Source organism: Hydra vulgaris, chromosome 15, assembly GCF_038396675.1.
Source record: "Hydra vulgaris chromosome 15, alternate assembly HydraT2T_AEP".
NCBI classification, from domain to species: Eukaryota; Metazoa; Cnidaria; class Hydrozoa; order Anthoathecata; family Hydridae; genus Hydra; species Hydra vulgaris.
In genome coordinates, this window is record NC_088934.1 from 37,942,991 (window position 1) to 38,087,169 (window position 144,179).

The 144,179-nt window shown below is 28.0% G+C and overlaps 9 protein-coding genes across 12 annotated transcripts; 4 read left to right on the forward strand and 5 right to left on the reverse strand.

The window, feature by feature from the left end:
• Positions 1 to 1,168: 1,168 nt before the first annotated feature.
• Positions 1,169 to 2,169, reverse strand: LOC136091930 (ATP-dependent DNA helicase PIF1-like). The gene is made up of 2 exons (XM_065819650.1): positions 1,953 to 2,169; positions 1,169 to 1,848 (listed from the first exon to the last, which is right to left on the reverse strand). Exons 1-2 carry the CDS (start codon positions 2,167 to 2,169, stop codon positions 1,169 to 1,171), a joined length of 897 nt encoding a protein of 298 aa, XP_065675722.1.
• Positions 2,170 to 29,892: 27,723 nt separating this feature from the next.
• LOC136091931 (uncharacterized) lies at positions 29,893 to 31,228 on the reverse strand. The gene is made up of 3 exons (XM_065819651.1): positions 31,078 to 31,228; positions 30,542 to 30,864; positions 29,893 to 30,450 (listed from the first exon to the last, which is right to left on the reverse strand). Exons 1-3 carry the CDS (start codon positions 31,226 to 31,228, stop codon positions 29,893 to 29,895), a joined length of 1,032 nt encoding a protein of 343 aa, XP_065675723.1.
• A 24,180-nt stretch (positions 31,229 to 55,408) lies between these two features.
• Positions 55,409 to 55,948, forward strand: LOC136091932 (uncharacterized). Its single transcript, XM_065819652.1, has one exon. The coding sequence runs from the start codon at positions 55,409 to 55,411 to the stop codon at positions 55,946 to 55,948; it is 540 nt and encodes a 179-aa protein (XP_065675724.1).
• Positions 55,949 to 57,789: 1,841 nt separating this feature from the next.
• LOC136092176 (uncharacterized) lies at positions 57,790 to 60,605 on the reverse strand. Its single transcript, XM_065819911.1, has 2 exons — positions 60,373 to 60,605; positions 57,790 to 60,202 (listed from the first exon to the last, which is right to left on the reverse strand). Exons 1-2 carry the CDS (start codon positions 60,427 to 60,429, stop codon positions 59,897 to 59,899), a joined length of 363 nt encoding a protein of 120 aa, XP_065675983.1. The 5' UTR covers positions 60,430 to 60,605; the 3' UTR covers positions 57,790 to 59,896.
• Positions 60,606 to 68,225: 7,620 nt separating this feature from the next.
• LOC136091933 (uncharacterized) lies at positions 68,226 to 70,052 on the forward strand. The gene has a single exon (XM_065819653.1). It carries the CDS (start codon positions 68,226 to 68,228, stop codon positions 70,050 to 70,052), a length of 1,827 nt encoding a protein of 608 aa, XP_065675725.1.
• A 159-nt stretch (positions 70,053 to 70,211) lies between these two features.
• Positions 70,212 to 70,985, forward strand: LOC136091934 (uncharacterized). The gene has a single exon (XM_065819654.1). It carries the CDS (start codon positions 70,212 to 70,214, stop codon positions 70,983 to 70,985), a length of 774 nt encoding a protein of 257 aa, XP_065675726.1.
• A 23,996-nt stretch (positions 70,986 to 94,981) lies between these two features.
• On the reverse strand, positions 94,982 to 118,055 carry LOC124813615 (uncharacterized). The gene is made up of 2 exons (XM_065819350.1): positions 117,792 to 118,055; positions 94,982 to 96,118 (listed from the first exon to the last, which is right to left on the reverse strand). The coding sequence occupies exon 2, from the start codon at positions 96,098 to 96,100 to the stop codon at positions 95,123 to 95,125; it is 978 nt and encodes a 325-aa protein (XP_065675422.1). The 5' UTR covers positions 96,101 to 96,118; positions 117,792 to 118,055; the 3' UTR covers positions 94,982 to 95,122.
• A 6,797-nt stretch (positions 118,056 to 124,852) lies between these two features.
• LOC136092434 (uncharacterized) lies at positions 124,853 to 132,089 on the forward strand. 4 transcript variants are annotated; one of them, XR_010644395.1, is made up of 5 exons: positions 124,853 to 125,350; positions 125,897 to 129,339; positions 129,512 to 129,703; positions 130,354 to 130,644; positions 131,748 to 132,089. XR_010644395.1 is itself a non-coding variant. In XM_065820674.1 (5 exons), exons 2-5 carry the CDS (start codon positions 129,257 to 129,259, stop codon positions 132,036 to 132,038), a joined length of 822 nt encoding a protein of 273 aa, XP_065676746.1. In that variant the 5' UTR covers positions 124,899 to 125,350; positions 125,897 to 129,256; the 3' UTR covers positions 132,039 to 132,089. The 4 variants fall into 4 exon arrangements, 2 of the variants coding, with proteins under 2 accessions (XP_065676746.1, XP_065676747.1); XR_010644396.1 differs by having other exon boundaries at positions 129,547 to 129,703; XM_065820674.1 differs by having other exon boundaries at positions 124,899 to 125,350; positions 129,547 to 129,703.
• A 4,660-nt stretch (positions 132,090 to 136,749) lies between these two features.
• On the reverse strand, positions 136,750 to 137,890 carry LOC136073443 (beta-2 adrenergic receptor-like). Its single transcript, XM_065818660.1, has one exon. The coding sequence runs from the start codon at positions 137,778 to 137,780 to the stop codon at positions 136,794 to 136,796; it is 987 nt and encodes a 328-aa protein (XP_065674732.1). The 5' UTR covers positions 137,781 to 137,890; the 3' UTR covers positions 136,750 to 136,793.
• Between the last annotated feature and the right edge of the window lie 6,289 nt (positions 137,891 to 144,179).

Consider the following 144,179-nt stretch of genomic DNA (forward strand, 5'->3'; position numbering starts at 1 on the left):
TTTTTCCAAAAGTTTTTTATTCCATTTTTTAGTTGTAGTGACATTCCTTGTCGAGCCAACAAAGAGATGAGAAAAGCAGAATAAAAACATAAACCAGGTTCGAACAAAATACTATAATCCAAAAACTTTTTTTCCCGCTCGTAAGATAATTTAGTATAAGAAAGACCTTTTTGTGAATTTTGCCATTGCGTTATAGAATGAGGTCTATACCATTCTCCAAACCATTCGTCTACATCAATTTCTTTGATGGATTTTTGCTTTTTTTTATAAGAAATTAATTTTCGTTTTATTTTCGTAGAATGTTTTATTTTTTTTATTTTTTTGAATTTGTTCCTCTGTCATGAGCATTTTTCTTTTATAACCTGACAATTCAAAATTTCGTAATTTTGAGTTGTCAATAGAAAGATCAATGAATTAAATTTCATTGATCTTTCTGTTAAATTAAATAGAGATTTGATTTTGATATTGCATAATCGTTTCAACCTCCATCCGCTATCGGTTTCTAAAATATTAAAAGCTCCACGAAGATTGGCATCTTGAATAAAACGTAAATTAGTGGGTCCTTCTAAAAGTTTTATAAAATAAACAGGTGAATTGTAACAATGTTTCATTATTTTACAATAACCATCTTCAATAGATTTGCAACATAAAGTAACAATATTATAACCAATTAAAAAATTTTGAAACAAGTCAGCAAAATGAATACTGTTTTTCATTTGCATTTCAAACCCTTCCAATGTTTTATGTTCTACGTGATAAACAATTTCATCTGGACTTTGAATTTCTGAATAAAGTCGTGATTCTTCAACAATATCTTCATCTTTATGGTCATCTTTAATGTAAAATAAATGTTCTGTGTATATTGTGTTGGTACTAAATTTACTTTCCTCAGTTTGATATTCAAATTTCATTTTTTTTTATATCTGAAAAAAAAAAATTTCATGTATTTTTTATAAAATTCCAAAACATCCGAATGAACAGTTATATTTTTTAATATTTGTCGTAATTTTGATTTATCATTAAGAATAATAAAAATATCATTAATATTACAAACTCGTAATAAAGTAACATAATAAATACTATTATTAAAAGCCTTTGAATTAAAATTAATAACTGCTTTATTCATTGTACTTCCTTGTGCTTTATGCACAGTAAAAGAAAAAGCTAATTATAAAGGTAATCTTAATCTTGAACCTACAACAGCGTGAGAGCAATCTAAAATGTCTTCTTTTACAAATTCAATTTTGACTTCTTTTCCATTCATACTAACCCAAACAGCATTATTTTCTAATAAAGTGAGTGTGACAACACTACCATTACACAAACCTTCTTCAACATTGATATTTCTCACAAGCATAACAACTGCACTTATTTTTAGATTAACAGCTGCTGGAATTTGAAATGAATATTGTATGTTTGGATTTTTAATGACATCTTTTGCATAAAACCAGCGTCCTTCATACTTTATATTATCCATTTTTTTATTATTATAAATATCAACTTCTAAATTTCTAAAAAATAATCTCGTATATTTAATGTTGATATTTTCATCCTTTTCAAAACAACGAGTCATAAAATAATTAATAGTTTGGTCTGAAACTTGTCCAAAACGTATATCGTTTAAAGCTCCAAAAAATTGTGCATCTTCTTTTTGTCTGAAACATTCAGTTAAAACTAGAACTTGTGTCATGTATTGTTGCCATATTTTTGATTCAAAAACAAATTCACCTTTGACAGGTGGTAATTGAAAAAAATCTCCACAAGCAATAACTTGTATACCTCTAAATAGTTCATCATAACATTGTTTAATTTCACAAGTGATTAAGTGTAATAAATCAAATGTTTGAGCTTAATCAATGAAATTTCATCAATGATTAAAACATCAGTTTCCAACCAACATTTTTTAATGTCAGGATGCATATGTTGTTTATAATAATCTAAACTTTTAACACCTGTTTCTATACCAGCAAAAGCATGTATAGTCACACCATTTAATAAATGAGCTGCTTTTCCTGTACTCGCTGTAATATGTATTGTTTTATAGATGTGTATACTTTGAGCAATTTCTTTCACTATATAACTTTTTCCACAACCAGCACCTCCAGTAATTAAAAAATTGATTCCTTCATCAAGCCATTGAAGAGCTTTTTGTTGTTGTAAAGATAACATTTTTTATTATTTGCTGAAAAAAAAATTATAAAAAATTATTTTGAATATAAATACATTACAGAATATTTTACAAAAAACATCATAAAAATAATGCTCGCATCAATGTTTTTTTCCAGTTTACATGAAAAATTGTCTTTATGTCCATTAACAAGCAATAAAAACTTTACAGCTAACATTTCATCCTCTTTCAATACGTTTTTTTGTTCATTGTCTAATAACTTTAGCAACTTTTTGTTGTTATCATTTTCTCTTATTTTATTCATTTAAAAAAAATTACATATAAATAACTTGTTCAAAACATTTTTCACAATATATAAACGAATAACTTCGCTTCCAAATTTCAGAATATTTAAATTCATAACAATCTTCACATTCATTTAAATAATGTTTACAATTTTCAATTTCTAGACATTTTTCTTTCACATGCCTTAATAAATCTTCTTTAGATAAATTTTTATAAAAATAATAAAAACTTTGAAAATTTAAATTCAAATAAACATGATGATGTATTTTAATATATTGAAACACCATTAAAATCAATATAGAAGGTATTCTTCGACCTACTTCAATAAAAAATTGATCCCATTCGTAATTCAAAAAACGTAATTTACATGATTCACATAAAGTTTGTCTTGAAGTAAACGCGTGCTGTCTAATTTTTTCCAAAGTCTCCGGATGATTTTGATTGTATTTATATATGCTTTCCATCAAAAAATACAAATCATTTTCTGTTGGTTGCACTTTTTTATTATGTAATCTAAAAAAAAACAAATTTTATTCAAAAAAAAAATTATAAAAATATTAGTTTAATTTTTATTCCTTGTTTCAATTTGATATTTCTTCACGAGATCGTTGTCGTATATATATTTTTTTAGTTTTATAAATATTTCTCGACAAGTGCCACATGCTTCGAAATCGCAAAGTTCTTGATAAGTGTCACATGGAACGGAATTACAAATCACACAATCGTTTGTAGAAAGCATACATTTTTCTAATTCACCACCTGCATCAGATTTTACAACATAATCTAATAATCAATCAAAATCAAGATCTTTCTTGACTACTTATCCATATAAATCAAATTCTTCAAAGCTTGTTTTTGACATTTTTTTTATTATGTAATTTAAAAAAATAAATTATTTGTAATCTAAAAAAATATTTTATATACTCTACTTAGTTCTACATAAATATGACAAGAATTCAAATTACAATATACACAAACAGGGGAACAATCACATTGTGCAATTTCACAAAGAGCATCATATACAAAATCACGCTTTTTACAAATAACATAAAGTAATTCTTTCATGCACTTCAGTTTTTTTTTAGTTTTTTCACAAATTTGTGAATCGTGTTCGCTTAAAACCCAATATTGCATTAACATTGACGCTTTCCATTTCAATAAATTTTCCTTTTCAATTTTAAAGGTTTTTTCTTCTGAATAACTTATAACTTGTAGTTCTTCTGGTTTTATTTCACGAACTTCTTTTACAAAATGAACAAATTGTTCTTCAGTCATTTCTTTACTCGCTCGCAATTCTTCTAAAGGTATAAAGTGTTCATCATTAGTCGTTTCTTTACTTGGTTGAAATTCTCTAATGGAAATAAAGACATAAAGGGTGAATAGCTATACTTGTCATAACCTTCACGAATGATACTGTAACTATAATCTCCTATTAGTTCAAAAAAGAGAGGAGCAAACTCTTTATTCACATTTTCGTTAACGATATCATAACCACCATCTTTATTTTTAACAAGTTCCATTTCATAAGCTACATCCATTTTTTTATTATGTAATCTAAATAATAATTACAAAACTTTTTTATAATATAATATAATTTTCAAATGTTTTGAGTACCATTTCTTTAATATTTTCTCCATCAATATATTCTCGAATTAAATCTAAATTTCTTTTACAAGAATGACAAGGATTTAAACCAGAACAATGTTCTTCAATACAAGAATCCACTTCTTCCACAGTTTGTTTTATTATTTGACTATCATCATGAAAAACAGCTACATCTATCATAAGCCTTGTGATTAAACTTTCAACTTCATATTTAAAAGACATTTTTTATGAAATCTAAAAAAAATAATAAAAAAATAACAATATAAAATTATTTATTTACAATTTTTTTTGAATAAGTATTCATTGCATAAACAATTTTAGTCTTTTGACAATTTTGACAGAGTTCTACATAACGATATGTTGATTCAGGTGGTGAAACAAGACTATTTGTTGCTTGTACTATTATTTTTACCATTTTTTTATTATGTAATCTAAAAAAATTTATATTTTTATTTTATCATCAAACCATATACATGTTGTTATTTCTAAAAGTTTTGTTTTCATATTACCAAAAATTGATTCTTGACAAATTTCTTCAATATATTCACTACACTGTTTACAAAGATTATTACTTTTACATTGACAATGTCCTACAAAATGAGCAAGTGAAAGTGTTTCTGTTGAGACATCCAGTTTTTGAGCAGCTTGTAATATAATATTTTCCATTTTTTTATCTAATCTAAAAAAAAAGTACTCAAATACTCCATCATATTTAAAAATGAACGTTGTAATTCCTCACAAAAAAATTTTTTTTTTCAGACTCATTTTGAAAATAAAAATAATTCATTATTTCTTTGCGAAATACAGGAACATTTTTTTTAATGTACTCAAACATAGCCACATCTCTTTCTTTCTGTTTTTCTTTCTCTGTTGCTGTTTCTATATTAAGAATTTCAATATTTTCGTAAGACTTTCAATATTTGTAGTAAATAATTTGTACATAGCTTGCATTTAAACTTGTAAAGTTTTCAATCTTTCTTTAAAATAATCTTTCTCAGCATCTTCTCGTATTAATTTATTCATTTCGTCCATAGCTTCTTTTAATCTGCTGACATGAAAGTTTTTAACAAAATGTTTAGCATAGACACTACATTTAACAAAATATTTTACTATTTTATATTCAAAAGCAATATCAGTATTATGTTTATCCAACTTTTTGTAAATATGAGAAAAATATTTTCCTTATTTAAATTCATGAAGGAAATCCATTTCCTATTAGTTAATCTAAAAAAAATACAAAAATTATACAAAAATTTAAAAAATTAGTATACAAAAGTTTTATAAAAAATTTACTGATTAGCAATATTTATAAAACTAGTGATAAAATAATTTTTAATTGCTTTTTTTAACATTATTCTTTCTTCATGCTTTGATAAATAAATAAAATCTTTCATGTCTACATCTGTTTTCATATACCTTAACATTGCATTGTCTCTTCTTATAAATTCTTCTTTTTCTCTAGATACAATAAAATCATCTTCTTCAATTGCAAGATTGAAAATCGCAATCATATAAGATAACATTTCTTAACAAATTTCGCAGATTTACATTTTCTTTTATGAGTTTACTGTTTTCGTTCATAATTTCCATTATTTTTTCAATCTCCTTCAATATTTTGTCTTGATGTTCTTCAATAGTTAAAAATTCTTTCAGGATAACAAAATGAAAATAAAAATCTTGAGATCTTTTTGCAAACATTCCCATAATTAGTTTCCAGAATGATGTACTCGGTCAAAGTATTTGGTAATCCAATTAATATTATCTTCGTTCCAACTATCATTTTTAACACAAGTATCCATTTTTTAATTAGTTGTCTAAAAAAAATTTACAATAAAAAAATATAATAATTAAATAAACAAAACACTATCATAAAAATTAATAGTTGTTAACATTGTTCTTTATATTAAACGTTTAAAATTTTCTCTTAAAAATTTTTTACATTTTAAAATTTGTTTATCGTTTGCTGTTATTATGACATTATTTTTCTGATAACGATGAAACAATTCGCTTGAATTATTGCTCTCTATAAACATTTTCATGAGAACTTTCAAATACATGTTGTGTATTTTGATATCGTCCCAAACATAAGACAATAAACATGTATCTATATCACGAACACAATTTCTCATTTCTTTTAATTTTTCTTCATTCAATTCTAACATTTGGGCACCATCAGCAATTTGTAAAAACTCTAACATGGCTTGAAACATGTTATACATAGCATTACACTCTTCTTTAATCAAATCCCAATTATTTATTTTTTCAAAAGTTTCCATGTTTTATTAGTTGATCTAAAAAAAATAATTACAAATTAACAGATAAATTATTAAAGTCATATTCTAAATCATGAGTATATTCGATAAGTTTATAAGCAAAAGTTAATAATACTGAAAAATTTTCTCCAAGAAATTTTAAATAATTTAAATAATTTTGAATAAAACTATTCATTTTCATTGAATTCATAACACTTAACATATCTATTTCCATTGAATTAAAATCACAAACTTCTAAATGTTCTTTTTTAAATTGACAAGCAAGCTGAATCCTAGCCAAAATATCCAAATATGCATTTAGTTTATTTAACGAAATATTTTGAATTGCTTGCATAAGAAATGTCTTCATATTATTAAAATTATCAAGCACATCACTAAATGTCATAGTACGAAAGTTTTCAACGTAACCAATTACTCTTGTTAAACGACGATATTGTTCTAGATTGTGACGTAAAATAGTATCCCAAGCATGTTTAATTTCATACCAACTCATTTTACTAATGGCTTCATAATTGATTTTATTAATTTTCTAAAAAAAAATTATAATTACAAAATTATTTATACTTTTTTAAAAAAAATAAAAAAATTCTAAATACCATATCCGTGACGTAAAGCAAGTTAAATAAAACATAACAAACATTTTTCCACAACATAATAGATAAATAAAACAGCAAATATTCCACATAATATAGCAAACATTATTTTATTAGTTGACTAAAAATAAAAAAATTACTTAATTTTGCATTTAATATATAAATTATTTTCAACTAAATATTCATTAATGTCTGCTTTTTTTATAAAGTTACAATATCCATAACCACAATTTTCTCCATCTTTTGGCGGTCGTTGAAAAGAAATATTATTGTCAGTAATAAAACTTTTTTAAATTTGTTTACCGTTAGGTCCACATAGTTTAAATGTAATTACACGATTTAAAAAAGGCCATTTTAAAATTGCATCATAAAGTGTAGATCTCATCATGATATACAAACCGATTTCTTCCTCCACGTGGTTGTCACATTTCATATTTACATTCATTTTCATTAAAAATTGATAATTTTTAAAATAAAATGGTGCGCTATAACAAACTTTGCTTCCATTCTTTAACTGTTCATTAAAATTTTCAAAAATCCATATCTTACTAATATCACCACAATTATTATGCATTTCTTCTATAATGGATAAACGTAAATCTAAATTAATTATTTTACTATTATACAATCCGTTGAATAGAAAACTTGGATTGTCGGTATTAATGGTAAATGCAGGTCTCACATTTTCTTCGATTCTATCAGCCATAATTTTTTTACTAATCTAAAAAAAATAATAAAAAAACCGTAAATAATTATAAAAAAAATATTAAAAAATTTATTTTCCAGTGGAACCAAAACCCCTTTTCTTTCTATATCTTTAATCATTGACATTGTCACTTCACGACATGAACATCCATCAATTTTTATTATTTTTTTTATAGCTTTAAATGTTTTTACAAATTCCATTTGAGCTACAGTATCTCCACGATTAATAATATAATCTTCTTTTGAATGATTCATCAATATTACTTTAATTCCATCTTTATAATCAGAATCTATTATTCCTGGAGAATTAAACACCACAACACCATATTTAAGAGCTATACCTGATTTTGAATATATATGACCTACTAAATCTGAATCTATTAAATCGATATAGATTCCAGTGCTTACTAAAATACGTTCATTAAGGCTTTGTGCTTCTCTAATCAAAACAAGCACTATCCTTTGTTTCATAATAAGATCATTCTTGAGTATCTTTTATTTGAATTCTTTTAATCTCTTTTGCTTCATAAGAAGACCATTGATTACGTTTGCAACGTCCATATCTTATTTTAATCATTCTAAAAAATTTTTAAATACATACATTATTTTTAAGATCAAAAGAATAAACTACATGTTCCCTTTTTTTTCTGTGAGAAACAATGCAATCTTTACAAAAACTTGATTTACAAAAAAAACAATTAAAACAAAACAAAAACATTTTTTCACAAAGTTCGCAATGTCTAAACCAATGATAATAAAAGTCAAATTGTTTTAAATCACTTTCATTTAATTCTCTATTAAAAATTTCATTTATATAAGGTAATAAAGGTATATTTGTATGAAACTCGGTATCTATCCACATGTTATAAAATAAGTCGTCTACTTTTTTTACTATTTTTTTATCATAATCTTCTACAAGCAAAGATTTTTCTAATTTAACACTTCCATCAAAATGTTTGTATTTCAATTTTACAATTTTTAATCTTGTTTTTCATAATAACGAATCTCAACATTATCCATTTTCTTGCAATCTAAACATATTTTTTTTGCACTTCAACTGAAGATGCTGATGTTTTTCAACTTCAATTGAAGATGCTGATGTTTGAATAAAATATTTTTTTCCCTTTTATATAAAGTGGTAGTCATAACAACATAAACTACTTCATTAAAATAGAATTAAAGTTTCAAACTACAAAGTTTAAAGTTCATCATACCACGTTTTGAACTTTAAACTTACATTACAACATCAATACATCATCATTATATAAGGAATGTTGTTCTTAAAAAAAACTTGTTTAGTACTCGTTTTTAATCTCACTTTTTAACTCAAAACAGTATAAAAGAAGCTCATTTTAATTTAAAATTTATTCAAACCACAACAAAAAAAGATGGAAAACAAATTTGAAACTGTTTATTGCAATGATAACAGCTATGTCAAATTTGCAGATTTAGCAGCTGCCACTTTATGGTATCTTGGTTTTAAAGAAGAAAAAAACACAAAAGATAAACAATATTCAACTGTTCCTCTTAAACCTCTTGCACAATTCAACTATGTAAAAAAAGAGTTGATCTATAAACCAAAAACGATGGTTGTGAAATATTATTACCATGGAAATACAGAGAAATGTGTGATCTCAATAAAACAAATTATTTATTCAGAGCTGAACTGAAATGAACAAAAAACGACATCAAATTTAAAATCGCCCCCAAAAGTGAAATTACTAATAATGTGGTCTTTAAATTTATTCACAACAAAATAACAAAAAAAGTGTTGGAATCTTTAAGGGATAGTATGCAAACTGCTCAAAACAGAGCTTATCTCACGGTAACTTATCCTAAAACGGGTATATTAAAAACTGTGGAGTTTAACGGATACACGATACGATTAGCAAAAGAAGAGAACGAGATTCATAATACAGAGTACGAAAGATTATTAGCTGTAGAAACTTCTTTCCATAACACCATCAATAAAAATGGTGTGAATAGAAGTTATAATATGTATATGAAGAAAGCTGGCTCGGAGCTAGCTGAAAAAGAATTGAGTGAGGCAAAAAAAGCAAAACTCGAAGCACCAGAAGCATCAGAACAAGAAGAATAATTTTTTTTTTGTAATTCTTTTAATTGAATTTCAAAAAACCTGTTTTATTAATATAAAACTTGTTTTTTTCTTATCTATTTTCCTATATAAAGGGTTGTAAAAAAATGATTCTAATTAATTTTTGAAAGAGAAAATGACTAGCAAACAACTCGACGAAAGTCTCATCAAAGCTGTTTAACTTTTTTATCCAGATAATGAATTAATCCTATGTTGTTTGAATTTCACCATTTAAATAATACGTATGAAGAATGGCAAGATGTTATATTTTCTTATTTAAAAGTTTTAACTTGGAGTTAAACTTGGAAGAAGAAAAATGGATTGATTTGTATTATATATTTATAGCTAAAGGTTATGAAAACTCTCTTCATTTGTTTAAAAAAGCTTGCCGTTGTTATATGACTTTTGCAGAACAATCACCCTCATGGAGGACTAACATGTTTGAAGTATGTCGCATAATTAACGACGATTTTTTAAATATAACAAAAACAACAGTGGAAAAACAACACGAAGAAGCAAGAAAAAAACTAGAAGAGTTTATTAAAGTGTATAAACTTTATTTCAAATCGAAACATCCTGAATAGAAATGTACTTCGTGGAAATGCAAACTTAAACAGACTTTGAAGCATTATTTTTTATTTCCTTATATCTAACAAATGGGAATATAATAACTTGAAGAAAAATTGTAAAATATTAAAAAACGTTTATCCTGCATGTATAGAGCAATTGCCTTGTTTTTTATTCAACGATAAAGTTTTCCACAAAGGGGATTATAGCATTTATATACCTGTTCCTATTTACGAATATTTTATAGAAAAAAAAGTTTGTGAAGGAGGAGGTAAAGTTTACATCTATAAAGCATTTGATCGCTGTAATTTTCACGATAAAAGTTTAATAGAAATGTTTCCTACAGCTCAATGGGTTTTTTTCTTTAAAAGAAACTTTAACATTTCAATTGTTCTATACAGAAAAGAAGACGAAGTTTATAATTATATCACCAATAAAATAGTATCGATACAACCTACACACAGAAACACTAATTATACCCAATATTATGTTACCGCAAAAGAAGGATTATAAACAAGACATTTTTTTATTTTTTTTCCATTTCAAAAAGTTAATATACATATTTATTTTTTTGAAATATATTGTTAAAACATTCGCATTTGTCTTTTTTTAACATATAAACACTACAAATATTGTTCTTTATAAAACGAATAAAACTTGCATATTTATCGACATCAAACTCTGTATATTGCCGAAAATTGCTATTTTCTATAAAGCCATTAACGAAATCCTTCAAATACAAGGCGAACATAAACGTTTCATACTTTGGACAATGTTCGTGTGTATGTTCTTTAGTCATATTATGTTGAAAATGTTCTAAACATAAACTTTCATTATTAATATATTTAGGAAGTTTACTCATTTTTGGAAACAATAAATTGTTTAAATTGAATGAGTATATTTTTTGGTCTTTTATTGTTCGTATTACATCCTTCTCCATATTGCCACCTTTATAAAAAACGAGATTATGTTCGTATTTTGAAAATATTCCTTTTAAATGTTCGACGACAGACCTACAAAATATAATTTCGTCAGTGTGTTTAAATGTAGGATAGTAGTCTAAACCATGTATATTATTTAGACAATATAAATATATTTTTTTATATTTTTCTTCCAATGTTTCATACTTTTTGCAGGGAATGACTTGTGTATGATAAAACTGTTTATCGCTAATTGAGCGTAGACATAATTCTCTTATACAATTCTTTCCCCAACAATGATCTTCTCTGTTGGTGATAAATTCGAAATCCAAAATCCACAACTAAAAAAAGTAAACTTTTTTTTAAAAAAGAAGCGTATTCTTTTAATAAAATGAATAAAAGTATAAAATCATCATAAAATACTTTTTTATTAAATTTGTTTTTTAAAAAAAATGATTCACGTTGATAGCATTATTAAAAAAATTCACAACAATTGCGCTGTGTGTGCGCTTGATGAAGTGTCTAAAAGATATAAACATCATGAAAACAAGTCTGGAAATTCTTCACCCTCATCTGTTCATGTAGAAGAAGAACATTATACGAATAAAAATCATTTGATTTTCTACAAAATGTACTCGATTCTAAAAGAATAACATTAAATTATTACAGTAATGAAAAATGTTTTAATAACAGTCACTTTAAAAGTTTGCTCGAAAATCCTCAACTTTGCCCTATTCATCTCAAACACTTTGATGATTTGAAAGAACATCTCGGCGATAACTATATAGCTGAACTCTATAAAGCCAAGCTCACTGTTTTGATACTAGACAGAGATATCAAACCTACTTTTGATCAAATAGATGGCGATCAAACAGATGGTTTCGTAGATACCTTTACTACAAAAATAATACCTACCGTCTCCTCTTTGATAGAAAAACTAGATGGAGCTTTAAAAAAGAAATCTGTTAAAAGAAACATTGAAGGAATTATAAAGGAAGGAACCCGTGATAAAAAAACTTTAATTGTTAATATATTACACGCTATTGTAACTATATTTATTACGAGTTTTTTTAGTTTAGAAAAAGAAGAATAAAAAAAAATTTCTACTGATGAATCTTTGTCTCGTTTTTTTAAAAATTCTGAATTTATTAAAAATTATCTTATAGGAGTTTATGCTTTTGACGAGTTTAGCCAAAAACAAACTCATATTCATATTATTAATAATATGAAAAAAAATGGTGCTTTTATCATTTATAACAATGAAACCACAAAAGAAGCAGGTCAACATTGGAGAGTGTTGATGAAAATAGACAAAGCTCATTTTTTTTGTTTTGATAGTTTAGGAGAAGAAAGTGTATCACAACAAATTCCAAAACATTTAAGATTTAATAGACAATTATTTGAAGCAATAGAAGAAATAAATAGTAATATACAAATCAACACTATTAATATTAACTACAATGAAATTGAAATGAGTTCTTATATACGACAAACAAATCATTTTCCTACAGAATGGACAGCTGATAATCATGAGTTTTATTGGTTTACCAAATTTATTTTAAAATATAGCAAAATGACTCATAATCAAATTGTATTTTTTTCATACAACAAATTTCCTTTCAATGGAATGATAGCAGTTTGTGTGGAGCATTTTGAAGCTTGTTTTGTTGCCCTAGTACTTCGCAGTAAAAATGTTTTATATACTGATCAAATTTATTTACCTTGACTGTGCAGATTGTTAAGTCGTTATTTTTGCGAAGTAACAACTTTTCATGCATCGCAACTAATTCAACTAAATCTGTATCCATTTTTTCAATTTATACAAAAAGAACTATTTCACTATCTCGATGAAACTGCTAAACAACTGTTTGAAAAAGACATGCAATTGCATTTATATATGAGAAAACAGGAAAAACTGGAACGAGAGCTATTGTCTATGAAAATAAAAGAAATTCCTTTGAATCATGATATTTATGAAAAGCAAATATTAGCTCAAAATGCAATTAAAAGATTTTTAAAAGACGCCGGATTCTTAAAAACAAATTACGAAGCTACATGGGATAAATTATCCGTGTTGGATATTCAGGCTATTCCTTCTGTGATTAACGAGGAAAATATTTATTACATGATAATCCTATTGATGAGGTCATGACTAAAAAAGAAATAAAAAGAAAGATTGCTCTGAATTTATTATAAACAAAATCATGAAGAGATCAACACACACGCTTTTGCATGAAATTGTAGAAGAAAAATGTGCAACATGTAATGGTTATCGAGAGTTGTATTTTATAGTTTTTAAAGAAAAGAAAACTGCATTATACTTATGATAAATAAAGAAGTATGGATTCATAATGTAATTACAATAAAAAGTGTAAAAGTTTATCTTCATCGTTCGCCTTGTTTAAGTTGTAATGGAAAAAAGACTATCCTTATAAAACGTTATAAAAAGAAAAAAATGGAAAAAAAGCAAAATCAACATTTTATTGTATATTTTTATTGTTTAGAAGATTTTACATAATTTTTTTTTACAATTGTCTTTTTTTTTAATATACTTCAAACACTTTATCGGGAGCCATATAAGGGTTTGCAGGTTTTGTAACAACAGGAACAGGAGGAGACAGTTTTTGTTTTTTTGCCTTTCCACGCTTTTTTTATACCGTATAACAGTGAACCCACTTACAATGCGTTGGTTACATTTTTAGGGGTAATAATATCAGCTAATCCTCTTCCGCGACGGTTTTTTGTACGTCAAATTTTTTGAGACTTTCGTCTGTAACGTCTTTTACGTCGATAAACCATGTTTTTTTTATACAAGTGAAAAATCTGAATGTTTTTTTGTCTTCTCCATATATAAAACAACTTTATTTTTTAAACTAGTTCATTTCATAGGATGACCATGTTAAACATCATCTTGTCCTTTCAATAACCAAAGATTAAATGTCTCTTTCATTTCATTTACAAAATCTTCATTTAACATTTCAAATTCGTGTTTCTCTTCATGAAAAATAAAATCAATATTGGCGTTTTCATTAGAACGAGTTACTTTAATTTCAGTCACATCATCCAAGCGAAATAAAAATTTAAAATTTCCCTGTGCTTCTTTTAGTCCATCATTAGCATTAAATTTAGAAACTTCTATATTAATAAGTGAACGGTAAAATTCTTTTAAACAAGATTAAAATCCATTTTTGTCAAATGAATTTTTAATATAAAAAAACTAAATTTATAGTTTTTTCTTAAAAAAAACAACAGAAAAAACACATTAAATATTTTTTTTTTAACAATTTATTTTTGGTATCTCGTTACCAATATAAAATATTTCTTTATTTACATGACTTATCGTGTATAAATTATGTATAATATCATAGTCTAATATTAACCCTCCGATAAACGTTGATGATTTCGTGTGTCCATTTTCTTTGGTACCACTGATAATTTCAGCAATACCATTTTTGTATTCATAAGTTAGAATGTAATCACCTCGTGAACTGGTGTCGGTTCGTAAATTTTTCAACTCATTTTTGTTATATTTCTTCATGTCTTTTAACAACCATACATATTCGTGAGAATTTTCTTTAACATGTTCATGAAATTTTTGGATAAAATATTTTTTGCAATATTTTTTAAAGTGCGTTCTTCTATTCGCATGTTTACACACTTGCATTGAATTCATTTTTGTAAATAAACGTTTGCAGAGTTTAGCTTTTTTATACTTGTTTTTAATCCGATTAAAATATTGTTTTAAATACACCACCAAGTATGGGTATATTACCTAATAAGTTACCAAGGATACCTTTACCGCTCTTTCTAAGTATACGTTTTCGTCCTCTACCAATTAAAGGATGATAAGGTCTAGGGTGAGGTAATTGTCTTCGATGTACCAAAATATATCTTTTAGCTCCCCTATGTCTCCTCTGTCTTCTATGTCTCATTTTTTTTTAAAATATTTCTTTGTTCATCACAATCCACTTTTGTTAAAACAAAACGATATATCGATTGTCCTACTCGATCCATTTCTCGATTTTATTTATTATTTATATACTTGCTTTTTGTTTTTCGAAAACACATCAGTGCTTTTCTACAATATTGACGCTTTATTTTTTTCAAGTTTTTCTTATTTTTTCTACGTCTTAGTACTCTTAGTTCCGAATTATTAGGATCTGTTAACTCGTTTTCATCAAATGATGTCCTATCAAAAAATTCAAAAAAAGCATTTCTATGAAAAGACCATTTTCCATCCAGTTTATATTTGGGTAATTTAGATGTATATTTGGGTCATAAATTACTTTTATAATATTTAGGACTTGAAAATAAATTTCGTCTTACAATGCTACGCGAAAAATCAATGTCATTTGCGCTAATTTTTTTTTTGACTTTAACTTTTTTTTGTCTTGTATTTTTTTTTGACTTTAACTTTTTTTTTGACTTGTATTTTTTTTTTATATCTTTTTTTTTACAAGACAAAAAATATGGTGTCACCCTCACACAACCTTACTTATTTTATTGTTACTTTGTCTTAGTAGGCCTACTTACTTATGTTTTTCTTTTTCGGCCGTATTTTATCTTACTTACTTACTTACTTCACCTTACTTAGTCCTTACTTAACTTACTTAGTCCTGTCTGATTTTTTTCCTTAGCCTGCTTACTCACACACTCGTTCGCTCACTCGTTCGCACACTCGTTCACACACATTCCACATTACATCAGTGAGTACACATCCCCTGCCTTTTTTACTCCCTGTTCAGTGAGTGGTATGAGCACCCCCTGTGTTTACATAGAACTTTCTAAACTTTCTAGACATTACATCAGTGAGCAGTATGAGCGCCCTCTGTTTTAACATAGAATGATATGATATGCCTTAAGCGAGATTTGAACCCACGTCACTTTGTCTTTTATTCAAACTAATCTGTAGAGATTAAATTTTATACATAAAAAGCGCGTTTCTTGCTAACAAAATCAAATGGCACGAAAAAAAGTTGTTACACGAAATAAATAAAATGGCAGAAAGTGTCGAAACACAAGATTTACAATTTAGCGAAACGGATATCATAGTGATAGAAGACGAGGACGAGCAAACGAAAAGAATTTTCGATGTACAAAAACTAGCTAAACAAGATGACAACGAGATTAAAAATATTCATTTACAAAATGAACAACAAAAAAAGTTAGTTGTTTTTTTTTAGTTTTTTTCTTGTAAAAAACATCTCCAAAATTTTTTAAGAGTTTTTTTTATTTTTTTTAGAAAAAAAAGGATAAAAATCGTAAGCAATACGATAGCAAACGAAAATATGAATTTATTTATAAACAAATTATAAAAAATTTACATTAAAAATATATTATTTGTTTCTAATTTTTCGTCTTATATTTGCTTCTTTTAATTGATGTTTAATATCGACATACGATTCAGCAGTATGAACCCAACGTTTTATTCTTTTACCAACTCTTCCAAGTTTACGATTTGTTTAATTGTCTTTATATCTGTTATTTGTTCTTCGTAAACAAGATAATATTCTTTTGCAATTGCTCGGTAAATACTGACTTTCAGTCTGTGTCGATGTTGAACTCTGTTTTGTAAACGTTTGTGTTTGAATTGCATTTTTTGTTCTAGGAAATGTTGTTTTTGTACGTGCCATATTTACAGTGTTTAAGGATCTAGGAGTATATCTTATTTTAGGTATTTTATAAAAAATGATATTTTTTTATTTATATATATTTTTTGTTTATTACAAAAAACAACATGTTGTTTTTATTTAAATGAACCTTATTATTTTTTAGTTAAAAAAAATGAATTTCATTACAATTAATAAAATTGAATATCAAATTTATAACGACGATCAGTCCAATCTTTGTTACATCATACAACATGGAAAAAAACGCTTTGTAAACCAAGTCTTTCCCTATAATCCACAAAGAGGTAATTTTTTTTTATTCATACTTTACACATAAAAATATAAAATTTTTTTTTAAAATACTATTTTTTTATAGATTTAGAAATACAAAGACTTAGAAATTATCGAAATTTCGTTCAAAATTTAGTGCTTGAAATTAGACAAACGGGACCTTCCCACTGGGACTGTTCCCCACGTAAGTATAACTTTACTACTTTTTATTTATAAAAAAAATACAATTTTCTTTAATATTCCCTCTTGCTTTTTTTTAGAGAGTCCAGATCTCGAACCAGAAAGTGATTAAAAATTTTTTGTATATATTTTTTTTAGAAAAAAATTTTTTATAGTCTTTTTTTTGTATATTCTTTGTTTCTATTCTTTTTTATATACAATTTTTTATACGATTTTTTATATACAAATTTTTATATATAGAAAAAATGATCAAACAAATAATAAATCATACAGCCAAACAACTACAACACGAGTGGAAACAACTAGCAATATCTTTAAAGTTTAAAAGAAACGACATTAAAAAAATACATATTAATTACGTAAAAAACTTTGATAAATTAAAAAAAATTTTGACTCTATTCGTTTTACAATACTCGAACAAAAAAAGAGCGATAAATCACTTATACTTTATTTTAACAAACTGGCAAAACGCAATTGAGAATAAAAATTTTTTATTTACTATATCACAATGTAAATTATTTATAATAAATCATTTATGATAAAATATTTTTTTTGTAATAAATATTATATTTTTTTAGCAAAAAATAAAAAAATGAATTTTTCACAAATTAAACTCAAAACAGCAGGACGTTTTCAATCACGATGGGAAACTTTACTCAATACCTTGGATATAAAAAAAGAGAAATCGAATGTATACAACATGATTATCGAGACACAAATGAAAGAATGTTCAGAGTCTTAACTGCATTATATCAAAAACACGGATCAGAAATTGAAGCAGCACGTATTTTATATGATGCATTATGGTATTGGTCATTAGACGTTTCAACAAAAGAAACAACTCATCTTGAACTTATAAACAATTTAAAAGAAACTATGGAAATGTTAAAAAACTTTATTTTACAATAATCTTTTTTTTTGTAAATAATCTTTTTTTTTCATTTTTAGCTAACTAATATATTAAAAAATGAATAAATATGTTAAAGCCTGCGGATGGTAAGAATTTTTTCTTTATATTATTTTTTTGTATTATTTTTATACATTTTTTTATATTTTTTTTGTTTTTGTATTAGCTATGGAGAATTTATAAATGAATTTTCCATTTGCTACCATGATTTAATTTTAACTGAAAAAGAAGAAATGGATTTGGAAGAAATAATGAATATGGAAGAAATGACCGAAGAAGATTACGAGCAATATTTAGAAGAAATGATTGAAATGGACGAACTAGATGAAAAAGATAAATATATTGAATATATAGAAGAATTAAAAAATCAAATATTAGAAGAAGAAATAGAAAAAGAAATAGACCAAATACAAAAAGAATTTCATGAAATTATAAATGAAATGGATATTGAACAATATATAATTGAAGTTATCAATAAAATGGATGATCTACCCGAATTAAATTTTAATTTTTTATTATTTTTTTAAATATAAAAATTTTTTTTAGCAAACAAAAATAATGACAACTAATAATAATTTTGAAGACATGTTTCCTGATTTTGGAGACGTTTTTGAAGAAGAGCTAGTAGAAAATGTGACAATTCATGATATTTTTAATGACAATATAAATGATCACGTGATTTTTGACAATGAGATGGACAATTTTTTCTGATACTTTTTATATTTGTTATGGTTACGAATTTTTTATACATGATAAATCTTTTTTGTCGATTTACTTAAAAAAAGACTAGTTTATTTTTTTATTATGATTTTTTAATATAAATAAATGTTTTTTTAGCAACTAATAAAAAAAAATGGCTGACAACAAATTCCAATGTTGGTTTTGTGAAGAAAAATTTACTATGGATCAACTCATGAATCATCAACTAGAATGCTCTAAAGACAAATTTGATCAACAGGCAGCAGACACATTTGGTCATGAATGTTTTACATGTAAGAAAAAAGTGAAAGATTTATTTAATCATGAATGTGATTATGAATTTCTAGAAATTGGTCCAAAAATATGCTTTTTTTGTACTACTGCAGTCAATGATAACTACTATGAACACTCTGTGAAATGTTTTCATCATTACAAAGATCAACAAAATCAATATATAGTGCAAATTATCCAAGATGGAAAAAGAAATTTAAACTATTAAAATTTTTCAATTAACTACATTATGAGTAGCATAAAAAATCTTCAAGAAACTATAGCAAAACAAATTAGTGATTATAAAGAAATTTTGCACAAGCAAAGAGAAGACGATCAAGAAATTAAAAAACTGAAAGAAGAAAATACCAAACTAGTTCAAACTATCGAAAAAATGAACGAAGAAATGCTAGAATTAAAAAACCTCGCCTAGAACAACATATCCATGTTAGCAAATCAAGAAGATATACAAAATCTCAATCAAGAAATAATAAAACTCAATCAAATTGTCAAAGAAAACAGTACAGAGTTCTTAGCTTTAAAAAAATCAACTCAACAGGTGAAAGAAATAAAAGTAATACAGCACATCATTAAAGACACGCAAATCATCAAACTCGATCAAATGAATCTAAGATTACTTTCAGATGAAGTTTTTTATTCACAGCCTGTTTACACATCAGAAGGTCATCATTATCGTATGAAAATATATGCTTGAAGTACAAACGTCAACAATGTAGCCATTTACTTTCAATTATTGCGAGGAGACGTTGATGACGCTTTAAAATGGCCTTTTAACAAAAAAGTGATTTGTACTCTAAGAAATAAAGATAAACTTTTTGCTCACACTATCGCTAGTGAAAGTTATACCCAAAGTTCAAACGCGAGTTCTTTTAATAAACCTACAGAAGAATATAATATCGCTGTTGGATTACCTAATTTCATTTTTCAAGAAGAACTGAAACAATTTGTTATTAACAATAATTTATTTATCACGATTACTATTCAATAATATATTTATGTCAAAAATTGTTATTTTTTTCTATTTTATGTAACCTTTTTTTATGTAGTGATTTTTTATACATTAAAAAAATTATTTTTTTTTTAGATGTACTAATAAAAAAATGAATTCAGTAGAGATTTTCAGACAAATAACTCTCGAACTCACTTCTGACAACGTGAGAAGTATTAGATTCATGCTAAGAATACCTTATGGAATCAAAGAAAATTTAAAAAAAGCGATGGATATCATGGAGTATATTAAAGATAACGTTATAGAAGATGAGCAGGGTCATATTTATGACCCTGCTCATCTACTATAACGTTATTGGAGAGCAAATTAGAATTTTTAATGAAAATGTGCAAAGTTATTCATCGAATAGACATTGTAAACAAATATATAAACAAAATACCACGATTACCTTCATATGAAGAAAGTATAGTTAAAGATTTACCACCACTTTATTCACCGCCAAACGAATTTTATCCAAGTGAAGTTATATGTATCAAGCAAGAAGAACTTTTGCATTTTTATAACCCTTTACCTGAACCACCTGAAGCACCTGAATGTGCTCAAAAACCTGATTTCAACTAGTACTTTTTTTTTGTTATTTTTTTATATTTGTATTTTTTTTTAGATTACTAATTAAAAAAAAGTGATCATGGGAAGCAACTGGGGTAATATTGGTAGAATAATTGAAGACGAATTTAGATCATTTCACTACTTTCTATATAAATGTAGGAAAAAAATTAAACGAGAAAAAAGAATCATAAAGATCGGCAAAAAAATTGAAAATCGTTTCACTTATTTGGAAAACATTCATTCTCACATAAAAAACTTTGAAGACGAAACACTGATTTGGTTTTATCCACGCGAACGTCATTTTTCTAATTATCTTTTTCAATACGACGATGATAGATTAGATAACATGAACAAAATTACCAACGAAAGACAAAACAAATTAACCTTGAAAGATGTATGTAAAAGAACCTTGGGACATCAAAGAATCCTTTTTGAATTTGAGCAATTACAAAATAAAATCTTCTCTATATTCGATAGAACCAAACTAACACACACTGAATGGAAAAATGGAGATTTCATTAGAAAATTATTTTATGGTTATCAAAAACACATCTTTTATGAATACATTATAGAAAAAAAAAACATTGATTATTTTTTCATCTTCAAAGATTTTTCTTTTTTCTTTCATCTTCACAGTTTATTTCGTTTACTTTTTGCAGAAATTTCGTATTTTGCTGATCCAAATAAACAATTAGAAACACATTTAATAAAAGAGTTATATCATTTAATAATGGAATATATAAACTGGGCAAAAAAACAATATTTTTATATTACAGAGCAATGTTTTATTCATATTAATATTGTAAAACAATTTTTTTAATATTTTTTTTTAGATAACTAATAAAAAAAAATGGAAGCAAAAAAGAAAATTCAAAGGAAAAGTTTTAAAGAATACGATTTCCATTATGAAAAATGGGTATGGTTTTGTCCACATACAAGATTAGCCTATAAACATGAAAAAGTACCAACATTGAAAGATTTATGTAAAGGAAAAATGGCATTTAGCAGAATACGTCTAGAAATTAAATCATTTCAAAAAAAAACGGCAATTGCTATACCTATGCAATAATATGATACAGAATATATTATTTATACTCACTCGTTTATTTTCGAACAGAATATGGCCCACGGTTTTTATTTAGAGATAATTTAGATTTTTTTTACGGACAAGTTAATTTTTTATATATAACACTTGAAATATTTTATTCACATTATTTTCACGATTTTTTAACTAATTCTCAATATGATCAATATTTTATTTGATTAAAAAAATATATAGAATGGTCTATAGATCAATATGATTTTATTACCTCACAAAAATTTGTACATATGAACGATATTATTTTATATTTAGAGCTAGAAACTAATAAAAAATGAATAAAAGTGGTTATACAAAAAATAAAAAAATGAACAAAAAAGTAAGAATCACAATGAAAGGTATATATTTTTTTTTATAAATATTTTTTGAAATAAAAAAAATTTTTGTTCATTCTATTTTTTTTCTATTTTTTTCAGCAATGTACCCTTACTTCTTTAAAATGAAGCAATGAAACATTCTCGTTTATTAAATCAGCGATATTTTTGTGTAAAAAAATGTGGCATGTGTCTAACTTGCGAGATACAAAAAAAATAACTTTTGTATTTTTTTTATTAGAAATATATTTTTTATTACATTTTTTTGTCTCTCTTTTTTATTCCATTTTTTTATTTCTCTTTTATTCCATTTTTTTATATAACTTTATGCTAACATTTTTTCTTTATTTTTTCAGATAAAAAATGAATAATTTTATCAATAATGATGACTGGGAGAGCGAACTCACCGAAGAGCCTTTCGAAATTGAAATAAAGAATACCAAATTAAAAAGATCGCTCAGAGGGATGGACTTCAAAATGTGTTCAAAACTTGAAACAAAAAATATAAGCATTAACAAAAATATAAACACTATAAAAAAATTACCCCCAAACATGTCCATTAACCAGTTTGTAAAATTAGAATTTAGTATTAAGAAATAATAATATATTTTATTATATCTTTTTTTATTTTTTCAGCTAACTAATACAATGTGTGGAAATTCTCATTGTCAAGTTAAAAAATTAATCGTTTTAACAGTGGAAAAAGCACTTTTTGTCTTGGAAATGGCCCAACAGTATAACAAAGCATTCGTCGATGAACTTGACATTTATCATCACTATATCGACGTTGAAAAACAATTTTACCCAAAAATGACTTTTGAAAATTTTGTGAAAAAAAACTACCCTATTTTCAAAGAAGAAAAAAAATCTTTATTATAACTTTATTGTAACACTACTTTTTTTTGTTGATAAATTTTTTCACACCTATACCTATTTTTTTTATTACCGACGAAGGCGTCAGGGCGCATCAACCTTAAATAAACCATCCTGTTTTTACACCCTTTAAAAAACGAAGGGCACTAGCGAGGGCAAGTCTCTTAAAATTTTTTAAATGCCCCTATCGAGGGCGGGTCTCTTGCCGCACTTTTCAAATATTCATCTATCATCATATATAAACATATATATATATATATATATTTATATTTATATATATATACATATATATATATATATATATATATATATATATATATATATATACATATATATATATATATATATATATATATATATAAATGTATATAGATAAGTTTAAATATATATATATATATATATATATATATATATATATATATATATATATATATATATATATATATATATACATATATATATTTAAATATATACATAAATATAAAAATATATATATATATATATTAATATTTGTTTGCATATATAAATATATGTATAAACATATATATATACATGTTTCTATATAAATATATATATATATATATATATATAATTAATATACATAAATTTATATAATAAATATATGTTTATGTTTATATTCATATATATGTATGTTTATATATAAAGATATATATACATATATACATACGTATATATTTGTATATATTTAGACATATATTTATAAATACATACATATATATATATATAAATATATTTATATTTATTTACAAATACATATATATGTATATATATGTATGTATATTGATATGTTAATATATATATATATATATATATATATATATATATATATATATATATTCATATATATACATATATATATATATTTAAATATATATACTTACTTAGCTATATATATATATATACAAATATATATATATATAAATATATAAATGTTTATATATATAATTTAATTATATATATATATATATATATATATATATATATATATATGTATATATGTTTGTATGTAAATATCTAGAAATAATATATATATATATATTAAATATATGTTTATATATATATAAAAATATATGTATATATATATATGTGTTTTTACAATATATATATATATATATATATATATATATATATATATATATATATATTATATACTTTTGATTCAATAATTTACTTTTGCACGTGTTCACTTTTATTTTAAATATGGCAGACAAGCAAGTTTTTTTAGTGCAAAAATTATTAACGAAAAAGCGAATATTTACTCACGAGGAAATAGAAAATTATATATTCGATAAAAACGAGGAGTTGAGTGAGGTTTCAGAGGAAGAGTATAGTTTATCTGATGTTTCTGATGAAAGGATTCTGAACCAGAAATATTAGAGTTAAGTTTAGAAAAAGAAATGCCTGCATTGGTTGATGCTCTTAGTTCTAGAGACGGTTCCTTAGAAAATGTATTTCCTGGCTCATACATACCGATTAGGAAATCTGAACCTTCAAATAATAGAGTTCACCCCCTTGAATTTACCGGTATTTCTGCGCGCAATCAAGATATGGTCAAAGATCTTCTTTATTTGTTTGAGCTTTACTTTACAGATGAAATTTGTGAGTTTATTGTTAATGAAATAATCGATATCTTTCCCAAACTATTATTAAAAGAGAGTTATCAGTAAAATCCAGAATGAGACGTTGGTTGCCTGTGTCAGTTTCAGAGGCTGACAAATATATTGCAATTTTTTTATATCAAGGAGTACTTTGGAAGCCCACGTATAAAATGTATTACACCACAAATCCATTGCTTGCAAGTGCTGGTATTAAATGGTTGTTATCCTATAACAAGTTCAAGTTAATCGATAAGTTTATTCATTTTTTTTATTCTACCACATTACCAAATGAATATCCTGTTTTATCCAAAAAAAGAACAGTATGGGATTATTTGACAAAAAATTCCAGGAGGTGTATACACCTACACAAAATAAATCAGTTGATCAGTCACTTTTAATGTAGACTTTCTTGGAAACAGAGTATTCGAAGCAAAAGTGCCAGATTTGATATAAAAATTTTTTCATTATGCGATTTAGATTCAGGATATGTATGGAAATCTATTTTATATACAGGATCTGAGCTGACTAATACTCTAAGTTCAGATTATCGCTACGTTGCAACAAAAATTGTTATGTTTCTTATGGATGGCATGCTTTATCAGGGTTACAAACTTAACATTGACAACTGGTATTCTTTCTACGAGCTTTCATCAGTATTATTGCAAAAATCTACAGGTACAATGGGAACACTTCGAAAAGTTAAAAAAAAATGAACGAAAAGTTCTTTACAAAGAAAAAGCAAATGTCATGATAACACATTTAAAAGATAAAAAGGATGTTTATACCATGTCAGCTTGCAGTATTTTCGGGGCTAAAATTGTTTTAATAGCTGGAAAAGAAAAGTTAGTTCCTTTTGTTATTGATGATTACTAGTAGTAGGTAACCCGTAAAACGGGTTTTTAGTAAATAAATTATTATTAATTTAATTTTTATTTGTTTTCTCTATGAAATATAAATTTATTAATCCTTTTTTAGTTGTGCTTTATTCCGCATCGTTCGAACTTTAAATGCGCAAATCACAATATGGTTTTGTTAAAATATGACTTAAATTACATGCAAAGATCATCCAAGTCTTATTTAGTAATTAAAAAAGAGAAAAAAAAATACCGTAAACAAATGTCGATTTACTTTATATTAACATATATATATTACAGCATTCATCCAATCCTACTTTATAAAAATGCAGAAAATATTTAGCACAAAATGTCCGGAATATATTTTGCCTTGCGTTTGTCTACACTTTGCGTCAAAATTATTAGTTTTATTCAAAACTTTTTAATAATTTTTGTATAAGTCAGATTGATAAAAAAGCAATTGCTTTTACTCGACATTTTTGAAGTAATTGTTACGCTTTTACGTATTTTCACATAAAGGTGAGCAATTAGTCCAAAAGCGTTGAATAAAAGCAATTGCTTTTATTCACCCGGCCTAATGAGCTAAAAAGGCTATAAAAGAGATGTTAAAACCATATATAGAACAGTTGTGTTCACTTTAATAATAAACTTTTTTACAAACATACACAAAAAGTAAATTTATTTACATGATAAATAGTTAAATATGTAACATAAATATTTAAAAAAAATCTATATGAAATATATTTTTTTTCTTAAAAAACAATTAACGTTGAAAGGCACATGCCCAGATGAGTTATAATAGCCGCTATCTCCAGACCGAAGAGTCAAGCATAGCCTATTGTGAAGAAAACCATATTAAAGTAATTAAAAATATTTATTATCGATAGGGACGACGATGAAACATTAAAAAAGCTACGTGATTCCATGCTAGTAGGAAGTTATAGAAGAATAAGTAAAAAGTAAAAAAAAAAAATCAGAAAAAAAAGAAATTAAAAAAAAAGAACAAAATAGAAAGATTTTTAAAAACTACTTAGTTTTGTGAGCACTTTGGCTATGGTGTTCATTTTTGAAACCAATAATATCTTTATCTTTAATGAAAAGCCAACTCGTTTAATCTCATTCAAAGAGCAAAGATATTATTAACACCTAAGATAAAAAAAACGAGATATAAACAATTGTACTATAGTAATATCAAATACTATACTGGCTTTTAGTGATTAATTAAAAGCAGTTAGAGAAACTACCTGTAATCATTTTTAACGATAGACACCACGGTAAGGTAAGCCAAGCTGTCTATCAACACAAAGCATTACAACAATAACATCACAACAATTACGCAAAGCAATAGCAAATAGCTTAAGATATATGTAGGATGAAATTACACAAAATATTAACAGACATGTGTTTTATATATATATAAAGTTATAAAACTCTATACAACAGACATTAAATATAACAGTAAGGGATCGTCTATAAATTACACAACGCAAAGTAGATCCAAAACTAGAAGTTGCAGATACTTAGCTCTTTTACGCGTAAATTTTCATTAAACTTAATGTGCTAATTAATCTAAATATTAAATCTGCGAGGGAAAACTTTTGAACTTTTTTGTTCTATTGTATAAGTTCGCGTTACGTAACTTATAGACAATCCAAACACCTTTTGGCACTAAATGCTGTCTCAGAGCTCTGCTAACTAATGCTCTTTGCTGGCAAAGTTTGCAGTCTTGCTGATCGCTACTTTTTATTTTCTTTTTAAATAGATTTTGAGTTATAAAGAATAGCCGGCTTGTGTAACAGTCTAGCTCTACACACACTGCAAGTCACTTGCTTGGCTAATTTAACGACCTAGCTCTACACATTTGGCTATAAATTATAACACTAATAACTATTTAAAGCAGTTATAACAGTACGCAAAATAATACAAACTGGTTGCATTTTCTATATTATTTAAAAAAAAATGTTTAATATTAAAACAATAATCATTTAAAATTCAAGTATATTTGTAAATAAAACATTTTTGAAAACCATTTATTAAATAATTTAAAATCTATGCTATTTTGTTAATGCAACATTCGGAATTTTATATGGAATTTTGGAATAAATGTTTAAACAAAAAAAAAGACAAATGATAAATCAAAAGTACAATTGATATATTAAAGTATAATTAATAACTAAAAGTCATTACATACATCATACAGCTCGTGCTTGCAGGATATGAACATTTAGAAGTTTGAAAAATCTAGACTATAAATTAAGAACATTAGAAAATATAACATTATTTGCGTAACATTTTTCACCGACCAAACCTTGAATGGTATGTTTATCAAGTTTAAAAAAACAAACTATAAAATGCTCTAGCTCTTGAAACATGCAACATATAGTTGCCCATGAGATAAACACGTTTTTTTTAATATACACCAACTCTGTCAAATGTTTGACCTTGACTTTTATTAATTGTCATTGAATAAGCCAATCTGACAGGAAACTGACGACGTTTCAGAACAAAAAGTAAATTAGAATCTGATGGAGCGAATTGAATTCAAAGAACAAATATCCGTTTACCACCGGAAATACTTGTCAAAACCTCTGCATCAATATAACTATTTTCAAGAGTACAAACTTTCATTCGAGTGCCATTGCACAACCTAGCTTTGAGATCTTAATATCTAAGTAGCATAATTACACAACCAATTTTCAATTTTAAACAATGAGGAGGCATACCTGAAGGAGTTAAGCTGTCAAAAACTCAACAGGAAAGTTATTTCTTTCATTATTGTCATCAGTCTCAATTTGATCAGCACTTAAATAAATTTTGACTTCACCCGGTAGACATTCAAGCACTTCTTTATTAATTGATAATGAATCCACATTAGTAGGTGTTAAAATGGCACGTTTAGAATAATCATTTTGCTCAGCATATCCAAAAATCTTATCAATAATTCAGACATTTTCTCTAATATTGCACTGATAAAGTATTTCAATGCATCCTTTAAAAGGACCCTCTTCTTTGACATCCATTGTTCCACTACCAAGTTTTAATACCATTGGAAAAATTCTCTTTCCCCATCATGCACTCTCATATTTTCAATTAATGTAAATTTCTGCACCCATCGCCACTGTAATTAACATTTTATACACGATTCTACAATTTCAGCTGGTTGTCTTCTTTTCACAACAGGTAGTATTTGCCTGAAGTTACCACCAAAAAGAATGACTTTTCCTCCAAATGGAAAGTTGTTGTTACTAACATCTTTTAACAACCTATCAATTTCATTTAAGGCATGTTGAGGTATCATGGATGTTTTCTTCATTAGCAAAAACAAACTAGCTTGTTTTAAAAATGTCCATGTATAGAGTTAGGGGTTACATTACGTGCTGTTATCCAATATTGGGACAGGAAGTTTGAATAAACCATGCAATGTAGATCCATTTGTAAGAAGAGTTGTTGCTATACCAGTCCATGCAGCTGTAGCAGACTTAAAACCCTTACTTATGGTTTCAGCAACCAAATAATTATACATAAACGTTTTTCCACTACCAGCTGGTCCATCCATAAAAAAACAATTTGGAATGCTGATTTTCTACACTTGGTTGCTCGTTCAATGCAGCAAGGACAGCATTACTTATATTTAATTGATTGACATTAAGAAGCGGTCTCATTCTATTAGCTTCGTCAATTGATTGCTGAACATTATCATTTAAATTTTCTAGATTAAAATCTATGAATTCATCAACAACAGGCAAATTATAATCAGATAGCGTTTTACCACGAATAATAATCTTTTAGATTGGACGAAGAGTAGCTTGTTCAGCTAATATAAATGGAACTTGGCGATGAATGAAATCCTCCATCATAAAAAGCTTTGTCTGTATTCTAAAAATGCAAAGGGTCGTCAGGTTCACAAAAGGGTAAAATAACTGAAAACAGCTGTCTAATTTGCTTCGGCATTCGCTTTATAACTGCCTCAGGAAGAGTATTCTGCCATTCAGTGTCATCTTGCAACAAACGTTTTGAAAACACGAAAGGTTTCAAGAACTATTCCATTTAACATTGCGCTAATTCTCCCAAGATGTTGCTCCTTTTGCCTGCAAAAGTAACAATGTAAGAAAAAATAATTCTCCTGTTGGACTAACTTTATACATTATTACTATCACCTTATTTCCAGCTCTTTGTCAAACCTTCCATTTACAATGTTTATCATCAAATACAAAGTGATATGGAATGCCTACATATGAATAGCGATACGCTCTTTCATTTTCAGAATTTAATTTAAACCATGCCGTAAGGTGTGTATCGGCTTGGGCAGCATGATCTAAAGCCACTTGTTCTTCTCCTTCTCTAAAATACACAATCTGATTTTCAGGAAGATGAACATTAAGATGGATAATAGTGTGTGACATATGACTTATAGGATACTCAAATATTCACCACAGTGCCTCAGGTGCACTAACATAACGACAACCTAAAAAAGTATTTACTTCATTGTGATTAACCTGTTCATTTATCAAAACATTTGCATCCCCTTTGTATATGTATTGGTACAAATATTTAACAGCCTTTACAGACATGCAAGATTTAACATTAATGTGGGCTTGATATTTTTTAGATAACCAAGGATTGTAAGGTACCACCCAACGGTTATCTACATTGTTGCCTTTAATATTGATAACCAACCCATCATCACGACGCCTATATTGTAGATAACCATTGTGAATAGCTACTTTGTAGGCATTAAATTCATTAGGATAATTTTTGCTGCACACTTTATCTTTTATGCACGGAGAATTAGGATTCAGTATCCCACATGGGCCGTAAATCATGCAAGTTATAATAATATCATAAAGTTCACGATTAACAATCGGATCTTGATTTTCTGCACATAATAAATTATTAATATCCTGTGCAGTTTCAAGTTTATCATCATTGGCTAAGTGAAGTAAAATGTGGGCAAGCGGCAAACCATGCTTTTGAAACTCAATAATCTGAATATGCGTTACAACTTTGCTTAATACACCATGTTTGAATATATCATTGAGGAGTTTTTTTTTAATTTAATTTAAATAATTGAGTGACTAAATCAGGTGTATCATTTGCAGTCTGACCTGAAGATAAATTTTCTGTTATTTCACGCCATTTTGGGTTGCAAAGAAAAGTAATTAAAAGATCTGGTTTACCATACTTTTTAATAATTGCCATAGCATCTTTAAAATTTTCTTTTAAAGCTCTAGGACCTACATAACATGATGGAAAAATAACTACTTGCCCTGGTCTAACGTGACGTTTGTTCGCAATGTTGTTAACATGTTCATGTAAGGCATTATAATGCTCGCTTCTCAGTTTATTTTGAGTATTTTTTATAAAAGCTAGGCGTTGGCCCTCAATTTTTACATATGCATCTACAGCATATTGCTGAAATAGTTTCTTGCCATAAAATAATGATCAGAAAAATTGCCGAAAAGAAAGTCTATAATCGTAGAACTGAGAAAATGTAACATGGTTTCTAACCAGTGTGGCACGCTCAGGGTTATGCACTAACTGTATATGCCAACCAGCATCACCTCTTGGAAAAAAGAGAATTTAAATCATAGGATCTGAGTTGGCTGACATACTTGATACAATTTTTAAAGGATGACCTCTTGGGTAAATAACAACTTTCCTGGAAGTTGGGGGAGCACCATCTTTGCCAACAAATACAACTACAACTTCATCGTGTGAAGGTATATTATAGCGACGCCTATCACCCCCTTCAGGTAAAGACATTTTTACAACAGTAGCTTAGGAACCTTCGATAGCCGCTTGAAGAATTTCTTTATCTTCTACTTCAGCCATGTTTTTAAATGCAAGAGCAAATGGCCTTTGTTCAGTAATTATGGTTTGCAATTGAAATATTAAATCACGTAAACAAAGATCATTACCACGTTGATGCATTCTAAAATTTACTGCAATACTGGACCGTCAGTTGGACCAACTAAAGCGTGTTTTCTGGGCTGTTATTCATATTAATTTAGTCTAAAAAGATTTACGAGTTGAGCAATGATATTCACAGTTTAAAACTATGACCAATTGAATATTTATATAAATTTATTGACATAAATTTATATGAATATAATTATATAAATTTGCGTGTTACTCTAAAGAATAATATTTGTTGTTGCAGAGGCTGAAAAAGTAGGTTTATCTTCAAAAAATTAAAAAAAAAAGTTTTTTCTGAAAGTTTTTTTTATTCTATTAGTACAAAACGATTATTTTATGAATTTATTTTAATTCATTTGAAGAAGACTTATTTAATTAAAGTTTTGTATTTTTAACTTAGTTACTTGAACAAAGGAAGAGTAATATTAAGTTTGAAAAAAATGATTTGAAAGAAGTATAAAAGTCTCTGTCAAAAAGTAAAATGCTCAGAAAGAGACTGTGATGCATACATTATTGATCTTCCTAGACATTTTAGAAATGTGTACAAGTCTATTAAACATTAAACTCTTACAAGATAAATGACTTTCTTACTCTAAACAAAAAGTTTATGAGCCAGGCACTCAATTTTCTTATTTGTTATCATTAAGCCGTTTCGTAAATTTTCTTCTATGCTTTAAATTACCTTCCACTGTTCCCAATGTTGTTCCTTGCATCCTATCTGCTGATGTTCTCAATATTTGTCTAAAAAAATTATTAATTGGAGAACCTCTTTGCGTGTGAGAGTATGTAGGATATGATGTAACGATGGCGATGCTATATAATTTCAAAGAAATCCTTTCAAGCTATAACTAAAAGTGATTTTTATCAAGATATTGTTAAAAATATATATTTAAAATATATAATAAATATATTTATGAATATAAAAATATGTTTACAGTAATTACAAAAACAGGTCGTCATAGTTTCTAGTTACTCGAGTTACTCTGTTACTCTGTTTACAAATATTAGAGACCGTACTTTTTTTGGCCTTATTACTGATAATGTTTCACGGTCTGGAGCTATATCAAGTATGACAGCTTCAGAATTTCGAAAAGGAACTTTTTCACAAACAGAAAGTTTTATCGTTTTAGTGAGAAAACATAAAACCGCTAAATAATACGGTCCATGTCAAACTATATTAAACCCTGATCTGAAAGTTATCTGTGATTGTTACGATGAAATTATACGCAACGCATTTCTAGGAAAAATGTCTGAAAACATTTTTATAACATAGTCTGGGTCTGCGTTTCAATCTGGCGGTGTTTCAACTCAATTAAATTCTTTTTTTCAAGATGTTTACCCTAATGAAAATTTAATTGAAAAGCGATGCAGTCCAACGATGGTTCGAAAAAGACTCCTTACTTTTTTATATTACAATGAACCTGACAAAAAAAGCAAGTTCCCAACCAATATGAAACCTAAACAAAAAACAGCACAAAGGATGTCTTACCTAAACAAAAACAAACAAAATAAATGAGAGGCATCTGAAAAAGTTACTGAAACTTTATTTGGAGACATTAAAGTTTAATCTAAAGCACAAAGTCTGAAATTAGAAGTTTTGCCTCAATCATCATTTACATTAACCAATACTAAAAAAGATTTTACATTGTGATGAAACTCAAGTTTCTGAATGTTCAAATATCTTTGAAACTAATTTGAGGTTCGCTTATTAAGTTTACTACAATCAAAACAAACGAAATGGAGTAAATTGAAGAATAGAAGAACAAAACTGCAAAAGTAATATAAAGAAGTTAGAAAAAATACTTTCTAAAAATAAAAAGACAGAAGGCAGGTGGATCTCAAAACAAAAAAAGTGCTGCAAAATGTGCAAAAAAAAATGCTTTATTAAAATCTTTCATGGAAAAATTTGTGAAAAAACAACACTTGTTAGAAGGTAAAGACTAATGTGAAAACAAACTTGTTATTACAAATAAAAAATATTTAATTTGTTTATTTTGTTTTTTCTTCAACAAATACTAATGTTACTCCTTCAAACCCTATTTCTTCTACAAGTACTGCTTCAAACTCTGCCGTATTGACTGCCTTCTCAGCTTCAAGTAACAAAGTATCTTCAGAAGTTATTCAGAAGTAGAACATGAAATAGAAGTGTGTCATAATGGAATTTTGAAAGAGTTGCATGCAGAAATAGAAAAAGGTAATTATGATCAAGTCAAAGAATTAAGAAAAAGCAAGTCTCATCATGATATTGGAATGTGGCCAATGACAATTTCTTTATCTTTTCGAGATGCAATGGTGCGAATTGGAACAGAGACATTGCAAAATCAAAACTTCCTTTTCCCAACTGATGAAGAAAAAGAGAACATTGTCTAAGAAATGGTTTACGCGTGACAATGGCTTCACAATGGACAAAAAGTCTTACGAACATGATTATGTTATTCTCCTACGAAAAATGCCTTGATTTGGTTCTGCTGCGGCCTATTTAATTGAGAATCTAATTCATCTACAAGAAACAGCTTTGATTTTTAAAAAAGATTTTAAGACTGGAAGAAGCATAATCCACGAATTCCAAGTCATGAAGGAAGCTCTGCTCATCGTTCGGCATTTTTAAAGTGGAAAGAATTGTAATGAGGCTTCAAAAATGGTGGGCAAATTGATAATCAGCTTTAGATTCAAGTCACTAGAGCTGCTCAGAAATGGAAGTAATTTTTAGAGCGTGTTACTGCAGCAATTCAAACGCTTGCCCAGCAAAATTAGCATTAAGAGGTTATAATGAGTCTCTACAATCAGATCAAAAACTCTGGAAATTTTCTTGCTCTTTTGAAATAGTCAAGCCATTACTTTTCTTGGAACATTGAAAAAAAATTTTTTTTTGTCTCATCATCAACTCATAGATGAGAAGTTTTGAAGGAATATGCTAAAATAACAGTAAAAAGCCATTCAGATACAAGATAGAGTTCAAAAGCAGCTGCAGTTACCTCCATATCAACTCAACTTGAGGTGTTTGCAGCTTTGAAAATGTTACGTGATTCTTCTGGAGAAAAACCTGACTCACAATGTGATGCTGGACTTATTCTTTCTGCAATTCAAAGGTTTAAGTTTGTGGCTCTTTTGTACTTCTTTCATGGAAACATTTGTGAAAAAATAACACTTGTTAGAAGGTAAAAAGTGTTACTTTTTTTGGAAAAAAAAATTTTCACAGTTTTCTCAGTTAAGAGTTTTCAATGAACTATTTAACTTTCTGTGCTCCATTGAGTCTGTCATTAACATACCAACTTGGGAACTAATAAGGCAGAAAATAAAAAGCCTTCAAAAAAATTGTTTTGATCTTGCCTCTTGGTACTCCAATGATTTTAATGGCAATGAACTTTTTGATGACTTTAAAGATATTATTGTCTCACTTAGAAGAGCTCAACTGAAAGAAAAAGTGGACTTCTCTCCAATAGGGCTCCTTACCTACATTTTATCTTTGGGACTTGAATTATATATGACTTTAGCTACTGCTTTACAGATATTTATAACTTTACCAGTCTCAGTTGCATCATGTGAACAATCTTTCAGTAAGTTAATACTAATTTAATTGTATTTTCGTTCTACAATGTCACAGGAAGATTGTCAAACCTTGGACGTTTGTTATTGAGCATAAATTTGCTTCTGAAATTGGTTTCTCTGATATCCTTCAGGATTTTGCAACTATAAAATCAAAATAAATAAAATTTTAGCTGAAATATATGCTCTATTGACTGTATCCCAGCCAACATCGACAAACGGGTACCGTACGGGGCACATACGGGTCGTCAACTGGTCCCGTATTGGAAGACCAACGGTATCCTTACGAATCTTAGCCGCGGTTTCAATAAAGAGCCCATAAGGTATGCCCGCTGGGTATCCCGTAAGAGTCCCAGTCATTTCTCGTGCTTTAAAACCTTAAAGGGCCCATTTGAGTTTGCAACTGGGACCCATAGGCAAAACCCATCTGGCTGCCAAATCTTGGCCGCGGAATTCCTCTGGGACCCATATGGGTATGCCCGCATATCCCGTAAGGGTCCCACGAGGTTTACCCATTGCAAATCTAGAAAAACTACGTTTAAATGTTTAAAATTTACAGAAAAAGCAAATTTATATATAACTTGATTGGTTTATTTCAAAAATAAAAATTTAAATTATAGTCGGAATTAAGCAAACCTTTAAACGATTCTTTAATCGTGTATTGATTGCTTTCACAGTTATCTCGCAAATTGGGAGCTTTTCCATTGTTTTGTAAACGACTTCTTTGAAAACCTTTTTACACAATATCTCGTTTCAATAAGACCATTGAAAAAATTAAAGTTAACTGTTAGTCTTAAATTTATAGGTACAAAATATTTTTAATGTTATAAAACTCTTAACACTCTTCCCCAAAACTCTTCAGATAAAAAATGCAATTTTCACCATCGAAGGTAAAAAAATATAATCTTCAATTTTATAATCAACATTTATTTAAACGTTTTAAAATGAACTTGTAATAAATAAGCACATGCTTGTGCTTCATATAATAAATTGATAACAATCCTTTAGTCATAAATTCCATAAATTAATAATGTAAAACTATTATATAAATATAATTTTATATTTATATTGAATATAATTTGATATATACTATTTAAAACTTTATATATATATATATATATATATATATATATATATATATATATATATATATATATATATATATATATATATATATATATATATATATATATATATATATATATATATATATGTATACATATGTAAATATATAAAACTTTATATATATAAATATATATATATATATATATATATATATATATATATATATATATATATATATATTTATATATAAATATATATGTATATATATATATATTTATATATATATATATATATATATATATATATATATATATATATATATATATACATATATTTATATATATATATGTATCTTAAATAATTTAAATAATTATAAATATAATTATTTAAACATGAATGTTTAATTTTGGTATTAGTTTTATTTAAACGAATTATAGAAATTTTTGTAGTTTCTTTACTTAGAAATATTGTAATTAAATTTTAGACAAAGCTCCGTTAGGCTTAACGGAGAGATGTGAATACGGCTGGAGATAAAACCAAATCAAAACCAACCAAGCAAATTTGCTTTATTTTTTAACCATATGGGACCCGTCTGGAAACTAAAACACTTACCCGTTAAAATCCCGTTCCCATTGGCCCAGACAAAAACCATACGGTACCCGTCTGTCAATGTTGGCTGGGATGCTACAAAATATATTGTAATAGCAAATGTGTAATGTATATTGATTTATTCAATTATATATATATATATATATATATATATATATATATATATATATATATATATATATATATATGTGGGTGTAATGTATATTCATTTATTCAATTGTCACTTATTCCTTTTAAGAAAATATTAATTTTTTGTTTGCGGGGGAAGAGGGGAGAGGGAGTGCCAGTTCCCCGGTGGCAAAATTCCTTGACCAGTCACTATATATATATATATATATATATATATATATATATATATATATATATATATATATATATATATATATATATATATATATATATATATATATATATATATATATATATATATATATATATATATATATATATATATATATATATATATATATATATATATATATATATATACATATGAGTGTATATTGGTACATGATGTATTCTATTAAAAAACCAACTCTTGTCTGCTTAAGAGTTATGGATATTTTTTGCAAAATAGATCAAATTAGATAAAAATGATTTAAATTGAATGAAAACAGTTAATATAACAGAGGAAATAGGTTTTAGATTTATTTATTTAAAGTTCCTTATAAGCATCCAGTAAGTTACTAAAATGTCATTAGTAAGGGATGGAGATAAGGCATCATTATTATTACAACAAGCATTGAGTAAAGAGCAAAGGGATCGTTTAATAAATTACGAAACGCTAAAATTCACTAAAAAAACAAAGCAAAAAAAAAAGATCAAAAGTTTTCCCTCGCAGAGCCTTAAGTTAAATAAGAAATAAAAATAGCTCATCAAGTTTAATAAAAATCATGACGTTAAAAAGCTTAAGATCTCCTGTTTTTTATATAAATTTAGCGTTGTGTAATTACTAATGATCCCTAAAACAATAGGATAAAGATTACATTTTGTTAAACAATGGATCAAGAAAATTAAATGGGACTGAGTTTTTGGAACGCATCTTTACAATTATTGTTTTACTTTATATACTTTAATTACAATTTATATATAGTTAGTTCCTTATCTGTTTCAGCTGAAACAGTTATTTGAAATTTATTTGACGCAGACTTATGACGTTCTGCGCAATGCTCTGAAATCAAATTTCTGCTTAACAAGGCAAGCTATCCTCTTCTTGAGGCGGTTTTAAAGACTGTTACAGTAACCGTACGTGTTATATATTAAAATATATTTCTATCAAATTTACAAAGCTTTTCAAATAAGTTAAGTGTAATAAAGTTAGAGGGGCGGTTATGACATTTTTTGAAATAATGCAGTATAAATCTTATCAATTTTAAACGATTCTTTAAACATATATGACTTAAAATTAGTTTATGAATTTAATTTATTGAGTAATTTTTACTTTTTAGCATTGCTTAAAAAACCCTCCGCTTTTAAACATCATACCACCTTTCCACCCGCCGTTATCGATAAAAATAAATTACTTACTGTTTCAAGTTCACTGATTATATAATAAGCACATTATCTTACGCTAAAGGTTTTAGACACCAAAATAACTTTCTTTGAAGTGTCCAACCTGTTTTATGCGTTCTGAAATGCTCTTAAGATTCTTGATACCCGATTTTTCTTAATAAACCAGCGCCTTTGGTCATATACTTATCCAAGCGTTTACTCAATATTCCAGGAACACTATTAAGAAAAATAGACTTTCATAGAAACCTCTTTAAATTCTATAATAATTTATGATTAAATTTAGTAAATTTCAAAAAATTCACTCAGTTTATCAAAAAGCAATCCATGTAAACCACAACTAAATATGCGTATTTTGTTTAAAAACTAACAAGTTTTTTTGTTAAACCTTAAATTGTTTTTGAAATTTTGAAAACTATATAATTTTTTTCTCATTAAAAAGAAGACTACTCTTTGGATTATGGTTTTTTACTGAAATTTGACTTAAAATAAACAAATAATTAATGTTTTTACAAGTGATCGGTATTGCAACCTTCAATAATTGGTAATGCAACATCTATGACATACCTGTGATACAACTAAAATTGTATCTTCTTTTTGTTAAAAAATTGTTATGGTATCTTTTATACCAAAGATAACGGAGTCCATCACTCACTTTCATAATTACCCATTAACAAAATAAAAATTGTGATTTTTTTAAGATTTATCATGATATCAATAAGTCTTAAAACTAAGTATATTTGGAAACAATTTATACTCGGTTTAATAAAAAAAAAACCATAAATAATAAATTCATATTTTGGGGTTATATGATAATGGAATCCTTATATTTTTAGGGGTGATTAACTCCTAATAATGTTAAAAATCATATTAGAATAACAAACCTGGCCTCAGTCACAAACCTGACCCAGGCCTCGGTTATATTTTATCAAACCCGGCCCTGGTCTCAGTCAAATATCAACCCCGGTCACTCACTATTTCCCAATTACTAATTTTAAGTATAATTTATGCAGCTCTAGGGCTCTGTTTTATATTTTATGGAACTATGACATAATCCATATAAAAAGGATTATGTAATAGTTTCATGAAATATAAAAAATATATTTCATGAAACCATTACATAATCCTTTATACAGGATTATATACACAAGTATTTAACTTTTAGATTTTGTAAAATCTAAAATTTAAACCTTTTTGTGTATGTAATAGTATAAAAATTTTGATTAAAAATTACTTTCCGAAAAAAATCTCATTTGTTTTTTTTTTCTTTACCATCTTGGCGCAATCTACAACCTGATGCGAACAATAGTTCTTTAGATAAATATGATGCAACTAATGGTTTGAATCTTCTTTTCTTTGTTTTAATACTTCAAGCATCAAAATTCACCTGGAGTCTGCTAGGTACTAAAGTTGGATAAGAAAAGATAGCTATTGTTTGTTATTCTCTTCAAAACGAATTTTAGAGTTTTTGCATAAATACCTTTGTCAAAGGTGCTTTTTGAAACTATACAGGTTATTATTTGCAGTTAAGTTTATGCCATTTACAACTGCATCCGAAATATAAGGATTAATAAAAGCTCTTCACGTTTTCTTGTATTATAAATGAATTAATATCAATATTTTTCATGTTTTAACTAAATAAAAGTATGAATGTCATTTACAAAATCTTATATGAATAAATATTAAAACAAGTTTGTAACACTTATCTAATCTTGTTGAGACCCAATTTTTTTTAAGCATTTAGAATAGAATACAAATAATGTTGTCGCCACATAAAATCGAATACATGTTTAGCTAATAAAAATCATTACTAGACTAGGCGGACGTCCGCGGATTAAAAACCAAATTTAGATTAATAATATACATATTTAAAAATGTATTTCAAGTCTTAAATAACTGGACCAAATTAGACCGCAAAAGTATTCGATTGTAGGAGTGAAATTTTAACACAAAAAACTACTTCAAATATGCCATCAATTGAAATCATTTTGTTCGACATAACTTACGCGCAAAATAGTGTTGCAATAGCTCAATTGAAAGATAATACTTGATTTTATTAAATTATGCAGTAAAAAGAGAGGTTTTAAAATTATTATCTATTCCATGTTTATTAGAAACACAAAAAATATCATCAAATTAGTAAGAAAATTCGGAAAACTTTTTTTAAAAAAATGCTTTCTATTCTACAACTTACGGCATGAAAAGAATACGGCATGATAATTATAAAAAAGTATACATTTTATAAAAGCTGAATGTTTAAGCTATAAAATGGTATAAAATAAGGTAATTTTTGAAAATGTTTTTTTTTTTCCACCACCTAGCCCTTCATGCTACGGTATGCCCATGACGATCCTAATCCCCCACCAAAAAAAACTCTTACGATTGAGAACACCCAACTTGGCATAGCGTTGGACACTATCCAGTCTACCGACAGGTACCACATTATCAATTTTTTTGTACTCTTTTTACACCAATGATCCCAGGTCCTAACTTCTTTAGATATTTTTTGTGTAATTTGGTTTTGGCATTGTCTCGGAAACAGGTAGCCGTTTGCTTGGCTGCGTTATTTATTTGCAAGAACCATATTCAATGTTAGCAACAAATTTTAAAAAGTTGTGTGATAAAGCTTGAAAAAATTGCAAAGTACTTCAAAAGTTTTTTGAAGTACTTTGCAATTTTTTCATTAAAAATTTATTCATAGCTACACCAGCTACTGCAACATAATCTGGGCAAATACTTTTCCTTCAAAGTTAAATACGATCTAGAAAATACAAAAACGAACATGTCGCTTGAAATTTAATGCAAATGAATGCGTTTGTGTCAGACTACTCTAAGAGAAATTGGAGTGCTTAATGTCTATAAAATAGTCTTAACATACTTCTTTATATGTTTAAGTTTAAAAATGGTATGCTACCAAGCATATTCCAAACTTATTTTTTTCTGTAAAACAGAAATACAAAACTAAATACTCAATAAATAACTTTATTATACCATAAACGTTATCAAAACAAGCTGATTTTTCAATATCTTGCTAAGGGTCAAGGTTATGGAACTTGCTTTTAATAAGCAATATGAAAATTTTAACTTCACTAAACATTTTAACGTGCAACAAAATTTTATTCAATGTTTTATAAATTAACGCAACATCTTTAATTACCTTGTATGATACTCAAAACATGTATTATTCGCAATTAATTACAATTAATCGATGCAAAATTTATATCTGACGCAATTTGTAGATGCAATATATAGGTATATATGACGCAATTTGTAGATCGAATATAAAACAGATTTATTTGGTATTGTATGTATATATGAACGGATACATATGTGTGTGTCCGTGTGTGTATGTGTATGGGCGTGCGTGTGTATAATAAAAATAAAAGTAGATTAAAATAGAGAATTAAAAAAAATAAGAAGAAAAAGAAGAAATAATTATTTTTACATTAGATTATAAGTGTGTTTATAATATATATACATATATATATATATATAAACACACTTATAATCTAATGTAGGATATAATATACTTTATACATAAACATATGTTAAAAGTATATTAAAATATTTAAAGTATATATAAACCAAGTAAAATATATATATAATATATATGTTTTACAAAATGTGAAATTATACGAGCACATCAAGTATACTGGAATTTGAGTTATTTATACAATTTTTTCATATACAAGAGTATTGTATAATTAACTCAAAATTAAAAAGAATTTAAAATACAAAAAACTGAAAGAACTTAAAATTTAAATAGTTATAAGAAATAAGAATTAGGAATTTAAAATTCAAATAGTCTTAAGAATTAAGAATTGATAAGAAATTAAAATTCAAATAGTTTCAAGAATTAAGAACTAATAAATTAAAATTTAAATAATTATAAGAATTAAAAATTTAAAATCCAAATAGTAATAAGAATTAAGAATTGAAAAGAAATTAAAATTCAAATAGATATAAGGATTAAGAATTAGGAATTCTTAATTCTTATATCTATTTGAAGAATGACTTAAGGAATAATTCTCTTCGTCAACTGGTTCTCTGCCAAACTATAAACCACTGCTAATTCGGTTTTGCACTGTAAACCACACACAAGTGGTGTTAAGCAGAGTTCCAAACGTTGATGTAATGCGTACTATTGTAATGTAATGCGTAATTTTTATCATAGTTGTTCAATGGCCTTAAAAAATGCTGATTTGATAGGAAATACAAGCATTAGTTATAAACTGAAAGTTGCAAGATAGTTTACGATAACTTATAATAAAACCTTCTGATCAAATCCAACATGTTCAACCAAATACAAAATATAAAAAAGCAATTATAGTTCGAAAAACGTCAACAGCTAAACGCAAAGAAGAGGAGAAGTCTTCCTTGAAAAGCTTGGAAAGCAGAGAAAGACTATCCTTGATATAGAGGAGAGAAAAATAAGAGTATGTTAAAAAAAAATACAGAAAGTCGTTATTCTGCAGATTTATCAATGCAATGCAATGCAACCTTTATCAAAACGTATATAATTCAAGATCTGGCAACTTTGATTTATGTAACCAAACAGAACTATTTTATGTAAATGACAAATCTATATAATTTTTAATAATTTCTGCATTTAAATAAGCTTTGAAATTTTTATGTCCTGTCATAATCATATACATCGGCTGTTACTTGGCTAAGAGTTCAAGCCCGTTGGATGATTAATACAGCTTAGTATCTTTAAGGAACTTAGGGCGGCTCTCCATTTTGTCAGCCAAATTTTTATTGAACCTCTGGCTTATCTAAATGCAGAAAATAGTGGTATATGTCATCCAAACCTTCCAACTCACTACCTGAGAGCTCATCATCATCGGCGCTCTTAGGTAATTGTGGTGTAGCTGCTGTTTTAACTAATAATCTGTATAGTGTATTTCCAAGGATTCTCAAATAAAATATTTTTTGAGAAACTTTAGAAACACTTCTGGATAAGAGTGTTAGGACATAAAACACAAGCCCGTGTAAAATTTGTTTTTCTAAAACCGGCTTAGACACCAACGTCAATCGCTGCTAACTATGTAGCATATTCTTTTTCAAAAACAAAAGCTCAAACAAAAGTCTGTTAGCAACAATTTTTGTTTCTACTCTTGCACGAAAATCATCTGCAAGAAAATATTTCGTGTTTTCTTATATGTTGTAAAGACTTCTTCCTTTTTGTCATTAGATAATTTGCAGGATATACACATGCAATAAGGGTATCTTTAGCTAGCACGATGGAATTTAGTTGTTTTCTTGTCTTTTGTGCTAGTTAACGAGTCAGCTGTTGTTGTTCCACCTGTAGCATTACCTATTTTTTATTGTTCCATCAGTAATACTATTTTTTGTGCCTGATCTTTCACTAATTGTTTCTCCTGCTGTTTCGCACACAATCATGCTACTTATAATCACACTGATTTTAATGTCGGTCACTCCGCTCTCTATATATTTCTTTTTCATCTCTTTAGTACCTTTTGTGAGTCCAAAAACAGATGCTAGAGTCTGTAATAGTTTGGCTTTGTGCTTCATCCTTTGTAAGGTCTTAAGACCGAGAGCTCAAGAAAAAATTAGAATCGAAATAGCATTTCAAAGAGTTTTCCAGTAGCATATAATGTCACCACAGAAGTCCTTGTGCAATTCTATATGAGATTCGAATGCGCTTACAAACTCATTCTTAGCATGTAAATATGTGGACCTAACGAATTACAGTAAACTGCCAAACTAGCTAATAAAATACAAATTGTGCAACCTAGTTTAGACTTAGAGTTTTGAAGTCAGTTTTATTAGACCACCTTTAATTTCTGGAATCTGTCTCGCAGATAAGTTTATTATATGGTAGTTACTCGACTTGCCAACCTGCTCAAACCGAAACTAATTGAATTTCTCTACCCAAGACTGCTAATCCTTTTCTGTCGGTAACTCACTTTTTAATGTCTTACAATTAGTATCATTTTTCCATGGAATAAAACTTGGGGAATTTAGAATTAAAAATTTTAAACGCCTTAGAATATATCATGTAGTATGGAATATAAAATTTTTCAAGTTTTACTAGGGTAGAGATTTTAAAAGAGTGTAATCAAAATCAAGGATAATGACAGTAGAAGTTCTTACCACATTCGAGGTATTTCTTATCACTAATTGTTAGAAGTTTTTTTTCAAGCTTAAACGTCTTGCTTTCTAAGTTTCCTGAATTTTGTAATCTCCAAGACGAGCAAATTTTTTTACAAGGAAGGTAATTGCATTTGCATCAACATTGAATATTAAAGAAATTGTTCCTCTAATCCATTGGAGTGCATGACCAAATATTTATTAAACCAGATCAAAGAATTTTTGAGATAGTTAAGAATAACTTTCTCAGGTTTATTATCTGTTGTAGTTAGAAATCTGGGTGTAGGTGCAGGTACTTTTAAGACACTTTTAATTGACGCTACAATCTTAGTAACGGTAGCACCAAAAGCCGCTAGTTTTGCGCTATTTATAACTCCCTACACACAAAAAATCATTGGTATTTTCGCATTAAAAAAGAAATCTTTAATCCCATATAGTGTTTTAATAAGCTCTTAGTACTGTGCAAACTATTTTTTAGCTTTAATTTGCAGTTTATGTATTTTGTATTTATTGCGTCCAGATTATTGTCTAAATATATTGCACAAGATTTTCAGCCTCCACTTTTCAAAAAGTCTTACAGGATATCCTATAAAAAGGGTTTTAGAACATATTTATATAAAAGTTAAAACAGGATTTTCTATAGGATGACGCAATTAAACACAACCTATAGAAATTTCTTTAGGATAGGATCCTATACAATCCTGTTCTGAAATCTTTTTGGAGTCTTAACTTATAAGACACCGAATGAACAATATCCTATAGTTTTATATGTACAGAAATCCAACTAAATTGAGCAGAATTTCTGGACATATAAAATTCAGATTCAGAGTCATTTAATGAATAAAGACAAGAATATTTTTTTTATTTCAGTAGTGATTGACCGAAATTCGGTTCCTGTTCCGGCTCCGGTTTTATTTAAGATTTCGGTTCCGGCCGGAATTTTGGTTCAAAATGCTACCGATAATGTATATCGTAAAGCTTTATTAAGCATTATCATTTTGATAAAAAAATTAGAAAAAAATTTTTTTCAATTAAATGATACGCTTGAGAATTATTGAAAAAAGGATTTTGCTTTGTTTGAAAACGAAATAATATTTTTGTTTAAATTAATATTCATATCTTGTGAAGTTTTTTATCCTTATATTTTATATATATTTTAATATATCCTTAAGATAATATTGTTGTTATAACTACACTCAAAAAAATCTTTCCTTGCATATTAAGGGAAAAAATTTCCTTACCGGCTTTTCCTTAAAAATTTCCTTTACCGTAGTAAAAAATATTTCTTGATTTAAGGAAACTTATCTCCTTATGTCTAAGTTAAGTAAAAACATAGGAACTGTTTTAAGGAAATATGCTTTTATCGTATACGTCGTATACGATAAAAGCGTATTTCCAAAAAATATTGTGCGCCTTTAGCGTGTTCGAGTAAAGTGCTCTGATATTGTATGAAATGATAAAGATACATTATACTTAAAAAGTTATTTATTTACAAAAATTAATGTTATTGTTATTATTAGAAAAAATCAAATTTTTTCCAATTGTCATGGAGTATTAATAAATATATATATAAGATTATAATTTATACCAGCTTGTTTAGTTCTTTCTCTGCTTTATGACGATTGGGAAAATAATTATATCATGATTATGTAAAACCACATGTATGAGTTTAGTAAGTGTAAGCATTGAACTTGGCTAGTTAGGCTAGTAGGATCAAATAAGCTCGATTTAATTACTTTCCTACGTTAACCTAAGGTTAAAATTATACTTATTGCTCAGAAGAATATATATGGATGCTTTACATGCTTTTGCAAAACCATTAATTGGCATGCACTTTCACATTATTTTTATAAAAGTTGTATAAATTGAAATGTTAATACTTAAAATATGTTATTGCTTGTTTAAAATTTTCAGAAACTGTGTACTATAAATGTGAGTGAAACATGTTTGTGTGTGTAAGCCAAAATATCATTGTGTTACTGATTGTCTTGAATGCACAAGAATGTCAATCCATAACAAGGGAAACTTCACCATCTATTGTCAACAATGAAAGTACCTATACTTTGCATGTAACCACTCACACCACTCCATCTAGCAAGGCTATTAACAGAGACGTAACTGATGTCAATGAAAATACTCCTACTTCTTCTGCATCAGGGATATTATCTAACCAAGTGTCTTTAGTGTCATTCTTGCTACAGCATCCAAAAACTAAACACCATATGATGAGATTGAAAACTGGAAGCTACGAAATATCTGAAAGACAAGCTATAACATATGTTACTGCTGCTAAAGTTGTTGACTGTTATGGGAATTATCCACCAAAAGATAAAATGAAAATGTTTAGCACATTTTTTGCCGGGATTACAAGACTCAAACCAGAAGATTTTTCTGAACCAAAATCTCATAAGGAGTTTTAAGCTAAGTGCATAGAAAACGCATGTGCTAAGCTTAACAGCAAATGAAAAAAGATGGACTTGGACTCCGAAAAGATAAAAGGGATAAAGCTAGACAAACTTTGGTACTAACTACTGCAGCACTGTCCAATTCACCCTCTACAAACTCATTGATAACTACTGTTCTACAAAATAATGAGTTCATTTTCAAAGGTTGCTGTCAAGGATTGGAGGAGTGTGAATTCTGTAAAGGTATCTAATATAACAAACTCAGATCAAAAATTTTTTAATATTGTTTTTAAATAACTGTTTATGTTAATGAGTATTGCATAGACTCATTCATGTAGCTCATGATTTTCATTGTTGTTTTGCATTGGGTACATCAAAAGCCCTATACTTTCAAAAATATATATGTACCTATTCTTAAAACATTCTATTGGTTCTCACAACTTTTAACTTAGTTAAATTTTTTCAAAGTCTCACAAGATTTAGGGAAGCCATTTTAAGTCTAAAATTTGCAGACCTACACTCTGAAAAAATTTTTATTAATGTATGTTTTGTTTTGTTTTTTTTTTTTTCGTCATTAAAAAAAGAATACAATGCCGTTTTATATAAATAAAATTTACATGACCGGGTCTAAAAGAAGACAATATTTGCCTTATCACTACGCCCCGACGTGCTTTCATCAGCAAGGTTGTACAATCATTAAAATGTAAACATAAAATTACTTTGTACCATTTAAAAAATAACTACAAATTTTACAAGTATGTTAAGATCAGTAACTAATTTATAATCAAAAGAAAGTCGTAAAAAAGATAAAGAATAAAAAAATAATAATAATAATTACACCTAAAAATTAAAAATAAGTTAATAGAAAAATTTTAGGAAAATTTAAATTAAAGACAAGTTGGTAAGATAGGTGTTAAAAAAGAGAAGAAAAAAAAAAGAAGACAAAGTAAAGAATCTTAAAAAGAATTTAATTCATTAACATCGTTAAGAAGTTTTTGTTTTAGTTTTTGTTTGAATAGAGAAAGCGAAGAACAATTTTTCAGCTGGTTCTTTAACAAAGTGTTCCATAATTTAGGACCTCTGATAGCAATAGAAAATTTAGTAACCAAATAGTGAATTTTAGGTTGCTCATAATTGAAATTTGAAAACCTTGTAGGGTACTCGTGGTTAATTTTATTGAAAAGTGTATTAAATATTATAGGAGTTACTTCATTATGAAATTTGTACATAAATATAAGAATTTGAAACGGTTCAACTGAAAAACATCAAGTATGTGATGATTTTTAAATAGTTCTTTAGAATGTGTAAAACGACCTGCATCTGAAATAATGTTGGGTCTCAAAAGAAGCGAAATTTTATAAAAGTTTCAAAATTAATTAATCTTTTTTTATTAAAAGCACTATATTAAAAAAATTTAACAAAAAATATTAAAAATTACAGTTTTTTTTATTTTTTGTTATAAAATGACAGCTTTTACGAAAAAAAAAATGAAATAATAATGTTTGTATATAATACTTATTTATAAAATTTGTAAAAAATTTTGCTCCTTTTGAGATCCATGAATTTGAAAATAAAAATTTTTTTTCTTTAGGGTTTCGTTGAAAATTTCAGACTCAAGGGGGCCCCTTAAATCTAGCTGCGCTTTTGAAAAATTTAAAACTGTTAGAACCAAAAGAAGTTTTAAGAATAGGTAAATATCTGTTTTTGATAGTATGGGGTGATTGATGCACCCTATTAGACATATATGCAATTTAAGGTTGACTGATGCAAATAAAAGTAAGTTGCATATTTTACAGTGAAACTAGTATATTTACTGCATTTTTTATAGATGGACAGACTACAGCTGCTGTAAAAGCATTGCTATAACTTTTGCCGATGATAGGAGTAAGCACTAAACTGCAAAGGAATTGTTTGATTTGCTGATTGCATATGGAGCGGTGAGCATTTTGGATGCATTGTTATTCATATTTATTAAAATATAATGTCATGTTTCCTCTTACAGTACATAAATCCACATTGGTTTTATATAGTCTTTATTTTCTCAAGTTAAAAACTAACTTAAAACTAATTTAGTTTAGTATTTATAGCTTAAATTGTGAATATTTTAAATTTGTATGAAATTGGAAATTTCCTAAGTCACATTACGTTTACTTATTGTTTTATATTTAGCCTGGCATTGGCAATTCTATAGATGTTCGACAAAACTTGGCTCATCCCATGCTGTACCTTGAATATTTGTCAAATGATCTCAACAAAATCACTGGGAAAATTGTGTGTAACAGAAAAGTTTGCTTGGCTAGATTTTCGATTGTCGAATGTTTGAATTACATGTTTAAGTTGTTTTGGATTTTTAATTTGGAGGATGCTAGCTGTTTGGAGATGTTTTTTAAATTTTTGCAATTTAAAATATATAATTTAACTTTTGGCAAGAAAAGAATGGTTCGTACTATCAACGGTTTAACTCGTCTTTTTCAACTATAGCTTAAACTATTGAGTGATCGCCAATGATAATGTATGAAAGCATGGCATAGTCAAATGAATATAAGTGTCAACAAACTTGTATAATTACTTCAGTTTTGTCATTTTGTGTGCTCATCATGCTACAGTTATTAGATTGTAATAACTTGAATATTTGGTTGGTTGAATGGTTGTTAAATTGTATTTACAAGAATATTTTACTATTTAAGTTACTTTGTAAATTTCTATGCATGTGCAGCATTTATTACACTGTGTTCACTTTAATTATAATAGGCTAATATTTGGCTATACAAGTAGCTGTGTTATTTTGTGTGCTCTTGTTACAGTTATTACATTGAATCAACTTATTTGTATAATATTTAGTTGTGTAAACAGTTTAGTCTACTTAAATACTTGTAATCTTGTTAACATTCTTAACTTGTTCCCCAATTAATCATTACTATAGCAGTCATTTTACTGTACACTTGTTACATTTTGTGATTTATGAATTTATTTAATGCGTTTGATTTGATTATTATTTGGAACTTTGGTTCTACTCATCGTGCAACTAATTTTGTAATGTAGCTTTGGTTTATGTTTTAAAATAATAACCAACGTGTTGCTTAATGACACAATTTTGTTTTGAATGTAAGCGATTAAAACAATTCTTTAATATTGATATTTGAAACCAGGAAATATGCTCTTAATTACATTACTTAATGGCAGGAATAATTGCCTTAATTATGTTCCATGTTGTCTGGAAATTATTCCTAAATGTCAGTAAAAATTGCATTAATTAAATTCCTCAATGTTGGGGAATTCTGCCTAAATTACATTCCTTAATGGCAGGAAAAATTGCCTTAATAACTATTGTAAATGTAAGGAAAAATTTCCTTCAAGTTTTTATTTACATTCAGGAGAATATTTTTTTTAAGGAAATTATTTAATTATTTCCTTTTTTTTAGGAAATCTTTTTAAAGAAAACTATTTCCTTAAAATTATATTTCCTTATTTTCAGGAAACCTTTACCAGTGCTGATTTTGAGGGATTATTCACTTATTTTTTCCCTTAAATATAAAGGAGTGTATAACTTTTTTTTTTTTAGTGTATAACTTTTATATAAATAGATATCTATATTAAATATTACAATTGATTTAAAAAATCCAATTTTTATCCTAATTTTATATAATCTATAAAGTGTTAAATTATCTGTTATTTTCTTCAATTTACTTTTTTAGCTTTAAGTTTAAGCTTTAAGTTTTAGCATTTAAGTTCAGCGCAACAGTTTTAAATTGCATTCACGTGAGAATTTCCCTTGGAAAACCATGTCCAATATGACAACTACTTCAACTAAACAACAATTTTAACACTATAATTTTCCTAAGGAAATTGTAGTTTTGAAATCGTTAATATTTTTCCAAAAATAGCATATTGTTAATTTGTCGTCCGAAGAGAATTTTCGTGTAACAATCATTACAATAAATATTGGAAATATAAAAAACTTGTCAATTAAATTTTTAACATTCGTATTTGACGCAAACCAGCTACATTAAAAAACCGTCATATATTCCATTCTACAAAATGAATTCAAAAGTTAAAACAAGTTTTGCATGGAAATATTCCATAATTGAAGGAAACGATCCAAGAATAGTTAAGTGCAAAATATGCAACGGTAAAGTTTCAAGAGAATCAGACGACCCCACAAAACAAGGATTATATGGATTAACGTCACACCTGAAAAATCATCATCCTGACACCAAACTTACGGCGGAAAAGCTGAATTGAAATTAAGCAAGAGAATTACAGTTCCAATTTTCAGTATACGATCAAAAAAACAAAGAATGGACATGCTAAAATCTACAATTCTAAATTGGGTTTAAGCTTCTTCAAAAATTGACTCTAATTCTAAGCAAAGGCTAAAAATTTCACGTCAGTATTTGGAATGATGGTTCTTGACCTCAACCCATGGTCAGTTGTCAATGATCTCATTCTAATGCTTTCTACACTGAACTTTACAGACAGCGAGAAATCCAAATGGATATAAGAGTGAGGCTTGGCTAAAAAAGCGGTGTTGTCACAAGATAGAACTCTACGTATTATATGCTTGAGCGACCTTTACATCTGAAGCCAGCCATTGCTGCCTCCTTAATCAAATTTCCTTCAGTGGGAATTGAATTTCCTGTCCAAGATTAATGCCTCTGTGAAAAAGTGGTGAACATTTTAAGTGTTTTGAGAAAGCAACGAAATGTTGGCAGTTGTTGACTCTTGCATCAGTTTCTGTATTCCAATTGTGACAACAATAATTAAAACTTTCGATAAAACCTCTTACAATATCAATGTTCATGAGTTAAAAATTGCTATGAAAAATTCAATAGAAAAACGTTTTTCAGCAATTCAAATTCAGAACATTATTTAGTTACAAATAGTATTTTTTCAGATCTCTAGGTGCTTTGCAAAACGCTGAACACGTTGTCATGTCCCAAAAAGGGACAATTTAGAACCTCTAGATGAATTGGCTTCTGCAACCAAAAATTCTATTTAGCGACAATGAAAAAAGTGCATCGTTTATTCATATAATGTCAAAAACTATTGCGCAATCCCAAACTCAAATAAGACAAAATATAGGTCCATCTTCCAAAGTGATAAAAGAAGCATTGAATGATTTTTTGAATATTCCAACGGGATCTCAATGCCTTGAGCTTTGGAAAAGTTATGAAAAAAAAACGCAAATTCCAAATTCAAGTTAGCGTTGACAAAGGTGGCAAAAAAGTACCTCACACCACCTCCAACATTTGCAGATATTGAAAAACTGTTTTCTACAGCTGGAGATAATCTCTCAAACTAAAGAAACAGAATCCATCCAGAAAATTTGGAAAAACTTTTTTGTCGAGAAAATCTTTCAGTTGTTGGATTCTGTTAATAGTTATTTTTATTAATTTATTATTTTGTTTAAACTAAAACTATAACTTTAAAACTAAAACTAACTTTAAAAACAATTAACATATTATTGATTTTCGATTCCGGTTCCTGTTATGAATAATAAAAATCAAATTTTGGTTTGCTTTCCAGCAAAATATTAGTTCCGGTCGATCACTTCATTTCAGACTTCATTTAAACATTAAGTAGATTTCAATTTATATTTCAACTAATTATTAAAGTTTTATGTATTTGCAAAAGCGACAAATTGTTTAAAATAGCCCGATATTAATTTAACCAATAATAATTTTTAAAGCCAAACTTATCGAAGCCCTATTGGCGATGTTAAAAATTTAAATTTATGATCAAACAAAACTACAACGCCACCTCATCATAGAAAAAGTAGCGGCTATTAACATAAAAAGTGTATGCAATTATTCAAAAGTTTTATTGTTAAACGCAAAAAAATTTCAAGCAAATTAGAACGTAATGGAATAATGAAATATATATACTTAAAGATTGGCTGGACAAATTCACAATGTTATGTTATTCGATCATAAATTTACAGTGATAAAGATGTATTTTACATTTAAAAAGCCTATTGAATCTGAAAATCTGAAATAACTTATTATCGACAAATAATTTCATTAGGAAATTGGTTTATTCCTATAGGAATCCTATGAACCTGGTAGGAATTGTATAACTTATATAGGATTAAACTATTAACCCTTTGGGAGTTTTATCCTCCCAATTTGAATCCCATATGATCCATAGGATTGCAATGGCATTCGTATAGGTATCATATTGGTTCTCATAGGAATCCTATAGAAGTTATAGGAGTGCATAAGGAATCAAATGGTATACTTTAGGTCCTTATAAATCTATTAAAACCTATAGGATACATATATGAATCCTTTAAGACCTATAGGATTGAAATAGGATTCCTTTAAAACTAATTGGAAACCTTTAGGAATTCAATAAGTTGTATAGCAGTCCTATAGAACCTATAAGATTTTATTAAGATTCCTTTGCAATCCCATAGATCCTGTAGATTTCCTATAAAACCTATCGGATACTTTTGGAAATCCTTTAGATCTTTTTGAGTCCTATAGATCTGTAAAATAGTTATAGAATCCTATAAGACTTTTTGACTATGGTCACAATTTTTTCTAATGATTTTGTAACATTATCTCTTATGAACTTCTATACAGCTTTTTGTGAGCACTTTTTTAAATTCTTCAATAGCTTTTTTTGATACGTATGCTTTTTAATTACCTTTCAATCAATAGCCTTATGAATAGTCACAAGGACATTCTTCACTTTGGTCAACTTCTTAGGCTAGCATAGAAGTTGATCCAGTATAACCAGTAACTTCGTTACTCAGAAAAGAGCCTGTTACTTTGTTAAATGCTCCTGAAATAGTGTCTACTTAAATTTCTTTATCTACCATTTCTTAATTCTGTAATTATATTAGGCGTTTCTGCATAGAGTAGGCTTAAATCTGAATTGCAATCTCAATGCATGTAATATTAAAGAAATTTCTTCTCTACTCATAGTGCTAAGAACCAGTGGCGATGGTAAGTTTGGTGTCACCCAGAGCAGTAAACTTTTTGTGTCACCCTCTAGATTAACAGGTAATAGGTGAAACTTAAAAAGTTTTTAAAATTTAAAAATGTGTAAAAGGTCTTTTGAAAAGAAAATTTCTGGCATATTTGCTTTTTATTCATTTTGGTGTCAACCCTCAGTGTAATCATGGCGTAGTCATGATAGTGTCACTCGGTGCGGCCCGCACCCCTAGCAACGCCACTGCTAAAAATCTAATAGAATAAAGTCTAAATTTAATAAAATTAAGTCTTTTCAGTCATATAATAAAGTAGCAATTTGACTTTCTAATATCAAAATTAAAACAGATAACATTACCGAAATGGCTTCGTCAGTCTAATCAAATAGAGAAACGCTGCAAAACTTTGCCTAAAAACATTAACACGGCACAGCTTCATAGGAAAAAGGGAGACAATAGCAGCTAATCTAAATCCTTAATTGCCTCTCCGGGCAATAAAAAATTGATAGTTATGTTTTTCTATATCAGTAAAAATATGGTTGTCGTCTGTTGGCTTGTTTTGCGACGTTACATTAATACTTTGTTGCGACCTAACAGCCAGGTTCATTGCAAATCTTTGCCATGTCGTAATTGAAAAGTGAACAGTGCAAATGTAAGATCAAAAAATCAGTTCACTCCAGTCTCGTGGAGGCTACTGAGTTGTTTGGAACCTAAACTTGTCTACTACTCAACGTATCTATATATAATTATACAGAGATATATATATATATATATATATATATATATATATATATATATATATATATATATATATATATACAGGCTTGGACGGGAAAGTCGTGCGATCTCGTGCTTGTTTGACCACATATATTATATATATTTTTGAAAATATAACCACGGTTGGTTTTAAGTTTTAGGGCCTGTTTATATGGAAAAGGGCTAGCCCGTTTGCCGAGCTTGCCCGGAAAAGGAGCCAGTTTTAAAATTACGTTTATATGAACTTTTGCCAAAAAAATAAAAAACAACATCGAGGTTAGCCTAGCTTTTTCTAGCAGGGCTAGCCTCTTTATCGGTAAAATAATAACTTTAAAGATGGCGGCTATCGACAAAAAACACATTGCATTTTAACAATATGTTTAACCGGTGTTATAACACAAATAATGCTTCTTAAAAGCCTAATAGTATTATACAAGCTTCACAAATTTAAATTTGATAATTTTTTAAATATTATTCTTTTACGAAAACGGTCTCAACCACTTCAAAAGATGAAACAAGCAAGAGAGATGCGCTTTAAAAGAAAAAATCGTAGTTGCTGGTTTAAAACTGGCAGAACTGATTTATGGTGGGATAATATAATAACTGGTGTAGCTCCAATTGATGTATGGAAAACAAATTTTAGGCTTTCACGGTTTCTTTTCATGAATTTGGTTTCAGAGTTAAGCCCTTATTTATCTCCTGACCCTTTTTCGCCTAACTCTAGAGCTCTATCAGCAGATAAAAAAGTAGCTATTACTTTATATTACTTAAAAGATACTGGATCTTTGGGAATGACTGCAAATACTTTTGGAATTGCAGTATGCACTGCTTCTGCCGTTATAATTTCAGTTTGTAAGGCAATATCAAAGTATCTTGGGCCAAAGTATCTATTTCTTCCAAGAAATCAAACTGAAATGCGAAATAAAGTATCAGAATTTGAAAGTAAATTTGGAATGACACAAGCCTTTGGATGCATCGATGGCACCCATATCCCATTCGTCGTCCATTAACTAACTCACAAGATTTTTTTGCTATAAGCAATATTTTTCTCTTAGTGTTCAAGCTGTATGCGATTACAAAGGCTATTTCATGGATGTTGAGTGCATGTGGCCAGGAGGTGTACATGATGCTAAAGTGTTTGCAAACTCATCAATAAATATGAAGTTAAGAAATGCTATTCTTCCTCAAACGTTTCAAAAACTAACAAAAAAAGCAGAGAAGATACCTAATTATCTTATTGGTGATCCAGCCTATCCATTACTACCATTCTGTATGAAAGAATATGAACATTGTTCAAATAATGAAGAGGTAATTTTTAACAACATGCTTAGAGCAGCACGAGATCCTATTGAGTGCACTTTTGGTTGCCTTAAAGCTAGATGGGGTATTTTAACAAGAAAGGTTGACCTTAAACTAGAAGCTGTTCCTACTGTTATTTATGCTTGTTTTGTATTGCATAACATATGTGAAAAAACAAATTCTTATGTTGACGACGACCTAGCTAAATCACAAACAGATCTCATTAAAAAAAACGAAAAAGAATACAAAAATGTACCAAACTCAATATATTCTATAAATGAAGCTGAAGGATTAGTTATACGAAGAACTCTTACAGACTTGATAAATTAAACATACAGACAAACACACACACACATATATATATGTATATATATATATATATATATATATATATATATATATATATATATATATATATATATATATATATATATATATATTTATATATATATATATATATATATATATATATATATATATATATATATATATATATATAAATATAAAAAACAACTTAAACATTATATTTATTAGACTCTTTATAAAATTATTTGTTTTTATTTTTTCTCAATATTTTCGAAAGTGTTTTATCTAGACAAGTTTTTGTTGGTAACACTAAGGGACTAAATTGCATTTGTGAATATACGTTAGGTGAATGTTGATAAAACTGATTTTGGTTTGATGATTGTTGTTGAGTTTGTACTATCATAGCTTGTGCCAAAAGCTCAATAGAACGACTTATGCCATTTCCCAGGTCAGTCATTGATTTACTTACAGTGTTAACACTTTCTGTGAAGCACTTTGTCGATTCTCGCATTGCTTCTGCCATTTCTTTTCTAAATTGAGTATCGTCTCTAGCTTCTTTAAGCAGTAGTTGGTCGCGTTGGGCGGCGCTTAAATTTCGTTCCAAGTGCTTTCTTTTGTTGTCAATAAGTTGTGGTACACAGCTTTTTTTTTTTTTAGGGTTATTAATACTTTCAGCAGTATCACTGTTGTTGACTAACTCTACCTCTTCTGATAAGTCTTGATCAATTGAAAAATGAGTTTCTTCGGTTTCAATAAAATCATCCCCTTTAACACCAAATATAAGTGGTTCAATATTGGCTGAACTACCCCACAAGGAGATGAGCTGGTCGTAAAACTCAAATATAATTTTACCACTTCCACTTCGACTTCCACTAACAACTGCTTTCGAAAACTTTTGTCGAATTTCCTTCAATTTCTCTTGAACTCGTTTAATTCCTCGTTTTATTACTTCTTTTGAGTCCTTTTCATTTAAAGTATCAATGGCAACAGGTCCAAAATACAACTCTTCATTTTTATTATAGATCTCAGCCATAGATAAGCGAACTTCTCTATATAAACCAACTTTATCGGCATCAAAGTCAAGGTTTTTATAAAGCATCCTTGCTTTATAGCTGATAGCACAGTTTATAAGGTTCTCTACCATATTATGATCCCATTTGAAGTTTTTTCTTTTTGTTTTATCAATAAAATCAGCCATTTTGAGTGAGAGTTGCAGCAATATAAATAAAACTGCAACTAATAAAATCGAAAATTAATTGTAAATTATAAAAGCAAAACAACTAAATTTTTAAATACACGGAAATTGCCAGTTTTATTATGAAATTTATCATTTTATGCGGAAGCTTAAAAATTTAAAAAATGTAAGAATTTGTACGCATGCGTACAAGTTTATATATGAAATAAACCAGCCCGTTTGCCGAGATCTCGGCAAAAAACAGTGAGATATCGCTATCCGGGCTAGCTCGTTTATTCATATAAACGCAAAATAAAATTAAGTTAAAATATTGATGACGTCGATATCTCGGCAAACGGGCTGGCTCGGCAAACGAGCCAGCCCGTCTTCCATATAAACAGGCCCTTAGAAATGAGTCGATAAAAAACTCTTTAAAATAGCGTTAGAAATAACTTTTTATTGTATTTCAAGTTGATCGTTGATCTTTTTAAAAACTTTTATATTACGTGAAGATTTTTAAATACTATTACTATTTTTTTAAACTATAATAGTAAAATACGATATATAAATTATTTTTAAATAAATCGATTAGTTACTTGCAATGATTCTTAAAAGTGGACACTTTGTATTTAAAATATCCAAGAATGTTATTTGAATTTATTTTTTATTGTATAAGATGTCGACAAAATTAGACGTCACGCTCAGTTGAACTAATAGGTAGAAGTTAGAAATTATTTGCACTCTTGCGCAGTGATTTTAAAAGTATTATATTGTTTTATTTTTGAATGAAAATATCCGCGGAAGGGAGTTAATGATCTTTTACTTATAATTAATATTTGTTGTGACAGCCTTTATGGACGACATGCATTTATATTTTCTGATAAATGTAAAAGCTCTGATTTTTTTAAATGTATTTTGTTGGATTAAAAAAAATGGAATTGAGAAGACAAATACAATAACTTTAATAGTCCTATTCAGATGTTGAGCTATATTCGTCGTCAATGGAACTTTCGTCGGAACTATCGATTGTTTCTAGTGCAGCATCAGTGCCCTCCATTGATTCAAGGCGAACCCCTCTGCGTTTATTTAGGTATATATTGAGGGCACTATTTAAAATATCCTATCTTTCTTCTACGGTAAAATTTGGATCATTCCCGGCTATCAATATTGCGTCTTCCATTGTCTGGTTGCTCATTTTTAAACGACGATCACTTAGTATCAGGGTTAGTATACTGAAAATCCGTTCCACAGACGAGTTTGAGCAAGAAATGCACATTATTAGTTCAACAAGAAGAAGAAGGTTTGGGGAAGTTTTTCTATAATAAACAAAAATTTTCTCCCATAGCAGCGCCGTTGTAACTCCTTTATACTCTGTGTTTATTATTAATTTAAAAGCATTCCATTCAGAGAGAACCATTTCAACTTTTAATCCTGCGTATTCTAAAGGAATTTTAAATTCCCTTATTAATAAAGAGATGCTAGCATCGCCGTACATATTGTCTGCTGTCCAAAATTGGGGATCCAACCAACTCATTGATTCAAAGACCGCGTTTGACAACGAACTAAATCTATCGTCTAATAATGGTTTAATAATGTTGACTGCAGTTTTTCTAACTTCTATAGCAGCATTAATACTATCAAAGTTAATGTTAGTCATATCGTAAAGCTCAATGTCAACAAATTCTGCATTTGTTTTTTTTAACTCGTGGCCATCTTTGAATAAAGAAGAAACAAGAGTAGTTGTATCATCTTTGTACTTGATTCTAAATTTTAGTAAATATGAATCAAGTATATCGTCTATTGTTTCATTACTTAATCCAACCAAGTAATCCTTAGTTAGATCTATGGCTGGTTTTACCTCGTGCACCGTCAACGTTTTTTTTTCGAAAACCAATGATAACGGGCTCAATTTCTCTAAGACGTCTAAGTAACCGCAAAACATGCATAACAGTCGGTAGTCATGCAAACGTTTGGAGATTCCGAAAAGTTTAGCGCGCATTTCTGCTGTGGTATTGCGATTGACAAGTGCGTTGTCAAAGCCTACAATAATTGCAGGCCAGTTATGTACCAATCTTGTCAATCCTCGTCTTCTGTGACTAACAAAGCGCGTTCCTGATATTTTGGGCAAGGTGTAATATGTAATATTTAGTGCCTCTGCTGCTTTTTTAGCTTCACTTTTTAATTTTCCAGAATTGCGAAATAAATGGAATATGGTAGTATAAAACTGATCACAATCTCTATATAAAAACAATTTTTCTTGCACTATTTTTAATTACCAGTTCCAAAGGGTGGTTCACGCAGTGCATTTTAGCTAGCCATGTTCTGTTGTTTTTCATTTGAGTTAAGACCCCATTATACATGCCTATGTTAACGCTAGCTCCGCCAGAAGTAGCGCTGACAAGTTTATTTTTATATGCATCTGCAGTTAAAGGAATATTTCCTGATTCATTAAAAATGCTGTCAATAGCCTTTTTAATGGTATTAGCGTTCACACCACCCAAACTGTTCATCTCTAGTAAAGATACTACAAGATAAGCAGGTATGCCGTCTCGTTCAACACGAACAAAAACCAACTCTTTCTCATCCTTTGTTTTTCGTGCTTGAGAGCCATCAGAAAGTATGGAGAAAAAGTTTTTCTCTTAAATTAAAGATATCTTGCATTGCTAATGCCATTAAAGAAAAAATTGCTAACAATTTTATCAATTTTTTCTTTAATAGCATTAGCAATGCAGGAGATAAATTGACGTGCTAAATATAAATGAAAATTAATTTGATCTTTGTTTATTTCTTAAATAATATCAAATTAATTTAAAAAATGAATTACCTGCTCGATTGTGGCCTTTTCCTTCTACAAGTTGCACCCCATTAAGTCTTTGGCATTTGATAAGTACTTCAAAATGACTATGGGGCATGCTTGGTTTTAAAGCCATTTCGTATGCTGTTTTTATCATCTTAAAATACGCTTCACGAATGTTTTGCTTATTATATAAAGAGTTCTGGTTATCTGGATTTATAATGTGGCCTATTCCAGTTTCTTCAGTTGGGTTTCTCTTATCGATTTCCAGCGCCAGTTTATGGATATGACCTTCAAGATGACGATCAACCTATTTTAAAAATCAAAATTTAAAAATTAAAAACTTAATATAAAGTCAAATTTATAAATTATCGCGGGAAAAATATTGTATTAAATATTTGTGAATAAAGTAAGTAAAAACTTAGTTGAAATTATTTACTGTATTTGCAAATTCAAATGAGCTTTTAATTTTAATCTTACCTGATGTTTTGTTACCACACTAGTTCCCTCAATAAACGCCTGCAAAGAACCAACCATTACTCCTCTAACTGAACGATCACTTAAAATAGCAAATATGTTTCTTGCGCAAACCTTACACCATATTTTGATAACTAATCCGTTTTCTTCAGTGTAACCGATAAATTCCTCTTTCCCCCACAACAGAAATGTTTTTAAGCTCTTTGATATTGGCTTATTAAATTTAATTATTTTTGCCGCCGATGCTACTTTTAAAACCTTCAATACTTAAACTTATATTTAATTTTAATCTGTACAAATCTTCCACTCGCTGCGAAACGCTTTAATAACCTAATTTCTTTTGTTTATGAAATTATAACATTGCATTGTAATAATGTAATAATTGAAAGAATTCGCTTAGTAAGAACTATTTCTAATTGCTTTTTTTTTTTACTAATCATTGCTTGAAACGATTGAAAATTACTATTTTAAAAAGACTTTAAAATAGATTTAGTTATTAAATATTTGGTATATATATATATATATATATATATATATATATATATATATATATATATATATGTATATATATATATATATATATATATATATATATATATATATATATATATATATATATATATATATATATATATAATTAAATAATATATATAATGCTCTTGTTTATTTATTAAATGGTCGTTAAAAGTGATTTGTAAATGCGTTTCTGAAACTTTTATAAAACATCACAGAAGATAAAAGTTAATTATTTGAAACGTAAAAACGTTACTTAAAATAACTATCGCCTCGAGTTCGATTTTTTTTAGTTTAGTTAAAGTTTTTTTTATCTTTTTCGTTAATATTCTTTTTTTTTTATATTTATTTAATGTTCCTTTTAATTTAGTTTTGTTAATATTTTTTTAACGCATTTCTCAACTGCTTTAAAAAAACCTAACTTCATATTGTCAAAAACGTCTAAGCAACCATGGTCAAATTATATAAATTTTTTTTTATGTGTGTGGTCAAACAAAGCGCGTAATCGCACGCCATTCCCGTCCAAGCCTGCTGAACAGTAACTTTTTGTACAGTTACATATAAACACTGACATTGAAAGCAAGAAAAAGTATTGAAGTCAAATAAGTTAACCAAATAAACGTGGATTATGGCAAATGGTTGTGGCATTTTTTTGTATTGTAATAATTGAAAAAAAAAGATTTAAAAAACCAAACTAAGTGGTTAAAATTGAACGTTTTAATGAAAGAAGAGTAATTAAAAAAATACAATAAAATTATCATAAAAAGAACAAAATCAGTTGTCATGCTATAAATATTTTTGTTATTATCAAATGTGTTTTGTACGTATAAACTCTTGAAATATTTAACTTGAATTTGCATGTGTGCAATTTTGCAAGATTTTTAAATATGTATCTCATCAAATGTAATGTCCATGTTCTATAAAGCATGCTCTATGCAAAGTTTATATGCAGTTGCACTAGACTACTGGCAAAGTACTTAAAGTATACATCTTAAGCTGAGACAGAGGTTGTTCTAAGCTCGTTACTGCATCTTTATACCAACTTGTTAATTATAAATATTTAAACATTCAAATTTATTTGGAAAAAGAAAATTCTTACAGATGTTTTTCCAAACTAGCTTACATGGTCCTGTAAATCTACGAGCTCTGAAGTAGTTACTGTTTAACCTAAATTTTGAATGGGCTGATAAGGTGTACGTTAACTTTACTAATAAAACATCATTCTTAAACCTTCAAACACTTTGTGAAAAATAGTATGGTCTGTTATTTTAACTTATATATAAATAGGATAAAAAATGTATATTATGAATCTTTTGGAAAATTTTACAAAAAAAGTGATACTTGTTTTCTACTGAACAGTTCTTTTGTACAGTTACATAATAAATAAGCGCTGATATTACAAGCTAGCAAAGAGTATTGAAGTTAAAAAACTTAACCAGTTAAATATAAATTATGAAAATTATTGTAATAAAAAAAACTTCGTCAAAACAAGCTTTAACATTTGAAGAAGTTTCAAAAAAAAAATTTAATAATATTACTTCAAGATAAAACATGAAATGTCTCTATTTTTATATTATTATGCAAAAGGTATTCACAGAAATTGAAAAAAAGCACACTCGACTGTATTGGTTATACCAAAAAGTTTACATAATAAAACTATTCATAAAATTTGAAAATATAAATATTTCTGTTCGAGAAAAATAAAAAAAAAGTGTTTTTCTATTTTTATTTTTTTTCTAAAGGAGTATGTATATAATGTAAAGTAAATTGGTAGCATAATAAATGTAAAGTTCATTAAACTTTGTTGCTTTATTTAATATTATTTATCATCAATTGCTATTAAAAATACAAGCTATATATCAACAAACATGTGCTTTATATGTATTGACTTTTGAAATTGAAATAAATATCAACAAGAGCTTGTATGTTAGCAATTTATTTTTGTTTCTACCTTTTCACACTTAGTTTTTTATAAAGGTGTGGTAAGTTAAGAGTTATTTCTTTTGGTAATCAGTTTATTATATCAAAACACACTTGTGGACATCAGGTTATAAATTTTTTCTAGCTTATTATGCTACAATGCTTTGTAATCTTTTATTACTATACATTACCAAAGACTAAATCAGCTCTTGCTCACAATTGCTTTTATTTTAAGAGTGTTGTAAATTATCTGGGCTAGTTAAATAATCAATATTCTCAAACTTAAAATGTTTTAGTGATGTATACAGTTTATATATAGGAATAATAAGGGTAAAAATCTGAAAAGAAATTAGGTTCTTTTTAAAAATAGTTTTCTTGTTATATAATAGGACTAGTGGGAACTTAATTTGAAAAAGCTTATATCAAGTTAATAATATTCAATTGATATTACTAGGTAAATTTTAAAACTATTTCATTCTAAGGAATCACAGCATAGTCAAGTTTTACCATCTGGTTTATAGTTTGTTACAATGACTGTTATTTTTAAGTCTTAGAGTTATAAAAACCATTAGAAAAACAAACTAAATTTTTTAAACCTTTTTAAGAAAATATTATGAAAATCACGGATGTTTTTGAGTTGTGAAGTTTTGTAAAAATATAAGTACTGTATTGTACAAAATAGCGGATAAAAAAATCATACTTTTTTTGTTATTATTATTTGGCAATTACTCAGTTTCACTTTTATTAATCGATACGTTTTTTGACATTTGTTTTGATTTAAACTTACGCGCTAAAGCCTCTCTTTCGAAATCAGCGAATTAGATTGCGCATAGCTAGGCCTGTAAATCGAGCCAAACGAGCCAAGCTTGCCAGGGCTCGGCTTGGCTCGTTTACATATTAAGAGCGTTCAGGCTCGGATCGAGCTCGTTTCGAACATGAGATTCTTTGTTCGAGCTCGGCTCGTTAAGGATTAATATTGTTTGGGCTCGGCTCTTTAACATGTTGCTCGAGCTCGACCGGTTTAAAACTCGAAATAATTATTGTAACCTGTTAGTTTAAAGCTCGTTTAGTAAAATAAAATTGTTCGTTAAAGGCTCGTCTGTAAATAATTTTTATTATATATTAATATACAGTATCGGACAAAACGAGTGCAACCAAATAATGCTAATTTAGTTTCTTTATATAAAAGTGCTGCATTTTTTCAATTTAGAGAAATAACTATGTAACTGTTTAGAGACAAAGTTCTTCAAGTTTTATTCGTTACAAAGTTCATTATTTGTATACAAAAATTAATAAATTAATCAAAAGTAATAAAAAAAGTTGATTTCCTTCTGGACAAAACAAGTGCAACTCGACAAATTGTTGACCAATCTGTATTTCGCTATCAATATTTCGTGGCGAATCCTTTGTTGTCGATCACAACCTTGCATCTTTGAGGCATAGATTCGATCAGGTGATCAATGAAACTTTGTGGAATCGCTGCCCAGGCCTTTTGGATTTGTTCAAACAGTTGATCCTTATTACGAACACCTTCACGATTAATTCTGCGGTTGACGATCTCCCACAGGTTCTCGATAGGGTTAAGATCCGGAGATTGAGGCGGCCAATCCTTCACCGATAGATGATTGTCTTGAAATCACTGCTTGACTACTTTTGCAGTGTGTTTCGGATTGTTGTCTTGCTGAAAAACCCATTTTATTGGCATATTCCATTCAGCATGAGGTAACATAACATCTTTCAAGATATTTTTATACATTAAACGGTCCATTATTCCATCGTTTCGATGTGTTGAACCTAGACCGTTAGCAGAAAAACACCCCCAGACCGTTACATTGCCTCCATCATGCTTCACGGTCTTATGGCAGTAACGTAAATCGAGGCGTTTTCCGGCCGGTCGACGTACACGGCAAATGCCACCGCTCCCAACGATGTTGAACTTCGATTCATCACTGAACAGGACAGTTCGCCATTTCTGCATATTCTATTCAATATGAAATGTAGCAAACAGGAGTCTTTTCTTCTGGTTTTTTAGTGAAATCAGCGGTTTCTTTGCAGAGCGTCGAGAAAACAATCCGGCTTCAACAGTACGTCGTCTGATTGTTCGGTCCGATACAGACAGCTCTAATTGTTTTTGTATCTCGACTGATGATATCCAGGGATCCTTCTTGACGGATCTGACGATCATAGAATTCTCTCTAGAAGTGGTGGAACACGGTCTTCTGCCTTTGTTATCTGCTGCCAACTTCCCCGTAGAACGATATTTGGAACATAGTCTTGATACGGTCCATTTTTTGACGCGATATTTATCACAAATACTTTTTTGTGACATTCCACTTACGTAATTGCCAATAATTTTCTTTCTTAGTTCCAATCCAAGATTGTCGGGAGCCATTTTTGCACTTGAAGTCATAAAAAAATTAAAAATAAATAATCACGCTTCTCAAGGTTTACCGTGTTACATTTACCTTGTGATGATACAATAATGCTCTGTGGAACACAACGTCTTGGTTGGATGTGGACTGTATTGATGTGATGAAACACTTGGTGTATTTCACTTCTTGTATTGATGTTCTTTGATAAAACACTTTGATAAAACTCACTTCGATAAACTGTCTTGATAATACTGACTGATTGACTTCCATATACTGACTGAATTACATATCGATTTACACGTCTCTTATATAGTAAAATGAACCTGTGTGAACCTGTTCTGGAAGATTCTAGATGCTTCTTTTCGATGTTTCTGGAAGCTTCTGGATGCGTCTGGATGCTTCTGAATGTTTCTGGATACTTCTGGATGCTACTGGATACTTGCAGATGCTTCTTCTGGAAACTTCTGGATTTTTCCTTTAATTATTAAAAACTTCCGTGACGTTGACACGGACCAGACTTAAGAAAATGAAACAAACCAAAAAAGTTGCACTTGTTTTGTCCGCTGCAAAATGGCACTTGTCAAAGAAATTCTGCCTGTGTGCTGTCACCTGTCAGCTGATTGCTCATGTCATGGCATGCAATGACTCCAGACTCCTTAACTGTTTGCTGTGGTAGTATAGTTCGTTTCGTTTTTAAGACATGTAAAATTAGGAACACTTTTTAGCATTGTTCGATGTTGGTTGCAAATGTTTTGTCCAATACTGTATATAATATCACAATTTTATTTATTACATATATATTATTATAAAATAAATAAATATATATATATTTATATATTCGAGCTTTAATCGAGCCTATATGAACGAGCCTATGATGTTCAAGCTCGGCTCGTTTAATAAACGAGCCTAATTTTTTGTTCAAGCCCAGCTCGTTTATCATTCGAGCCGAACATGAACGAGCTCTTGTCGAGCCGATCACCGAGCCGTTTACGAACACGAGCCCGGATTTACAGCCCTACGCATAGCTCAGCATATTCTGAGCCTGTATAGGGTTTCAAAATATGCGCCCGGGTGGGCCAGAGCCCCCCGAGAAAAAAATGATGGCGCCCTTTTTAGTTGTGCCTTTAAAAAATTATTGCCCCTGAAAAAAATTGTTTTTTTAAATTGTTAAAAAAGTATTGTTTAAAATATATCTATTTAAAAAAATGTATATATACACGTTTTTTGACGTTTCACAAAAAACACGTAATATTCATAAACGTTACTCTGTTATATCTTTTTGTATGGTTAAGCCAGCGCCTTGAGATTTTTGCATCAGTTAGTGTTACTCAATCTCTTTCCAACCATATATAGAAAGTACTAAGATTTGTATGGCTTCATTTATATATTACCCATATCTTGAGACCACTTTTCATAAAAAACTTGCCGCGGGAACGTTTTTTTAAAACGAAGCTTTTGAAGGTAAGGATTCTTAAGATCTTAAAGACATTTAATTTTTATGAAACTTTCCATATTTATTAAGAAAAGGACGGGGAATCTAATGGAATCTGGACGTTTTTTAACATTTATTAAAAAAGTTTTAGTTCTCAGCGTTTAAAAACCTCAAGGTTGATTTATATAGAAAAAAAAGTGTTTTTGAAAAATGTCCAGGTGGAAATTGCAAGTTTAGCCTTTCCTCTATTTAAAACAAGTATTTACTTAAGTTTATCTAAAGAATTGGTACTTAGGATTTGCATATATAAATTATGTGTATATATATATGCTTTTGTTCGTGTATTTAATGACGTTATCTGTTTTGATTTTTGCGTTTGTTTTGGTTAGATTATGAAAATTAAATTGAAAGTGAAAGTATAATTCTTAAAATTTTAATCAAATGAAAATACATCTTTTACTTTTTCCCAGGTAAAAGGTCTGCATTCTTCAAGAAAGTTAAAATCTTAATTTTTACAATTTTAACTACAGGTTGCTCTTATTTAAACTGTTTTTTTCAAAACAAAAGAAAAACGTGCGTGCTATTAAAGATGGCGGTCGTGTTTTTATTTTAAAAATTTATAGCTAAAGGATTAAAAAGTTTAATAATTATAACTTTATAAACTTAATGTACTGAAATGGCACAAAAAATGGATTATGTTTTAAGAAAACAGCTTGAAGAATTAATTACTAGAGTGTCAGAGTTGGAACGTAAAGACATTGAAAACTTGGCGAAAATTGATAAATTAGTGTGTGAAAATGTTTTATTAACAGAACGAGTTAAAGTATTAGAAGAAAAAAAAACAGATAGCATTTTAGATTGGAGTAAATTATTTAATAATAAAAAATACGATAAATCTACAGAAGAAATAAAGGTAACACAAGGTTTTATAGATTTAAGTAAAGATGTAAGTAAAAGAGATAAAAATATTATTATTTTTGGTTTACAAAATTCGACTGATTCGGATGCTGAAAATAGAAAAAGATTTGATGAAAATATTCTTAAAAATCTTTTTACTGAAATAAAAATTAATCCTGACAAAATAAAGAGAATCCATCGCTTCAAAAATACAAATGGAAATAACACAAAAATGGAAACAAGTACACCTTTGTTGGTCGAATTACCTGATAGTTCAGATAAATTTTCAATATTAAAAGCTGCCAAGCAACTAAAAGATTCTGAAAGTTTTAAAAAACTATCTATTCATCCAGATCAGAATGAATTAGAAAGAAAATTTACAAAGAGCTTGATCTTAAAAAGAAATAAACTAAATGAAGAGCTAAATTCAAAAGGTCAGTTAAATAATCCCTTTCGATTTGGAATCAGAAATAATGAAGTTAAAAAGATCAGATCAATTTAGTCAAAAAATAAACCAAAAGGATAAGAAAAATTTAAATCAATGTATGAGTTCCAATGATAATATTTCTGTGTACAAACCACATAATTCACTAAACACTAAAACAATGCTTGTTGATTCAAATATTAATAGTAAGGAAGTGCATCTGAGTAGTAATTTTTTAAACTGTTTTTATACAAACGCCACATCACTGAATAACAAATTTGATGAGTTAATTTATGAAATGGCTTGTAATCAGATGCAAATTATTATGCTTTGTGAAACCTGGTGGACTGATAAATCAGCAACAAATATTGAAGGTTTTAACTTGCATAGAAAAGATCGTGGACATATTAGAGGTGGAGGAGTTTGTATATACATAAAAAATACAATTAAATCTTATCCTGCAACTGAAAACTGTTTAGTTGATAATGCCATCGAACAAGTATGGTGTTCAGTTGAGATTGGTCTAGAAAATATCTTATGTGGATGTATATATAGAACAGGTGCTGGTGATATATCAAGTTGTCAGAAAATAACTAAATCTATTCGACATGCTTATAAAGCTTGGAAAAATGGTAAATACACAGGAATTCTAATCTGTGGATATTTCAATTTTTCAAATATAAAATGGTTCAATGATGGGTCATGTAAACTTGAAAATGATTCAGATTTGATTGCCTTAGAATTTATAGAATTTTTAAGCGATTGCTTCATATATCAAAATGTCTTATTGCCAACATTTCAAGTTAGCTTTGGGTTTGACACAAATTTATTAGACTTGGTCCTCACAGAAAATAGAAATCGGGTTTTTTCTTTTAATCACTTACCTCCCCTAGGTGGAATTGAACATGGACACCATATATTAAATTTCAAATATTTTTATAAAAACATCAATATTGATCAAAAACCAAAAATAAATAAAAAATTATTATATAATAAAGGAAATTATGAAGAACTTTCAAAATATTTTACAAGTTTTAATTGGGAAAATGAGTTTAAAGATTTAAATGCTAGTCAAGCTTATAAAAAATGGCTAAGTATATATCATACTGGATGTGGTAAATTTATTCCAATTATTAGTTACGATACAAGTAAAAAATATGCTCCACGGATGACTAAAGAACTTCGAAAAATGGTTAAGTTAAAGAAAAGGTTATGGTACAAATTCAGGCATTCAAGATTTAAACAAACTGACACGGTAAATAACTATAAAACATTGAACAAAAATGTAAAAAAAAGAGTCAATAAAGATATAAGAGCTTTTGAATTAAATCTGGCTAAAAACTCAAAGAACAACCCTAAAAGTGTTTATGCATATTTAAATAGTAAAATAGTTATAAAAGATTCAATTAAAGCACTCAAAACCTTTGATGGTTCAATTATAACAAATGAAGTAGATATTGAAAATTGTTTAAATGACTATTTTGTTTCAATATTTTTAAAAGATGAGGTATTAGACCATGTAACTTTTCCTTCAAAATGTAATTTTCATTGTAGCGATCCAAGTTTTAATGACACTGATGTTGAATATCAGTTAGTAAACCTTAATGTTAATAAAACAATTGGTGTTGACAAAGTTCATCCTCGTGTTCTCAAAGAATGTTCAAAATCACTTTCTCATCCTTTATCACTGATCTTTAAAATTTCATTTTATAGTGGTGTTATACCAAACGAATGGTTAACTGCAAACATAACTCCACTATTCAAAAAAGGGGATAAGTTAGATCCTTCAAATTATCGACCAATATCAATAACATCAATAGTATGTAAGGTTATGGAGAAAATTATTCATAATGTTATGATGAACCATTTGGCTTTAAATAAGTTAATAGCAAATGAACAGCATGGATTTGTTAATGGTAAAAATTGTTGCTCCAATTTATTAGAGACTTTAGATTTTATAACAAGCAAAATTGAAACTGGTAATAATATTGATATAGTATTTTTGGACTTTGCAAAAGCCTTTGATTCAGTTTCTTTATCGAAATTATGCTGCAAGGTTTATGGTTATGGTTTTCAATCCTATATCCTACAATGGTGTAAATCAATTCTCAGTAATAGAAAATAACGAGTAGTTCTGGGTGAGTTTGTTTCAGATTGGCAGGAAGTCACAAGTGGAGTTCCCCAAGGTTCTGTCCTCGGTCCACTCCTGTTTATCATATTTATAAATGACTTAAAAGTAAACATACTAAATAAATTAGAATTATTTGCAGATGATACAAAAATAATGTCAGTAATTAATAATGAAAGTAACAACAATGCTCTTCAAGAAGACTTAAATAAGTTATTAGACTGGTCGAATAAGTGGTCTATTAAATTCAACAGAGAAAAGTGTAAAGCAATGCACATTGGTAATTCGAATCCTCAATTTAGTTACAAATTAGGAGATCACATTTTGCAAAAAACAGAAGTTGAAAGTGATTTAGGTGTGATAATATCAAATGACCTTAAATGGGAGAATCATGTTATCAGTGTAGCAAATAAGGCAAATCGAACACTGGGTTTTTTAAAACACGGATTTAAATATCTTGATGTTTCCATATTAAAGTTATTATACAAGTCAACTATTAGGCCACAGCTTGAATATGCAGCATCTGTATGGAGCCCATTTTGTACTAAAGATATTAAGAGACTCGAAAATGTACAGCGTAGATCGACAAGGATTGAATCACTGAACGGTATCTGTTACGAAGAAAGAAGAAAGATATTAGGTTTACCAACCTTACAAGAAAGGAGAAGAAGAGGCGACTTAATAGAAATGTTTAAAATATTAAATTCAACCGAATATATTAGATTTGAAGAGCCTTTGAGTTTTTATCACAGCATGTACAGATATCGTCATAATAAAAGACTTCATCGACAATATACTAAGAAATTATGCAGGTATTATTATTTAACAAACAGAGTGGTCGACGATTGGAATTTATTGTCACAAGATGCAATCGATTCTGCAAACAAAAACACGTTCAAAAATAGAATAGACAAAATTTTGAACTTTTGATACCAAATTCTATTTACGAACTTTTTTTTTATTTTATTTACGAAATTTTACATTTAACGGCTGTTACAGTCAAAACTCTACGTAGTTTTGACTCACCAAACTCAAATAGTTTGTACAGCAATTTTTATATTATATTATATTATATTATATAAAAACCTAAAAATAGTATTCAACAAAAGCTTATGAAAATGGAGTTGTGTAAGAAATTCTATATTTCTTTTTATATTTATTTGCCTCTATTTGTTTGTTGATTAAATACTATGAACTCTTGTAATAATTATTTTAATTCCTTTTTATAGGTGTTGACATTAACAATAGTCTCACCAAAATGGTTGCTCCATCTATAAGTCAAGAAAGTACGTCAAAATTATAAATTCGGAATACTGTAGCACAAATTTTTTTCATTTTAATAATTCTATTTATTGAAACCAAAATAATCCACCCCTTATTTTTCTTTATGTCACCTAAATTAAGTTTACTTTTAATTTTAGTCTTTGACACTGTTATGGATTATCTAAATATTAATGGAGGCATTGTATCCCTCAAAAATTCAGATTTGGTTTTAACCAATCGCCATTTTTTACAAATTTGTAAAGAAAAAGATAAATTTAACTTGACATGGCCAAATCTTTCAGTATTTTTTACATCCTTGTTTAAATACCCTATATCTAGAATTATGCTGATCAAGTGCCTTCAAAAGTCAAAAGATTTTATTGCAAAAGTAAATCGTGCCAAAAATTTTGATTCAAGAAAGTATTTTTTAAGCTCTGCTTTACCTTTTATTGGTGCTTTTCCGGATGTTGTTGGTTTGTCACCTTCTGATGCTTGTTCTACCCCAACTTCTATCCACAATAGTGAAATTGTTCCAAATCAAATTACTGTTTCTGTATCTTCTGATTTAAACTTGCAAATTGCTAATGATGATTTTTTGTGTTCTGTTACCCCAAACTCTATTGTATACACCCCTTTAGGAAATGATTCTGAAAATTTTCTTCTTGAAGCGCAAGTTAATGAAGTGAATCTGCCAGTTTCCAATTCAGATAAAAAACTACCTATACTATCAGGTGATTTGGCCTATCAAATAAAAAAATACAAACAGAGAATTAATCATCTTAAATTACAAAATAGACAAATTAATAAAAGATGTAATGAATATAAAAGAAAATATCGAGCAATCTTGTCAAAATATAATGTCAGAAATGTCAACAAAAGAGAAGTTAGAAAGAATTGTAGGATTAACCAATTGTTGCGAAAAAAGTTTAGATTAGAAAAAGAAATTGATTTGGCTAGAAAACGTTCACAATCAAATTGACAAAAGGCATGGTATTTTAAAAAAAAAATTGACACTGTTTTGAAAACATCTGATGAAACAAATGATTCAATCTTAAAGGAGAGTTTAAAATTACTTTGAAAATCTTTCAGAAGAGCTGAAGGAAAGAGTTAACTTTTTTGAAAAAAATGTTATTGATGTTTTTGAAGGAGGTAGATATAATGATGAAATTCGCTCTGTATATTATGACCTTTTAAGTAAAAATGTTTCCGTTAACAATGTTGAATCAGTTATCAGAACTGTACTACAAAAATGGCTGGAATTTCATGTGGCACACTTCCTAAAAAATCTTTGGCTGCTGAATTTTTTAGTGAAATGAACCTTTTATCAAAAGCTCAGGTTAGAGAGGCTGTATTGAATAGTACACACAATGTTCTTTATACAGATGGCACAAAGTATAATTTTAGAGAGATTGGTAGTTTTCAAGTCACAACGTCATCTGGAAGCTACATGTTTGGGATAGAAGATATGTTTTCAGGCGAGGCACAATCTTATTTTGGAGAGCTAAAAAATTTACTCACTGTTATGTCTCAGATATTTTCTCCTGAAAAGGAAAACTATGAGGATGATCTTCGGAAGCTTATTTTTCGTTCAAATCTTTGATGACAGATCGCACCATAGTTAATTCAAGTTTTTTTAGCCAACTTAAACATTGGAGAGAAGCAATTCTGCCTTTTGTTGTTGAAAACTATGATCGACTTCCTTTAAATGAAAAATGAAAAATTTCTCAAATGCATCATGTTTTTTGTGGCTATAGAGTGGGAAAAAGTGGTTGAGCAGGAAGGTAGTGTTCATGGTGGTTTTATAAATTCTCAAAACTCACGTACCTTTGATATTTTGTATGAACTTTCAAAACTTACAAGCTATAGATATGGCGATCAACGGAACGGGAAAGCTGATGAATGGAGGGCATTTTTGCGTAAAAAGCTTACAAAAAATTTTATGGTTTCATTTCTGCATCATTGGTTTAACATTATATTTTTACTTGGCGGAGCAACGTATTTTCATAAAGATCATCTTAAAGAATTTGTTTTTAATCTTGATGGTTTAAATTTCCTTCATGAATCAATTAGGCATGATATTGACAACATAATTTTTCATGCTTCAACCAGAGCTCTGGGAATTTTTAATAAACTGATATCAGGACCTCTTTTTCGTATTATTGAAGAGGAAGGTCATATTTTATCTTTAAATACCGTTTGGTCGCAAATGTTTAATTATTTTGTTTGTTGTTCTTCTGATACATCAATAATATTAAGTGGTTCTACATTTTTTGATGTCAAATATCTCACTAAGGATGAATTGTTTGATTGTTTGTTTTTTAATTGTAATGACCCACTTTTGGATGCCTTAACACAAGAATGTCAAATTGTTATATGTTGTTCGTGTTCGGTTATGATCCAGAGTCAGTTAAGAGATCAATTGCCTGGAGGGAAATATCACAATCCAGATGTTGTTGTCCTTGAGGAAACTCAAAGCTGTCCGCGTACTAACGTTGTGTCTGAACGTGACTTTGCTTCTTATGACCGCAGCTTAAAAGTGAAACCTAACATGACAATAGTAGCTGCAGCTGGTGTCATCATGTTTAACAATAACAAAACAGCTGATTGAATATATGGAAAATCCCAGGAAGAATTGGCAAGGCTAGTTTTACTAGCAAGGCAAAATAGAAAAATATATATCAGAAAGTACAGAGAAAAAAAAGCAAATATATTGCAGTACAAATGAAGATGGACAAGCGCAACTTAGAAAAGGAAATAAAGGGAAAAAAGGCAAGCGAAGAAAAAGAGTTTTTGACAACAGAAATTGGGAAGAATGGTGGTTTAATTTTGTGTAAAGAGGATATGGAGCAAATCTTAGGTACTGAAAATGAAATTGTAATGAAGTTGCAAAGACAAATTAGATTTTGAAAAAAAGTACTACAGCAAAAATTTCCAAAAAAGTGGCTACAGTTAGGAGAAAAGGTAAAAAGTGAAAATTACAAAAAATTTGGTATAGAGGCGTTAAAAACAAACCTGCTATCAATTTTTAAGTTTTTAAAAGATGCTCCAGAACAACGAGCAAATACAATAAAATGTTCAGTCATCAGACAGAATAATGAAAGACAAGAAATGTTGTTAACATTAAAACAAAAGGTCAGATTAGAGGGTGACACTAGATTATTAATGGAAACTAGAAAAATAATAAGAGCAGGCGCATCAAAGGGAGGGGTTCCAAAGTTTTTAGGAAAAAGAATTAAACATAAAATGGTAGATGAAGGTGGCAAGGATGTATTGTATTCAAGGCTCGTAGTAAGTGTTTTAGATGTCAACGAATTTGATGATGAATGCGAGTTTGAGATACTATATGACGGATTTGAGGATAAATACGATATTGAGTTAGTCAAAGAGTGGATGATGAAATGTGTTGTGATAGAGGGAAAGGCTGATGGTTATGTGGAGGGCGAAGTTCGAAAAAAACAAAAATGTTGTTAATATTGTTTTTGACGCAATGTCAATTCAACTTCAATTTATTGCATTTATGTTTGCTATTATTATTATTCAATTTAATGTCTTTATGTTTGTAATCTGTTTGGTCATCTGGAGCGGTGTTTGCGCACCCACAATTCTTTATATGTATATTTGATTTCTGTTGGACCTCTGCAGCCATGACAACATACTGGTAAGTTATGCTTTCTATTTTTGCAATTATTTGTATGTTTGTGTTTACGCACCCGTAAGTCATTATATGTATGTTTGTTTTTATGTACCCGTCAGTCATTTTGTGTATGTTTGTGTTCTGTTGGACCTCTGGAGCGGTGTTGACGCACCCGTAAGTAACTATATGTATGTATGTGTTTATGTACCGGTTAGTCATTATGTGTATGTTTGTGTTCTGTTGGGCCTCTGGAGCGGTGTTGACGCACCCATAAGTCAATATATGTATGTATGTGTTTATGTACCGGTTAGTCATTATGTGTATGTTTGTGTTCTGTTGGATCTCTGGAGCGGTGTTGACGCACCCGTAAGTCAATATATGTAAGTTTCTGTTTATGTACCTGTAAGTCATTATATGTATGTCTATGTTCTGTTGGAATCATATGTATGTCTGTGTTCTCTCGCACAGCATTCATATAGGAAGATCTAGATTATGGCGATAACGATTAGCTGAAAAAAATTAAGTTTTCTTTGAGTTAAAGTTCACCAGCCACTGTGAGCCTAATGCTGTAGCAGAAGTGAAATCACCAGATAATATAGGTAGTATCCAAATTGGAAACTGGAAGATTCTCTTGATTAAATTGCGTTTTAATGAGAAAGTTTTTAGAACCATTTCCTAAAGGGATGTATGCAATAGAAGTTGGGGTAACAGAGCATGAAAAGTCATCATTAGCAATTTTCAAAATTAAATCAGAAGGTACAAAAACAGTAATTTGATTGGGAACAATTTCACTATTGTGGATAGAAGTAGGGGTAGAGCAAGCATCAGAAGGTAACTACTTTTAAAGTTGGAGGAGCCTAGACGAAGTTTATATAGCTAGATAACAAGTAACAGACAACTTAAAAAATTGCAAAAAGATGGGTAAGTCCATCATGCCAGACTTTATTGAAAGCCTTTGATATCCAGAGCAGTAGAATTTTTCTAACCACCTCTATGTAATGCTATGTAGTACCATTCTGTAACAACAGTTCGCAAGTCAGTTCTAAAACAAGATGATTGAAATCCATTTGTTTTTTATGTCATCTGCAAATAGAGCCACCTTTAAGCTTTTCAGGATGATCACTAGTTTTGGTTAAAAGTTAACCCATTACTTAGTGACACTAGTGTGATTTAGGAGCGTTCAGTGCCACAGGGTCTGTGTGTTTTGTGATTGTGATGTTATTGTTGTGATGTTTTGTGTTGATAGACAACTTGGCTTACCTTCTCGATGGTGTCTATTGTTAAAAATGATTATTAGTTTGTTTCGTTACTGAAACTTGCAACTTCCAATCATTCACTAAAAGCCAAGAAATAAGTTTTAGAATAAAAACATTTTTCTATGTTATTTTCATTTTTTTTATCTTAGGCGTTTTCATAGGTTCATATAAGCAATCATAAAGAGTAAGTTTCTTATTTTATACTTATTTAGTTTTAAATGTTTTTAATTTATATATTTTTAAAATGAATTAACAAAATATTTTTAACACGTTATTGTGTATCTGTGTTTCTAATAATAATACTTTTACATTTTTAGATATAATATCTGCTGTTATACCTGCCTATTGCAGTTTTAAGTACTCCAAATTTCAGAAAGTTCGTTTGCTGTAAGTTATTTTCATTAAAAATTAAATTTTATCTTTATTGAAGAATCTTCTGTCTGTTAAATAGGTTATTCTGAATAATTTCGACAGATTTTAATGCCCTTTTGTAGTAATTTACTGACCGGTCTGTAAATCATACAATAATTTCAAAATGATGTATGATTTGGATTCCATGATTCCTTTATGCATATTTGTATGGTGCAATTATAATAAAACCCCAAATTTTATTTTCCAAAACTAAGTAAATAAGTGAAAACCATCAGTCTGTAAAATAGATCATTCTGGTAAATCTCGTCCGTTGAACAAAAAAATTTTGGGGTATTTTATTTTCTTATAGTTGTTGGATCACTATGGAAAATTTAAAGTCAAATGTAATAATGGTTTAAAAGTTATTCTAAAGTTAATATGACACCAAAACTAAGTAAATAAGTTAAAACCCACAGTCTGTAAAATAGACAAATCTGGACAATCCCGACTGAATTAAATAAAAATATTTTGGTATTTTATTTTCTTATAGTTGGTGAATCAATATGGAAAATTTCAAGTCAAATGTAATAACGGTTCAAGAGTTATTCAAGAGTCAATGTGACACCAAAACTAAGTAAATAAGTAAAAACCCTCAGTAAAATAGACAGTTCTGGGCAATCCCGACAGAATTTTAAATTTTTTTTTTTTGTATTATATTTTCTTATAGTTGTTGAATCATTATGGAAAATTTCAATTCAAATGTAAAAACGGTTCAAAAGTTGTTCAAAAGTCAATATGATCCAAAAATACTCTCTTTTTCGGTGCCGTAACACTGCAAATTTTCCATACTTAAGCCCTATACCTTTCGTCAAAAAATCATCAATTTTTGCACTACAAAAAATTCAATAACTTTGGATCCGCTTAACTTCAAAGGTCGAATGACCCCTCATTTTTTAAGTCAGGTCAAGCTCTATACGATGATATAAATTATATATGTTTTTTTAAATTATAAAAAAATCGTCTGGAATGGCTATCAATGTGGCGAGTGTTCATCCTTGTCATTGTCCGAAAAAATGCGAGACAAAAAAGGACTTGTCTCAAAGTTGCTTATCAAGTGCTTTAACTGCAAATATGAAAATGAGTTTTATACTTAACAACAATGTAACAGAGGATATGATATTAATTGTAGAACAGTATACGCAATGCGTGCACTTGGACAGGGACATTCTGGTATAAAAATATTCACCACTTTAATGAATATGCCACAACCGGTAATTCTGCAGTTAAGCGGCCTAAAATAAATTTTTTTTACTTAATTAAAATCTACGGTGGAGAAAATTTTTATGTAACTTAAAAAATGATTAAACTATTTAAAATAGAAAAATCAAACAATAAATAAAAATCTTCATAAAAAATTTAATAAAAATTTTCGTTAATGACCAATGAAAAAATTTCGAAAAAAAAAATTTCGTTAATGACCATCCAAAAAATATTTTTATCAATTAACAATAAAAAAAAAGTTTTTAAGTCTCCGCGAACAAGAGCGTGTAAAGTTAAAACATACTTTTATTTCAGGCCGCTTAACTGCAGGATTACCCCACAACCAATGACTCAAAATAATTATGATAAGTTAGCTGTGAAAATAGGTGCTGTCACACAAAAAGTTGCTGAAGATACCATGTTTGATGCAGTAGCAGAATTGCGTAAACATGTTGCTAATAATGAAGTTTTTGATATTGGTGTGTCGTGTGATGGTACTTGGCAGAGAAGAGGCTTTTCATCATTAAACGGTGTCTTTTCTGCATTATCAATGGGCACTGGAAAGGTTTTGGATGTCGAACCAATGTGCAGGTTCTGCAAAGGTTGCTTTTTAAAGAAAGATCTTTTAAAAACAAACCCTACAGCCTATGCCCAATGTAGGAACTCTCACATTTATAAAAACAATTACAAAGGATTTCCAAGCCGTATGGAGACCACTGGTGCAAAACGTGTGTTTTTAAGATCTATTGACAAGTACAAACTGTGATATGTGAATTTTTTAGTTGACGGGGACAGTAAAAGTTTTATTAATGTCATAGATATTACCCTAGCATTCAAGTTAATAAGTTAGAATGTGTGGGACACTATCAAAAACGTGTTGGTACACGACTACAAAATTTAAAGAAAAGAGAAAAAGGTCTCGGTGGGCGTGGTTGTCTTACAGATTGCAGTAATCGATTGTCTGCAAAATTTCTTTGGCGTTGCTATTAGGCAAAATGCTGGAAACTTAGCAGGTATGAAGGCAAGCGTATTGGCTACATTATTTCATGTTGCATCTTCCAAAACAAATAACTTGCACTTTCCTCACAGTCCTACCGGCATCAATAGTTGGTGCAAGTTCAACTTTGATAAAGCAAATAAAACCAACACTTACAAACCGGGTCCAGGTCTTCCAATGAACATAATTTTGAAAATTAGACCTATTTTTGAGGATCTTAGCAAAGATTAAGAACTAAAAAAATGTTTAAATGGGAAAACTCAAAACGCAAATGAATCGTTCAACAGTATGATTTGGGACCGATTACCGAAGATCAGATATGTGTCACTCGATAATTTGAAATTTGGTGTATACGATGCGGTAGCAAATTTTAATATTGGTATGAAAGCTTCAGTGTTAGTTTTAGAACAATTAAATATGTTACCAGGTGCTTTCATGGTTAAAGGTTCCAATAAAATAAACAATAAAAGAATAAAACTATCTAATTATAGAATGAATGAAAAGAATAAGTTGAGGCAACAGTTAAATAGAGCAAAAAAAATTTTTTAAAATGATAATAATTTGGAAAAAGAGGGTATAACTTATGAACCAGGACGATTTTAAATACTTTTTTTTAGATTTAATGAGGCTAATGATTGCTTTTTTATACATTTTTTGGTGTTATTTAATTAAAAAAATTATTAATTTGTTTTTTTCTCAGTATGAAGCATTTCTGACGCCGGCCAACATTGCTCGCCAACCATTCAAGAGCCATTTCTAAAATTTTCAGTGGTTGTTTATTAACTGGTATAGAGTGTTTTAAGTTGAATAGTTTTTTTTTGTTTTTTTTTCACCTGCTGTTTATGCTGTTTTAGTACAATATTAATGAATATTGGACTTTGACTTCAAAATACCTAATTTTATATTTGTAAAAAAAAATTCTGTTCAGCTTAAAACACTCTTCTACTCTATATAAACACCATATAAAAATTTCAACTTGGGTTATTTTGCTCCCTGCCCACATTATTGGCCGGCGTGAAACCTGTTTTTGCTGTTTTTGGTAATTTTTTATGGTTTCCATAGCAACATGTTACCATTTTATTTTGTACTATTTTCTTATTTTTTTTATATATGCTATTGATCTGACAAATTTTTTTTTTCTATTGATTTTAAAATTAGAGGGGGTTTCTCCCTTAAGCAAATGCAAAAAGCGAACATGAACTTTAGCTATACTTGAAAACCGTTTTCAAGTTTTTTCAACTTGAAAGTCAAGTTAGACTTGAAAAGCCAACTTGAAAAAGCAAAAATCTTTTCCGAATGCAAGAAGGGAGCTTGAATTTTTAAGTTATACTTCATACCTGAAGTCTGACTAAAGTGTAATGCAAGAAACAAACTTGAAATGAATTCGTTTTTAAGAAATCAGATTTCAAGTCGTTTTTTGAAGTTAGGTAAAACCAGTTTTGAAAGCAAACTTGAAATTAAAAAACCAATCGCCATTATCATTTTCTAAATATGAGGTAAAAAGTTATATAGAATTTTTGTCAGTTAACTTATTTCATAAGTGAATTACTATTGAATCATTATTTATATACTATATAAATACATTTCACTAGTACAACAACTGTCAATTGTATTTCGGTTTTATGCTACTGGTTCATTTCACGTGAGAATGTATATATATTATTATTATAATTATATTATCATAACTCTAATTATACTAAATTAAGTATATATATATATATATATATATATATATATATATATATATATATATATATATATATATATATATGTATATATATATAAATATATATATATATATGTGTGTATATATATATATATATATATATATATATATATAATATATTTAATTAATCACATAAATAAATAACAAAAATAAATCACTATGTTATTTAATTCTATTTTAAAATTTTACGGGGATAATACAATTTTAGATTATATATATATATATATATATATATATATATATATATATAAAATCTAAAATTGTATTATCTCCGATAATCCAGTTTTAGATTTTATATATATATATATATATATATATATATATATATATATATATATATATATATATATATATATATATATATATATATATAAAATCTAAAATTGTATTATCTCCGATAATCCAGTTTTAGATTTTATATATATATATATATATATATATATATATATATATATATATATATATATATATATATATATATATATATATATATATAATATATATATATATAAAATCTAAAATTGTATTATCCCCGTAAAATTTTAAAATAGAATTAAATAACTTTGTGGCAATATTTGCAAAACGTTGTCTCTTGTTAGGATATTAGAGTTTATTTAGGCCGGTTTCACCAGTCTTCTTTTCCTCTCTTTTACTAAAATTCAAAAAAAATAGATTTATTTAGCCGAAATTAATTGTTTATATAATAAACATAAGCAATGCTATAAACTTTTTTTCTTATTCATATATTTAACCAAAAAGCCACACTTTTTCTTTCACTTCAATGATACGAGTAAGCTCCAAATGAGCGCAATTTTTTGCAGAGCATCCTTTATTAACGTTAGTATAATCATATAACTGTTTGGAGTTTGCTCCGTGTCTAGAGGTTAGCTATCTCAAAGACCATGAAATGCTGGGTCCGCCCCTGATCTATACAGATTTTGATCCTATCGTTCTACTGCTGACTTGTTAGCTGTTATAACAAAAAAGGCTTGTTGCATATTAGATAAAATCTAACTCTTGTTAACCATTTTCTTCTACAGATTTTGTTCTTTATGTACATCATATTTGTCCTGGTATTGAAAACTGTCTCAGAAACATAGGAACCGTGGTTCAAAACTCACCTCTGAGTAAGTTTTACTGCATCGGTTAGGAAGAAGGCGTAAACTTCCAATTAAATGCTTATCCGCGGTGCTCTGTCATAAGACCGTAAAGAATTCTTGGGGCACCTAATTAGAATTAAAAAATAAATAAATATGCCATTTGAAAGTTAAGTAGCTGTTACGTCGAGGCCTTTGATTAAGTAGTAGGTAACAGAAGCATATTCATTTAAATTCAGTAATTTTTTATCAAATTATTAAGTTTTAATAAAAATAAAAAACAAAAGTAAAAATTATTATTTTTGTAACACCTTTTCATTTATTTTTGTAAGTTAATATTTTAAAGTATAAATACTATTGGTTGCAAAGTTTTTTTTCCGATTGCGCCTTCAAATCAACGCCTTTTAAGTTTTTCAAATTTGACTTTCTCAAGCAAAATCTTGAAATTTTCAAGTTTTGTTTACACATTTGCTCAAGCTTTTTTTTTAAGTCTAACTTGACTAAGTCACACTTCAAAGTTCAAGTCAAACTTCACTTAAGTTTGCTTCTTGCATTCCACCTTTAATTATGATAATTCTAGATTGCAATTCGACTAGTTAAAATCGAATACAGAAAAGGTACCAAAAACAAATTCTCCAAACAAAGACAACTATTTTAACAAAGATAAACATGCTATGAAAATGTTTATTATAATAATAGCGAACTGAATTGGATGGAGCCAAAACAATTTCTTGAGTGGTTTCAGTTTGTTTGTCTCATGCAATAAACTTAAAGGGCTTAAACTGCTCTTTCTTAATGGTCATGTCTCACATATTAGTTAATATTTGAAAAAAAAGTAGCCTATGAAAATAATATTATACTTTAGCGCTTGCCTGCTCATACGAGCCATTTTTTACAGCCTTTAAACGCAGGTATTTTTAAAACAGTTAAAGGTTAATGGTATCGAACAATCGACAATTTTTTAATAGAAATAAATTTCAATCGTTGACAAGTAGACAATTTCCTGTCGTGTTTAAGGAACTTATCGAAAAAAATTCTTTTAAACCTAAAAACGCTTGTAGTAACTTTGGCAGTTGGCAGTTTATTTCCACTTGATTATTCAAAAATTTTAATTATTCCAAAATTTTGAAAAAACAGCAATTGGCAAAGTTTTTGAAGCTATTGAAGAAGAGAACATTAATTTTTTATTTTAGTCTGGAACCAATACACCTAAAACTTCTAAAACACCACTGTGGAATGTCAAACCGTGTTATTTAGAAGTTTAAGTATGATAAATGAAACAGTTAAAAAGGCAGGAAAAGATATCAACCAATCAGTTGCTCAAAGATTAACTTACACCTTAAGATAATAGAAAAAAGGAAGATAAAAAATTAAACGGCTATCTAATTGTAATTAGAATTCAGCCTATAGCTTTTGACGAAGCCAAACACGAACCAAAAAAATATTACTCACCCTGCTCAACCTGTTTTGACAAAAAAATGTGAATACATCCATACCTTTTGGCTTGGCACGCAATTGCCACTACTGACTGAATGTTTTATTGACTTTAATAGTCACTCAGTCTATCCAAAAAAATCCTCCAATCAAAAAAGCCACCATTAGGAAAGCGTGAGCTGTTCACACTTTCAAGTTTACACGCTAAGCAGTAAAGTTTTCAATTAGCATATGAAAGACAAAGCCATAACCTTGTGAACATTTTCGCCATTTTTTTATTAAGCCTCTCAAACATTCTCACATTTGATATGAAACCATATTAATATGAACCCATCAATATGCTGCTTAAAATGTTCTACTTTCAACAGTTTCTCATCACAGACTTATATCCATTAATACCACTACTAACCCATAGTTCCACAGCATTATTAAAGGACTTTTTAAATTTTATTTTAGAAATTTTGTAAATATAGAGGATGTTTTTTAGAAATTGACTGTACCCCACCACTTCAAAAACCGTGTAGTCGGCCCACTTTCAGCACCACTTTAATATCTGCGTTTCATATCAGCACCACTTTATCACTGCTTATTGTTATAGTCTAAAACTAAAAAAAATTAAAAATACAAGATAATAAGAGTGTATTCCATTACAACAATGAGAATTGCTTTACGAAACGCTTTCACCTTTTTTTTTTTTTTTACAAACAACGCTTTGTATTTCAATAAATTTAACCGCCTACTTTAAAATGTCGCACTAGTAAACAAAACAAAAAAGATCAAATGTAAAAGTAAATTTTTCCCTTCTAGTCTTAATTAAAAAAATTAAAATTAAATTTTTATTAAGTTTAAGCATCGACCATACCGTGCTTTCGGTGAAAATGCGTAAAAATGCGTAAGTTTGCGTAAAATGCGTAAAAATGCGTAAACTACCGCGGTAATTTTGCGTAAAAATGCGTAAAACGCAAAAATAACGCGTTTATCACTTTTTACTGCATTTATCACTTTATATTGTTTTTATTACTTTTTGCCGCTTTTTATCACAACTTACCGCTTTTTATCCCAATTTATCACTTTTTTTGCTGGTTACCGAATAACTAAACAAGGATTTCTTAAATTGCTTTTTGTATTTCTATTAGTAAATTTTACATTTACAGTTTAAACAAACAAGTTATTTATAAAAAATTAATCAGTTTCTTTCTTCTTCGCAACTTTTTTCCCAATAGCTGAGGTTAGAAGAAATCCTTGCATAATTTTGACTCACAAAAACTAATATGTAATGTTTTCTGGTTATAAATTATGCCTAAAGTTAGTAACCGTCCTACCTCCTACTGAAAACATTCTTTCTGATGAAGCAGAAGTCACATGCATAGCCAAGTAACTTCTAGCCTGACCAGCTAGCAAAGGTATCTCATTTTTATTTTGCTTCCACCATTCCAAAGTATACACATCCCTTTCAGGTAAGGCCATAGTCTGATACTTTTCAAATTCAAGCATCAAAGGTTTCGTAGGCACTCTGCAACTTGATGGGCACGCTCTTTAACGTCATTTATGGTTCTTTTGCAAAGCAAGCGGAGATTTAATATGTCTTTTTGAATTTTATGCATAGTCACCTGTTTTTCAGAAGACCAGGAATTAGAGCATCACTTACATTCTTCCAGTAACGGTAAAATGTAATACTATTAAACTCTAACTCATCCGGAATCAAACTTTGAAGATCTGGTTTGTTTAGAGTTTCAAGAGCAACCAGTAAACCAGCCATTAATCTGAGAATTGACATGAGCATTATAAAGTTAGAATTCCATTTTGTTTCTATTGGCTGAATGATCTTGACGGGTTCTATATTTGCTTCCACTCACCCTTTCTTGATATCCTGCCAGTCCAATTAACTTTGGTGGATCCTTCGAGCGAGTCCTTTACATTTCTTAATTATAGCATTAATTCCTTCTGATTTTACTACAGCCTTTTTTGAGCAAGTGTTGAGCAGATGATTGGCACAGGTTACATGATCACTGATCTCTTTGCTTTCCGTGATTGCTTTCTTCATGTTGGCTGCAGCATCAGTAACACCCACTTTGTAAAGGTCTACCCTCTGAAGACCAAGAAATTGAGAAATTATGTGGTCTATTCCTTGTGCAAGCAAAACCCTTTATCTCTACCAATAAAGTTTTGGCAATCCAAAGATAAGTTTTTGTGTTCAAAGTCTTTGGAAATATAATGTAAAGTAAGGGAGACGAAGGGATCACCATTTCTTGCAATCCATCCATTTGTGGTGAAAGCTGCCATTTCGCAATGCGGGTTGTCTCTCTCACTTTGCATTTTTATATCACGTCTTGAATTGCGATAAATCATTGGCAGCTTGAATTTGTAAGGTGGTTGGAATTTTCAGGTTGGCTTGTGGACAAAGATAATTCAGCGGGCATTTTGAAGCAAGCAGTTTCAATAACGTGAAACGGGAGGTTATAGAGAACTAGTGAAAGGGTTAGGATTGAATCAAATTCCAACTGTTGTGCATTTTGTGAAGGCCACTTTATGGTTTGAGTAAAGTCGTCCATTTTTGTTCGGTGACTTACTGATGCACCATGTGGGAGGCATTATATGGTAGGCTATCAAGCTTTTTGTTTTTATTGATAGGACCAAAATATCCTCTTATGGTACTGGACTTATCAGCCTCTGCTTGAGCATTCCTATTTTCTTGAAGTTTCTTCTCTTTATTTTCTTTATCAGCTTTTTGCATCTGGTAATAAGATAGTAGATTGCAGGATCTGAAAGAAAATAGTGGAATTATATATGTTTAAAAGGACGCGAATTACAATGTTTCATTAGTAGATAGTTCATATAAAGTAAATACATGAACCACAGGACACATTAGTGTGTTTTGAGTAAGTCAAAAAATATTTTTTTATCAAAAAATGTTGCATTTTACTCAGAAATTCCGGGTTTTCGTGCATTTTACTGCATTCACGCAAAGTTACTGGAATTTAAAATCACTGATCTCAAAATGTAACTGGATAGCGTATACGGAAAATTTTTTGAAGCCAGTTTTGGCCTTCCAAGATGGTGGCGGATGTAAGCAACGGCTATATGAAAATTAAAAAACTGATGATAATCAAGTTTTATATCTGAAGCTCAAATATTAATAAGTTTCAAATAAAAATATATTTTTTTGTTTAGCGTAAGATTTTTTTCATAAAAATAACGGAATATTACATATTTTCTTAAATTTTAAATATAAATATTTTTTTATTTAACAAAACATATTTTTACAAAAACTAGTTGTATATTGACTTTCTGTTTTTTGTTTTTTAGAATAAATATAATAAAATAAAAAACAAATTCTTAGAAAAACTACGAATTTTAATTTTAGTTTGTTTAATGGTAGTGAAGAAAAAGTATTTGTTTGCTTGAGCAGAAGTCTCAAATTTACAAAAATTAGCATTTGCTATATAATTTATGTACCTTTTAGTTCTTAACCACCCATACTTGTGCTAGAAGGTTATTAACACAACTACATGTTGTGTTATTGAAAATATAAAATTTGTCAAAATTGTAGGTAGACACCACTGCCGCTTACCATGCAGTTACAAGTTAATCTTAAATTGCGCTTAAAAAGTATATCGAATAATTTGAACTTTAATATTTAAATTAATAATTTCTTTAATTGTCTAATTTTTTTTTTTTAAATCATATCATTTCTTTAAAATTTTTAAAAATTTATTTCATTTTCTTTCAAAATTCTGTTTAATTATTTTCTTTCATATTACTATAAAGTCTTATAAGATGTATATCGTTCACCGCTAAATGCTTTGATCGCAGCCATCTTGGGAGGCAAATTTTGGCTTCAATTTTTTTTCCAAAAAAACGATAGAAAACGCTATCCATATATATTTTGAGATCAGTGGTTTAAAATATACTAAATTATAGTAAGAGTAAAACACTTACTTTAAGAGAGCTTTAACTCCACTGGTGCTGCCTTGAGATAGCTTAATCCCTTTTATGTACTTATTGCACTCAGCAAACCCTAATTTTCTGCCAGAGCAAGAGATGTTATCCTCTTCTCTGTTAAGCTTCATAAATTAATTCCAAAGAGACAGTTTTTCAAGATGGTTTGATTTGGTAGTGGTTTTGGTATACTAATCAGATCATTGAAGTAAGAACTTTGAGGCTGTTATTTACTGTCTTTCTTGACTTTAGTCAAACTTATATAGGAGGCTAGTTTAATTTTAGGAGGTAGTTAACTATTTAACAGCTATCTGACTTGATAAAAACAAATTAATTTTTTACGCTGTTTTACCACAATAATTACCGCTTTTACTAACTTTTCTCTCCAAGTACCGGAATTACCGATTTTTACCGCTCTTACGCAGTTTTACATCTTTTACGCCTTTTTACATCTTTTTCTCCTAGTTCTGTTTTTTCTTTAATATTTTGCGTTGCGTAATTTATGGATGATCCCTAAAGTTTAAATACCTAATAAAGCCAATCAAAATTGCCGCGCTAAAGAGCTTAGTATCTCCTTCTTCTGTTTTTTAAATTAATTTAGCGTTGTTTAATTTATGTACGAACGCTAAGTGAAATTTCAACTTCTAAAATCTTAATTTTGAGTTCGCAATTCACTTGACGCTGCAATTGTTTTAACTATTGTAAAGAAATTTAAACAATAAAAAATTTATTAAGAAAATAGAAAAAAAACAACCTTTAAATTCCCTTCACTTAATAAGCGGAAAAATCTTTTTTTATTTAAGTAGAAAAAACATGTTTTTTAGGAAATCAATATTATTTAAACAGTTTGCTAATGTTTTAACTTTAATTATTTTGATTTTTGTATAATTATATCTAAATTTTAGATATTTTGTTATTTTGATTAAGACAAAATTGTAGCAAAACGACTCAGAAAATTGCAATAAAGTTAAAATATAGTTTATATCAGGCCTGCAGCAACCATTGCCTCCCCCTTCCCTCCTAATAATTTTTTAAATAAATAATTTTGAAAAAAATGACTGAAAAATGAAACTTAAAACTATTTTGGGCCCCTTTATCCAGCAATGCCTCTCATAATATTTTAGTTCATACTTTTATATAATTAACATAATATAATTTTAGTTCAGTTTTAGTTTATATTATTTATATAATATAAACTTTTTTAAAACCATAAGTTTTGTATATACAAATATATCTTTTTCTTTAGAAATTTTTGTACAATAATTGCAAAAATAATTTGATTACACATATATAAAGTTTCATTATTTATTTATTTTCTTTCATTATCTATTTATTTTATCAGATGTTGATTCGGCTTAATAGCTACGTTTAACGACTTATAAGTTTTTATTGGTTTTTATCGGTAAAACTAAAACGCGGTAATACATTTTAAATAATAAAATTTGTAAGTTTACATTCCGCTTACATTACTGGTAACAACTATTACATTACAGTAAGTCTATAGTATCAATAACTTGCATAACAAATGTAAAATTAAAAAAAGTTCAACGTAGCAGAGGGTAGTTTCGATCTACCGACCTCTGGGTTATGGGCCCAGCACGCTTCCTATGCGCCACTCTGCTGATATGCTAAAGAGACAAATTTGTAATTTAAATAAATAAATTTGAAATGTTAAAACTAAGGCGGAAAAGGTTAGAGTTTGTCAAAAAAAAAATGGTCGTATATTGATATTGACTTTTAGTAGCATGCATTCATAAATGGCAAAGAATGTTTGTTTTATAATGTACTTGATTTTTCTAAAACTTTACGGCGCCTAAAAATTAAAGAGATGTTAAATTATTTGTGAAAAATGCGAAATATCTAGAAAATTGAGAAAGAGCTGCGACGTGAAGAAAAAATTTATTCTTGTGGAATTTAAAAACATTTCTTCGAAGTTATCCATAATTTTATGATTATTTCAAAAATAACGATTTTCAATTTTTTAGTAGGGTTTTTTTACGCATAAAGGTTAATTGATTTAAATTAATTTCCAAAATTTATGTAAATTTTTTTTTTATTATTAGTAGATACAGGAAAAACGGGGTGTTGTCGCGCTATTGAATGGCCTTTGACACTTTAGTTTGCTGTTTTTTTTTGTTTTCTAAGTTTAAATTATCTTTTACTTAGTGGTCAACTACTTTTTCATTATCATGCAATACTTTTCTCTGCTTAAATAGTTGGTTTTGGCTTTTGGCTTACTTTTCAGCTTCTGAATTTTGTTGCCTTCACATTTTCAAAAATAAATGATTCTGTGACACATATACCTTCTATTACAACTTTTACTCGCTTTTTGGGTTTTTTATTTTGATTTCTTTTTTGCAAGCACCTTTTATGATTCTCTTCAATTATATTAGCTCGCCAACTGTATTTCTTTTAGAACTAATTGAGGAGTGACGACTGATAGTAGTTGAGATGCTGTTGATGGAGTTGCTGTAGTTGAATCGCTGCCATAGAAACATGACTTAAATGACCATCAGCTGCTAAAACTACTTGGCCTTTGCAATTTGCATTTTTAAAAGGATTGAAGACAGATTTAATCAATTGTACAAGTTGATTCTCCTCATCCCAACCAAAAGGAGACTCAATGTAGCACATACCAAGAGGTCCACCAATACCCCATTGAGCCCCAAAATGTTTCACTTTAAAGGAGTTTTTTTATTTTATTTTTGACGTAATATATATACTTTTTCAATACTAATTATATTAATTATTATTATAAATGTATAATTAAATATATTAATATATATAATTTTTCAAATACAAACAAAGCTTCTAAAAGAAGATCACAATGATCTTCTTTCAGAAGCTTTGATCTCATTCTTTTAGAATGAGAGAATGAGATCTTATAAGTTATTTGTAAAAGCGGGATAAGATAGGGGTAAGCCAAAGTTAAGCAAAATAATTTTGTTCCAGAGATGAGCTGCATCATAAGTGATACAAAACTGATTGAATTTTGTTCGCCAGAATGATTCATTTAAATAATTATTATTCCTCATGTTAAACTTGGTTAATGGTTTCAAAATAAAAAGGTCTTTAAAAATTAAAGGAGATAAATCATACTTCCACATATAAACAAAAGATAAATTTTTATATACGTTTAGTTTGTATATATCGAGGATTTTCATTTGATTAAAAAATATTGAGGAATGTGCGAACCAATCCGCAGAATTAATTAAACGGGTTGCATGTTTCTGACGGCAATAGAGACATTTTAACTTGCTTTGATCAGTGCTACCCCAGGCAATAACTCCATAACTTATATAACTATGAATAAAAGACTAATAAAGTTTAGTTAAATCATTTTTATCTAAATAAGTACGCGCCTTATATAAAACTCCGATACTTTCGGAGTTTTATATAAGGCGCGTACTCCGAGCAGACATAGTTAATATGATTTTTCCATGTGATGTTCTCGTCAATGAAAAGCCCCAGGTATTTAGTTACTGAATCTTTTTTTATTTCAATATGGTCAATAAGAATTTTTTCGGAAGATTTGGGGGTAGAGAATGTTTTTTAGAGAGCTGGTGGAAAAAAATCCATTTTGTTTTGCTTGTTTTAAACTATTTAGATATGTTTTGAAGTTCTTTGTTCATCATTGAGTATAGTATGTAGATGTCACTGTTTGAGAGAAATAAGTTTGTGTCATCAGCAAACATATTTTTTGATGCTTTATGCATGTCGTTGATATATATTAAAAACAAAAGAGGGCCTAAGATGGAACCTTGCCGAACACCACAGGAAACGTTTAAAAACTGTTTATGATTAAGTTCATTACAAGAAACGAATTGTTTTCTGTTAGATAAATAACTTTGAAACCATTTAATTACTCTTTCATTTATTCCGTAGTAATTAAGTTTATAAAGCAAAATATCATGATCGACAGTATCAAATGCTTTTGAAAGATCGATAAAAATTCTTAATGTGAACTTAGCTTTTTCAAAAGAATTGAAAATTTCACGTACCAACTGAATAATTGCATGCTCAGTTGAGTTATTCTTTCTAAAGCCGAACTGATTGTTGTAAAATAAATTATTTAAACTAAAATAATTAAATACTCTATTGAACATGATATTTAAAATATTTTTGAAAATATAGATAAGATAGAGATAGGTCAGTAATTACTAATGTCAGATTTGTCAACACCTTTGAATAGTGGAATAATTTTAGCAATTTTCAATTGATCAAAAAATACTCCTTGTTTGATTGATTATTTAAAGACTTTAAAGAGAATATATTTTATTGACAACGTAATGAGCTTTATCATTATTACCACTAAAAATAAATATTTGCCTTACTTCTCTTTCGCCTTGCTTCTCTTTCGCCTTGCTTCTCTTTCGCCTTGCTTCTCTTTTGCCTTGCTTCTCTTTCGCCTTGCTTCTCTTTCGCCTTGCTTCTCTTTCGCCTTGCTTCTCTTTCGCCTTGCTTCTCTTTCGCCTTGCTTCTCTTTCGCCTTGCTTTTCTTTCGCCTTGCTTCTCTTTCACCTTGCTTCTCTTTCACCTTGCTTCTCTTTCACCTTGCTTCTCTTTTGCCTTGCTTCTCTTTCGCCTTGCTTCTCTTTCGCCTTGCTTCTCTTTCGCCTTGCTTTTCTTTCGCCTTGCTTCTCTTTCGCCTTGCTTCTCTTTCGCTTTGCTTCTCTTTCACCTTGCTTCTCTTTCACCTTGCTTCTCTTTCACCTTGCTTCTCTTTCACCTTGCTTCTCTTTCACCTTGCTTCTCTTTTGCCTTGCTTCTCTTCTAATTTTCAACTTTGATCACAATTTCGCTTCAGTTAAAAACATTTTTTGGCTCGTCCAATATGTTTGCATTTTTGTCAGTTGTTTAAAGTGTTTCAAAAAATTCATCAATCGCTTGGTTAGTGCATGAAGCCGCTTAGTACTTTGTGTCGATTTAATTCATGTTATCTGCGTTTTATCTTGTAGTTTTGAGGCATTGTTGTTGATAATTGATCGATTTATAAATGTTAACTGATTATAAGACCAATAAGATCTGAAAAGTTAATAACCAAAACTAAATGAGGGTACGTAATTTTATTTATCCAATCAAACCACATCGCCTTTAAATATGGCAAAATCCCCAATTTAATATCTCCGGAATAACTTCGGAACCGATCAATATTGGAAAGAAAAAAACAAATCTCAGATTCTTTAAAAAGTTTCCTACATTTTTGTCTTTTAAACTTGGATGGAATAAAAAAAAATAGATTTTTGAGGGCATTTTAAATTTCTTATTTTTTTTTTATTTTTTTTTTTTTTGAAGAATGCTTTTGTCAATTAATTTCACATTAAGAACACTTTTTACTATTTTAAATTACCATCTTAATCAAGTTCTACTATGACATACTAAACGGACACTCGTCTTACAAGATTTAAATAATAATTTTTTGAGTAAAATTACGAAGAACTCTATCATGCACTCATGCAGCACATAATGCAACACATCTATAAACAGCCCCTGATCAAATCATTAGCCCACGTTGCTATTATTGTAATTTTTCTCATTCTAGTACTAAAATTTGATTTTTTCTTCAAAAATACAAAAACAAATTTTTTATTTATATAAAGTATAACTATTTTCTAACATAAAATACACAAAATTTTAATAAGAATATGTTTATTAAGAGAAATTCTCAATATGTTGTTGATCCTCTCTTATTTTTAATAACTGCACGTAGGTAATTTGGCATACTATAGAAACAATTTAAAGCCATTTCTTTCAAATGTGCATTATGGTTCTAATGCCAAATAACTTTTTCAATCAATTGGGTCCTATTTGTGACCTTTTCGGTGGAAGTTTCTCTCTTTAATTACTCTCATACATTTTTTATAGGGTTTAAATCCGGGGAGTTCCCTGGCCAATCCATTAGTGGAATTTCATGAAAAGCTAATAAATTTTTAATGGATTTTGCTGTGTGGCATGGGGCTCCATCTTGTATAAATATTTTTTTTTTGCTTATTTGGAAATCACTCCTTCAATTGAGGTAAAAGACAAGTTTCAATAACTTTTTTGTATTGATCCAGTTTTAATATCATATCTACAATGAACAGTCAACCAAAGCCTTTCTCACTGATAACCAACCAAAACATGACTTTAGAAGGATGCTTAATTGTTTGGATTATACAATTTTCATGGAATTTTTCATTGACAGCCCTTTTGACATATTGAGCCTTTTGAGTCATTATTTCTATGGTAGACTCATCGCTAAAGCATACCTGAAGAAAACAGAATAAAAATAAACACAGAATAAAAAAAGTGAAATATAAAGAAAAAAATTTTTAAATATTGTATTATAATGGCTTAACAACTTCCAGCCATCAACAGAAACTACGATACTACTTCGCCCAATCCAGGCGTTTTTTTCTCTGTGCTTTGGTTAATTTTAGCTTTCTACTTCTAATGCCCAATCCATGCAAACTTCGTCAAACAGTGATTGTCGCTACATTTATTTTCACCTCATTTAACTCGCTGGTTATTGCAGAACATGTTGCAAATCTATTTTCTTTTACTATTTTTACTAGCATTGTCTCATTCCTGGCTGTCATTTTCTTTTTTCGACCACATTTGCCAAGTCTCCGAACACATAATGGGAGGCCATTTTTCAATTTGTTTTGGATTTGTTTTACAGTGCGTCTTGGTATATCACATTTTCTTAAAATTTCACTTATTGAGGAGTGCTTGTTGGTCAAAAGATATTGAATAATTGCTTTTTTTTTCAGAACTAATGTCTTCTTTTTTCCCATTTTGTTATTAAGAGCTTTTAAACAATTTTTTTTACTGAAACTATTACAAGAAATAAAAATGAAATTTTATAGAAAAATGCATAATAAAATATTGAAATAATTGCTTAAAAATTGTTCCAACGTATATTATAATATAAACCTTATGTAATTAAATAACAATACTTAAAAAAACATCACTACACTTAAAGAAAACATATGAAATCAGTATGAATGACAAAAATGAATTTTATAAATTAAACAGGTGCCACTTATCCACCTGAAATTTTTCCCACTCTAAATATAATTTTATATTTCTAAAAGCTTGAAAGTGTTAAGTTATGAACAAAAAAATGTAAATCAACTAGTAATAATATTGCAATCACATTTAAATGGCACCAAAAACATTAAATTGTCAAAAATTAACAAAATTGATCAGGGACTGTATGTACGTAAATATATATATATATATGTGTGTGTATACAATATATATATATATATATATATATATATATATATATATATATATATATATATACACAGGGCGTACAATTAATTTAATAAATGCCTGTAACTTAGTTGTAAGTTAATATTTTCTATTAATTTTTTCACATAATTTTTAAAACAAAGTTAATAATCAGTAGTGAGTTATTTCACCATTTTTACCAAAACATTCCAAAATTCTGACGCGAAAACTTTCAATAAGTGAATAGCATTCTACCAGGGTGATTGAAGCCCGTTTTTTTTTGAACTCTTGTGAGGAATTGTTGGTGGTTTTGGGGTTTGGAATTTTTCAAAACGCTGTTTGGAATCCTTGCCCATACATGCACAATGCAATTAAGGTCTAGTGAATTCCTTGACTAACATTGTTGAACTCTCTATTGATGACATCCATTATTGCTTTTGCGGAACGGCGCTTTGCTCCATCTTGCATTAAAGCAGCTAACTAATGAAAATTTAGTTTCAGATTGTTAAAAGAACCTTCCTCCAACAAATAACAGGAAACGATTAAAACGTTTAAAAAAATTTTGACCAGAGCAACTTAAACATGGCAATAAAAAATAAGAGAGGAGTCATAAATTAATTATACACCCTATATATATTTATATATATATATATATTTATATATATATATATATATGTATGCATAACATATTGTAAAAAATAAAAGCAACATAACTCAATCTTTTTCAATTTAGAAATAAACTTCTCACAAATTAATACAAGGTAAAGTAAAAAAACTTACGTTATTACTTACTTTATACATTTATACGTTACGTCATATTACTTTTAATGTTTAAACGTTACGTCATAACTTAGAAAAAAATAAGAAAATAAAAAGAAGGTTAAAAGTTTTATTAAATCGCAGATAAAGATCTGCATTCAGATGTGCTTTCTCGGGTTGGTCTTTCCTTTAGATTAAAATTTGCAAGTAATGAATTTATTCTAGAACCAAATAATTTAGAAACTTTTCTGTTTCTAACTATATAAATTAATGGATTAATCCAGGAACTAACTTCTCTAATGGCTATGGTCCACATAAGTATCCGATAAACTCCAGGAACTTGAGAAATATTGTTTTTTGAAAAAACAAACGACAAATAGTACTGCGCTATTAAGCACGGCGTGTAAAACAATACATGTGTAAGTGATATTATTACTACGGTTTTTGTGATGTAGTTTTTTATTTCAATGTTTTTCTGAATTTGAACAGAACTTCTTCTCAACTTTTTTTCAGTTTGAACAAGCATTAAAAGATTAGCAATAACAATCAGAAAAAGTGAAAGCATTGTAATAAAACCAGTCCCAATATAAAGTATAAACTGTAGATGCAGGCTTGATGTAGCATACACTACACTGTACAAGACAGCAGTACAACACGTAAAAAAAATAACTAATGAAAGGTATCCAAATAAATAGGAGTCTTTAATTGTAACCCCACAAACCTTGTTGTTATTAAATACAGTAAGATAACGCTCAAAAGAAATTAATATAAAAATTGAGCTTGATAAGCCTAACAACCAAATTCGAAAAAATGATATAATAGATATCTCTAAGCAACCAAAATTATCAATCAGCTTTAGTAATATTGTTTGAGATGGTGAAACTATTAGAGCATATAATATATCAATAACGGATAGTGCAATAACAAGCTTCTCGTTTTGAGTGTCCTTTTTGTTTTTGGTTGTAATATGTAAGCCCAAAATCAAGAAACCATTCGTAGATAGTGTAAATACTGCGTTCAAAATATAACATGAAATTAAAAAACTGCTGTTTGTATATTCCACCATATCACTATATTGGTATTGACATATTGCATCTTTGTAACTTGACATGCTTCTTTTCTATAAAAACTAAAATGATTTTATAAAGATAAATACTAGTTATATGTTAGAATTTTATCTTGTATATTTATTAAAAGAATACAACATAAAGTTTGCTTAACATAAATCATACAATAATTTTACTTTTCAACACTTTTTTTTACAAATAACTGAGTGTTTTTTGCAGTAATCGTTATAAGGGTTACTTGAAATATTCACTTTTACAGGCTGTTGTAATTTTTGCTATTATTGCCCTCAATATTGTAGTTACTTGTTATATTAGTTCGGGCAGTTACTTCAAGTAATTATAACTACCTGTAAAAGTGAACATTTCAAGTAACCCTTATAACGATTACTGCAAAAAACACTCAGTTATTTGTAAAAAACACTCAGTTATTTGTAAAAAACACTCAGTTATTTGTAAAAAAACTGAAAATTGCAAGTTTTGCCATACATTTTTTGTAGAGATCAGCTTGAAGAGATCGTTTTGATGTAAATCGAAATTTCATTTTACAAACTGACTTAATTAAAATTTTTCTACGCTGTTTCCTTTAGTTCGCTTTTGTACGTTGTTTCGTTTAGTTCGCTGTTTCAAAACTTCATTAATATATTTGTCTACGTTGTTTCATTTAGGAAAAGAGGTACTAAGGCTCGGATTTGATGAAACGCGTTCAATCATTGCGCAAAAATCTTGCGTTAAATCCCGTTAAAAAATTGAATAATTTTACCAACAATTTGTTTGGGGCTCAATCAAGCCCTCAATAAAAAAGGTAAGAGTAAATAGTAACAGTGGCCATTTATTTAATTTATTTTATATTTATTTTGGCAGGAATTTTATGTAAAAGATTTATATTACTGATAGCGAGTTATAGTTCGTATAATAAGCCAAAACAGTAGCCCACTTTTAAAAAACATTTCTTTTTTTTTTTTTCCATATCTAAAAAACTTTCTAGAATTTATTTTTTACCACTCATTACTTTTCAAAAATTAAAAAAATCAAATTTAAATTTCCTAATATATATTTATAGTAATTATTATAAACAAATTAGCCCATTATATATTTACAAACAAAACTCAATTGCTTTTTTGACAATAAACAGCCTACGAATCCCAAAGAAACGGTAATTATTAAACAAAAAAATGGAAACAGAGAGCAAATCATTTGGGATTGAATCATTTCAAAATTCTAAAAGTTACGCTTAGTTCAAAAAATCACATATACTGCAATAATTCTTAAATGCATGCGCAAATCCCTACAATACTACAGTGAAAGATAAAAAGATCCAATGTAAGGATTCCAGGTGACTTTATGCATCTTTTCTGATGGAAGTTTTTGAAGTTTAACGCGTTGTTTCGACATACCTTTGTACACGGTCACGTTGCCACGGTCTTATATAACATTTCTGTAAAAACTATTTTAATTTAATTTATTTATTAATATAATTAGTACTATAAATGTTAATAAATTATCTAATAAGTAATATAAGTTATTGATATGCAATATTTACACAATATATTTATCAAATAACTTTTTAACTCAGTAATTAGATTTTGGTTTTTTTATTATTAAAAATTAAAGCTATAAAGTAATATGATGTGGCTAAATATTTTTTTTATGAAACTCTTTGTCAATAAATGATCCACCTGCAATCGTCAACCAAAACCGACTTAAAATTTTATAAATGTTCAAAGTTTATTATAAGATATAAGTTCGGTATTAATATATTTTGAGTCTAATAACATATAATTTGATATCGTAATGAGGATTACGATTAAATATAAATGCACTAACACGCAATGTTTAACTTTCAGTTTTCCAGGTTTCTTACTTTTTTTTAACTCAAAAAAACTTTTCATCTAACAACGTTTCTAATCTTTGTAATGTGTGGGATGGCACAATCATTTAACAAAAATGTATATGTTTTTTTTGTGACTTTTCAACTAAAACTGACCAAATTGCTTTTTTTGGTATAACATTTCAAAATATTTCAAAATAAAACTACAGAAATTTTCCAATAAAAATTAAAAAAAAATTATTGTTAAAGTTAGTTAAAAAAAAAGTTAACTCTGGGACTGTAAGTTTGTTTAAATCTCTTCTGTCATCAAAACTTTTTAATCTATATATCCATTTTTTTGAATATATCTGTTTGTTTTTTATATATTTTTTTAACCTAATTCCTGTTTGTTCTAATTTCTAAAAATTACAAACAGTCAAGCCAATCATGTACACTCGTTTAAGAGTTGATGAAAACCCCTTAATTGGCAAACTTTTGACATGTTTGCTGTTTATTATCTTTTGGTACCAACAGCCTTTTTTGTGTTTGAAGCCAATCTGTAACTGATTTAGAACATTTTGATCAGACTTTTAGTTTATTTCGCCGTTAAAAATATTTGCAATGTACAACAATATAATAAAGCACAATTGGCTGGAGCAAGAAGAAGGTATAAATTAGCCTTATCACTGAGCCCCAATAGTAACGCAAATAAATGCCTGCAATATATAAGCAACAGCATTTAAAAAAAAAGACAGTTTTAAGATGTAAAGAAATTAAAAAAAAAAAAAAAAAATAAATAAATAAAGAAATGATTAAAATATAATAAAAATTACAAAATTTTCTGTTTTTGGTTATAAACTGAACGTAATTCGATTTCAAAATAATTCGAAATTAAAATGATAAAATTTCTGTTCCAATATCACAAAATATATCAAAGAAAGTTTTAGGTAACTTCAAAAGTAAATATTTTCAATGAAAGTCTGATTAAAAATATTTACTTTTGATATTATTTAGAATTTCAATATCTTAAAATTTTTAAGACATTGAAATTCTTAAAATTGACTTTGCTCTTTTTGTTAATGATCTAGATTTTAAAATTTATGGTGCTAATTTAGTTTAATAACTTCTAAAAGAGACAGAGATATTCTTCTATATTAAAATCCCTAAGTACTAAATAACGTCTTAATTTAGATTTGAGTTGCGGAAATGTTTTTTTTTAACATTAACAACATGCTGAAAGTTTTTCCACAAAATTGGTCCCCGGTACAGAACAGAATAAGAATATAACTTAGATTACATTTTTGAGTTACAAAATTATTATCTGAGAACTTGATGGGGTATTTATGGCTTACTTCTCTAAAATAAGGATAGAATATCGTTGGATACAGTCCATGCTTTATGTTATACATAAACTGTATAAATGTGTTTAATATGTTGATATTAAACACATTTAATGCATTGTGTTTATGTAGAAGTGGCTCACAAGGCACAGTTCTTGCTGCTCCAAATTCGATTTTATATGCATATTTTTGTTTAGTATAATTTTTTTTAACTTATCGTAGCTTGTGCTTGCCCATACAATATTGCCGTAAGTTAAATAGTTATGTATAAAGGAAAAGTATAAACTTTTTAAAGATCTAATATCTAAAAATGGTTTTGCTTAATACGTCATTTTAATGTTTATCGAAAGTTTTTTTTCAAGTGTGCTTATATGTTTCCTTCATGATAAATTTTCGTCTTAAATAACAAATTAAAACAACACCTAAAAAGTTTACAATTGTTTTTTTGGAAGATTTCCTGTTTTGGTTGGTTTGTGAAATAGAATAAACTTAGTTTTGTTAACTCTAAGTGAAAGTTTATTACAAATAAACCATTCGTTTACTTTGTCTACTTCTTCATTAACTACTTTAAAGAGGGTTTTAATATCCGTATGAGAATAAAACAGATTGGAATCATTCGCAAGCAAAATAAAATTTAATAAGTTCGACGTAAGAGATAGATCATTTATATAAAGAGAAAATAGTAAGGTTCTGAGATTGATTGAGATTGAGCCTTGAGGAACTCCACATTTTATTATACTTTTTGTCGTTTTAACATTTCCATATTGAATGTATTGCTGTCTGTTTGATAAGTATTCTTTAAACCATAGTAAATTATTGTTTTTTATTCCATAATGTTCAAGTATTTCAAAAAAAAACTTAATTTGGCCAAAATACATATTTACCATTGCTGTGGTGTTCCTGAATTAATAAGACTAACTGCTTGATTAAACACATGTTAAGGCATTCTTCTAGTAAAATACTTAACTAGATCTAAAATAGGAGTATATAGATTTTTTTTTTACCTTGCTTATATTTGTTTTTTTACTTTGCTTATATATGTATATATATATATATATATATATATATATATATATATATATATATATATATATATATATATATATATATATATATATATATATATATATATATATATATATATATATTGTTTTTGAATTTATGTAATGTAAAAATGATTGGGATAAGAGATAGACAAATGTTTGTCTTTACCCAGGAAAAAAAGTTTTATGGAATTTCTATAAGTTTTTAAAACATATGGCCAATAGAAATTCTTATGATTTTCTATAGAATCTCTATTAATTTATATAGAAATTTATATAGAACTTCTTTTTAAATTTTTTTATATAGAAAAATTTTTTTTTAAAAAAAGTAAGTATAAGTTGCCCTATATGGAAATTCTATATGTTTTAATATATCTTATAAGTTTATAGAAATTCTATAAAACTTTTTTTTCATGGGTAGGTAACAAATAATCCTCAAGTATCACATATTCGTAAATGTAAATATTGACATACACATATAAGTCTCATTAAAGATCAAATATGAAAAAGCAAATATAATTATTACTTTTTGATTGAGCATTTTTAAAACCTTTTTCGTTGGAGGCTTAACTAGAGGTATTCAACCATGTTTTTTTTTGTTTCTCAAGTGGTTTAACTAAGTATCCTAAAATTTATTGCGCATATCAAAATATTTCAATAAAACAAAATTATTTTATACTATTAGATCTCAGTTGTTACTATAATGACAGACCTTGGCTCTTAATTGAAAAGTTTGCTACGTGTGATTTTGCTCAGCCTGAGTTATAGTTTGGTTGGTATTTGATTGAAGATTGTATTTTAGAGAAAATGCTGATTAAAAAATATGAGAATAATACTTTTCGCAAAAAAATATAAATAATAACTTTCTTGTATTTATAAATGAATATCAACATTTCAAACGAGTTAAATTTAGGTATAGGACATTCATGTATTTTATTATACGTAACTAAACTTTAATCTCTAATGAACGCTTCCATTTCTGAGCATGACTTTTATTTTTCCTTTCGTTTTTACAATCAAAAGCTCGGACTTATAGTAATATACATACTATTATGATTTTCTTAAAGAACAACTCCAACAAAAATATTTTTTTCATACTTTAGACTACCAGGATATTTAAATTTATATATTATTATCATTGTTTTTTTTGTGTGTTAATATAGCAATAGTTCGAAAAATATATAAAAATTTTCAAACGCTTTACTTTAGCTAAAAATATTTAATGACTGCTAATTCTCATCAAAAAAATATTAAATATGAGTGGTAGAAATATAATATTTCACTTAAAATACTCACAAGCAATTTATATTCATAAAAGTAACTACTTGAAATTGACAAATTTTCAACTTCTACGCGTGATATCTATGTGTGACAATAGGCCGGGTGAATAAAAATGAGCAACTGCTTTTAGTCAGTAATTGGTCGGCTTTACGTGAATAAAAACATTACCAGTTTTGCTCAAATTTTTATTCACGTAAAGTTAAGCAATTTCTCAGTATTGTTCAGTTTTACGTGAATAAAAACTTAAGAAAAATTGTTCAAGTAAAGAAACTTTAAATACACAGTTATACAAAATTGTCTTTTGTATAACTGTGTATTTAACACCATGAAATCATAAATTTTATAAAACTACCGTTTTAAATATTTTCAAAAATAATGGAAGAAATGATACAAAACTGTGGTTGGAAACATTATAACAAACACTTTTTTTAAAAAAATTCGGTGAACTTTGGCTGATTTTAAATTATCTAGATTATTACTGGTAAAGTCACCCACATGACTAAAGTTCAGGTAGTACTTTTCTAAAACTTTGAATGTTTTACAAATCACAGCAAAAGTAGTCTTAAAAATAAAAATAACTAAAAATGTTTGCACCTCATACCCCTAATGCAGCATGATTTAGCAACCATGGTGCAACTTCCTGGTTTAATGCTTCTCCGCGGTGCTCTGTAAAAAGAGATTAGATGTTCTTAGAGCACCTTAATAACGAAAAAAAAAAAAAAAAGCGTGGGCAAAGAATTCAAAAAAATTTAGCTTCGGTTAACTTAAGTCTTTTATTTTAAACTTAATTTTAATTCATTGACAGGTTTTAAGTTTCATATCAAAATCTTTTAGTATTCAAATGTTACGTCCATTTTAAGTTTCCGTCCTCCTCAAAAGGGTTACGTCCATTTTAAGTTTCCGTGCTCCTCAAAAGGGTTACGTCCATTTTAAGTTTCCGTCCTCCTCAAAAGGGTTACGTCCATTTTAAGTTTCCGTCCTCCTCAAATTAAAGGAGTTTTGAGTTTTATAAAACTTAAATTATGCATATATAATCATATTTTTTGAACACTAAAAGATAAACAAATAAAACCTAAAATCTGTTGATAAATTTAAGTTAAGCACAGTTTATTTTTAACTAATGTATTTTTTAGACTTGAAAAATAAATTTTGGTACATACTATAAAGTTCCGATAACTAGAAAAACCACTTGAGAATTAAAAAGAATGAGGTTGAATACCTTTTGATTATTTATAAAGCCATATCTAAAACTTTTAAAAATGCTGTGTACAACACTCATTTATAGGAATGTATTCTAAGATTTACATTAATTAGTTATGAGTATGGCTTAAAAAAAGTGCAGCATAACTAAACACCAAGTTGTACACAACTTTAAAATTATCAAAAAAGTTTACTTAGCACTAACAAGTTTACCTTTTTATTTGGTCAATTTCACCAAAAAACAATTTTGTAATTAAACAAACTCTGCAATTGTTTATCTTAACAATTTGTTATAAAACAAATTTAATATTAAAATATCTCGATTAGTAAAAGTGATGTATCCACTGTTTTTTTTAAAATGTGTGAAATTTGTTTTAAATCAATTTTAATTCTTTTAAGAGTAAAATTGAATTGTTTTAGGAATTTGTTTTAATTCAAAGAAATATCCAAATATATTTAAAAGTATCTTTAATAATTTAAATAACAAAGTAATCATTGTTTTTATCAATTTATTTTATTTTATGATATAATAAAAAGTTTTTATTTGATAAAATATAAAGAAAATATTAATTTTTTACTATTTTAATAAATCTGCGTTGCAAATTTAAAAATAAATTTACATTTATATATACTATATAAACATTTTTTTCGCATTTGTGTTACTATATATAAAATTATTTTAAACAGACAAAACGTGTATTTTAAATAGACAAATAGTATGTTATAAAATTGAAATCTTTAATAATACTATTGAACTTTATAATAGTAGATTTTAAGGGTTTGGTTTGGGCCGGCAATCTATCGAATTTTTTTTTTTTTTTATGATTTCAAACTTTTTCCGGTCTTGTAAATCAATTAAAAAAAACCCATAAAACTTACATTTTATGGTAAAAATTAAAGATGACTAAGCAAGAGTACATATATACATATATATATGTACTCTTATATATATATATATATATATATATATATATATATATATATATATATATATATATATATATATATATATATATATATATATATATATATATATATATATATATATATGTATATATATATAAAATATTAGTTTTAAAAACAGTAGAAAAAAAAATTATTAATTTATTTTCTCCAGTCTTGTAGCTGGGAAACCTTTTTTTTAAACTAAACTTTTTTCAAAATAAAATTTTTTTTAGTTAAAATTTTATTTTAAATGCATTTGAAAAAATTTTATCAAATTATGAATGGTATAATTATGAATGGTATAATTATGAATGGTATAACTATGAATGGTATAATTATGAATGGTATAATTATGAATGGTATTAAAACCGTCAATAACCATGTCATTCGAAAGAGTTTTGAGTTGATAATTCAGAGCAAATAAAGAGAGTTGACGCCGTAGCTGATTTTTTGTAATCATAGACCTTTTTTAAAAATTTTTTGTAAAAAGATTTTAATTAAAGTTTCTAAAATTTATTCTTGCTCTTTACATAATGAACAATAATTTACAATTTTGAATGAGTTTGCTTGCTTGTTTTGATGAACCGTTAACAACTTTGACAAATTTAACAAAGTTTTGAAACTCGTAAACTCTTTCTATAATATCTGTGGAAATTTCATTTATAGATATTTTGCTCAGTTATACCTAATATGTGAAGAAGTTTGGTAAAATATAAAGTTCCAGGTCTGGCGACTGTGGTTCATCAAACAGAAAACTGTTAGCAGAAGTTGTTTCAGGATAAGGTCTATTTGTTCTTACACACTTTCAAACCTCTCTTTGGGTAAAAAAAAAGAACTTTTGCCATCCTTTCAAAAAGACACTAACGGGTGATGCGGAAGTTATCGGACAAAATAAAAACGTCAATAACTTATTGATAAATAAAAAAACAAACTACTATTATATTTTTTTTAAATAAAGCATTTATCTTTTAATAAAAATATATTCTTTTTTATATGAAAAAACACCACCATCTGCAATTGATCTCAATTTCGCTCTGACGCCTTTCATATGCGACTGTAAAAAGTTTAAATCAATTTCTTGTAGTTTTAGTTTAATGCGATCAATCAAAACTTGCTCTGTTGAAGCTTGCCAATCTCCCTCGTAAACCTTCTGTGCCAAATGTCCCCAAAAATTTTCAATTGGTCGTACTTGAGGCACATTTGGGGATTGGACTCTTTATCAACGTAATAGACATATTGGTCCATCCAATTTAGAGAATCTTTAGAATAATGAGAACTTGCTAAATCTGGCCGAAATAAATAGTTAAAGTCTCCATGATACTTGTGAATAAATGGAAGAAGTCGTTCTTCTAACACTCATTAATATAGATTGATGAATTGATCGCTACAGCCTTGGAAGTGTGAAACAATGGCTCGGACATACCACGGTCAGATATGGCTATCCACATTAATAACTTTTTTGGAAATTTCTCTTTTCCTATAAAACGAACACTTTCTGGGCATGTCTTTTTGTTGTTTGTGTAGTATCCAGAATTTCCAGGCATGTTGTCCTCTGCAAAATAAAAGTATTTTTCGTCATCGATGACTAGAAGCGATTTTGTGTTATAGAGTTGATTAACTAGTTTCCTGCTTCTTTTCTTTGCCTTTATTTGTTGTTCTATAGTGTATTTTGGAGTCTTTTCATGTTTTCTATATTTAATATTCATTTTTTTTAACTGACGACCAATTGTCAATTGATTTACACCGAATTTAATACCTATTTTTCTCTGACTGACTCCTTTTCGATTGTTGACAAGTCTCGTTAATTCGGCTTTCTTTTCTCTAGTCAAGGATGTCGGACGACCAGGGTGCTTTCTATCAGAAAACGATTGAACAGTTTCAAGTCTTTTTAGGTTATCATATATTGTACTTCGAGCAAATCCTTCGTTTTCAAAACGATTTACGATTTTTTTTTTTTTTTTTATATTAGATTTATTTACAAAAAACACTTTTAGTCGCTTTCGAAAAGATTCTCGTTCAGCTGCATTTAACCTCATTTTAAATAATTGTGTTTCAAATAATAATTTTTATATTTTATAGAACGTTTATGCCTACGCATAAAGCCACAAAAACTAATTATTATAGTCAAATAATGAAATTAGGATTTGTCCGATAACTTCCGCATCACCCGTTAATCATGTCAAAAAACACTAATCATGTCAAAAGACACTAATCATGTCAAAAGACACTAATCATGTCAAAAGATACTAATCTAAGCACTTTGGTTAACGTATCCAAGTACTACGCATAGTTTTGCCGTGGTTTCAATACCACTTCTGCACAGCTTCATGATCAGTGTAATAGACTGCCATTAGTTTCGTTGATCCTAATAGTTAAAAGTTAAAAACAATGAATTATGTATCCGCAAATATAAGGTTTATATGTCGCTGCTGTTAATGTACTTCAATTAAACGACAATATAAAACGACAAAAATAGCAAAATAAAAAAGAGATATTTTTCTACTAATTTCATGATAAGTATCTGCCAGTGGAATAATAAAATTTGGTTGTGAGTTATGTTGCCAGTTTCTTACATCTGACCAAAATGCTTTTGTCAACCATTATTTTAAAATAAATTACATGTTAATTTAAGAAATATATTACTCTTAAATAAGAAGACTGCAATAATAAGAAAATTAAGTTTTACTTCAAAAGCTGCAAAATCAGAGATCTTGCTGATCAAAAACCGAGATGTCGAATGTAATCAGCTATTCAAATGTTATCTTGTGAAGTAGCAACTTGACTTTTATCTGGTACAGCGTCTTTACCAAACATCTGACGTCTTAAGTAGCTCTAGTTTTGTGAATTTCAAACCTACCCCAGCCAACATTGACAAATGGGTACCGTATGGTTTTTGTCTGGGCTTACGGGAACGGGATTTTAACGGATAAGTGTTTTGGTTTCCGGACGGACCCCATATGGTAAAAAAATCAAGCAAATTTGCTTGATTGGGTTTTATCTGGTTTATATCAGGGCCGAAGAATCTGGGGGTTTGAAAGGTTTCAAATAAGGTTCCCAAAAGGTTTAAACTGGTAATTAAAAAAATCATAACAAAACATACTCGATGGTTGCCATTTATAATTCGCATTGTACCTAAAATAAGTTTAAAAATTCAACTTTTATGCATTATATTTTTGTATACATTATATTTACAATGTAATTAAAGAGAATTTTTTTTTCGATGCATTTTTTCACTGTGAAACTCCATTAAAAAGACGTTGCTTTAAAATTTTATTTCTTACTATTATAAAAAATTTTTAAATTTTTTTGAAATAAATTTACAAAGTTTAACATATCTGTTTAACATATGCTTCAGTAACTATTAAACATGAAGTAACTTAAGGTGTTTAAATCAGGCTCGTAGCCTGGTGTAAATGCCAGTTCTTTAAAGGGGGAGCACTTTTTCAAGAGGCGTCAAAAATAAAAAGGCGTCCAAGGGTAATTTTTTTTAACGTCTATATTCACCTATTTCTTGTTAAGATTTTGCATAAATTTATTAAAATGATTAATTACATTTTTTATACTTTCAAGACGGTTTCGCTTTGCTCTTTTTTGTATTGTACTAACAATTTTTGATTATATGTTTAATTTCAATTTTTTATTGGCCAAACAGGACAAAGCACACGGGAGCACGTGCCCCCCCCCTCGCTCCCGCCCTGCCTATGGGTCTGGTTTAAATGGGTTTTACTAAAAACTCTTTTATTTATTTAAAATAGCATGTGAAGAAACTAATTTATGGAAAAAAATATTAAACAACATTTGCATTTAAAAAAAATATTTTTCATAAGAATGACTTGTTTTCAGCAACATGCCACCTTTTTCAATTTTTTTCAGTAAAGAACAAAATAGCTGCCAAAGTTTTCATTGTAAGTTGGGATTTCCCTTCCGTCCAAATATCATTGGCAAGCGAAAACAATCGCTCTACGGAAGCGTTTGTACCTGGTAAACATAAAGCGGCTTCCACCAATTTTTTTTTTTTTTTATTATTATTTATTTATTTTGCCGTTGATAAATATTACAAAAAAGAAATTACAATAAAAGAAAAATCATGGCTGGAGCAAGAAGAAGACAGGTTGTCTTATCACCGAGCCCCGTCACACAAAAATTTACATGCACAATAAATGATAAAAGACAAAAAGACAGTATAAATACAAAAACAAAAACAAATCAAATACTTCAGCAATAAAATAATTTGTTGCTAACAATCTTCCAGCAGAATAATTTTAAAAATAAAAAAGTAAAAACGACAGAAAATCATGAAAGTTATAAAAACACAAAAAAAAAATGCGTTGTTTAATTAAAAAAAAAAAGCAATATATGTAAACATAAGTATTTGGGCTGATTATTTAATATCATCGTTCATATTTAATATGAACGAAAACGACAATTTTATTTTCGTTATCTTTTATACTAATGGTTAGAAACCATTTTAATAAAAGCTAAAGAAAGTGATAAAGATTTAATTTATTTTCAAGCGATTCAGTCCAAACCTTTAAATTGTTTTCAGAAAAGGTATTTGAAATCTAATATATCGAATTCCATGTTCAGTAAATACCGTTTTGAATCATTCTTAAAACTTTGCAAAGTGCAGTTTAAAACGAAGTTTTGTTTTTTACTAAAGATTGGAAAAAAATTTTTCCAAACTAAAGGTCCCCGATATTGAATTTGGTACGAACTTAATTTAAGAAGGTTTATGGGAACCACAAAGTTATTCACTGAAAATTTGGTTGGATATTTATGGGAGATTTCATTAAAGTAGGATTGAAATGTTACTGGAGAAAACCCAAGTTTTGCTTTAAACATAAATAACATTACTTGATGAATATTAAGCTTATAAATATTTAAAGCTCCAAGCTGACGTAAGAGAGGTTCGCATCGTGTTTTTCTATTTGCCCCAAATAATTTTAACAAACTGTTATTAGGAACGTGATTACTTTTGAAATGAGAAAAAATTTTAATCCATCGCTTGTCGCATTCAACAGACTGTGAGTTCCAAGAAGAAAACTTTTCCTTTGTGCAATATAAATTAGTTCTCCGAATTTCGTCGAACAATTCATTGCCATTGAATGCGATTTCTATTGATTTTTTCAAAAAAGTTATAGTTTCAATAATTTCAATCCATTCAACTTTACATTAAGTAAAGACCGTTTAAAAACTTCAACCTGATTAAAGTGACGCGTCCACTCATCTATATACTCTAGACAGATACTGCAAAAAATGTCTCCTTTCAGAAATTGGTTTTTTAAATGATAACTACTTTCTTCGGTGACTTGCAAATGCTGTCTTACTATAAAAGGTAGAAATTTAATATCAAATAAAAGTTTTGGACAATCTTCAAAGCTTAAAAAGTACGATCTTGGTTGTTGATATAACTTAAGCACTCTTTTGATAGCTAGAATTAAGGCCATCCAACGAACTTATGAGAATCCTAGTAATTTTTGATATTCCATACCGGTCTGATCGCAGAAATTTTCTAAACTGGAAACTTGAACAGTAAAACGGTAAAACATGAAAGAAAATTAAATTTGAGGAATAATTATCTTCACATCAATTGATAAACAACCAGATGCAGTGTTTATTGCGTTTGATAAAATATGAGCATTGCAACCGATACCGATGATTTCACGGTTTAGCTTAACGATTAACTTTTCGTGAATATTGTTATTAACGTTTCGTTTTAAACCTCCGATATTGGTATTGGTGTTGTCTGCAGAAATAGCCAAAACTTTTAAAGAAATATTGTTAGCACTAATGCATTTAAAAACAACTTCTGATAAAATATCTGATGTTTCTCCATTAACACAATCCATGTTAATCAGCTGTTTTTGTACTCCTTCTTTAACATCAAAATAACGAGCCAAAATTGGATACATTTTAACGTCCTTGTAGTTCGATGCATCAGAAAGAATTGACACATATGATGCATTTAATAAAGCATTTTCTGAGTTAATTTCACAATATTTCTTGAACACGTTTACAATTACTGCTTCACTTTTTGTACGAGTACCAGCAAATATTGGATTATAAAATTTCTTAATTAACTTTGATGTACAATCAGCACTTCTAAAGCAATGATTGTGTTTAATTGTGTGGAATGGAATTGTTCCTTCTTGAATGGCTTATATTTTTTCATTTTGTTCAAAACTCTGACTCCTAATCAACTTTGGCGCACCCCCTGCTTTGTGATTTTGTTTGAAAATACAGAAGCATCCAATGCCATTTTGTGTTTGATAGATTTGCAATGATCTTCAATTGCCACGACTATTATGTCAAATAGGGTTTAATATATGTCAAACAGTGTCAAATAGTCAAATACATATCAAATATATACATATGTATAATGTATATATATATATATATATATATATATATATATATATATATATATATATATATATATATATATATATATATATATATATATATATATATATAATGTAATATATGTCAAATAATGTCAAATAGTCCACGACTATTTATGTCAAATAGTACATTTGAGGAGCTCATCTTTGATCTGCGTTAAGAAAGGAAACATTTTCTTAAAATTATCATTAAATCTGTTTAACCTTCTCTTCTTACTATTCATTTTTTGAATTTAATGTATAAATAGTTATAATAACCTTAAATTACTTTTTTATGAACACATCTTATTAAAATAAATCGCAAAGCGTTATTTACAATAATTTGGGAAAAAAAACTTTTCAATGAAAACAAAATTTGCGTAAAACGAGCGCATTTTCTTTGTTGTAGTTGAAAAATCTTTCGAAGTAATTTTTTTGCCTTTCCTAATGGGAATTTAAAAAACTTTTTTTTTTAATGTTTACGGGAATTTAGTTCATATAGTTTCGTGTTTTATAGTTAAGTTTATTGGAATTTTATTTATTTTATTTTTAAACTATATTTTAGAAAATTAATTTCTTAAAAGTCTTTCAAAAAATATTTTTTGAACGAATTTAATTTGCATTTTTTTAATATATAAACGCTTATACAAACGCGTACAAACCTCAAACGCGCAAAACTACCGTGAAACGCTTACTGTACGCGCCAAAAGCGTACGTATAAATTATACTGTAATAAATTATTACACCCGCCTAAATTATCACATCCCCCATAGAAAAAATGAAAACGAGAATGCGCTTTCAAGTTATTGCACTTAGAAGTGTATCAAGTATGTCCGAAACATTCAGTTATAATATAATAAACAATATATTATAAACAATACAACAACAACACAACGAGATTTTTAAAAATGTTTGTTAATAATATACTATAAAAGAAGTAAGCATGAAAATAAAAATATATATTATATACATATTTATAAAATTTTGATCAATATATATTGCGTGACAATAGTGAAAAAAAGATTACACATGAGGGATGTAATATTCTAGATATTAAATACTAATCGTTTGCAATATTTTAGAAGATTGCATAGGAGGGATGTGATATTTTAAGTAAGAATTTCAGTTTTCTTTTTGTGTTATGTTCAAAAATTAAAAGTGATGGGTATGATATACGTAATCTTTTTTTCACTATTGTCACGCAATATGTTTCGATCAAAATTTTATAAATATGAATTTAAAGTATATTATCATTTCATGCTAACTTCATTTAAGGGTACGGAAAGGAAGGTACGGTAAGGAAAGAGGCCTGTACTTTCTGGTTAAATGCACTTCCACGGTGCTCTATGACAAGACCGTTAGGTCTTCTTGGGGCACCTAAATAACAAAAACAAAAAAAAACAAAAAATTTATAGTATATCATTGAAAAACGTTTTTAAGAATCTCGTTGTGTTTTTATTACATTGTTTATATAATTCAATTTTTTCGGACGTACTTGATACACTTCTAAGTGCAATAACTTGAAAGCGCATTCTCGTTTTTATTTTTTCTATGGAGATATTTTATATATTTCTATGGGGGTATTTTATATTTTCTTTTAATTTTTAATAATATTTTAAATATTAAATACTAAAAATATTTTATATTTACTTTTAATATATTATATTAAATATTTTATATTAGGGATATTATATATTTTCTATGGGGATATTTTATATATTTATATATACATAAAAAATTTAAACTATTTATGTGAATATCTTTATCTGCGTTTAATATCAGTGGACTAACTAGTGCAAGGCAAAAGAAAGCAAAACTTACGGTCCCTTAAGCAACATTAACTTTCGCTCCGAACATTTGAATAAGGAACTGTCAGACGAACTTATAACTTAATTAAAGATATTATTTATAAATCCCCAAATAGTTAGGGAGGTTGTTCAAAATTTATATTATATGGCAATTTTTGAACACTAAGAGATCATTGCATGACATTAGAGACTTGTAAATGATCTCAATGTTAGTTTAAAATGTTAAAAAAGTGTATATATGAATGTTATAAACTGGTCGCTCTCAGGCTAATGGCATGGTAGGGAGGTAATCATTTTAGGTTTTATTGTTAACAGACTCCAATAATTTTTAATTTTACGTTAACATGAATATGTTCATGTTTGGAATTTACTCCGCACTGCGGAAAATAAAGGTTTGTTTTGGATCAAAAATCAATAACTTTTTTGTTACAAAAGATTAAGTGAAATTTTGCACAAATGTAAAGCAGTATATGAAGCTTCTAAGGAAATATTTTTATAAAAAAAAATTAAATATAAAGTTTGTAAATAATGGTCAAAAAGTTCAAAATTGTCATTTTTATTTTATTTTTAACTAAGCATTTTTTTTTTAATTAAATAAAAAAATTTTGAAAGTATTCGAAACATAAAATGCTGAATTGTTTGGAAAATATATTCATATTAAATTCATTTATATGTAAAAAATATTTATACGAGCATTCGGCTAAACTCTAGACAATAAACAAACACGTACTTTTTAAACTTTTTAACAAACATTTTCCCTATATTAGGCTTTATTGCTTTATTAATTTGATTTTTTAATTATTGCGTGTAATTCATTAATTTGCATATATTTCAACATTTACATGAATATTTCAACATTTACATGGATATCTTCAAGAGTTTGTAAAATGCTTTTATTATAGAAATATTCAGAACAGTTTATTAACAACAACTTTTATACAGTGAGTTTAATGGAATAAATTATAGGTCGACTTTCAAAAGCTGCAAAGTATCTTCATCAAGTTCTTGCTGAACAGTTTTATAATGCTGAGAATTACCATCATTGGTATTACCACTTACTTGTTTCGGTTTGTCAACGATTAACCCTAGCTGCTCACGAAAACGTTACTATACCAAGGTTACAACATTTGTTAATTATAGATCAAACAAAGAATTCGTAAATAATTATGCATAAGGCAAAATATTATGAACAACCGAAACGTCTGTTAGTTTTGCAGGGGATATATCAATATAATTATAAAGATATCTTAAAGTGTTTGTTTGACATAATTTATGAACCTAATTACAATTTAATACATTTGTGTTGGTATATTTAAAAAAAATATGCTACACTTAAAAGCAGTTGGAATGAATTACGTAATATATAAATTTCATTTTGCGCTGTGATAACAACAAAAAGTATTTATCTCAGTACATTACTGAAGCCAACATAGCTATTTGTATCGACTTGGTGTTCAAAGATATAATTGTTTTTATAATAATAAGTTAAAAGTAACTTAAGTTATTTTTAAATTATTGTTATAAAAGAAACCAAATATCAATTAAAGTTTGCTACTTATATAAAAACGAAACCAATTTGAAAATGAAAGAAATTTGTTTAGAAAGTTTACCGTCTCTGTTTTTCAGCATTCTGAATGAAATAAATTATTTTTTCAAGATGGCCGAATAAGTCCCGAATATTTCAAAAAATGATACTAAATACTGAAAACAGTTTTTTGAATGGGGGGTAAAAGTTATTTATGCAAAAACAAATTTGGTAGAAAAATTAACACTACTATAGTTTATCTAAATCTAACGTAACATAATTGTTAAGCATACTCATTTAGGTGTGATATAAGCATACTCATTTAGGAGTGATATTGAAAATAATAACTTCAGTTTTCTTAAAAAAATGGTTTTTCATGGATAATTTTCACAAATAATGTCTGATTATAAAAGTCAAGTTACATTCATTGAAAACAAACACCAATACGTGCTTTTATGAAAAAATCAAATCCATAGACTTATCTATAGCTAAACCCCAAGGTACTTTATGTTGAAAATTACATCTTATCTAAATAAAACTACGCATAACAATTTTTTATAGTCGCATTACTTTTACTAGATTATAATAGTGATTAAAATAATCTTTCCATACATACCAAATATGTCATACTTTTTGATGAAAAAACTTACATATATTGTAGTTGAAAAAACTTAGTTGCATTGAGTCTACCTATATTATATATTTTTGATATTTTGATTTTGATATATTATGAGTGTACGTAAATTATACATAATTATATATGAGTTACGTAAAGTAATTTAAGCTTCAAAGTAATTCGGATTTTTACATCAAGATAAGTAAAAGAGCCATCCCTAAATTACATTTTTCAAATAAAATTTTAATTATTTTTGTATTGTTTATTTTTATTGCTCCGTAAAACTTTTTTTATTGCTCCGTAAAACTTTTTTTATTGCTCCGTAAAACTTTTTTTATTGCTTCGTAAAACTTTTTTTATTGCTCCGTAAAACTTTTTTTATTGCTCCGTAAAACTTTTTTTATTGCTCCGTAAAACTTTTTTTATTGCTCCGTAAAACTTTTTTTATTGCTCAGTAAAAAAACTTTTAAGTTTTGTAAAAAGTAAAGTAATAGTTGAAAAATTTGAAAAAATATAATTAAAAATATCTAAAAATAAAATTATAAAAAAATATATAAGAATAAAATTATAAAAAAAAAGTAATAAATAAAATGTTAAAAAATCATATATTAAAAATTTGAAATTAAAATTTTTCTTAAAAAAATATATTACTTTTATTATAAATTGTTCAAAATTAAAAATTCTAATAAATGTTTTTCAAAAAATAGAAAGAACCTCCAAGTAAAAACATCACACTTTTTTTAATAAAATTGATACTTAAAAGAAGCTAACAATTAAATTAAATAAAAAACCACAATTTAAAAAATAGAATACTTTGAATTTCTTTGAAACTGAAACGTTTACCTCCCAACACATGTGCTGACTATTCACTCAAAATTCTCATAACATTCAATAAGTTTTAAAGTTATGGTTTTTAATTAGAAAAACCTTTTTTAAACTGTAAACGGGTACTATATTTTTACTATTTATTCATTAGGTATGGTTTTATCACAGCCCACCGCAAAACTTCATTAGTACGAATAAGCGGGTACCCGAACAGTTAAAAATGTGTTAAAGTTAATTTTATGATAGAATTATCTTTTTTTCTTAGATTTAAAAAGTAGACAAATGGTATGATTTAATTATATATTTTTATGCCAAATTCTATCGAAAATAAAATGTTAGATATATATATATATATATATATATATATATATATATATATATATATATATATATATATATATATATATATATATATATATATATATATATATATATATATATATATATATTATACAAATCTCTTTTTGCAATATATATATAAATTATATACATTTAAGTATTTTTTATATATATGTATTTGTAAAAGTGACATCTTTAACTGTATGTGTACTAATATAAGTTAATAAGCATTGTGCTTTCTCACCTGCCAAATAAACGGAGGAAGGAAGGGGGGAGGGAAGGAGGAGGAGAGTACCTTTTGTTTTTATTTGAGATTTTTATGACTCTCCTAGAGACTTATTAGGGATCCATCCTTCAATTTTTATTTTAAAGTGATTCTTAAACTCTTTTTCCGTTTTCTCCTTTTTCTCCTTTTTTCTCATTTTTCACATGTCATTTCCCCCGCGCCTTTGCAATTGTAGTAAGTTAAAAAATACAGTATAAGGAAAAAAAAAAGAAAGGTATTCTAGGTTTAAAAAAAAAATTTAATTAAATTTAAAACAGTTAATAAAGCTTATGAACTTGCTTTCATAAGTTGCATTGATATGCAACTTATCAACTTGCTTCTTGCACTCAGTCTTCAATGGCTCTGTTATAGGTAGTGCGCTTGCAACTAGATCCACGTGTAGTCTGTTTTTGTGTTTGGTTTTAACTACAATAATTTAGCTAAGCCAGCTTCACATTCCCATGAGGTCTGAAGTGCAATAAGAACTTGTAAAGCTGCTTTGCTCAGGATTAGAATGTTCTATTATATTATATTATATATTTTATATATTATTTAACTTTAAAACTATCATCAGATACCAAGGTAATCGATACTTGTTAACAAATGTATTTTTAAAATAAAATTGATAAAAAGAACTAATTATTTGTAGTTATAGAAAGCTCTCAGAAGACTGAAGTCAATCTTTTTATCAAGTATCTTATTCTAGACGTGTAATAAATCAGTTGCATATGTATATGTGTGTGTTACAAATGTGTCTTATTACAATTTTTTTTTTAATATCTTTTTCTGTTAAAAGCTAAGTTACATTTTGTTTTTCATTAGGGTTATTTTTTTATTAGTTTTGTTTTTAAATTTTTAATTAGAATTTAAAAAAATATTCGTACAGTTGTTTAATTTAATTATTGCAGATTTTAACTATGTTTTCAGAGAGTGTTCGTTGTTTAAATTTATTAGTGATTTGTTTCTAGAAATTTTTTTTGTTTTTCATTTAAACAATTTCGGGTTGTTTTATCAGTTATTTTGGTTCAAGAGATATTTTCAATATATTCTGCAACTTTTCTAGATGACTCGAATCTATTTTTCTTGAATAATCTTACAATCAAGTGATCTTCTTTGACGGTAGTCTTACGTGTGCGCCCACTTCCTTTCAAAATCTTTGCACTTTGTTGATTTCAAAATCTTTACACTTTGTTTTCAAACTTTTTTACAATATTTGAAATGGTGGTACGTGGAACTCCAGTCACTTTTTTGATAGTTCTGTTAGTTGTTTTTTTTGTTTAACTAAACCCAAAATTAATTTTTGTTGATTCTTATTCAAATATAGTTTTGCTAGAGCCATGATTGCTAAAATATAGATTTGCTCCTAATTTTTTAATAAAATAATTTTTTCGAGAAAATTTTACCTTCAGAAAAATATTAAGATTTTACAAAACAAATTACAAATTAGAATTAAATTCTTTATTTTTAATGAAAAAGAATTGTCCAATTAAATTTTTCTGCATAAATTAATAAAAATATCAAACATCTAATTTTAATGGTTTAAAATATACAAATGAGTAAACTTTATGATCTAAATTGTGCAACACTTGTTTGTCTGTGATAAACGGTTCAGATAAAAACAAAAGAGTACTGTTATTTAGAATAGGAGCAGACAATACACCATTATTAATAGCTAAGCAGCGTCATTTTATTTATGTCCCCTTGTATATTTCCAACACACAATAAAAATTTACATAATAAAAATTTGGCTATATCACATATAGCCAAGTTTTCAGAATAGACTCTCTTAAAGACTACTAGTAAAAATTAATCTCAATAAACCCATTTCATTACTTTTGAGCAAAAATTAATCGATTTATTTTACACAGGAAATTATTTATTTTACAAAAAGTTAAAAAGTCATTATTTATTTTTATTTTACAAAAGTTAAAAACTCTAATGAAAATGCTCATAAAAAAAGTTGATTTGAAAATTTCGAGCTAAAATTTGAAACAAAAATTGTAAAAAAGCAAAATAAAAATAAAAATATAATTTGATGCAACTCTCCATACAGCAAAAATGTTTCAACAAATATTGGGAAAGCGCTTTTAAAATTGATAGATAAACACATATCCTCCTACTAATAAATTGCACAAAAGTTTTCTCAGAAATCAAAGTTATATAAGTATTTCTCAGAAACACTATTAAAGTAAAGTATAGCTGTACAAATAACATAGAAAAAATTTTAAAAGACCACAATGTTGCATTGATTATAAAAATGAAATTCTTGAAAAAAAACACTTGAAAATTGTAATTGCAAACAAAAAATTGATTTCCCTATCAATGGCAAATGCTTATCAAAAAATAAAATCAATTCCTTACAATGTATAGAGACGTGTTTTTCACGATCCAGGAGTAATGCAAAATCACGTGTATATTACGGGAAGTTTTGCTCGAGTTTAACACGTGCTTTTTTGAGATTTTAAAGTCAAATTTAAATGTCACATGCTTTTATCGGTGGTTTCACATTCCTTACGGAAATTTATTATTGTATAGCACTACGTTTTTGTTACGGTGAAACGATTAACATTTTAACAGGTGTTTTTGGTAAATTGTAATAATTAATTTCACCGGATGAAAACCATTCTTGGCTTTTGTTGTTCTTTTTGTTTTTGAAGGTTTTAAACACACATCAGAAACCAAGAGTAACTTTTTTCTGAGTTGTGCCAGTTAGGTAGTTACTATTGCTAGTAATTGCAAAATAATGAATGCAAGTACATAAAATACTAACTATTACAAGTATCTGCAACCCAGTGGGCATGCGTTGTCCGGGGGACGTCCGTGAGACGTCTGGAGCACGTCCCCAGACAACGGTTGCCCACTAGGAATAATGACTAAAGCAAAAGACATAAACTATTTGTAAAACTGCTTAATTGTAAAAAAAATTATGGTTTTGTTTGAGTACATTTTATTAAATAATATTTTTTTATTTAAAAATTTTTTGAATATGTATTTTACGCATATCTTTTTAAAACCATTACAATATGTCAATTTTAATATAGAGATTGAGTGGAATATACTAACAGTAGTTTCCTAATTTTGTGTTATGTTTTTAAAGCAGTAGTTACGCTTGTAACAAATGGTTTTCTGATTTTGGGCTTACAAATTATAAACAATAATAAAAAGTATACTCGAAACGAGAAACTCGTTATTGTTCCATCAATTATTGATATATTAAATGCTCTGATAGTTTCACCATCTCAAATTATGTTACTTAAACTAATTGATAACTTTGGTTGCATAGAGATATCTATAATATCATTTTTTCGAGTTTGGTTATTACGCTTATCAAGCTCAATTTTTATATTAATTTCTTTTGAGCGTTATATTACTGTGCTTTATAACAACAAGATTTGTGGCTTTACAATTAAAGACTCCTATATACTTGGATACCTATCATTAGTTGTTATTTTTACATGTAGTATTGCTGTCTTGTTTAGTGTAGTGTATGCTACATCAAGCTTGCATCTACAGCTTATTCTCTATATTGGGACTGGTTTTGTAACGCTGACTTCATTGTTTATGATTGTTTTCGCAAATCTTTTAATGCTCATTTAAACTAAAAAAAAAACTAAAAAAAAAGTTCTGTTCAAGTTCAGAACAACATTAAAATCGAAAATTACGTCACAAAAACCGTAGTAATAATTTCACTTACACATGTAATATTTTACGCACCATGCTTGATAGCGCAGTTTTATTTGTCATTTGTTTTCCCAAAAGATGTTATTTCTCTCATTCCTGCAGTTCACCGGGTGTTCATATGGACCATAGTCATTAGAGAAGTTAGTTCCTGGATAAATGCATTGATTCATGCCTATAAAAATAAAAAAGTTTCCAAAATATTTGGTTTAAGAAAAAACTTATTATTATCAATTCTATGTCTACAGGTAAAACCAATGCAAGAAACCACTTCTGATAGCAAATCAACAACTGCAATGTAAAAAAACTTTAAGCGCAGTTTTGCTTAAATTACGAAATAAATTTTATATTGGATTAATTACTGAGAAAATATTCGTAGTTTAGTTAATTATATATATATATATATATATATATATATATATATATATATATATATATATATATATATATATATATATATATATATATATATATATATATATATATATATATACATATATATATATATATATATATATATATATATATATATATATATATATATATATATATATATATATTTATATATATATATATATATATATGTATATGTATATAATAGTGTGTTAACTTTTTAATGTATACAATTTTTGTTTATTGTTATGAAATAAAAAATTTATTTTTGAATTGTTCAATTGTTATTGATTCTATAATATATGGCGTACACCATTCCAAGCTTCTCTAACTCTACGTGAAAAGAAATTAAATCTAGCATTACTCTTACAGTATGTCTTTGTTAACTTTTGGTTATGACCAAAAAAGTTGTAATGTTTTAATTGAGTTTTACATATTGAGACGTTTATCAAATTAATCTCCGCATATCCAATTAATCTCCTCCACCTTTTTGTATTTTATATTGAAAAATATAAAATACAAAAAGGTTATGAAGAGAAAATAGGACTAAAGCTAGTGTTACTAGTCATCTAGTCAAATATTTTATATTCGACGCTCTTCTAGTGTTGTTTTTTATTATTATTTGTAATAATATTTTATGTAAATATATTAAATCTCTCTTTCTCTTTCTCTCCCTCTATCTCTCTCTCTTTCTCTTCCTCCCTCTCTCTCTCTCTCTCTCTCTCTCTCTCTCTCTCTCTCTCTCTCTCTCTCTCTCTCTCTCTCTCTCTCTCTCTCTCTCTATATATATATATATATATATATATATATATATATATATATATATATATATATATATATATATATATATATATATATATACATTTGATATAATTACAGTTAATGCAATTAACAACATAAGAAGAGCGTTGAATATAAAATGTTCGACGCTCCCCTCACCAAGAGGGGGAGAGGGGTAATTGAAGTATTTTGCCCCGGGCATCACAGTCTATGGAGCATTACATTTGCCTTATGATTTAAAAAGTTATAGTAATGACAAAAAATTTAACTTATAACATATTTAAAGGTTAAGCAATTTTGTGTTTTAACGGTCTCTTTAAATTTTGTTTACATTTAAAATAGGATAATTATTACTTTTCAAGGTTTCCATTTGAACGCGTTTTCATTGGCCTTTTGTTTGCATAATAAAGAAAAGAGCGTTTAAAAAGATTCTTATTTAACAGTTTGTAGATGTTTTTCTAGTTATTTAACTTATTTTTGCTTAAACTTTGTATGCCTGTGGCAGGCCCGAAGCAACCGAGGGGCAACAGGGGCATTCGCCCCACAATAGTTTTTTAAATAAATGATTTTGAAAAAATTGACTGAGAAAATGATTAAAGAAAAAAAAAGGTCAATAAAACTATTTTGGGGCCCCTTAATCCAGCACTGCCCCCCTCCCCCCTATATAATTGTTCTTACGGGCCTGTCCGTGGATACTTTAGTGCGTGTTTATGTTTTTGACTCGCTTGTCAAAATCAAATATTTTGACAACAAAGTAAACAAAAAAATAAAATACATTCCGATTATATTTTGACGTGAAACTTTTTTTCATTGGGTATTTTAAAGGTAAGTACTTTTCAAGTACTGGCTTTTGCTCTGTAATTAATAACACTAAAGTAATTATAAAAATTTTAATTTAAAAAATTTAAAAAGATAGTATTCTTTGCATCGTCATAAGTTTTAGCATAAATAATAAAAGACCTCAACAATTGAACCAGATGTCTGGAGCTGCTAGGAAAAAAAGAGCGATGATTTGGAAAGAAAACGAAAGCAAAAACTAACGAACGCTGTTAGATTGCGTTCGTTGGACAAAAAATAAAGATAAAAGCAAGTAGGTAGTTAAATTATTTCAAAATCTTGTGACACCCATGGAAAAGTAATTAAAATAATTCTGTTTATCAATACTTCTTTATATTTCTATGATGTAGAGATCGTTATCAATGACTCTAACGAGTTGCCAGATCATAATTCCGACAAACCATTTCTTGGCGATGATATTGGTGACTGCCAAAAACGTCACAACCTTTAAAAAAAATCAGTTTCATTTTGTAGTTAATCGTCACAATGACCAACAAATTTATAAAAGTGATCTTTCTCTACAAACTCGACCAACTGAAAAGTTTCAGATTACATAAAAAGTCATTGATAAAGCGATATTTACCGTGAATGTAAACCATCTACAATTCGCTTGAAAATTCAAAAGCCCTTTGATCATCAATAAATTTAGCTTTTAGGGGTAAGAAAATTGTTTTCAAAATTTAAATCAAAAGATACTCCAAAATGGGAATGGAAACTTCTTTGGAGCGTTCGAATTAATTGCTCGCCACAACAAAAACTTGCAAGATCATATGCATCTTATTGCTAAGCATCAAGAAGAAGAAAAATGCATGCAAGCTCGTTACTTTTCCTGTTAATCGCGTAATAAATTTATCAAGGTTTGCGGCAAATTAGTGGTTCAAGAAGTTATTCGAGAATTCAAAAAATCAATATATTTCACCATCATCACGGACAGCACTGCCGATTTATACCACAGCGAGCAAACTACTTTTGTTTTTCGTATTTTGCTTTTTAGTGACAATCAGCTGTGGGAGGTCAAATAAAGACTCCTTAAGCTAAAAGAACTTGAAAAGAAGATGGGATATGATATAACAAAGTTTATATTAAATGTGTTGGAAGAGAATGAGCTTGACATAAAAAATTGTCGTGGTCAAAGCTACGACAATAGCGCTAATATGGCAGGTATTTACAATGGAGTTTAAGCTTTGATTCGGCAGAATAATCCACAAGCAATTTTAATTCCTTGCTCTGCTTACAGTTTGAACTTATGAGCAGTACGCGCTATTGAATCATTGGCTCCTGCAAAATTCAATTTTGGAAATACTCAAAAAGTATACTATCTGTTCAGCTGCAGCCTAGTTAGTTGGAAATTTTTTCAAAAGGAGACAGAAAAAACATTGCATAAACTTTATGTTAAACAATGGAGCTCAAGTATTGAAGCAGTCAAGCCACAAGTAAAAAAACAAAAAGAGAACTTGAAATCATTACATCGTCTAAAAGAGTGAGACCTTCCAGGCGAATGTAGTAATGAAGTGCATTATTTAACTAAATGGATGAATTCTTTTGAATTTGTTATTTTCACTACTTTTGGGTTTAAATGTTTGATAGCAGTTAACAACGTGAGCCTTCTGCTTCAATCCACTCAACTCACTCTTTTAGACGATGTAATGATTTCAAGATTTTTCAAAGATTCTAAATGGCCTTTTGATGGATTAAATCCTTCTGTTTTAGGACCTTATTTTGATAGAGGCAACAGAAGTTGCAAAGAACTTAAAGTTTGATAAAACCATGTTTGCTGTGAAAAGCTCGCAAAAAAAGAAGGTTTTCCCTGATGAAACTGCTTGCTACAACTACACAGAAACATTAAATAACTTTGAGTGTAATTTCTTCAATATTGCACTCAACAATCTGACTAATCAAATGAAGTTGAGATTTAAAGTAATATAAGAGGAATGTAACAAGTTTTTCTTCCTTTGGTCTTCACAGAAATCTCAAACAGAAGAAGTCCTTGGTTTAAAAGCTGAGAATCTGGCTAAATTTTATCCAGAAGTCTTATGTGGAAACAAATTTTCCGATAAAGTTTGTTATTTTTTGTCCTTAAGAAGAAATATTCTAGCCAACGAAAAGCCTGTCGAACTTCTAAATGAAGTTTATGCAAAGGGGCTCATTCAATATTTCAATAAATGTGTGTTTGACTTTCTATCATTAACCGTTTCAACATCTGAAGATCTTTTAGCAAGTTAGTTAGCTATCATCAAAGATTATATTCGTTCCACAATGGACCAGGAGCGATTGTGCTGCTTGGTGATTCTTTCATTTGAATCAGATATAGCCAATAACGTTTCTTATAAAAAATTTTATTTCAAAATTTGCCGCTTAGAAGGCTCGAAGATCTGCATTCTGTTAAGGAAGTTCCACAATTCACCAGTTAGAAAACAAAAAACTTACCCTAATTAACCTAATTAAGATAAAAAATTAAAAACTCATAAACATTACAAATAAATAGTTGTAGAATCTTCTTTCATATGAGAATGAATTATCTAAATTTACTGGTATTCAAACAAATTTGAATCATTTAGAAGTAAATAACTTTTTCAATTCAAAAGTAAAATGTCGACTTTACTTAAATAAATGTTCAACATTCTTTTCTAAAAAAAAACGATACCAAAACATGTATTTATATTTGAAATTTTCAGAGGTGGGTTTTCTTTTTTCAACACCTACCTAAAATCGTTTCTTGCATTTTTTTTGGACGAGGTTTTTCAAAAAAAACAAACGCTTTTTTTCCAAAATAGAAAGTCACGTGACTAAACTCCCTACCAAAATACATTTCCAAAGCAAGAACAATAAACCAGACAGTCTTTTAAAACAAATTAAAAATTAAATTTTCACACTTTTAAACGACTGATGTAAATAATATTGAGATTAATAATAATAATAATAATAATAATAATAACAATAATAATAATAGTAATGAAAAAATTAAAGTTAAAAAAGTAAAAGTAAATTACCTTAAAAAAAATGGATAACTTTTCATAATCACAACAGCCGCTTTATTTAATATAATGAATTTAGTTGGGTGTTTATTTAATATAATGGTAAATTTATTTGATATAATGAATTTAGTAGGGTGGTTCAAAAAAACACACTTTTTAATTTAAAATTATATGGTCGATTGTAAAGAAAAGTGTTTTATATGATGAAATAATATCAAGTTAATTTTTTTAAATAAATTTTTGTTACTTTTTTTCTTTAAATACTTCAAAAGTTTAAAGTAAAAAAGTTAACATTTTTGTTAATCCCAATATTTATATAACCATTTTCCAATAACGTATTTAAAATCAGGCCCGAAACGAGCTTTTTATTTTTGCTTGAGAATTTTACTTTATGTAACGTCACGGAGCAAACTCCAAACATTTATATGTTCATGTTTATGTAAAATAAAAGCTTTGCAAAATTATTACAATAATTGGAGCCTGTACAATAATCAGTATACAATAATACTGAAAAATAGTCCCCTTAAATGATTACCTAATGTCGTGCAATACTCTCGTTAAAAATTATGACCATATAAATTTTGAACAGCCTCCTCAATTATTTAGGGGATTTAAAATAATATTTTTAATAAAGTTAAAATGGACAAAGAAAAAATAGATTTTTGTTGAAGCGCAACTAAGAGTTCGTTTACTCATAATCAATTCACTGGGGTTTAACGCGTTTTGCAAATGGGCTTCTCATATGGACTTGTTCGAGATTGGCAATGTCTGATTTTAAATGTGGTGACCAGGCTTGTACAGCGAACTCAAGATGGGGGCGAATGTAAGTGAGATACAGAGTGCGCCATAAATAAAAACTGAAACTGCGAAATATTTTTTTGAGTCGCCCTAGCAATCTATTTGCTACTGATGCGGCTGACTCTATTTGGGGTCTGACATTAAGGTCATTCGAGACCATCACACCAAGGTTTCTTTCGACTGCGGTTTCTTCGAGAAGATGACGGGTGCCGTCGACGTTAGACATTGAGTATTTGTACGTTGACTACACACTAAAAAAACTAACTTATTTAAATATGCCAAAATGTGCACATTTTGGCATAATTAAATAAGAAGTTTAGAAACTGTCGAATTAGTTTCTAAAGTGGTAGCACAAGGTGGTAAAAGTAAAAAAAATGAAAGCAATTTAAGTTATTTTTAAAGAAAATGCTGAAATAGTTATTGCCAGCAGCAGTAATTTTTTGGATTTTTGTGCAGCTGGTAGGTTTATTTTATTGTATTGAGCGCAATAGTCATCTCATGAGATATTGTGAAAATTTATTAAAATTAAATCATTTTATTTCATTGTATCATTAAAGATTTTTGATTTAAATTAAAAGTTATCCTTAGAATATGCTCATGCATCTTATCTAACTAACATTTTAATTTAATGTTATTTGTTATGTAAAATTTAGATTCGAAATGGTACTATAGTACTACTATTATTAGTATTTACTACTATTAGTAGTAACATCAAATCAAACACACTTGACTTGCTTTTATAATAACATGTTAAGATGTTATTATAAAGTTAAGTGTTGTTGTATCATTTCAAATCAAAATCTAAAAATACATTGTAACTTTTTTCAAATTGTTAAAATAAAAGTATATAGCACCAAAAAATTAATCACTCCTTTTTTAGTATGATAATTTGAAATCAAATATCATATCAATAATTCAAATATCATATCAATAATTCAAATATCATACTAAAAAAAAAAAATTGTCAATGATGTTAAGCTATGTTTACTTTATTTTATGTTTTAGTTCGTGAAACCTTCAATTTGCCCATGATTGAAGAAGTCAAGTGGAATAGCTGTAAAGTAAATGCTAGTAGTTTTGCTGCTCTTCTCAACGAACAAAATTTAGAGTTTACTATTCAAGCTCCACAACTTGTTGATATTTTAAACTCTCGACAAGTTAGTTTAGAGTTAAATAAGGCTGACACAGCTCAATCATCACCGTTATGCCAATTTTCATCTATTGTAAATGATTACGTAGATTTTGTTGTACCATCGAATAAAATAAATTAGAACTTTGAAAACCAATGTATTGCTGAAGAATGTCATGTAAATGTTGTTCAGCCTCCGGTAAGTCAACTATCTACATCAGTTGCACAATATATGGCTGAAGAATGTCGTGTTAATGTTGTTCAGCCTCCGGTAAGACAAATATCTTCATCAACTTCTTCATCTTCATCTCCAAACACACCCAAGACACCACGAAAGATAATAAACTATAACTGTTCTGTTTGTTATTGTAAAACTTCAACTTATAGTTTTATGCTTCATCACTTAAAACTGCATGACAACCAAGCAGCTGTTTTTTGTGAAATTTGTTTGTCCAAATTTAAAAGTCTTTCAGGTTTCCTGAAGCATTCCAAAAAATGTTCCATTAACCAGATCAATATCTGTACTATTGAAAATGAAGTTGAAAAGGATGTTGTGAATCAAATTGGTAACACAAAAATTAATGAAGATTATTTAGGAGCTTTGGCATTACATTTACTAGGAAAGCACAGATGTGCTCAAAATGTTTTAAACATAATTTTCAGTAATTTAAAGGAGATGCTTTCTGTATTAAATGTTGACATTGAGGCTTTAAAAGCTACTTGTGATAAACTGTCAACACAATATTTACGAGAAAAGTATTATAAGAATAATTTACAGACTCCAACTGCAAAAGTGGTTGGTCTGAATAAGCAAGGTTGTATAATTCCTTTCATTGAAATATTGTCTTTCCTATTACAATCTCAGGAAATTAATGACTTTAGAGCTGTGAATGGGGACACAAACCACATGAAAATTGGAATATATTGTGATGACCTGGAAATAACAAATCCTTTAGGAAAGGCGCGTAAAAAGCAAAAAATGTTTGTATTTTATTTTCAAATCTTAAACATCTCTTCATTGTATCGTGGTAGAACGTCTTCTATCTTTCCGTTAATTTTTACTCTTACTAAATGGGTAAAAGATAAATATTTTTACATTATTCTTTTTAGCGATTTTATTTCCTCCATAAGCCAGCTGGAAAATGGAATCGTAATTAAAGTTAGGGGTGTTTCCAAAATAATTACAGTTGAAGTAGTATACTTCTCAGGTGACTCTCTTTCTGCAAATGCAATTGGAGGTTTTAAAGAAGGTTTTAGTGAAAAGACATTGCGCTGTTGCAGAAGTTGTAACTCAACCAGACAACAAATGAAAGATTTTTCTAACCATGAAGAATGCAGTATTTGCAAGGCTCCTGAACATATGATACGTTTGACTGAACTAAACTCTGGTTTAAGCAAAGCTGATAAATCAAAATGGTCTAATTACTATGGCATTGTTTCAAAAAGTATACTGTCAAACATTCCGGGATTTGATGTGACAAAACAGCTTTTATTTGATCCTATGCATGATTTGTTGGAAGGTCTCATTCGCTTCAGTTAGAGTTATTTTTGTTGTATGCCATTCAGAACAATTTTTTTACTTTAAAAGAAATAAATGATTGGCTGCAAGGGTTTAGCTATGCTAATGGTATTAAAAAGCCTAATATGATCCATACCTCAATGCAGATTCGTGGTAGTTTTGGCAGTGGTCAAACTTTGACTCTTTCTCATATTATATCATTTTTTATCTTAGGGCACATGGGTCAAACCGATGTCTATTTCGTTTGTTTGTCAAAACTTATTCAGGTGCTTCAACTTTGTTTATCTCCTGTTGTTACTCCTCTTTTTTTATGGGATTTAAAAGCATTAATTCAAGATCATCATCGCTTATTTTTGTATTTGTATCCTAATAAATTCATTCCAAAGTTACACTTCTTTATCCACTACCCTGCTCAAGCTGAACAGTTTGGGCCTCTACATGAACATATGTGTATGGCTTATGAAAGAAAACATCAGGTTGTGAAGAATTTTCGTCCCTTCAATTTCAAGAACATTCCTTATTCAGCATGTAAAACGATGATCATCAATACCACAAGCAATTTTTTTAATGCAGCAGGGGAAAGACGTGGTGATGTATATGGACAAGTAGACGAGTTGAAGTTTAAAAAAGGATCTATTATTTCTGTTAAAATAAATGGCATAATTTACAAGATTGGTGATATTACTTCATGCTTACATGAAGAAAAGTTGATATTCTACAAAATCCTTTCAATATCATCAGAAAATGACAAACGTGCTTTTAAATGCTCTAAACTTATAGTACAAGCCCACTCAGCATACTTGATATGTTGTGAATCTTCTGAACAAGTTGTCATTTATCCAGATACTTTGATATTTCCTTGGTGCGTCATCCAATATTATAATTCTTCAAGTTCTGTAAATGGCAGAATCAATATTTTTCCTTTAGCAGTGCCAAATCTAAATTTTTTTGATATATGCATATGAGTCTACCTTTTAATGGACATATTAATTTGTTAATTTTTTAGATTTTACAGCAGAAACATGTTTAAAAATATGAAAATATTCTTCAAATAAACGTTCAAAGGAAATTTAAATTTAAATATATATATTTTACTCTTTCTTATATGTTCAGAAAAATTGAAATATCAAAATCTATTATTATACATTTGTAGTACTCTGGCAATTTATTTTATTTTTTGACTATCTTTATAAATTTTGGCAAATTTTGCCTAACATGATTCTTTCATACATGAGACAATGTAAAACTTTTTGACTTGAACATTTGATTACAAATTATGTATGACAACAAGGACATTCATAAGACTAGTATGTTTTTTATGCGCTAAAGCTAACTTGATGCATAGAAAATTTTTCTACACCTAATTATAAATAATGTCTTGTTATTTATTGCTTGTAATAAGGCCTGGTTTTAAATATACCACCATGAAACACCTTAAAGTTTAAATTTTAAAAACCATTTGAACAATTGCCCACTGGGATTTAGCTAATTATCACACATTTTTGCTATAATATTTATTATGTCAGACATTTTACTGTGTTAATATTTTTTCAGATTTCCACAATTCCTTTTGATTCACATGAAGTTGCTCGCCTGAGGACTTTTTTGAGTACATCAACTTTAAAACTTTTAAACAATGTCTTGACAAATGACATATTGAAAAAGGAGCTGAAAAATAGTATACTTCAGTATTGCCAAGTTGTTCTTCCTTCCGACAATGATCCATGGGTTCGGAGAGAGTTTTTTTCTAAACTTAAGTCAACGCTTCTTTTTAATTTTCCTAACTGCTTGGAACACTGGGTAGGTATTGTTTTAAAAATTAATTAAATTTTCATGACCTTACAATACTTTTTTAAATGTGTTTATAATGCATGCATATTTTGTTGTGGTTGTATTGAATAGGTGTTTGTTTGTGTACCCTTAAGATTACATAAATACCTATTCCATAGTTTTGAAAAATAAATTCTCCTAGGATTCACTTCTAAGACAGGTTTCAAACATAATTAGGCAACAACGTTGGACTAAAAGTCATCCAACTTCAAATGGAACAGCAATTAGACAATTTCAACAGGTTTCAAAACCTAAAAAGTCTCCATATATTATGGATTCAATATCTAAAGCTGAACCAGTGCTTTCGGAAGGGCAGCTTCTTCTTGAAGTTGAGGTTATATTTTTAGTTTATTTATTATGCAAACTTAATTTGGACAGCAATATGATTAGCAATATTTTAAATTAGTAAGTGATTGGGGTTGATATTTGACCGGGGCCAGGTTTGACAAAACATAGCCAGGGCTGCATTTATATTGATAAATCCTATAAGTATATTATTTTTAGGTAAAATTTATGTTGCACTCCAAAAGACTTCAGGGAAGGAGGAGGGGAGGGGGACCTTGGAGAGGACATTTGAGCTTGAAAAAGATCTCTCTTCTAATACAGCTTAAGAACTCTCAGTGGCTGGTAACGGCTAGTAACCCCTGCAAATTTTGTTTGTTTAGCAAAGGCAGGGTTTGTAAAAAGCTCTATTTTTAGCAGGGGCCCGGTCACTTACTACTTGAAATATTTTACTAACTATTATATACTTTTTTTTTTTACTAATTACTTTTTTTTACGATCAAAAATACATTACAAATAAAATTGTTTAATGTATAATATATAAAGAAATTTTATAAAGTGTGATATACATACCTTAGCACCATGCATCATGGCATGTTATTTTATACAATTTTATAATAAATAATTTTTAGTTGGCTAAGTGATTATGTGCACCATTGTTTGTTTTAGAATTTAAGGTATTTTAATTTTTAAATTTTATAGAATGAACTACTAAAATCAAAACCATCGATCAATGTTCTTGCAATTTTGAACAGAAATCTTTTTCAACCGAAAATATATGAAAAACTCCCGATTCGATTGTCGCTGGCTCCCTGTTTAATAATTGCTGAGTTTAAGCGCCTTTACCCACAGTACAGTTTTATCGAAGAATCATGTACATTTTTTGTTACTAAAGCTTTTGCAGGATCTTCTAATCACCTTGAAAGTTTGCTTGTTTTACAATGTAAATTAGGTTCCAAAAAAGCAAAGGATTTGTTGTTTAAGAAATCTGAAGTAAGTAAAATGAAATATTTTATGGTTTTATTCAATTCTTTTTAATGATTTCATATAATGAAGTTATAAAAATGACTACATTTTTTTTGCATTTATATATCTAACTAATCTAGAATTTATTTGTTTATTACAAATGTTTATTGATGATGTACATTTCAGTATAAACTTAGGATAAATTTTATAATAAGGGGTTGTCCATTAAATATGTATGCCAAAAATTTTGAAATTTGACCCTCCCCCTGTTGCCATGCATACTTTTAATATCGCCTCCCCCCTAAATAGTACGTATGTTTTTGAAGTTCACCCCCCCCCCCCCTACTAAAAATTAAAAATAGTAATTGGAGTGAGATTTGTTTAAAGTATGATATAAAATTAGGACTGACAATAAATTTAAAGATACTCTGAGGTGCCAAATAAATGTATCCGCTCATTTATTTATAATGTAGTTTAATGTAATATCATGCTATTATCTACACAGGCGGATCCATAGGGTGGGGGCGATGGGGCGATCACCCTCCATTGTTAGTTAAGCTGTCTAGATAAAATATCAATTTTAATATTATGTTGTGCAAATTTTAAACTGTGTGATTGCTAGGGTACAAATCATTAAACCTGAAAATCGCCCTCCCCCCTCATTACTAGTTGTCTGGATTCACCATATAATAAGAAATTAAATTCGTTCTCCCCCCTCGTACTACATATTTTGGATCTGCCTTTGATTATATGCAGCTATTATACATTATACAGCTATGTATATTATACAGCTATTATATGTAATATTAGCACAATATTATATACAGCTAGTCCTGTAAAATTCAAGAGTGGTTAGCCCAAACAGGGGCGCAGAAAGATTCCAGAACCCTAGTTTCAGAACCCCGGCTTATGGGGTTCTAGAACCCCAATGCTTTTAGAACCCCATTTTGCAATAGGGGTTCCAGAACCAGTTCTCTGGAACCCCTTACAGTCAGAGTTCCAGAACCCCGGGGTTCTAGCACCCCCAATTTAGGTCAGAGTTCTAATCCCTGCTTTAAAACTATTTGGAAAAAACCTGAATTAAATTAAATTTCCGGTAATTTGTATAGTTAAAATTTGATTTCTTTAAGTCTGACGATCTGGTCGATGAGTTGAAGATACCTGCAAAATATGGTCCACAAGTTCTTTTCAACTCAACACAATATGGCGTTCACAGTAGATCAGGATGCGAAATGATTAGCACAGATTTACGGACGATTAAAGAGGTTTTATGCGTTATTGTTAGCATTTACTATTTGTTAGATCTATCGTATCCATCTTCCTTTTCACAACTGATGGGCCTTTTCCAGGAGATGTTGCTAAATGAAAGCTTTGAAAAAAAATCAAAGAAGACTTTCTCTTATATTAAACAGTTAACTTAATTTTTTGAATGCGATTACTAGTTATTAACTTTATTATTTTATAAATTGTTTTATTTTATATTTTTAATTTAAGTTGTTACTTGTTGTTGTTACTTATAATTTTATATTTAAGTTATTACTTTAAAAAAAAAGTTGGGAAATAAAGTTTTCTTTGAAATAATAAAAAATAATAAACTGATTTTGTAAAGTTTTGATAATGTATTTTTTGACATATATTTAAAAATATAAAAACTAATCCTTGGTTTAAGGAGTTACATAAATTACCAGATTTATTAATAGATCATTGATATGAAATGGTTTATGGTGTTTTATTTACAATTATGTTAAAATGAATTTATTTCGTCATTGTATATATTAAAAATATTTTATAGTATGTATTTTATGCCTTACTAGTAATATTAGCATTGAAAGATTGTTAAATACATCAGATAATTGGTATTAATTATATAATGTAGTGTATAAATGATTTAGGTTTTACTTGAATAAAAACAAAACATGTAAAAAAAATATATATATATATATATATATATATATATATATATATATATATATATATATATAACAGCATATTATGCTGTTAGCTTGGATTTCGAATATAACACCAAATATAACGCCTTTGGATAACGATATAACAGTATTTTGCAGTTATTTAAATTTAAATAACAGCATTATGCTGTTATTTTTGCTGTTATTTAAATAAATATAACAGCATTTTCGAAAAAAATAACAGCATTATAACACCATAATGACACAAAATAACGCCATTTATGCTGTTATATCGTATCCCAATGCTGTTATATTTTTGTTAAATATAACAGCATAATTTTTTAGTGTGTAGTTACATCCGCGCCCAACATGCATTAGTTTGCATTTCTCAACGTTGAAATGCAAAAACCAAATATGTGACCATTCCACTGCTTTGTCAACGTCATCTTGGAGAGTGATGTTGTCCGACTCCTTTTTAATTATCCCTATTATTTTGCTGTCGTCGGCAAACAGTTTCATATGATGAGTAATTCTGTCCGGCAGCTCGTTTACAAAGATTACGAATAGCAATGGGCCCAAGACCGAGCCTTGGGGCACTCCACTAGTGACTGCTTTCCATTCAGAAGTAATGCCTTTATAACCACTCGATGACATCGATTGCTTCAACATCAAGCAACAAAAACAATATTGACTAATAAACACCTGTCCTTTGAAGATCGACTCCAACGGCTCGGCTTAACAACTCTTGAAGAACGCCGCAAAAGAGCAGATCTTATAGAGCAATTCAAAATCACTCGTAAACTTGAGCTTGTCAGTTTTGTCGTCCCGCAAAAATTTTCAAAAAGTAAAGATAAGTATATTCTAAGAGGCCATAACAATAAGCTAAAACGTCAGATGGTAAAAAACTGTGAGAAGCGATATAACTTTTTTTCAAATAAAATTGTCGCCCCATGGAATGCGCTTTCGCAAGAAGCAGTGAACGCTCAATCCATCAACGCTTTCAAAAACAACATAAGAAAGTGACTTTATAGATACAATTGCTGCTTTGTCTGTAGCGTCTGTATTTTCATGTTCATCAGCATAGAGGGGACTGGTGTAGCACCTCTTCGTCAAATTATAAATAGGTTATTGTATTTGTATTTGACCACTGAATAATAATAATAACAATAAAAATAACAATATACTCATATATATATATACATATATTTATATATATACATTTATATATACAGTAGTGGCCAAAGAAAATAAGGCCAGTTAGAAAAATTAACTAAAATTTTCCATTGTAAACTGTTTATTGAATAAACACTACACAGAATTTAAAATAACTAAAAAAAAAAATAGTTAGAAATAATCATTAATTGTTAATATTCAATAAAATAATAGTTATAGCATCTAATTATAACAAAAATACAGTTTAAATGACTCAAATGTTATATTTCAAGATATGGTCGGATGACCCTTATTATCAAGAACTGCTTGTATTCTTCTTGGCATACTATGCACTAATGTTTTACAAAATTCTGGTTTGAATTTCCTCGATAAGAGATACAAGATCTACCAAAATTTGTATGCGAAAAAGGTTGTTGGATAAAGTTTTTATTTCAAAGAATCTAATACTAATACTTTTTTCCATAGCAAGTTATAATAATCTTGCAGATGTTGCGTGGGGCTCACTATTTACAATACTCTTTAAAAATCTGTCTTCTTGCAATGTACTCAAGCGTTTTCTACCACAATTTTTGCGTTTTGTTGAGTCTTGCAAACTTAAAGCATTTTTTGCACAGCACATCTTGATATTTTTAGGCATTTTAATATACTTCTTTGAGAATAACCCTATGAAAATAGTGTCGTTTATTTTACCTTTAACAAAATTATTAATATCGCACTTTCTACCCATAATATCAATCCCATTTCAACCTGACGGTGTAAAATAAATCAAAATATCTTCAACAATCAAAATAAAATTAAAAAAAATATACATACATACATACATGCATACATACATACATACATACATACATACATACATACATACATACATACATACATACATACATACATACATACATACATACATACATACATACATACATACATACATACATACATACATACATACATACATACATACATACATACATACATACATACATACATACATACATACATACATACATACATACATTCATATACATATATATTACTCAAAGCTAAACACAATAGGTGTAGAACAAAAGTTGGATCAAGTTAAAATGATGACAATTTATCATTCTGGGTTCATGCAAGTATTAGAAAAGATATAGATATCTTGGAGAACAAAAGAATTTTAAATCAAGGCAGCAAATATGATTGGTATTGCAGAGATTGGTCTAATTGTTAACTGGATGCAAAACAATAAATTTTAACATGCAACAAAACGTCGCTCTTTACAAAATGTCTCAATTATTTCATCATTAAGTGTTACAACAGGTTCTCGTGATTATTTCTAAAAATAATTATTGAGTTATCCACAATTTATTGAATTTCCATTACCATTTGAAGATGTTTCAAGTTCGCTACCATATTCACAGGTAACTCCAAAAAACACCTCTGATAATGCCATGAGAATAAAACAACAGCATGGGTCATTGGAGAGGAAAAATATTTTCTAAACGGTAGTTACAAAAGAAAATGAAAAAAAAGAAAAAAGACGAAAAGAAGCAGGAAAATAAAAAAAATCGTTGAATAATAAAAGAACGATTTATCAAATGTAAAGATCGCTGGTTATGCAAAGGAATGTGTTTCGTATTTGGCTATAAGCAGTGCAATTATATTTTAAAGTCAGTTTGTTTTGAAGCCTTTACTTTACTTTATTTTTAATATGTTTTATTTGTCTTTACTTTGCTTGTTTGTGCTTCATAACGTTCTAACAACAAGATTTTGTGATATTTTTTCAGATCCTAGCTTACACTTCATTGTTAGCAGTTTATGTATGGGCTATACATAAATGCATGTATACATACGCGTATATCTATACAAATTTATAGATATCTATACATTTGTATGTGTATATATGCTTATATATGTATTTTTTTTCTTATTTTAATTATGCTGATAAATGTTGTAAATATTGTAACTGTAACGCGATATATATGACATATATATAGGTACATATATAATGTGACACTTTAACGTAAGCAAAAATTAAAAAAAAAATAATAATAAGTTAATTGATGAATTGATGTCAAGTTGACAATAATAAACCAAAAATGATAAAAACTTTGGAATCGATCATCAATATTAACTCTTGACATTTTTATTGAACCTTTTTTTTTGGATTAAAACTGTATTTTATTTGTTAGTTTGAAATGTATATGGTATTTGTCTCATTTGAACATTATCTTATTCCTTTGCAACCAAAGTATAAGACAATTTCCCCTGTATAATATAAACCTTATTCTAATTGATTTAAAAATACAAGAGGCAGAATTTCACTTATTAACCTTTTAACGTTCGCATTTTATGGAACAAGTATCTGTAGTATATCCGAATAATTTTTATATAAAAATATATTTAAAAATAAAAAAGTTAAACTTTATAGTTTAAACATATTCTGTCTATGTTATAATAAACACTAGCCAATCAACCCTAGTCACGGTGCCAGTTAACAAAAAGGAAGATCAGTGTTAGTTATTTTGAACATCGGATGCTTAAAAACAAACAACGTTAAAAAAAAACAACAACTTATATCACAAGTAAGAGTAAATTCTTCATTTCTAAAATCTTTTAAATAATACATAAGGAAAACTATTTGGCAGTGTCGTAGCTATTAGGTCTGAGGTTCCTCCTCCTTTCCCCAAAACCTGTCATAAAGGTCCAAAATTATTAATTATATTATTATAAAAATTATCTTAAAATTATTTCTATTAGGTACTTAATAGAAATAATTTTAAGATAATTTTTATAATAATATAATTAATAATAATAAGTAAAAAGCTTGTTTTTTTGTTTGTTTTTAGCAATACGTATTACTAAAAACAAACAAAAAAAAGCTATTTACATTTTCAAAAGATCCCCTAAATTTGCAAATAGGCCCCATAAATTTGCTGGCCCCCTCATCCTAATTAGGGATAGGAGGAGCCTAGCCACGGCTCTGCTAATAGGTAAATGAATAACACAAAATTAATTCAAGAGTGATAATTTAGCTCAAGATGATTTTTTGTAGCTCATTAAAATGATGATATAATAGAAAGAAAAAAAAACCCATATATATCATATAAAAATATTTCACATTTGAGACATGTTTGTGCACGTTTCGCATGTTGTTGAGACGGTTTTCATTCTACCCTTCCTTGAAATAGACAACTTTAATCGATATTCTTTGATAGTTAAACAGTAAATTATTGGTGCCCTAAGTGAATTTAAAAATCCTACATATTTTATTGCAAACTCTATTTTGCTTTGACCGTAAGAGTTTTTAAGGTTATTTGAGAAACAATTGTTCAGACAGAACTTGCTTAACACGTAATAAATAACTGACGGTGTCCAACAAATAGCATAGCAAATTGACACAAGAACTGCAATTTTTAGAACATTCCTTGCATTATCAGATAAACTTTTGTCTTCTCTACTATCTCTACCAGATTGATTTTCAATATTTTGAATATGTTTAAAAATGCAGCTGTAGAAAAACAATATTACAAGATAAGGAATGAAGCAATTTAAAATAAGCATTGTTATTGTCCAAGCATTTGAAGGGCGATAAATGCAAGAATCACTTTCTTGATTCGTAATATGTTGGGAGGGTGTTTTATAAAATGGAATTAAACACAGCGTTGTAACATAAATCCAAGATGCGATTGTAATAATTCTTACTGTTTTTATTTTGATCAATGCTCTATATTTAAAAATAAAAGCTGTAGCAATGTATCGGTCTAAGGCTATAAGTAGAACGCAAAATATTGACATATAGTATGTTATCATGTATAAAAAGCGAAAAGAATCACAGACAAAGTTATCCCAAAATTTACTTTGAATTTTAATTTTTTTTATAGCATAAATTGGAATGACAAACATTCCTTGTAATAAATCCACTACCAATAAATTGACGATAAAATGTACGGATGGTATAGTTAACATTTTCTTTGATTTTTTTATTATAATAAGACATCCAGCATTAATTGTTGTAGTGGTCGTTGAAAGCACAAATAGAGAAGCAATTGCTGCGTACTCAATTGGTTCATTTGGTGGCGAAGTTTGAGTAGTAATATTCATGTTTTAACTACCTATGAATAACTTATAACAATTTACATTTTTAAAATAAACAAATAAATAAAGTTAATTAGGATGCGTTAAAGGATAGCAAATGTATAATGTATAATTTGAAAATATTTTTATGTAATATAAGTAAGAATTCAGCTTTGGAAACCTTTTTATGAACTTTTTATTTACAAATTGTATAGCAGTAGGAATTAATAATGAATAGGCTTTTCGTTTTTCTTTTGTAATGACACCTTTTTTCTTTTGCAACGACATCGCACGTGGCGAAGGCGTTTGGTTAAAGATGAAAAAGAAAGAAAGAAAAATAATAATTATTTAAAATAACTAATGTAAATAAAATAAGATAAATAGATCTTTATATAAATAATTATACGTAACAAATAATATAGGGTATAGTATTGTATATGTAAAAGTATAAATAAATATTTTTTATCTGTTCATATATTTTTGCATTATTGCTTCTCATTTATGTTTGTTTGTAGTATTTTTTCTCTCACTCTCATCCTGGTGAACCTATTAAACTCACGTTGTATTATCTCATCCATTCTCTCTTTTTTTTTTTTCTTCACCTTAATATTACTGTTCCGGTTTTTGACGACTTTTTGACGGCGGTTTTTGACGACTTTTTTATTTTAATTTACTCTCTTTATTACTTTGTCTCCATCATTTATGTTTTATAATTAGTTTGTCTGGTAGTCTAATATTAAATATTTAAATATTTATAATATATGATGATATGACTGTATTTTTTTTTTTTACTTGTTTGTTTTATTAAGGTGTCAGTACATTGACAAGTTTTCAGTTATATGAATGATACCGAACCTAATTTTGTAAAATACGATTAAATTTGCAACTTTTACTTTTATGGTTGAACATATGGGATTTCTTAAAAAAAAAAAAAATTATACAAAGCTAATTTTGCCTTGTCTGATGCTAATTACTTTAATTACTTTAATGATTTTACCTCAAGTAACAACGTTTGTTTTTTTATAAAAAATTTGTTCATAAAAGAAACTAGTATTAACAGTTCTAAAATCTTAAATAACTTTTAGTACTAAGTATTTTTAGTAATATCATCCGCGGTGCTCTGATAGTACTAAAATTTTAACGAGAAACTTATTTTACCACCTTATTTTACTGATTTTACCGCCTTAAGGTGGTACATCTAAATAATAAAAGTCAATTTTGAAAAAAAAAAGTTAAATAAATTTGGCTTATTATTCTTTTGCTCACAGGTTAATAAAACTTAATTTAACATTTTTACATTTAAGTTTTGATAAATTGGCATTATCTCAACCAAATATATGATGCAAATTTTCCAAAACGTGAATTTATTATAACCAATAAAAATTTAAAGTCACCATGGGTCAATAAAGATCTTAGGAAATCCTCAAAAATAAAGCAAAAACTGTATATAAAGTACTTAAAAAAACCAACACCAGATAAATAAAGTTATTTATAAAAATTACGCTAAAATGTTTGAAAGTCAAAGAAAAAAATTTAAAAAAAGATATTACTATGATTTACTAGATAAATATAAACATAATTCAAAATGCACATGGCAAATTATACGTCAAATTACTGGAAAATGTAAATTAAAATTATGCTCTGTGCCTAACACTATAAAAGTTGATGGCATATTTTTATATGAACCCAAACAAATAGCAAGAAAATTAAATAAATATTTCGTGTCTGTTGGCCCTAATTTAGCCAAAAATATTCCAAATATGATTAATCCAATAAATGATTACGTGTTTCCGTTAATCTCTAGTTTAGATAAATTTGAAGTATGTTCTTCAGAATTTGAAAGTGCTTTTAAAATGCTTAAAACTAATAAAGCAGTTGGTCCTGATGATATAAATTGTAATATAGTCATAGATTCACGCGATACCATAAAACGTATTCTTTTTAAAGTTTTTAAATGTTCTATAAATCAAGGAATTTTCCCCGATCAACTGAAAATAGCAAAAATAAAGCCTATATTTAAAGGAGGTGAACCATCAAATGTCAATAATTATCGACCGATATCTATCCTCTCTGTTTTTTCAAAAATTTTAGAAAGAATTCTGTTCAACCAAATATCTAATCATCTTGCTGTTAATAATATACTTCACAAAAATCAAAACGGTTTTAAAAGAAGTAACTCTACTGAACATGCAATAATTCATCTTACTCGTAGTATAACTGATTCATTCGAAAATTCAGAGTTTACTTTAGGCGTCTTTATAGACCTATCTAAGGCTTTCGACACAATTGACCATGAAGTACTGTTTAAAAAACTTGAACATTATGGTATCACCGGTAATGCTTTAAAACTACTAAAAAGCTATTTAAAATATCGCAAACAATTTGTCTATGTCGCCGGATCTTCTTCACAAGATTATCTAAATATAACCTGTGGTGTTCCACAGGGATCTATATTAGGGCCCTTATTATTTCTGATTTGTGTTAACGATCTCCATGAAGTCTCAAAATTAACAACTATAATGTTTGCTGATGATACAAACCTATTCCTATCTAATAATAACATCAATAAACTTTTTTATGATATGAAGATTGAAATAACAAAAATATCAGACTGGTTCAAGTCAAATAAACTTTCACTCAACATTGATAAAACTAAATGGATTTTCTTTCATCCACAATTTAAAAAACATTTTTTTTTTTTTTTTTTTTAATTTTATTTTTAGGTGCCCCAAGAAGTCCTAACGGTCTTGTCACAGAGCACCACAGAATTGCATTTAACCGGGAAGTTCACGCCTCCTTCCTTACCGTGATGCGAAAATTTGTCCAGAGCTCGTTTCGAACCTGGATCTCCTGCTTATAAAGCAAGCGCTCTAACCACTGCGCCACGGCCGCAAAATTTACTTCCAAGTAATATGCCTCTTCTTCATGTTGATAATATTTAAATAAAAAGAGTAATTTTCACAAATTTCTTAGGTATCATTGTAGATGAAAATCTATCATGGAAGAATCACATCGGACATTTATGCAACAAAATTGCAAAAAGCATTGGAGTTTTATATAAAGCAAGAAGTGTTTTAAACAAACATTCATTAACTCAACTATATTACTCTTTTATACACTGTCATATTAATTATGCTAATATTGCATGGGGTAGTACCCATAAAAGTAAATTAAAGCCACTTTATTGTCAGCAGAAGCATATTACACGTCTTATAAATTTCAAAAATCGTTTTACTCACTCAAGGCCACTCTTATTTAACATGAATGTTTTTAATATATATCAAGTGAATGTTTATAATTTTCTTTGTTTTATGTTTAAATGTAAAACCAACTCATCTCCAGCTTCCTTTTTTGATTTATATTCTTTAAAAGAAAAAAATAAATATTCTTTAAGAAATGATAATTTTATTAAACAACCAAAATTTCAAACAAGCTTTGGTAAATTTTGCATTTCTTTTCGTGGAGCTTTTTTATGGAACCAAATAATTTTAAAAAATTTTGATTTTTCTCATGAATGGAATTATTATATGTTCAAAAGAAAACTAAAAAAAGTAATTTTCTCAATTGAAAATATTTTTATATACTTTAAATTGTACCCAGTTTTGTCATCGCTCATTTATATTTTACATTTATACAATATTGATTTAAAGTTTATGTGAGAAACTATATTTAAACACCATTATTTGAATTTTGTTAAAAGTTGCACTGACATTATTTGTACAGTAGTCATTTATTATTTACTTGTTTACTTTAATTTTTATTTTAATTCGTAATATTTGTAAATAATTTGTATCACGAACGGAAAAGTTTAAAATTTGTATTTATTTATTTTATTTATATTTACTAAGTTCAAAGTTCTTCAACAGCGGTTCTCGGTGACAAGACCTGTATGGTCTTCTTTGAGTATCCGCGTTCTTTATCTTTATTCTTTATTTTTATTTATTTTTAACAATTTCTTTGCATGTAATTTTTCTAATTGATATGTTTGTAAATATTGTGTTAAATATTGTAATAAAGAACAAAAAAAAAAAAAAGTCAATAATTTTTTCCCGTAACAACACCATAGGAACCAATATATAAACAAAACATTTGTAAAAAGTTTGCGAAACAATTACTTAAAAATAATTATGCCAGAGAGGTGAAATTTTGACATGTTCTTCAAAGTAATAAAACTCATTTGAAAAAAGATTTTTGTTCAACGCAATTTAATTTAAACAAACAAGAATAGTATGATAAAAGTTCTTGAAATTTTATCATATTATTCTTGTTTGACTCGCCTTATTTGTTTGAGTTTGTTAGTTTTTTGTGCACCATTCCTAAAATAATCTTCTATTATCATATATTTTCTCTTTAATTAATTATGGTATTATGTTTATAATATACTCCGAATTTCATGTTAAAATTTTGGTAAGATTCTGGTAAAATTCTTGAGTAAACGTTTCACAATAGTTTGCTTATGTTAACTTTTTAATTGGGTATCGAGGCAAAGATTTTTATTGACGAAAATATTTTATTTTTTTATTTTTAATATTGTATTTATGTTTTAAAAGCAAAATTTTATAATATTTTAAATGAAATTTTTTTATATTTCTCGGGGTACCACCTTAAGAGTTTGAGGAATATTTTCTTTTAATACTAGATTAAGAAAAATGAACCCTTAAAACCCTTTTAGTACTAGCCTATTTGCTTAGTTTCTTATGAAAAAAAGCGTGTAATTAAATCAATAAATAACTTTTTTTTTTTAAATAAGAATATTAAAAAATGTAAAAACAATAAAATCAGAACAAGAATCTAATTAATACCATAAATAATTAATACCAGAGTTTTGAATTTTAAAAAGCCTTACAATAAGTACACATTTTATATGCATAACAGAAACTTACTATTTTTCATTTATTTATTTTTTTTAGATGCCCCAATAATCATATATATATATATATATATATATATATATATATATATATATATATATATATATATATATATATATATATATATATATATATATATATGAATATCATAGTCTTTTACAGTGACATCACAAATAGTTCATATATTCATATATATGAACTATAACACGTGTTCATATATATATATATATATATATATATATATATATATATATATATATATATATATATATATATATATATATATATATATATGAACATCATAGTCTTTTACAGTGACATCACAAATAACAAAAGCGTTTTTTTAAACGTAAAAAGAAGAAAAATAAATGAGAAAAAGAAAAAAGGAAAGAAATTATTTAGAAAAAAAAAATCAATACACTAAAAACAGGGAAAAAAAAAAATAAAAAACATTAAAAAACATTAAAAAAAACCCAAACAACTTTTTGGAAGCTAGTTTTAAAAAAAAAATGTCTGCAATAAATTAAATGAAAGACAAACAAAAACGTTAGTGATATATAGAAATGGTCAGAATTTCTACCATCAAAAATTAAAGCTATTGAAAAAAAAAAAAAGAACTTTTAAGTGTTAATAATTTATGTATTATTTTGGTGTGAGTAGCAGTAACGGTAAATAAAATTATTTTATATATTGCATATTTGACGAGTATTTCAAATCCTTTTTTTTTCACAACCAAAAAGAATTTGGTTGTGAATAAAAATGTAGATGAAAATATTATTAATATTTAATCTGCTTGAACTTCAGTGAAACTTCCTTTTTTTTTTTTTTATTAATAATAATAAATTAACAATGTCTAAGATTTTCAATGAATATTACTTAATATGAAATTTTTGATTAGAAAAAAATTTCTGAGTTTACCTGGAGTATAGGTAGTATGCTAGCTCCAAATATATTTAAAAAATCAGATTGCACAAGTGTGGGGCTTATATATACTAAAAATGATAACAATAATAATTGTAACAACAATAATAATAATAACAATAATAATAAACAACAATAACAACAACAATAATAATAATAATGATAATAAATGTATAACTGTAACAACAAGTGTAAACAGCTTTGAAATGTTAATTTCGTGTTTTCTTTTTTTGTATTGTTTTAGTAATTTGTTTCTGCAGGTTAGATTTTTCTAGTTTGTCAATGAAATTATTTAGTAAATCGGTTTCTATTACCTATCAGATAGTTAGTTATTTCAAGAATTTAGTTAGTATGCCAACTTTGAGAAATTCAGAGCAGTATGTATTTAATCACGATTATATAAAATTAACGATAACATAACAAAACACTAAAATTGTATATTTGTCGTTAAACTCATTGATATAATCTCAATAATATTTAATTATTGGTATAATTTTTATAAAAAGAATTGAATAGTTTGAAGAAACTGCACAACAATATTTTAAAGATATTTTCAAGTTTACTTAACCTTGTCTCAAACTTTTAACGCTCACACAGAGGTGGTAAACAGCTCACACCAAGGTAGCACATTAAG

Bases quoted from the DNA above. Each gene is read 5' to 3' on its own strand.
- LOC136091934 (XM_065819654.1), top strand. From the start codon at position 70,212: ATGTCAGTAATTAATAATGAAAGTAACAACAATGCTCTTCAAGAAGAC.
- LOC136091930 (XM_065819650.1), bottom strand. From the start codon at position 2,169: ATGTTATCTTTACAACAACAAAAAGCTCTTCAATGGCTTGATGAAGGA. The intron at 1,849-1,952 runs GTGTTAAAAGTT...TCATTGATTAAG, and splicing joins TTTTGCTGGTATAGAAACAG to CTCAAACATTTGATTTATTA.
- LOC124813615 (XM_065819350.1), bottom strand. From the start codon at position 96,100: ATGTCAAGTTACAAAGATGCAATATGTCAATACCAATATAGTGATATG.
- LOC136091931 (XM_065819651.1), bottom strand. From the start codon at position 31,228: ATGTCTTTACCTGAAGGGGGTGATAGGCGTCGCTATAATATACCTTCA. The intron at 30,865-31,077 runs GTATGTCAGCCA...AATATGCTGTAG, and splicing joins TCCTTTAAAAATTGTATCAA to ATGCATATGTAAAAATTGAG. The intron at 30,451-30,541 runs GTCACTCAATTA...ACGCATATTCAG, and splicing joins CAAATGATACACCTGATTTA to ATTATTGAGTTTCAAAAGCA.
- LOC136073443 (XM_065818660.1), bottom strand. From the start codon at position 137,780: ATGAATATTACTACTCAAACTTCGCCACCAAATGAACCAATTGAGTAC.
- LOC136092434 (XM_065820674.1), top strand. From the start codon at position 129,257: ATGATCCATGGGTTCGGAGAGAGTTTTTTTCTAAACTTAAGTCAACGC. The intron at 129,340-129,546 runs GTAGGTATTGTT...AAACATAATTAG, and splicing joins CTAACTGCTTGGAACACTGG to GCAACAACGTTGGACTAAAA. The intron at 130,645-131,747 runs GTAAGTAAAATG...GATTTCTTTAAG, and splicing joins TGTTGTTTAAGAAATCTGAA to TCTGACGATCTGGTCGATGA.
- LOC136092176 (XM_065819911.1), bottom strand. From the start codon at position 60,429: ATGGTTGGTTCTTTGCAGGCGTTTATTGAGGGAACTAGTGTGGTAACA. The intron at 60,203-60,372 runs GTAAGATTAAAA...TTTTTAAAATAG, and splicing joins GTGTGGTAACAAAACATCAG to GTTGATCGTCATCTTGAAGG.
- LOC136091932 (XM_065819652.1), top strand. From the start codon at position 55,409: ATGGATGTTGAGTGCATGTGGCCAGGAGGTGTACATGATGCTAAAGTG.
- LOC136091933 (XM_065819653.1), top strand. From the start codon at position 68,226: ATGGCTTGTAATCAGATGCAAATTATTATGCTTTGTGAAACCTGGTGG.